This window comes from Equus asinus, chromosome 4 (assembly GCF_041296235.1).
Source record: "Equus asinus isolate D_3611 breed Donkey chromosome 4, EquAss-T2T_v2, whole genome shotgun sequence".
Taxonomy (NCBI): Eukaryota; Metazoa; Chordata; class Mammalia; order Perissodactyla; family Equidae; genus Equus; species Equus asinus.
The window spans coordinates 120,799,525-120,943,703 of record NC_091793.1 but is presented as its reverse complement, the minus strand read 5'-3'; positions in this window follow the sequence as shown (position 1 = coordinate 120,943,703).

Here is a 144,179-nt window from a genome sequence, read left to right as displayed (position 1 = left end):
GTGGCTATTCTGTGCCTTTTGCTTCTCTATATACACTTTACAATCAGTTTGTTAATATCCACAAAATAATTCGCTGGGATTTTGATGGGGATTGCATGGAGTCTAGAGATCAAATTGTGAAAGACTGACATCTTGACAATGTTGAGTCTTCCCACTCATAAATATGGAATATCTTTCCATTTATTTAGTTCTTCCTTGATTTCATTCATCAGATTTTTGTAGTTTTTTCCTTATGTAGATCTTGTACATATTTTGTTAGATTTATACCTAAATATTTCATTTTTGAGGGGTGTTAATGTAAATGTTACTGTGTTTTTTAATTTCAAATTCTACTTATTCATTCCTGGTATATAGGAAAGCGACTGACTTGTATACTAAGCTTATAGCCTGCAAACTTGCTATAATCACTTATTAGTTTCCAGAGATTTTTTGGTCCATGTTTGCAGGCTTTCTACATATACAATCATGTCATCTGTAAACAAACGAGTTTCATTTCCTCCTTCCCAATCTGTAAACCATTTCTTTCCTTTACTTGTCTAACTGCATTAGCGAAAACTGACAATATGATGTTGAAAACAAATGATGAGAGGTGACATACCTGCCTTATTCCTAATCTTAGTGAGAAAGCTTCAAGCTTCTCACCATTAAGTTTGATGTTAGCTGTAGGTTTTTTGTAGATAGTCTTTATCAAGTTGAGTAAGCTCCCCTCATTTCCTAGTTTAGTGGGAGTTTTTATCATTAATGGATATTGGATTTTGTCAAATGCTTTTTCTGCATCTATTCATATGATCATGTGATTTTTCTTTCTTAGTATGTTGATGTGATGGATTACATTAATTGATTTTTAAATATTGAACCAATCTTGCATACCTGGGATAAAGTTCTCTTGGTTGAGGTGTATAATTCTTTTTATACATTGTTGGATTTGATTTGCTAATATTTTGTTGAAGATTTTTGTATCTATGTTCATGAAAGATAGTGGTCTGTAGTTTTCTTTTCCTGTAATGTCTTTGTCTGGTTCAGTATCAAGGTAATGCTGGCCTCGTAGAATAAATTAGGAAATATTCCCTCTGCTTCTATCCTCTGCGATTGTAGAGAATTGGTATAATTTCTTCCTTGAGTGTTTGGTAGAGTTCACCAGTGAACCTATCTGGGCCTGATGCTTTCTGTTCTGGAAGGTAATTAATTAATGATTCAATTCTTTAATAGATATAAACCTATTCAGATTGTTTCTTTTTGTGTGAATTTTGACAGCTTATATATTTCAAGAAATTGGTTCATTTAATCTAGGTTATCAAATTTGTGGACACACAGTTATTCATAATATTCCTTTATTATCCTTTTAATTTCCATGGGATCTGTAGTAACATCTTCTGTTTCATCTCTGATATTAGTAATTTGTGTCCTCCCTTTTTTTTTCAGTTAGCCTGGCTGAGGGTTACTGAGTTTATTGATCTTTTTAAAGAACCAGTTTTTAGTTTTATTGACTTTACTGATTTCCTGTTTTCAATTTCATTGATTTCTGCTAGAACTCTTATTATTTCTTTTCTTCTGCTTACTTTGGATTTAATTTGCTCTTCTTTTTCTAGTTTCCTAAGGTGGAAAGTTAGATTATTGATTTTAGATCTTTCTTCTTTTATAATATATGCAGTCAGTGCTATAAAGTTTCTTCTAAGCACTGCTTTCATTGCGTTTCACAAATTTCAATAAGTTGTGCTTTCATTCAGTTCAAAATATTTTTTAATTTCTCTTGAGATTTCGTCTTTGACCAGTGTGTTATTTAGAAAAGTATTATATAATTTTCAGATATTTTGAGATTTGTCAGTTATCTTTCTGTTTTTCATTTCTAGTTTGATTCCATTGTGGTTTGAGAATAATCATTGTATGATTTCTATTCTTTTAAATGTGTTAAGATGTGTTTTATTGCCCAGACTGTATTTTGGTGAATTTCCGTGTGAGCTTAAGAAGAATGTGTATTCTGCTCTTATTGGATTGTATAGATGTCAATCATATGCAGTTGATGGATGTTGTTACTGAATTCAACCATGTACATACTGATTTTCTGCCTGCTATATCTGTCCATTTCTCACAGAGGGGTGTTGAAGTCTCCAATCATGATAGTAGACTCATTTGTTTCTCTTTGCAGTTCTATCAGTTTTTGCCTCCCATAGTTTGATGCTCAGCTGTCAGGCACATGCTCATTAAATATTGTTATGTCTTCTTGAAGGATTGATTCCTTTATCATTATGTGATATCTTTTTTATACCTGATAATTTTCCTTGCTTTGAAGTCTGCTCTGTCTAAAGTAAATATAACTACTCCTGCTTTCTTTTGGTTAGTGTTACCATGCGTATTTCTTTCCACCCATTTACTTTTAATGTATATGTGTTTTTATATTTAAAGTGAATTTCTTGTAGACAACGTATAGCTGGATATTATTTTTGATCCTCTTTGACAACTACTGTCTTTTAGTTGATAGATTTAGACCATTGACCTTTAAAGTAATTATTAATATATTTGGATTAACGTCTACCACATTTGTTATTGTTTTCTGTTTTGCACTTGTTCTTTGTTCCTATTTTTGTCTTCCACTTTTTCGGCCTGTTGTGGTTTTAATTGAACATTACATGACTCCATTTTCTCTTCTGTCTTAGTAAATCAGTGATATTTCCTTTCTAATTTTTTAAGTGGTTGCTCTAGAGTTTGCGATACGCATTTACAACTAATCTAAGACCACTTTCGAGTAACACTATACCACTTCATAGGTAGTGTGAGAACCTCATCACAGCAATATAACCCTAGTTCTTCCCTCCTGTACCTTGTGTCATTGCTGTTATTCATTTCACTTATATATAAGCATATATACACAAATATCTGTTATATGCATAAGCAAATACCTAAGCAAATACATTGTTGCTATTATTATTTTGAATAAATTCCCATTAGATCAATTAAGAATAAAGAAAGAAAAATTTTTATTTTACCTTTACTTATTCTTTCTTCAGTGCTCTTCTATTCCTTATGTATATCTGAGTTTCTGACCTATATTATCTCGACATTTCTTGCAAGGCAAGTCTACTGACAACAAATCCTCCCAGTTTTTGTCATCTGAGAAAAATCTTTATTTTGCCTTCACTTTTGAAGGATAATTTCAAAAGGTACAGAACACTAGGTTGGTGGGTTTTTCCTCTCAACACTTTAAACATTTCACTCTACTCTCTTCTTGCTTGTGTGGTTTCTGAGGGGAAGTTGGATGTAATTCTTATCTTTGCTCCTCTTTGGCTAAGGTGGTTTTTCCTCTGACTTTTATCTTTGATTTTCTGTAGGTTAAAAGTGATATGCTTAGGGGTAGTTTTTTGAGTGGTGGTGGTTGTTGTTTCGCCTTTATCCTGTTTGGTGTTCTCTGAGCTTCCTGGTTCTGTCATTTGGTGTCTGACGTTAATTTCGGGAAAGTTTCAGTCATTTATTGTTTCAAACATTTTTTATGTTCCTTTCTCTCTTTCTTCTCCACTGGTATTCCCATTATACATATGTTACACCTTTTGTAATTGTCTCATAGTCTTGGGTATTCTTTTCTGCTTTTTTCAGTCTATGTTCTCTTTGCCTTTTAGCTTTGGAGGTTCTAATTAAGAAATCCTCAAGCTCAGAGACTCTTTCCTCAGGCATGTCCAGTCTACCAAGAAGCCCATCAAAGGCATTCTTTATTTCTGTTGCAGTGTTTTTTTCTTTTTGTTCCTTAAGATTTCCATTGTTCTGCCTACGTTGCCCCACTGTTCTTGCATGCTGTCTACTTTAGCCAGTAGAGCCCTTAGCATATTATTCATAGTTGTTTTAAGTCTCCAGTCTGATAATTCCAACATCCCTGCCATGTCTGGTTCTGATGCTCGCTTGGTCTCTTCAAATTGTGTTTCTTGCCTTTTGGTATTCCTTGTAATTTTTTTGTGATAACTGGATATAATATACTGAGTAAAAGGAAACTGCTATAAATAGGCCCGTAGTAATGTGGTGGCAAGGGTTGGGGGGGGGGGGGCATTCTATGGTCCTGTGATTAGTTCTAAGTATTTTAGTAGAGTTTATGCCTCTGATGTATGAATTTCAAAGTGTTTCTCAGTTCTTTTCTCCCCCCTTAGACAGGAGAAGATGGCTAACATGGGCTGGATGGGGTATTTCCCTTTTCCCCCGTGGAAGGCTAGAGCTGACTGAAGTGGGTATTTCCCTCCCCCCGGTTGAGTTAGGCTTTGGTAATATCCCAGCAAGTTAGGCTCTATTAACTAGTTTCCCCTCAGGGCAGGCCTGGTTAAGAAGAACAGAGTGTGCTGGTGTATTTCAAAATGGTTCCTTTTCCCCTCCCCTTGCCAGAAGCATGAGAAGACTTTTCTCCAATATTAGCTGTAAGAACTTGATTGAACTCCTTGAGGTAAAACTCAGAAAAATGCAGGGACCCCCTAGAAGTGAGTCCCCTGGAGATTTTAACTCTCAGAGTTGTCCACGCTGAGCTTCCAGCAAGTCATCAATTACAGTTCAGATTTTCCTCCCCAACACTGGTTCCCATGGCAGTTTCCCCTTGTGAATCTCTGCTCTGGTCAGCCGTGACTCTCTATATTTTCCTGACTGTCTCTCCAATCTTGGGGCAGTGGTTTGCCCTGTGTCCTCCCCTCTCTTTTGGATCCTGGCTGGGAGAGTTGTTGATTTTCAATCTCTTCAGATTTTTACTTGTTGTTAAGACAGAGTGGTGAATTCCAAGCTCCTCATACACAGAACTGGAAACCCAAAGTCACATCTGCTCAATTTTGCTGTGAGCCTCAAACTGTTCTAAAAAATAAAGTCTAAAAATTAAATTTTTTAGAGGCCACTAGCTTCTCTGAAGCTTCTAGGAATTGATAGCATATACTGTGCTCCACTTAACCCAGACTCGTCAGCCTCTAGAACTCCTAATTTCAATAAATAATCAGCATTCTTATAAATATCTATTCACAAATGTAACCACTTGAAAGTGTCCCATCTATGTTTTTATGTCTAAACAGAGCAGCAACAATGAAGAATATAAGCTATTTCCTTGGAAGGAACTATAATAAACTACTAAATAGGTTCAATAACGCTGCTGTTTATAAGAAAGTTTGGGAAGTATTAAGGTTTTCCTGTTTGTATAGAAATTTTAAACTCTAGTATAGTATGTAGATGCCAATTTTATAGGGATCCAGATTTCCACCCATAACAGCGTTCTAGTGTGAAGTCTTGAATACTTTCCATCACGACAATTCAACATTCACTTTAAAAAAGAAAGTCATTATAATCAGTTCATAATGAGATACTGAGGAACAGCCAGAGGCAAGGAAAATGCATAGGCCTCAAAAATAGCTTTAAGGTAGTTGAATCATCAAGTAGAATTCTGTATAACTTTTTCTCCTAGATTTTTGCCTTGTTAATACCAAAGATTTACGATGAAAAGCAACAATCTCTCATCCAATTCCTCCCCTCCTACAGATAACTCTCCAAGGATATTATCTCTTAACTTTTTCTGTTTCTAGGGATTTTGGGGGTTATCGCTACACGTCTAAGTAAGAAGTTCATTTCTTTTTATTATACTGATTTATTAATTTTAGATAATATCTATTGACTGTCATTATCATGAAACATGAGAACTAGTTCATTCACCTTGCTCCCCCCACCTCTTCTCCTCCTCCCAGGGTTGGACATTTATATTGTTATTTTTAGCTTTTGTATTGGTTAACCACTAACTATAAATAACACACTAAACACATACTTCTCCCTATATTGACTTTTCACAAGAGTTCTTGAACACACTTTGTAACATAAGCACGTTAATGCCAAAACATATTTTTTTTGCTTCTGATTAGATTGATTCGAAAAGATGGAAATCAATAAACACAACCATAATGACTATGTAAATTTGCTCTAATGTTATGCTAGAAATATATTCTCCTCTCCACAGGTCCCATTACGTGAATAACATGAATAACATATGTATATGTTTTGCCTAAAAGAATCAATTCAACATTTATTTAGCACTTACCACACATCAGTTGGTACCAAATATGATGGATAAAAATATGAAAGAGGAATGTGTTCCTGTGCAAAAACAACTATGATCCAGGCAAAAAGTTATGAGATCTGGAAAGTATCCAGTATGTTGTGAATGCTGACTCATATCCTTTTTTTTTAAAGAAATTGGCATTTTAGTTATTAGAAAGCCTTTAGTCATATCACAAATATCCAAGTGCCTACTGTGTATCAGGCACTGAGTAGGGCACCAGAGAAAAACTGGTGAGCTGAAAGGAGCATGGCACTATGAAGACTATAAGAAAAGGTTATGTGATAAGAACATAGTAGAAGTGGACATGATTTAGTCTTAGGAAAGTGGAGACAAACTTGGGAACATGACAATTGTCATGAGATTTAAAGGAAATGAAAATTACATGATGTGGAGAGAGAAGCAGGAGAACGGCATGGAAGATAACATCCTGAGCAGAGCAAACAACTTGGTTTTGCCCTTTAGACAAATAGAAAGAAAACCAGCGGGAACTCACAACACAAGGGAAAATGCAAATTGTTTAATGCCTGGTAGATGGATTTTATATGCATGTGTGTGACTAAAATATGTATCATGTATGTAACTTTATATGTGTGTGTGTATATATACATAACTTCACATATGTGTAAATAACTTTATCATATTATCGTAAAAAGTCACTTTATATTAATTTCTATATGTGTCGTCCCTATAATAATACAATTATATATTGCTATATATATTATACATGTAATAATACAATTTGAAGTTAATTTTACCACTTCCTCTATGGATTGCAAAAATAAGAAATCCTTTCTCTACTAGAATAATAATATAAGCAAACTCTGAGAACCTATGTAGCCCTTTGTGCATAAGATTTAAGTTGCTCCTTCCAACGGGTTTCAGCTCCAAGGTGGTTACAGCTGGGAAGACAGATGTGACTTATGTAACACCCACCCTAGTGAAATTACCCTCTGCTTTTCGGTTCTTGCTGCTCTTTTTCACCCCTCCCCTTTGTTTTGCAAAACACTGAATGATCTTATAAACTTTATTGTTTCTGTATGGCCCATTTCCTAGAACAGGTATTTTTTCAATGGTAGTTTGGACTCATTAATAAAATCAATTATGTGGGTTGATTTTTTTTAAAAGAATAGAATAGAGTCAAACCAAAAAATGTTAGAGTGCATTATATATAATAGTGGAAAGCGTTGTTTCTGAAGCTTTTGTTTTAGTTATACACATACACATCAAGGGTCAATATGGGAAATGCATTTCTTTCTTGTTGTCAAAGTCAAAAAAAACCATAGGGGATACACTGTTCCAGAAGCTTGTATGCTAGAAAAGTCAATAACACTGCCAAGGGAGCATTTTTTCCAAAGTATGTACGACCAGATCTGTTCACAATAAAAACATTTTCATCATCATCATCAAGGGTTGGGAAAGGCAGTCGTAAGTGCAGTCTTTCAACCCCGACTTGGTCACATAAAAATGGGCCTTGGGCCTGAAACATTTCGTTACTAAGAGGTAGACCCTGTGCTGGGTTTATCGCCTCCTGTGGGATTATCTTTCCCTTTCAGACTTGAGGTGTAGTCCCTTGTTCTGCCTAAACTCATGCATCGATGGCCCTCAGGCTTGTCTTCTGTTTTCTCTATTTCAGACCCCACAGGGGAGGGGTCAGAGTCCTTCTACTGCAGCAGGCAGCAGGGAGTGTGCAGCTACATTGCCTGCACTGGCTGACGGCAGCGTGAATCTGCTGGCCGTGGGAGACCTGCACATTGCAAGGGCTGGATCTTGTATACTCTTTCTCTCTCTTGCTCTAAGTAAACACTGTATCACTTGATCCTGGTATGCATGTTGTCTATTCTCAGCAACCTCAAATCATGCTCTGGTTTCTTGCCTGGGTGGCACTTAACTGCCCTTTAATGCACAGCCTGGCTACCCAGTGAATGGTGAAACATCAAGCACACCATTTCAATGATATGCCATTTAACATTCATATTCATATACAATAAGATATAAAGAATAGACAATAATGCTCATGTCTGACTCCAGTTTTGATTCACTAAGAAACTCTCAATAACCTCTAATGTGTGTGGTAAAGGAAATAGTTCTGATCAATTTTCAATCCTCTTAGAGAAGTTTCTGAAGTGGTAAGACTTTAATCAACTGGTCAACACTATTCATTGAACACCTACTGTATCAATCAGGGAAGGACTTTTCATGGACTAATGAAAGTGTGCCATCAACCAAGGAGTATGGTTAATTCAAATCTGTGCATCTGAAGTTAAAAAAAAAGAAGAAAATAAACATGAATATTGCTTCCTACCTCAAGAGGTTTAAAAATTAGTAAAGAAGAAGAATTTTTCAGCATTATGGAAATTGATTGTAGGGAAACAATGCTAAGCAAGAAAAATGAGAAAGAAGAATATTCAAGTCTCCCATAGCAGTGAGTTTTTTTCCTAAATGTTTATATCTGCAAATATTTAATTTGTCCTACTTCTGAATTGTTTTTTACCGAATGTCTGTGCTTACAACATTCTAAAACTGGTATTATTTTTGTGAAAATAGCAGTTATTTAAATATATCACAATCTAAGTCAGGAGAGTGTAAGAGGAGAAAATATCACCTAAGAATCTGGGTGAGTGGGTTTTGAAAACTCATAGTCATCCCTTCAGGAAGAAGCAGGGTAATTTAACTGGAAAGGATGCCGGTTGAAGGGGAGATCAATATGTAATTTTAGCTAGATCGCTTCCCTATTGCCCTTTGGGCCCATGCCAAAGAAACTCTCTGCCTAGCTTAGGACAATGGGTCAAACCAGAAACACCACTTTGTACCTGAAAGAGAAAATGAAGCTGGTACAGACAGTACGCTGAGACAGTCTGAGACTCCATTAGAGTGTCCGTCATGAATAAGGTGAGATGCAGTTTTTGTGGCTGTGAGATAGTTTCACCATCACCAAGTCTCCCTGGGCAACTTCATTGAGGCATTTATGATGAAACTTCTCATTTTCTGTTATGTTTTCTCTCTTGGACCTTAAAGTAAATTCATCTTTTATCAGTTCCACACTTCATTGACTGTCATGATTTGGAAGAGATAATAAAATACTGGCTGGTGCTGCCCCCAGAGAGGACACTGAACCTGCCTTCATTTCAGGAGACTGTACTTAGGAGAATTGATTTACCTGCCAAGACCACTGTCCATAAAGAAAAGAGTCATCTTGAAGCAAAGCAGAGCCAGAAAATTAGGAGCCATTGTCTAAATGTAGACACTGTTCGCAAAGACTGGGAGGGAGGACGAGGTAATATTGTTAAATTCAGAGAAGCAAGTATGAATAGTTATCATCATCAATTCATCCTTAAAATTCATTTTTATTTTAGAGTATGTTTTTCCGTGTTGATTTTTTCCTCCATTTCTAAAGCATTCACAGTATTTAAAATCCCATAGATTCCCTGGAGAGAAAAATAACATTTAAAAATAAGTCTCCTCGAGATCATGGTTCATATTATTGGGAAGAGTGTGTGTGTGTGTGTGTATGTGTTGTATCAGAGCACAAGTGTCCGGCACATCATTATCTAGGATCTTAACCACCAAAATAATAGCACTTTGACCTTGGGACATATCTTTAAGTCCAAAACTTTTAGCTCTAGCACTACAGTAATTACCTCAAATTTGTTTCCTCCTCACCCAAAAAATGGTTTCTTCTACATTGAGAAAAGTTTTCCAAATCAACTTACTTTGAGTGACAGTCAATGATTTTTACCTCCGTTTAGGAGAATTTAGTGGCAAGGAGGAAAAGACCTGGGCAAAACTGCACAGCTGAAATTGGAAACATTCAGCCCCATCAGCCTATCCATCACGTAAAATTTTTATGAAGTCAGCTGTCTTCAGAAGACTCTACAAAGGAGATAGCGTCATTATGGGATCATTTTATGATTTATTTTTACTGAACATTAAGATCTGCCAAATATAATTGTCTCTGAACGTAAACCCAAAATAGTCTTTTGTAACCAACAAATGAATCCAGAATGTTAAATTTCTAAATAACAAAAAGAGTTAATTTCCCTTGGGTAACATATAGAGGGCGTTGTTGGTTACAACCTTTTCCCTTTCCTAATTTCTAATATCTGATCAAGTATCTACCTCTAGGCCATGTAGTTCATGAACGTGAAATTGATCACATTCAGTTTCAGGGATGGCCCTGAGTGGTCTAACATAATCTAGTTTCCTTGTTGGGGAAAAGTAGGCCTAAGCTAATAGTCCACAGCATTCCTTTGGTTGCGGGTTATTGATTAAGTGATTAAGCTAGTGAGATACCAGGGGAAGTTTATTGGACAAAATGGAAAGTTCCTCTGTCTTAAGAAAAGACAGAAAAGACAGCCTATATATGTAGTTGTAAACAGATGAGCGCCTACTGATGCTGCAGCCATCATGTGACAAGACTGTGATGAAATCAACACACAAAGGACAAAAATGCCCAGAAGATCTCAGGCAATGAGACCAAGTTCTGGTTAAACCAGGCCTGGTTACTACCCTTTCTATGGATATTTTCAGTTTCTTAAGGGCCAGTTTGAGTTGGGTTTTCTCTTACTTATGACTTAAAATATTCTTACACATACAATCAACAGGATTCTCTTTCATAATTAAGACAATTGTATAATTAACCATGTTTCACATTTTGTTGCTAGGAATTTAGAGTCAAATTTGAAATTCAGCCATAAAAATTACATCAGTCTTGTGGCCCACACTTTCAGTCTCATTTTAACAAGGTCTAGTTTTCCACTCTTTTTTTCTATTTTTTTCTTGTCATGGTTATTATATTCAAGTCACCAAGTTTTTCTTTTTAATTTTTAATTTTTATTATAAACAACCACATATTATTTGCAGACTACATTGAGGTATAAATACATTAATAAAGTAAAATAAAAATGAATTAACACAAATAGTGGAGCTCTCTCAGAAGGCCCACAGTATAAACATAAGCAAGAAAAGTTAAATAAATGATTAAAGGTATTTTACAAATCAGAAAATTTTTACTGAAGAAAGTGATGTTCTATTAATTTTTCAGGTACATAGAACTCATTGTTATTTTTTATGTAATCAACCAAAATAAACAGGAATTGGTTTTATATGATTTTTGATGATCTAAATAGAATTCAAATTGCAAAGTAACATAACTGATAGCCTAAGAATTACTGTAAAGTGCCTCATGTTATGCAGCTCATTTTATTTTTTCTGATGCAGACCATTTCACTTCACTAATCTAATTAATTTGTACTAAAATATGTCACCCCTGTTGCATTAAATTTTACATTAGAATGGTTTGCGTGCCAAAGAATATTTCTTTCTAGAATTGGGTTTATGGAATAAATGCATATTGCCTATTACACATTTTTCACCATTTTGATAGGCATTTGCTTTCAAAAGAAAATGAAAACAGAAGTATCCATAGCATAGCGATATTGCATTTCACACCTGAAAACATATCTTAAATATTTGATGAAAGCATTAGAAACACAATTTAAATATATATATATATGAATTTAAAAAATAAATATATATATATACACACATGAATTTAAAGTAAGCCTGATGGAAAAGCAATCAACTCTGCTTGTTTTCACCTCTCCTTCTTTGTAATTATAAACCCGGATTGTATTTCTATGGGACCCAACCCTTAAAAAGCAAGACAGACTGTCAACCAGACAGGAAGGAAGGGCTTATTAATCTATGGAAGGGCTAACAATTATGGTTTCTTTAAAAAAAATTAATGGAGAAAATACTTTGAGGCTTCTTTGGCACATTAATGGCTTACAAATCACAGAATAATTGAGTTGATTTTAGGAATATCGGACAGCACATTGAAAAAGGAAAAAAGAAGACCTCCAAGCCCCCAGAGAGTATAAACTCTCACCATTAGAACTCCTCCTTCACTGCATACGACTTTCACCAGTAAGACCACTTAAATTTTCAGCTCTCTTAGCATGATGAAAGCAAGATTTGATAAGGGAAGAAAGCACTACTGAGGGATTGGACATCATAGACTTTGCCTATTTCCTCATTTAGCCCAGGCCAGCTGAGAGGTGTGCAAACCTGGGCCAGTGCTGGCTATTTCAGGCAGTCTATCCACGTGTGCTGAAGAGTTAACACCAGGCCGACTACAGAGCTTCTGGGCAAACTGACTGACCTGTCACTGCTCTATTATAGCACTCATTGTAAATGATATATCTGTTATGCGATTGTATAAAATCATTTACAAATCAGAATTCATGAAAATTTCCTCTTATATTTATCTGAAAATACATGCCAGTAATAAATACAAAATTGAATATAAACACTTTTAAAATCTGCAATCCCTATCAAAATGTATCTAGAAATTATTTTAATTTAATGATAACCATATATTTACATGTGTGCCTTCCTTGGATGGCAGCTTTCTTTAACAAATTGGCATAAATTGGGTAGAAATACAAAAGGAACCCAGAGATTTGTTGCTACTTATCAGTCAATCACTTATTTAAGCTCCTGTGCTGTTCTGGGCACTTCTGACCACAACAGACATTCCCACCCCATTTTCCATGACTAGAATTCTCCTGGATAGCTTCGTGGAAGGTTTATGTGGGAGATCATGAGTAAGTCTATTGCTGCAAGGGACTGGAAGTCTGGATGTGAGCAAATCACAACATCCATCCAACTAAAGTCTTCTGTGCCAGCAGAAAGGCAAATCTCTCCTTAAACAGATTATTTTAAAACTTAAATGATTTGAACAAAGCAAATAATGCAAGACCCGAGGAGCAGATCAAAGCTCAGAGTCTGAGGCCTCTATACCTTAGACCAAAACCTCACATCATATTTCTTATAGAAATAACGAGAATGCAGGTAAAGATTTTAGTATCAATTCCAACTTGTGGGTGGTTCCCCACACCACAAAGAAATTCTTCAACACCAGCTGATGTCCTACAGTTCAACTCAAATCTGTCACTATCTACCAGAGATAGCGTTAGATTCCACAGGTCAAGGGCTCAGTCCCACAAGACTGTGCTCTGCTTCAGATGCCAATCCCCAAGTCCAGGTTGTCACCTGTGCTTCTGACCAACCAGCTACAGACTGGAGGTTCCAATGCCCCCCTCCTTGGGTTCGATTAATTTGTTAGAGAGGCTCACAGAACTCAGAGACATATTTTACTTACTAGATCACTGGCTTATCATAAAAGCATATAACTCAGGAACAGCCAGCTGAAAGAGATGTACAGGCCAAGGCATGGGGAAGTAGTGCAGAGCTTTCATGCCCACTGGAAGCTCTCTGAACCTCGTCCTTTGGGGGTTTCATTACATAAGCATGATTGATTAAATCATTGACCATTGGTGACTGAACTCAATCTCTAACCCCTTTCCTCTCCCAGAAGGTCAGGAATGGGACTAAAAGTTCCAACCCTCTAATCACACCATTGGCCCCCCTCCCAACCAGTCCCCATCCTTAGGCGATTCCCAAAAGTCATCTCACTAACACAACAAAAGACACTTTGCAGCTGTCATTACTTAGGAAATTCCAAGGGTTTTACAAGCTCTGTGCCAGAATCAGGGATGAAGACCAAATACATATTTCTTATTATAAATCACAATATCACAGCAGGAGAAGCTATACCCCGTATGCCCATATGCCCCAAAGCAGAATTTCCTCACTCCCATCTCCTGAAGGACTAAGGGACCTCTCTGGCCTCAGAAATAGTTCTTCTGAATTAGTTCGTGGTTTGAGGATTACTGATAACATTTTAATTAGTATAGTATTTACATGTATCACTCGTTCACCCATTTTCTTGCTCCTATTTTTCTGACTTGGATTCATTGCAGCAGCTATCCATTGTTTAATAAAACAAATAAGAAGAGCTCAAAGTAAGAACTTTCAAACTCCAGCACAGCAGGATTATGCTTTAGAGACTGGCTGTGAATTCAGGTACATAGATATTCATAAGAACTAGTCAGTTCACTTGTTCTCGTTAGTGTGCACGCTCTTGTGGAAGGATAAATGCTGACAAAAAGATGACGTAGGAACTGTTAGACCTAAGAGTTAATGTGCACCTTGTTCTTGTCTTGCAATTCCTTCCAATCTGGCTCTGAATCCCTAACAATGCATTTAAAAACTTTCAAGAAAAATACAAGAACATTGACAACATTCTGAAATGCTGCCCTCAGAGTCCGTGCCATCGATCGTTTATTCCCTGGTCCTATGCAGCTCTAATCACAGAATGCCTCAGAAGACAGGACTGACTTCTGAGTCAGACAGCCCTGGATTAGTATTCTAGCACAGTATTCCTACCATGCTGCCTATTCACTCAGCCTCGGCGACCTCATCTATGAAATGGAGATAATACAAGCACCACTTCGTCGGGTTGCTGGAAGCTTTCATGGGACAGTGAATGTACGGCAGCAATGTCTGACACAGTGAGTGCTCAGTAAATGTTACTTCCTTCCTCCATACCTCTTCCGCAATGCCTAAACTACTGCTGACCAGGGCAAGACTACTTATTACGAGACAGAACTTCTCATGTAGATGGGGTTTGTAATTATGATTGCCCTAGTTTTAGTATCAAACATGCTTAGGTAAATGCTGGGCCCCTGCATGCCCACCATGTTGTAGCTTTCACCGAATTCCTGTTGTCACCATTGAACTTTCTGCTCTGTTCTGACTGAACATAGTTTCTCAGATAAAAATGTAGCATTGTTTATTTCCTAGGACTGACACTAATCCTACCTCTTGCCAGTTAATTCTCCAAGATGGCAGAGAAATTCAGCCTTCCCACTCACATCCTTAAAGGATGGCTAGGGTCCTACTTCAAATGAACAAATTACTGAAAACTTTGAGTAATGTTGCTCTCAAGAACCTCCTATCTCGCTCACCGACTGGATTCCATGGGTACCAGGGAAGACAATATTTCTCCAGAAACAGCATAATCTTAGTAACAACGTTTAGCAAAATATACTATTGAAATCTTGGGCTACCGTTATGGAAGGCCAAATTATGCCCAACTTAAGTGCATCATGATCCAAAAACCCATGTGTAAGCTGGTTATTTGGAGCTCAAAATGCATTTTTCCATAAAATGTCATACATTGAATTTAGTGCTTCTGTCTGTCACACATAAACCACTATAATCCATGACGTAAGCTACCTGAGGTAGAGTACCAGACATACTGATGTGCACAATTAGTCTCTATTTGTGTAACTCAGGTTTTCACAGATCTCACCAGCCTGCAAGTCTCACTCCATTGATTTGTTCACTGCATGAATGTGATATGCATGGCCTGCTGTTAAATGCCAGGCACTATTCTAGGTACTTCAGATGCAGTGATATGACAAAGTTCTTGGCCTCAGCATGTTTGTAGACTAGTGAGGGAAGAGACAATAAACAGATAAACACTTTATAACTTCAAGTATAGAGAAGCGCTATGAAAGGTAAAAAGCAGGAAAACGGGAGAAGAATAATTGTGTGCACTTTTAGAGACAGTCTTTCTGAGGAGGTGACATTTGAGCAGAGACTTAAATAAAATGGGAATGCAAGCAAGGTGAATACCTGGGGAGAAGCATTCCAATCAGAGGGAACAGCAGTGCAAAGGCCCTTAACTAGACTGGGCTTGGTAGTCTCAAGGAAATGCAAGAGGGTCTGGCAGCTACAGAACCATAAGGAAGAAGCCAAGTGTAGGAAATGAGGTCCAAGAAGGGCCTGGTCACTAAGGCCTTGCAAGCTCTGGAGATTACTTGGGATTTTATTTGGAGCATGTTGAAAACTTATTGGAGAGTTAAGCATAGAAGAGTGACATTTTTAAAGGACATTTCTAAAAGATCACCGTGGATGTCAGGTGGAAAGTAAACTTCAAGGACACCAGGGAGGAAGCAGGGAGCTCAGTTAGTTCACATAGAGATGATGGAAGCATGGACTGGTGTGGGAGTGGACAACTTGATGAGAAGTGATCAGATGAATGAAGGAGGCTGCATTAAAAAGAATAAGGCAAATTCATCAAGTCAGGTTTTTCCCTCCCTCAACATGAATTCCCCCACAGCCACTCTCAGTCCTCAAAGTAGCCTCTAAGAGTCTGATCACCATGTGTGCTAGACATGCCTGAGCATGTCTTAATCCCATTTGATTTCATCTGAAACCAAGACCAGCAAAAATTAGAAAGCATTTCAATGGAAAAATCAAGCCTGATTCCAACACGGCATGCCAGGAGCACACATCAGCCATTCAGATGCTAAAAGTACCCAGAGTTCCTGCTACCAGTGAATGTATTATTAACTTGATCTGCATATGACAAAGCAGCTGTATACATCTCTTCTCCCTGGATTTCTGTTCTGGGAGTCCCCTGGTCAAATCCTCCTTTACGGGGCCTAACTATCTCTGATATCACCATACGTTTAGTAATTTTCTCTTTTGACAGAGAAAAGATAAAAATAACAGATTATGGCTATTAACTATGATACTCAAGTTTGTCTTGCCAAATGGTATGTACAATGTCCTCAGAAATAAATATTTATTTTATTGCAATGTCAAAGAAAAATTGCACCAGATGGACTTAAACAGGCAAGGAAGACTTCATTCAAGACTACTGCAACAGAGGAGAGAGACTGACCTCAACTCTGCTGAGACTAGAGGTGGGAGAGTTTTTTGCACTGTAGTGAGCAAGTGGGAAAGACTTGGAGGAAGCTAGGGAGGAGATGGGTCAATCTGATGATGCCATCTGTGTTTGCTAACTGGTTCTTAGCAAAGTTAGGCTCCTATCCTTCCACAGAGACGGGGAGATTAGGGCATTATCTTTCTTGACGATTCCGTTTCAAAGGGATGGCTCCCAGGTGCTTAGGAAAGACATTCCTAAGCTATAGAAGTTTTACACCTCCAAGGGGCAGAGAAAGAATTTACAATGGTCAGTTTTCTAAAGCAAATGCTCTAAGAAAAGGGCAATCAGTGGCTATAGTCAGAAACAAACCTGTCTAAAGTTTAGTCAAGCTGAGGGGAATGATAAGGCTGTCTTGGTCAGCAAAAACACCAATATTCAATATTGCAAAGTTTATAAGAGAAATCTTTGTCCAAAATTTTCCCAATTTTCTATTCATTGCTGCTAATCTTCCTTAAATGAAGTGACAGACTGCTAATTTTGTGTCAGTGCATGAATGCTAGCTGTCCCCAAAAAAGTTATCAAAGGCCAAGAACACCATTGGAGCAGACAGCACTCAGCTGTGGGGAAATAGAGCTCTGTCCACCTCCTAAAAGTCCAAGAGGTCCAGAGCAACTCGGACATAGGAAATTTTAAAAGATTTTACAAGTAGAGATTGACAAACCTCTTTATCTTTGGGATCCTGAAATTCCTGCCTTATTTTTGGTTTGTATTCTTTGATTTGCTTTTTAAGTATTGAAAACCAAAGGTTTTGTCTAGAAAAAAGAATCAGCCCTGATTTTGGCAAAGGCCTGAAAGAGTCATTTCCTAGAACTTTGAACCTGAGAACAACATTGCCTCTTGAGAATATAGAGGTTCTCAATTCAGGCTTCCCCACTATTCAGACAAGGCTGCTGTCATGTAAATCAAACATTTAAAATTTGGGAACTGCCTACAGAGTATCAAGAATAAGAGACAATTGAATTCTTTGTCAGTTATGGTCATTTGCATAACATTTGTGAAATAACAAAATTATAGAGATGGAGAATAGATTAGTGGCTCCCAGGGGTTAGTGATGAGGTACAGGGGCAAGTGTGGCTATAAAGGGATAGCACAAAGCAGTCACATGGTAATGATGCCACAAGTTTAAGATTAAGTATCTTAATTGTGGTGGTGGTTACATAAAGCTACATGTGATAAAATTGCATAGAGCTATACAGACATACACCCACCCACACACACACACACACACACTTATATATAACAGGTGAAATCTGAATAACCTTTATGGTTTGTACCAACATCAGTTTCCTGGGTTTGCTATTGTGCTACAGTTTTGCAAGATGTTAATATCGAGGGAGGATGGGTGAAGGGTACCCATGACCTCCCTAATATATTTCTTTGCAACTTCCTGTAAATCTATCATTATTTCACAATAAAAAGTTAAGAGAAAATATATGGACAAACTGAAGTGCCTCCAGAGGGTGACCAAAATGGTAAGGAATGGCAATATTTAGTATTGAAAAAGAAAGTAGGAAGAGAAAGCACTAACGGCCTTACCATTGTCGAAGGACTGTCATACAGAAGTGAGATTAAATTTATCCTGGAAAGTTCAAAATTTTAGAACTAAAACCAAAGTAGAGAAGTTCAAGAGAGGTAGATTTCACCTCAGTGGAAGGGAAGGGAAGGTTTTCTAACAGAGCTTTCTAAAATGAAAACGGAGCCTCAAAAGACAGTAAACTTTCTTTCACTAATTATGTTCAATCAAACTTGGATGACTAATTTTCAAGAACATTGCTGGAGTAATTTCAGAATAGGGTATGAAGATGGATTTTTCTAACATGTTTTTCCAAAAGATATCCCCACAGCTATCTTCTTCTCTGGGTGTAAGCATTAGTATATCCAGACTTTACCCACCTTATACTTGCCAGCCTAGATTCCAGTTCCAAAAAAAACAAAGTAGTAACTGTAATAGAGCAAACGTCATTTTCCCACATTATCCAGAGAAATTGAAAGAGTGACACATTTATGTTAAAACAAATGGGGAATACTTAGCAAAATATTTTCTAAAATAGAGCTGTTCACTCAAAACAGGAAACACGATGAAATTTAGAAAAAAAACAATGTTGTAATGCTGTAATGTACAACTCCTAACATGTACAAATTTGAACTAGATTTTCAAAATCTAAATATGTATGGTAAAAAAAAAAAACTCCCCTAGGTTTGGAAAACTTTTCTAGTTCAAAATGTATTATGCACAAGTTTGTTTTAAAATTGTCTGAAATTGAATATACAACGTGGCAAATGTATGGGGGAAGCATAGAATGTTTAAGATAGAATGGACCTTTGGGTCCACCTGCTTAAACTGAAGGACAAGTCACCGAACTCCAGCCAGAATTTCCAAGCCAGTGTTTTTTCTGCTATACCTTTCTCAGTCTCAATTGAATACCCCTTAAAGCAGTCGCTGCAAAGAGCATAGAGAAAAATGAACCTCACTTCTGCCAGTAAAGAACAGCTAGAAATGTGAAGTCAGACAAGGACATACACTAATGGCATAATCAGCCAGCTCTGAATATTGTCTCTGAAGGAACGATGATTGAAAAGTGTTCATCTTTTTAGTACACTTGAGTTTTTGGTTTAGTTTTTAAAGGGCCCACAAAGAAAAAGACACGGAAATGCTTCCACCTTATGCTCTGGGAGGAGGGTCACCCTTGGAGATGAAAAGTCCACATATAACTATTTAAGGGATAAAAAGAACCATTCAATTTAGAGTACAAGGGTATGGTGGGGAATGAACAAAAAAGGAAAGCAGTCAGCAACTCAGTGCTGAGATGAGGGGCAAAATTAGAGGAGCAGCAAGTTCCGAAAGCGTTTGAGTGAGCAGGTTCCCACCTGAGGCCGCACTAGCGATTAGATGACTGTAGCATCAACAAGAAATGTTACTGCAAGTAAAATGAATAGGTTTGAGCATTGATTTCTTTAAATCTTCCCTAGAAATATATAACTTGCTCGATACGGCGGCCATATAAATTATATTCTACTAACTGTTTAGCTCATCCATATATCCATCTAATATCCACAGTGGGGGTCACTTTAATGCATCTCTCCATTCATCCATTTACTCAACATATATTTACACCATGCTTGTTTCCTAGATAGCAGAGATACAAATATTAATAGGAAAATGTTTTAACCTCCCAGCCAATGGAGAATTCTTTCCTAGAGTGTCCCTGAGAGCTAGTCCTTGTTTGATTAGATTCAGTGACAGGAAACAGTAATTTCCCAGACATCCAACTCCATTTTTGGACTGATAAAATTGTTTAAAAATTCCATTTGAAATAGGTATGAAATGTTTTAAAATACTGAGAGTATAAATACTGTCATATATCTGAAATCAGAAAAACCAAATTAAAATAAATTCGCCAAGATTTCCAGGAAAGTCACTATCAGTCACTTCATGGGAAAATGCACACACCCTTGCCCAAACACTTGTAGATTGATAAATAATACACACATACATCATTTATTCTGAAGTGAAAAGCATACAATCTCTCAATCACACTGCCATTCCTCCTTCATCCTCTGCCTGGAGCAATGACTCTATGTGAAGTGGATCCAGGTACTTATGATTCATTTTGAGTTGACAATTCAACTGGCCCTGGCAGATTCTCCCTAAGACTCAGACGCTTAGCACAAGTCCTTCCCTGCTGTCACCAACCACAACCTCTGAGGTCCTGCCAACTCAGAGCTGATGCATTCATGGAGGCTCTGGAAACCAAGTTCACCAGAAAATATACCTCCCTCTCTTTTTCCAGTGGTCCAGGATCCAATGACGTCTCTAGGTCAACCCTGTAGGTCTAAGCACACAGCCTATATTCCTTCCCCTCTTGCACATTTGACTCTATTTGCTTCCCAGAGCCTTGACTTGTGATTTTTTCCTTGAGGGTAAGAAAAACCTGGATTTCAAAACACGTTCTGGCTACTTCTTTGGGAGAAGGAAGGGAAAAATACTTTCATTTGTTTAAGCATGAACAAGGCACGGTTAATATCTCCATAGGTAGTTCCGCATAATTAAATTTTTAATAACTCATCTGCTGCATTTGTCATAAGATGAAACCTCTCATTCTGTGAATTCTTCCAAACAGACCTAATCATGTCACTTGTCAAGTCTACTGTCAAAGGAGAGAGGCCGTGATATTTTAAATAGCTCTCAGGTCTTCTGAAGTCTTCTCCAGTCTAAATACCTTCAACAGCTTCCAGGAGCACTTTATCATGTTTAACACTGAAAATCTCGAAGGTGGCTAATAAATATTAGGGAAAAGAAGTAGAAGAATGATATACCAGAATAGTGGCTGATTTTTAAAGTACTAGATTTTGCATCTCAGAGCTCAAACCCAGGGATGGGTGATTTTAGTTTCAACCAGCATTAAACCAAAACTTCTCTGCTTCTTGACATCCTTTTCCCTCTCTTTTTCTCACTGGCTGGTAAAACTCTCATTGGCAAGTCTAGCTCAGATACAGAGATTAATCCATCAGGCTGTCATAGCTTTATGTCTCTGGGCATTAAAATGATCCAACTAACTCTCTGCTTTTAATTACTCTTTGTGTATTAATAAATCACCAGGAGCCGTATGGGGGGGGGGGGAGTGTGAAAGAATCTATACACAAGTATGTTCAGTGGAGAAAAAAAGGAGGAATAGTCAATTCAATCAGGGAAATTTGATGAGAAGTAGGTTAATGAAAGCTTCAAAGACAAGGAAAAATTTGAAATACAACTTCGTTAGTTGGGCAGGGATGAAAAAGAGAAGGAACTTCTAAACAGAGAATTTCAGACCTACCTCAGAATGAAGTCAATCAGATACTGAGTCAGCAGAAATATAAGGAGCCTGAGCGTCAGGAGATCACTGCCTTTCTATGGCTGAATCAACCATAGGAGTTTGCCTTTCTTCCCTGGCCAACCCATTGCCTTTTTTCAAAGGATGTACATCCCTACCTTACTTTCCAGTACTTCTATTCCCTGAGGCTTCTTCCTGCTTTCCCTTTCAAGCATCCTAGAAGATAAAATCCTCTTTCCAGATCTGAGCCTTATAACTGGGTCCTCCCTTCCCCATCTATAGCCAAGTCATCCTGCCTAGCTTTCCACCAAATGTCTTTGGCTGACCCTGAATTCTTCTCCCCACCAAAATGCTGAGACATTCTTCTATCTGGGCTTCCTTCATTTGGACTTTTTTTGTGACTTCGGCAAGGACTTTTCCCACCCGTGGCTTCGTCTGGTTTCTAGATTCCAGTCTTTTCTAGTCTGGCCATCACAGCCAGAACATAATTATAATTTGTTTTAAACTATCTACTTTGCTTGTAAAGAGCAAAACTGGTTTGTATGTGATATATTTCACTTAAATCAAAAAATAATGCTGCTTTGAAAGATTGTTAAAAAAAAAACTTAAGAAGATATCCAATTTGGGTAGGCAAACTAAAGCAACCACAGAAAACAGCTAGAAGAGCCAGATAAAACAACACTTATAATCATCAGAGATCTGAGGAAGCAATTTGTACTACGGAAGTTAAAATTCTAAAGAAGGGAGAACCTCAGAATGGTGAGCTAATGATCTGAAGCTGATCTTTTTCCTGGGAGTATTTGCTGACTCTCAGCTCAGGCAAGACTGAGAATCTGGCTTTGCTCAGACAGTGTGCCATGGAGTTAGGGTGACAAAACTGGAGACTGAAGAGGTCTCAAAATGGCAACATCTTCTCAAGAAATTTGCCAAATTTTGAAGGCACATAGGGCTGGAGGTAGAAACCTCTGAAAAGAAGAGGTTTTTCAGAGTCCTTCAAAGCTCTGAATGCCACAGACTAGAGTTAAGGACCCACCAAAGGAAGAGTTCCCAGTGAATACACCAGGCTCTTAGTTCAAAGACTTGTAGAAATACACCCTAGGAACAAGAGCAAATAAAAGACTACAGCCTTTAAAACCAGGTGGCTTAAAACAGTGGAGGTTAGAAGTCTGAAATCAAGATATAGCAGAGCCATGCCCCCTCTGAAACCTGCAGGGGAGAATCTCTCCTTGCTTCTTCTAGCTTCTGGTGTTTGTCTACAATCCTTGACATTCCCTGGCTTGTAGACACATCACTCCAATCTCGGCCACTGTCATCATACGGCTGCCTTCTCTCTGTGTTTCTGTCCCCTCTTCTTATGAGGATACCATTCATATTGGATCAGGGGCCCACTCTACTCTATTACAACCTCATCTTAACTGATTACGTCTGCCATTACCCTATTTCCAAATAAGGTCATATCCTGAGGTTCCAGAGTTAGGACTTCATTGTATCTTTTTGAAGGAAACAATTCATGCTAAATAATTATGTTATGGTATGTGATATTTCAATATGATTTCATGCAAAACACACTTAGCAACTTACCCAACGCAATAGTTTCTAGTCAGAGAATATCATACAGAACAAATATGAGTTGCACATCTTGTTTGGATGATCCCAAAATACATTTTTTTACAAATATACATCAAGGGAGAAGGTTGTAAAAGTAGGATTTTTGACAATTCTTCAGAAGTAGTATCTTCTACCTTCTTCAATATGTTGCATGTATGTGCTATGTTTATGTGTTTTAAATCTCTCTCATGTTTGGCCCTTATTTTCCCCTAAAGGCATCCTTGAGGTTACAAATTTCTGATTAAGTGCAGTTTGAATGTTAGCTAAGCAAGAGTCTCAGAAAAACGGAAAAACTGGCGATGAAAAATGGTGCAGAAAGAATGTACCTTCCAGAGAATGACTCTGTGCACCCCTGGTTCACCCACCACCGCCGCCTATCGTCTTCTCTTCCTCTTGTAGTGAGTACAACAAACCTTCACTTATTGCATTTATTGACTTTCAATTTATGGTTTATTACTTTATAAATCTGTTTACTTTCTTCAACTCAAATTATTTGGATATCTTAGGTTGAGATGGACTCCATTAGAACATCTCATTAAAACTAATACAATTTTTTTAATTTAATAGATCTTCACCTAATGTCAGGATTTCCAAGAAGAATTACAGTCATTAAACAGGTGATGAGCATAAATTCAAAGGAGCAACAATTAAAAAACTTCTCAACAGAAATGATAGAAGCCAAAGACAATGAAAAGACTTCTTTAAAATCCTAAAAGAAAATAACTGCCAATCTCTAATTCTATGTGAAAATCTTCCCCAGGAATAAAGAAGAAATAAAGGCATTATTGAGATAAACAAAAACTGAGAGAATTTGTACCCATCAGACATTCACTAAAAGAAATTATGAAGGTATATCTTCAGGAAGAAGGAAAATTATCACCAAAATGCCAGAAGAAATGAAGAGCGAAATGTAAATGAATGGATAAACATTTGTGTAAATACAAATGAATGTTAATTTGACAATAATAGTGATGTCTTCTTGGATTGAAAGTGCATATACAATTAAAATACACAGCACAGCAACAATAACAGAAAAGGAGGGGGTGGGTAAATGTAGCGTCGTAAGATGCCAGTATTATCAGGAAAGTCGTAAAATTAATATCTTTAATGTCTTAGGCCATAATAAATCATGGATGAATGTTATAATCTCTCATGTAAGGATCACTAAAATGATAGTGAAAGAATGTAAAACTAACCAGTTATCAAGGGAAAAAATTTAAAGAAATATTATACATACAAGTCCTATAAATAATAAATATTCAATTACTGGTCTTTGTTATTATTAAAATCAATAACATTTTTAACCACAGTCCATGCCACCTAAGAAGGCAATAGTTATAGCAACAAAATTACCTTGAAGTATAATTACAAGCCTCGGGAAATTCACTCCTGTTCTCAGAGGGGTGACTAGCCATATCACACAATGCTATTTATAAATCTCACAGTACACCAGATTTTTTTTTTCTTATGAGCTTTCCAGTCCAGTTGGGCTAAGATGAAAACTCTTAAGAAGCTTCACTGTGCTTGTCAAAATGCTCATTTCTCCCAGGAGAATGTGGGATATGGTTTACGGGTAAGGAGAATGAAGACATATAAGAATTATCAAATAAATGTGAGTCCATAGCTACTGGAATCATCTATTTTTTATATCACTTCATTATCGCCCTCAATCACAAACCCTACTGATGGTTAATTGAAAGACTGAGATCACAAACCACCATGAGACACAGGTGGTAGCCCAGAACCTCCTTGTGATACAACTCTGTTGAGCTGGCTACGACTCAGTTGTATTGGCAGCATTTGAAAACTAAATCATGAAATGACCTTCAAGTAGCTGCTGAATGATGAAACAATGTGGTATAGTGACAAGCATAGAGAGTAATTAATGTTTAAGAGTGACAGGTAGACCTCCTTGGAAAATAGTAGCGAGAGGGAGTCGAGCAGAGTTCATGGCTATCAGGAAAGGATTACTCTTGGAGTAAAGCCAGAAGCCAAACTCTAGTCAAGATGCATAAACAACTGATCCATAAACACCACATATAGTGTACAAAGTATTTTTGGCTCTACATTGAATTGGAAAGGGAGATGTCCCCTTCCCTGTTCTTATACCAGACCCACTTCTGCCCATTTTCCTGCTAATTACAGCCCCTCCCCAGGACGGTGGAGTCATAAACTGCTGGGTCAGAGCCCAGGACAGTCACCAGGCCATGGTTTGCTAGTAGTTGAGGTAACCGCACCTTCAAATCAGCACTCTGGAGTGTGGCACTCGCTTCTATTTTCTGTGCCAAACTTCACCTTTTTCTTTCTCCTCCTCCACATCTCCAACTCCGTCACCAGTTAGGTAAGGGCCATCTCTGAATATCTAGACATTTGTTTTCCTTCCCCTCACAAACATGCCTTAGTGTACCAAGTCAGGCTTATGGAGGAAGTGCCTCTAGCCATGTGCTCCAGCTTAGGGTACCAGAGTGCGCTGCAACTGCAGATTATTGGAAGTTCTTGATATAGATAATGGTAAACTGGCATTCTGATTTCCAGTTTTGTTGTTTTGTATGCATAGTTCCCACTTTTTAAAAACTTGAGGGGAGGATAGACAATCAGAAGGGTGGATTTTGGACCCTACAGAATCTCTAGCCACACACCATCATAATAGTGCCAATCCAACCTCTATCACAATTGTCTCTTCAGCTACAGTCATGTGATCATTCTAGCCATAACAAAAAATCATTATAAATATCATAATCTTTTAATATGTAAACTCAATCGAGATATATTAAGTGGTAGTTCTAATTTTAAATGTACAAATACATCATGTGTGTGGAGAAATATCATATATCCTCCAAATATATGATTATGATACTAAGAATACCTGGAAGTCTAGGATCTCTATGAGTTTGCATTATTAATAAGAATTTAAAGTGAGTTCCATAACAATCTTTTATAAAATTAAAGAGCTGTGGACATGCATTAATCGGGCGTCTTTTGGTTGTAAGTGACAGAAAGCTAACTCAAGCTCACTTAAGTTAAAAAAGAATTGACAAAGAGATAAAAAGTACAAAGATAGAACAGACTCAAGGACTTGACAAGCCAGTTACTCAAAGAATGTCATTAGGATCTCTCTCCGTATCTCGATTCCTCTTTTTTCTGGGTTCCCTCCTCTCCCCATAAGACAGCCACAAGCAAGTTAGACTCAGAAAGCACAACATAAGGAGATGGTCCCTTTCCCCATAGTTACGGCAGAAGCCCCACGGCTGCTCTTCTTAGGCCCCACAGTAAGTCATATGCCTTTCTCAGAAACAATTACTGTGGCTCTGATTATTTGGACGTTGCTCATGTACCCAGCCCTGGACCACACGGACTGAGGGTATGAGTAGAGTGGTCCTCCTTTGAAAAGTCAGGGTACAGTTAACAGGAAAGGGAATAAGGTTGAGTAAGATGAAAATAAGCAAACATCTATTATACTTTTCTCCGAAAATTTCTATATAATGGAGAAATTTTGCTTAATAAAATCTCTGGACCTGATAATGAAACACTTGCATATTCTTATTTCAACATTTTTCTCTGAAAATAGGAATCCAATTTGACAACATTTGAAATTACTGAGAGCGTAATTATCATATAAGCTAGTGTGCTCATCCATGCAGTGATTCTCTTCCCTCCTCTTCAACTTCTCACCACCGTTTAAACTGTCTCTTTTGATGGCTCCAACTTGATGGATAAATTCAAGTTTGAGACAGGTATGAAGGGAGAAATATATTCCGCATGTTCTATATAATTTATTCATGATTATAGATGTTAAGAGTTTAAAATTAGAAATTACCTAATGCATTACTACTTTCTATGTTGTAGAGAGATTTTTAAAAGCTGCCTTGGAATAGATAATTACTTTGAAAAATATGCACCTAAACTCTTCATAGGTCTCCCAATTTGGCTGTATAAATGATAAAGAAGGTAGGACTTCCATTACTTCATCCCAGTTGTTAATTTACTGATTTGCTATGGACTGAACAAAGATTTTCACTGGGCTAAACAAAGATTTTGGGTGGGTTTTCGGAGCTTCACTTTGGGTATTGCATGAAATTGAAGAACAAAGCCATTGTGAATCATATTTCATATTTCTGCGTTCATTGTAAAGAATAATAAAACACCTAAAAAACCCACACCGAGTCCTTAGATGTCAAACATTCCTCTTCCTCTCTCCCTTGCCTGTGACAGACATCACTACTTGATCAATGCACTCCTCACATCGTTCTCAAAACAGCACTCCATGCGGCCACCACAAACAAAGGAAGCACTGAAAACAAAATTATTTACCAATTTTGTCCTTAAAAATGTTTACTTAGGTAACCAACAAAAATTCAAAAATTATCTTATCTTTCATCAATGACCCTATATGGATTTTTCTGCTAATATTAGATCTTTTGAGCTAAATTTCCTGGGAATTATATCTATTATGTCTCTAGGCATAAGCAATGTTAATAGCATCGAAGACTGCAGTTATTGGACTATTCCTGGAATCCCTGCCTAATCCCATTCAGACAGCAATTTAAACAACCAGGAACAGCACTCAGAGTGTTATGGGCTCTCACCACCCAGCCATTAGAGTACCTGCAGCGTCCCTATCAGAGTGGGTTCCTGGGAGTATCTAAGGAACCCAGAGAGCTCAGGGATAGTCCCTTGCCTTGCAGAAGCCCAGACATTGGCTCCAAAGATTTTCATGTTCTCCAAGATTCCCGCAGTGCAGAAACCTTCTTCTAGTCGTTTCCCCAGATAAAAAGTCTTTCTTCAAACCACCTTTCATTTAACCAATTGAGTTTAATGTTTTTTAAATAAGTACAAAGACCTGCTTCTTTGAGATTTCAATCCATTTGCTTCTTTTTTTTGTTGCTCACTTTGGTGGCCTTGAGAAGGGAACATGGCAATGAATAAATTAATAAAGAATTAGAGCAATGTGATTGGATACAAACGTGCTTACCCGCGGGATGACCATGTGGCTTTGGCATCAAGTACTGTGCATCTGGGCAAGAGTCTGCTTGGGGAGTTAGCTTGAATCCCACGCTCCCTCAGTCTGCAGAAGCAAATTCACAGAAACGAATTATTAGGTCTCAGGAGGCAGGAAAGCATTCTGGCAATGACAGAAGCATTAGTTTCCGCATTGTTTCTAAGAGAACCGAAGGATCATTCTATGGAATGAATTGTTATTAAACTTACAAACTGTAATAAGAAATATATCTCATCAAGCAATGTGGTATGAATCACTTTATGGAATAGCTGTGTTAGGCCAAACAGTTTATAAAGGCAAGGTGAATTGTATGTTGTAAACGTCTGTTTACATTTAAACAGACAAAAACCATACGTGTGTTTCCACGGGGATGATGGAACCAAATGAAGGAAGTGATCAAGCTTTATGGAAAAGCAGTTACGATTATAGATCTGTCCCACGGCATGCACTGTGCCTGCTCCCAGCAGTAGATGTGCCGAGCAGGTTTTCTTCTGCAGCACTTTTCTTGTTCCAGATCTTCTTTCCACAACCAGACATAATACTATCCCCATCCCCTCAAAATCATATGAATTCTGGACAAGCCTGGAAATTATCTGACTCAACATCCCTCAGAATGATCCCCTTAGATGCTTTTGTCAAAGCATTTATAGTCTAATAGCTTGAAGTTGTCAAATTAAATGAAACTGGAAAAGTGGAAAGAGCAGACTTGAGAGAAGTATATGAATTACCAACCTACCAGCAGGTAATTTCAGCCAGAAAAATTATGAGTTCCTTAAGTTTGAAGTCATGTTTATAAATAACTATATGTCATCTAGGAAGTTCTCTATCAGAAGAAAATATTTCAACTTGATCCTCTAATTTGACATTAAATTACAACGTTTATTTTAGTTTAGTTGATTTTTAGTATGCCTGAAAAAGTATTAATACATTGCCTTAGTGCACAAAGAAACTAAGTGACTTGCCTACAATTTAATCACTTGCTAAGAATCTCTGCCTTGTTTAATATAATTTTTATGAAATAAATTTGATGTCATTTATGCAAATTCAAATGACTCAATCAAATTCATAGTTATGATATGATTAGATTAGATTAGATCATAAGTCCCCCTATACAATATATGCCACATTCCCAATTAATTAGCCAGGTCAGTCCTTTATTATTTAGCTTGCTGTCTGCAAGATATGTTAGCTGTTGTGAAGAACGGAGCAACGTTCAGGATGTCCTCAAGCAGTGAAGACACAAACACCAAAACTACAACCTTGTGTCAAAACTGATAAGTGCAACAAGACAGGCACAAAGAAATTTCCCTGGGAATTTAAATGAGAGAAGAATAGTTCTATTTGAAGGAATCAGGAAAGAGGAGCAGAATTGGCCTTGAAAAATGGGTAGGATTTAACAAGCAGGCATAGGAGAGAAGATCATTCCAGGGAGAGAAGAGACTAAGTGGTACAGAAGTGGTTAAATGTTAGAGGACTGGCAAGAAGCCTAGTGTGTCTGCAAAACATAGTGCAAGAGGAAAGTCAATGGACACAGCTGGTTGGGCCAGGCTATGGGACAGCAAACCAAAGGATTTCCAAATAAGTTGGTAACAATGAGAGTTGTTTAAGGTATTGCACAAAAAGGAAATAAGCATTGTGTTTTTAAGATTAGTAGAGTAAGATGGAGTAAGAGAGACACTGGATGCCAAGATACGAACGAGAAGACCGTTACAACGGTCCAGAAGAGAGGAAATGCAGGTCTAAGTTGGCGCCAAAAGAATTGATATGAGACTGCAGATTTCCCCCACAAAAGCCAAGCTCCATGGTGGCAGGAACCATATTGCTCTTGTTTGCAGCAAACAGTACACAGTCAATAAGTATTTGTTGAGTGACTGAAGTGGAGTTAAGAGATACTGCTGGCAGAAGTAATGCTGGCAGACCGATAAAATGGATTACTAATGGAAGGAGAGAGCGGAGGTGATTAAGATTTTGAGACTTTGTGAGCAATTTCATAAGAAGTTCAGAAGAAGGTTTGGGCATGATGCATGCTTCCATTCATTCAGTAAATATTTTTGAGGACCTACTATGTGCAGGTTCGCATAGCATTTTGAAGACACTGAGTCTGAGGTGCTAAGACCGATGTTCAAATGGAGATGACCAGTAGGCTGTTTAAAATGTGCTTCTACATGTAGTAGAGTAATTTCAGTTGAGAAAGCATATAACGACCTCTCAATTACCCACAACTCCATGTGGCTGGATCTACTCATATCTCACATCAAAAATTCTTTTTAGCCTCCAAGTTGCAACATCTACTTTTGTAGAATAATTTATGGCTTCCATTTTAAAGAGAAATGTTTGAGAAACATATTTTGTCTTTCCTTCTTGTTCCAAGGTGAAAATTATGATGCAATAAGTCCTATAAAGAATAGATAATGCTTATAAGAAACTCAGAACTTAATGGTTTAATCAAATATGATAATCCTATCTTAATATCCACATTCTAAATATCACCAAAATTGACTTTTTGCTAAGTAACTATAACCAATCTTGATGATGGAGGTTGAAGGAAATAAAAGATATCACAATTTTCAAAAATTTTAACTTCTAAGCAAATGAGATTTTAGTATTCTACTAGTTTGAGATATGTCTTTTCAAAAAATGAAAGGTTTATGAAAATGTTTTCATTTATACTATTTTTCTTATAAAATATTTAACCTTAATTTCTTTCTAGGAAAAGAGGGTTCAAATGATTGGTATACAGTTACCCACCAAAACAAGCACTAGAAAATATTCAGAGTAATTTTTCTGAAAGCTCCATTTGTAAAGTAAACTCACACCCAATGTTAGGTAAGATTCCCTTCGTATTTGGGACATAGGGCAAAGTTTAAGGGACAAACAAATAGACTTAAGAACATGCAATCTACAAATGGCATATAAATTTCGGTGGCTCTCTTCTCTCTTTAAGCCGTCTCCTTAGCACTTGCATACATTCAAGTACAGTACAGGGTGCATATGTGTGTAATTTGTCTGCTTTCTCTCTAAACTGTTAGCATCTTATAGCAAAGACTACATCCTTTGTATTCATTCTAATTCCAAGCACAGTAATAGATACTATATCTAGTGGTTACTAAATTAATTATTGTGAGTGACTGAATTCTAATGATTCTGTTTATCTTTTTGATCAGGGGTATAGGAAGAACACTCCTCAGTTTTAATCCATAACATAAAACAGGCTATTTAACCTAAAGAGCCTCTAAATGTGTGTTCTTCGGGTAATAACAAGCATTTTCGCCTTCTAAGGCATTTGTTTCCTTACTGGTTCATTCTTCAAGATAAATGTCTGTTTCCACACTTTATTGGAAATAGAACATGCATAATTGGACCCAATGAGCAACATCTATCCTTACAATGTACCTAATCTATATGGTATATGCAGAGTTTAACAAGGAAAGCCAGAAGAGTGGTGTGTATTAAGGCATAGGAAAGTAAAATAATTATTTTTCACATTTCAGTGGAGAACTTTGAGAGAAAACATTTTAGTCTCAGATGGTTTAAACATATGTAAAAGTTTAATATATACAAATTAAGATAAGAATAATTCTTTAATTATATCTAGTATGTATGACAAAGAAAGAATGTATTTTGAGAGACCAACCATGAAAAGGAATAAAAAGAAAATGTTACATAAATTGGCCACAATGGTGTAAATAGTTTAGCAGGCTATCCCGTTAGGTACTTGAAAAATTCTTAACTAAGTAAAGAGATGAAGTAGTTCTCTAGCAAATGCGTGGCATTCTGGGAAAGTATTTGAGTCATGCCTTGGATAAAAGTGAACCACTATGCTTGAAAGATCTAAAATACAATGTCTAGGGGCAGTCCATTACACCCCAGCACCAACACGAGGCTTCCATGCTCTAACTTTCAGCTCTGTCATGGTGATAACAAACAACCCTATAAAACTGTCTCTGCACCACGGAAAGATTTTCAAAGAAAGTGTGGGTATTTAAGCTGACTGTGTAGAACAGAATCCTTAATAAATTTGGAGATGGCCATTTTAAGGATATTCACAGTCTACAATACAACTTTTCATTTTTGCACCAATCATTGACACAAGAATAGCTTCACGTGGTAGCTCTGCATTCTTACAAGCTTTCTTGGAAAAATGATACAACAAAATGTTTTTATCTCATTTATTCTCTTTCTGGCTAAGGCGATGTTGCATTAAATCTTTCCTAGGGCCTGGAGTCTGACTGTGGTAGGCTTTAATTTTATAGTTGTAAATTTGACAGGAAAAGTGGAAACAGAAAATAAAAGAAATGCACAAATAGAGTATTAAGGTTCATAAACATGCCCTAGACCATTTTCCCTTAAAATTTATCACTCTTTCTACAAATACTTATTGAGTCCCAACTTTGTGCAAAGTACTGTTTTAGTTACTAGGAATACAGAAATGAACCAAACAGAAAAACTATCTGCTCTAATGAAACTTACATTATACTGGAAGACAAAAGATAAACTACTAAGCAAATACATTAGAAACAATTTCAGTTAGTGCTTTGTGCTATGAGCAAACTAAAGAGGGTGTAGTGATAGCGTGACTGTTGTGAGTGGGGGTGCTGCTTTAAAGCAGGCAGTTACTTCTAAGCACAATGGGAAGCTACTAGATGGTTTTAAGCAGGAAAGAAACATATGATTTATATTTTTAAAACATATTTTAGGCTGCCATGTGGATATTAGATCATTATGGTGCAAAAGTAGAAACAGAGCAACCAGCTACAAAATTACTGTAGGGTCCCAGGAGAGAAATGATGGCATCCTGGTCTAGCGTAGGATTGGAAAGAAGATCATCAGAAATAGACTGGGGATATATTTTGGTGGGAAACAATACAGGACTTGCCAGTGGATTGTGTGTCTGGAGATGAGGTAAAGAGAGGAATCGATAAAACTTCTTAATTTACTAACATGCTATGATGCTGCTTACTGACCTAGAAAAGCCTGGAGAGAAGTGGGATTGGGAGAAAGGGTTCTTAATGGTTCTCTTATGGTCCTTGTATTAGTCTAGGCTACATTATGCTATCGTAATAATAACCACAGAATCTCAGTGACTTCACAAGGATTTATTTCCCACTCAACCTCCATGTTCAGCACAGGTGAGCAAGGGCTGTGTTCCACATAGTCCCTCAGAGACCCAGAATGATAGAGGTTCCACTGTGTTCTAGGTGAGTCAATTGAAGGCCAAAGCTCATTTGGTTGACATAGGAAGAGACAGAGACTGGAGAATCGTGCATGGATTTTTCACTGCAAAACACTTGGGTTCGCATTTCATTGGCCAGAACTAGTTGCATGGCCCCACCTAACTTCAAGAGGTCTGGGAAACGTAGAAGCACAAATTGAATTTTTGCTGAGATGTCTGTCTCTGCTGTAGACCTGTGGTTTCTGAAATGCCTATTAGTCATTCTTGTTTATTGTTTTCCTTTTGACACCATCTAAGTTATTGAGATTTTAGTCAATCATCAAAAGTGATTTCTTATCCAGCCAATCACTAAGAGCTAAAACAATCATGCATTGACTAATATATTTCTTCAAAAATGAAGTTTCCAGAATAGCAGATAACTTTATCCATCAAGGTCTGAACAAAAAAGAGATAGTACACTCAATTTAGGATAATTCAAGGATGATTTGCAAAGGGCCTTTTTTTTTTTAACGAAGATATAGATGAGTGTAGGGAAACCACAAGGGATACAGCAGAGGAACCTGGGTTAGTCACACAGGGTTTTTGCAGCTCTGAGGCCCAAAGAGATAAGAGGAAGGAGCATTTATCAGAACCCAGAAGGAGAGAGTGCTTAGAGGAGGCAGCCTTAAGAGGAGCAGCAATCTTCGATCAAAGCAAACCTCACAGAGAGAACTAGTTGAATAAATACCCTGACCTCACTCTCACTGGTTCCCATCTTCTAATGGGGCTTCCAGTAGCCAAATCCAATTGGAAGCCAGAAGACAAGAGAGCCCACACTCAATACACATCACCTCCAGGCAAAAAAAACAGGATGGAGATGGGTGGAGAACAGAACTATTGGAGGGGTACATAGAAGATACCTGACACAGAGAAATCACTCCCTGATTTTTTTATCTGAGAGGCAATACATAGAGTAGAAAGGTCATTCTACTTAGAATCCTGCATGTGAATTCTGTATTTACTAAAAAATTGCCTAAAGGTTATGTATTCCATCAAAAAATATTTTAAAAGGCAGTCTTCAATTCAAAGAAATTTTTAAGATTTAAAAGTTCCATTAGATTAAAATTTTTTGAGGAATAGATGTTACTAATACCAATAACATTTTAATTTCTAAATCCTGTCCTTCCTATATTGTAAACTAGTGGCATGAGTATGAGAGATTACTTGTCTACTATTTTAAATAATGATGGACACTGAAGCTAAAATTACAGAAGTATATCCAAGTACCATGTAGAATTCATCTGTAATCATATTTTTCTTTCACCTTAAAATTATGCTTTCAACCACTTATATATTTGTTCAGGATCTAAAATAAAATTATTTAACTTAATATCAAATATGTCAAATTTAATACGTTAACAAATATACCAAATATTTCATATATCCCTTGTGTGTGTAAACATATACATTTATGATTAGAATTATTGACAAAATATTTGCCTTTAAGCAATGATAGCTATAAGTAAAATGAATAAAATGTATCTGAACATTCCAGTGTTCCCCAGTATATCATAGTCAACTATCATACAAATCTCATTGGAACAAACATCCTACTGGAGACAAGGATGCCAAATAGAAGCTTACTGAAGTAATACAAGTAAGAACTGAACTAAGCCATTGAAAATGGATATTGGAGAGCCTGAGGTGGCAAATGGTAAGGGGACATTCAAAAAATATTGAGAAAAAAAATCATTTAAAGTCAGTGATTTATTGGATATGGTATTGGATATTGAGGGATATATAAGAGATGGAAATGGAAGATGGTACACAATGCTGCATTACTCAGTGATCAAGTCATTTTCACATATTGTGATTGTGAAATAACCTGGTGGAGCATCCAAGTGGAAACGCCAAAGAGGAAATGTTTTAGTGCACAGTCAGGTAGCTAAAATATTAGGTTCAAATATTATATGTGACCAACTCCTTATCCATTCAGACCACTCTGATGGATTTCTTAACGTTAAATAGTTTAAGTAAGATAGTTATTGCTATTATACAAAAGGATACTTATTACAGCATAAGCGCTATATGTATTGACAGAAATGGGTTTCAGCATATGGTAGATTCAGACATTATTCACCTTTTATTGCCTTTCGCTGCTGCTTCAAACCAGGTTCAAAGAAGAGAGAGCATTTAGATGCTGATGCTCAGATACTAGGTGGATTTACAGTCTATAGACTTTGACCTCCATGTCTCCCACAGTTTCTTGGTTTGAGTCAACATCACAGGTCTGCAGAATTGAAAGGCTGTCACCAAAATACTCCTGGCCATTTATTCAGTCCAAGCAGGTAATGCCATCACTCTCTGAATTGCTAACAACCAAGAAGAGAGTGGTGAAGTGAGCTGGGCCAGACTTCAGGCAGCAGAGAGAAATGAAATGAGTGGGAGCCATTGTTCCATAAAGCATGTCCAAACCGGCCCTGATTGCCAGAAGTTAAGGTTATCACTAACAGATGCTTTGGGGAATAATAGATCTGATCAGAGGAACCTAACAGACACATATAGAACGTTCCATACAACAGCAGTAGAGTACACACTCTCCCCAAGAGCATATGGAACATTCTCCTAACATATGTTAGGTCACAAAACAAGTCTTAAAAAAATTTAAGAACATTGAAATCTTATGAAGCATCTTTTCTGACCACAATGGTATGAAGCTAGAAATCAATTACAAGAAGAAAACTGAAAAATTCACAAGTATGTGGAGATTAAACATGTTCCTGAACAACTAGTGGGTCAAAGAAAAAACCAAAAGGTAAATTAAATTATATCTCGAGACAAATGAAAATGGAAAGAGCATACCAAAACCCATGTGATGCTGCAAAAGCAGTTCTAAGAGGGAAATTTGAAGTGATAAATGCCTACATTAAAAAAAAGAAAAAGAAAAATCTCAAATAAACAACCTAACTTTGCACATCAAGGAACTAGGAAAAAAGGACAAACTAAGCCCAAAGTTAGCAGAAGAAAGGAAATAACAAAGATCACAAGAGAAATAAATGAAATAGAGACTAGGAAGACAATTAAAAAGATCAATGAAACTAAGCTGGTTTTTTGAAAATGTAAACAAAATTGGCAAACTTGTAGTCACATTAAGGAAAAAAAGAGAGAAGACTCAAATAAATAAAATAGTAAAAGAAAGAGGAGATATTACAACAGATAACTCAAAAATAGTAAAGATTATAAGAAATTACCATAAATAATTATCTGCCAACAAATTAGATAACCTAGAAGAAATTAATAAATTCCTAGAAACATACAACCTACCAAGACTAAATCCCAAAGAAATGGAAAATCTAAACAGACCAATTACTAGTAAGAAGATTGAATCAGTAATCAAAAACCTCCCAACAAACAAAAGTCCAGAATCAGAGGGCTTCACTGGTAAATTCTACCAAACATTTAAAGAAGAATTAATACCTCTCCTTCTCAAGCTCTTCCAAAAAACAGAAGAGGAGAAAATACTTCCAAATTCATTTTATAAGGCCAGCATTACCCTCATACCAAAGCCAGACAGGACAAGAAAAGATAATTACAGGCAAGAATCTCTGATAAACATAGATGGAAAAATCCTCAACAAAATATTAGCAAACCAAATTCAACAATACATTAAAAGGACAATACACCATGATGTTCTGGGAATGCAAGAATGGCTCAATATCCACAAATCAATCACTCTGATATACCATATTAACAAAATGAAAGATCAAAATCATAGGATGATGTCACTAGATGTAGAAAAAGCATTGACAAAATTAAACATCCTTTCATGATTAAAAAAAAGAAACTCTCAACAAACTGGGTATAGAAGGAACATAACTCAACATAATAAAGGCCACATATGGCAAGCCCACATCTAACATACTCAATGGTGAAAAGCTAAGAGCTTTTCCTTAAGATTAGGAACAAGATGTGGATGCCCACACTCACCACTTTTGTTCAACATAGTACTAGAAGTCCTAGCTAGAACAATTAGACAAGAAAAAAAAAATTAAAGGCATCCAAATTGGAAAGGAAGAAGTAAAACTGTCTCTATTTGCAGATGACATGATATTATATGTAGAAAATCCTAAAGACCCCACAAAAAAACTGTTAGAACTAATAAACAAATTCAGTAAAGTTGCAGGATACAAAATCAATATAAAAAATCAGTTGTATTTCCATACACTAACAATGAACTATTGGAAACAGAAATTAAGAAAATAATCCCATTTACAATAGCATCAAAAAGAATAAAATGTTTAGGAATAAATTTAACCACGGAAGTGAAAGATCTGTACTCTGAAAACCATAAGACATTAATGAAAGAAATTGAAGAAAACACAAATAAACAGAAAGACATTCTGTGTTCACGGATCAGAAGAATGAATATTATTAAAATGCCCACACTACCCAAAATAATATACATATTCAATGCAATTCTGATCAAAATTCCAATGATACTTTTCACATAAATAGAAAAACAATCCTAAAATTTTTGTGGAACCACAAAAGACCCCAAATAGCCAAAGCAATCTTAGAAAGAACAAAGCTAGAGATATCACACTTACTGATTTTGAATAATATTACAAAGCTATAGTAATCAAAACAGCATTGTACTGGAATAAAAACAGACACATATCAATGAAAGCTCATAAAGAGCCCAGAAATAATCCCATGTATATATGGTCAATCAATTTTCAACAATAGAGCCAAGCATACACAAAAGAAAAGAATAGTCTCTTCAACAAATGGTGCTGGGAAAACCGAACAGCCACATGCAAAAGAATGAAATTGGACCACTATCTTACATCATACACAAAAATCAACTCAAAATGGCATAAAGCCTTGAACGTCAGACCTGAAACAATAAAACTTCCACAAGAAAACATAGGGGATAAACTCTTTGATATCAACCTTGGCAATGATTTTTTGGATTTGACACCAAGAGCAAAGGCAACAAATGCAAAAATAGACAGGTGGGACCACATCAAACTAAAAAGCTTCTGCACAGCAAAGGAATTCGTCAACCAAATGATAAGGACCTATGGAATAGGAGAAAATAATTGCAAACCAGACATCTGATAAGGTATTAACATCCAAAATACGCAAGGAACCCATACCACTCAATAGCAACAAAATAAAAACAATTAAAAAATGGACAATGGACCTGATAGATATTCTCCAAAGAAGATGTACAGATGGTCAACAGGCTCATGAAAAGGTGCTTGATATCATTAATTATCAGATAAATGCAAATCAAAACCACAATGAGATATCATCTCATACCTGTTAGAATGTCTGTTATCAAAAAGACAAGAGATATGCTGGCAAGGATGTGGAGAAAAGGGAAGATTTGTATACTGTCAGTGGCAGTGTAAACTGGTATAGCCAACATTGAAAACAGTATGCAGGTTCCTCAAGAAATTAAAAATAGAGCTACCATATGATCCGGCAATCCCACGTCTGGGTATATATCCAAATGAAATAAAATCAGAATCTCAAAGAGGTGTCTGCTTCCTTCTGTTCACTGCAGCATTTTAACAACATACAAGGAATGGAACAACGTAAGCGTCTGTCAATGGATGAAGGAGTCAAGAAAATGGGATATATAAACACAATGGAATACTATTCAGTGGAAATGAAGGAAATTTTGTCGTTTGCAATCACATGGATGAAAGTGGAGGGCATTATGTTAAATAAAATACTGCATGGTATCACTTATATGTGGAATCTAAAAAAAGTCAAACTCAGAAACAGAGAGTAGAACGGTGGTTGCCAGGGGCTGCGGGGTGAAGGAAGAAAGGAAAGGTTGGTGAAAGGGTACAAACTTTCAGTCATAAGATGAATAAGGTCTGAGTATCTAATGTGTGACATGGAGACTACAGTTGATAACACTATTGTATGATTGAAATTTGCAAAGAGAGTAGAACTTAAATGTTCTCTCACACACACAAAGTTAAATATGTAGATGTCTGAAGACAAGGGGGGGTGGTTCTTTTACATGTTATTTTTTTACCCTACTGCTGCCTCACAGGTTTTGCACTTCTATCAGCTGTATTTCAGCTGCTCTGCTCTTTCAGGGGATCACACAGAGCCCCCTCTAGTTGGGAGAGTGAAAGAAGAATGAGAGAATCTTAATTTCTCCCTTTTCTGAGTTCTATCTTCATTCCCCTCTCCTTTTGTTTTTCAAGCCAGAGAATCATTTCCAGTTTCTTTTGCCTATTTTCTTTCTCCCAGCTTTCCAACCAGCTCTCTGAACAGTTTCCTCCCCGTCAGTCTTCCAGTCACTTCCTGTTCTATGAAATATTTCTACACTGTAATTCCAGATGCTGGGACAAGAAAATTCCATTTTCTCCTTCAATTTAAGCTCAAAGATAAAGTTGGACCATTGCCAAAAAGCATCTCTGCATTGCTCTGCACCATTTCCTGCCACTGCAGACAGGGCTGGTGCAGGGCTGGGAGGCAGGATGCCAAGCCTAGAGCAGGCAAAGGAGAGATGTCTGGAAAACAGCTGAGTATTGAAGAAGCAGAGAAGTGGGAAACTGACAACTCGTGACTAACGTGAGAATTTTTCACCACTTTGTAAGCACATTCGTCTCCGTCATCTAAACCAATAAACAAGTACTGCATGTTGAAGTTAAGATTTTTAATCTAAAAATTACTAATGGCATCATTACCAGTTTCTACAAAGCTCCTTAAATATAAAAGGGTGCTTGTCAGCTGACTGCTACTTTGAATGTATCTAACTGAAATTTGGTTCCTTCATTTTGACCATCTTTTTCATCACCCTGCTCTGACTTTCAGCTCTGGTTAACTGATCTCAGCTGATCTTTTTTCCTGATGGCAGAGGAGAGGAAAGCATTAGAAGCCTGCGCCTCTGCAGGGTCATCTATTATCAGCTGAAGATTTAGCAGATACAGAAGTGGGAAATCAGGCTGCAGGGTCCTTATCTGACCTTCATTGTTTCTATCTCTTTTAGGTTAGAAAAGGTTTTAGAAGTTAGGGCTGTTTCATGCAGCATGTCATCAGTTCTGGGAGAGTTATGCAAAACCACACAGGCAGACTTCAGAAACAGTGGGATTCATATAGTATCCTGTGACCATTCTCTCCTCTTTCCCTAATTGTTCAAAATGTTCACAGTGTTAAATCTGAATGTTAATAATCTATAAAAATAACATATTTCTAGAGATGACAGAAATTTCATGAAATCATGAATCTCAGATCAGAGAGTTCTCAGAGGTAATCTATCTGATTTAATAATATTGGATAAGAAGTCATACAACATAAAACAACAGACACAACAAGTTTGTGCCTTTACTCTAATATGATCTTTGCTGGTAATTTACCAAGAATAATTGACCAAAGAGTCTCATTTGACTAGAACACACTCAGTTCTGATTATCATTATGGTACCTGCTATGGGCTGAATTGCATCCTTCCAGATTTCATATGTTGAGGACCTTACCCCCAGTGAGACAGTATTCGGAGATGGGGCCTTTGGGAGGTAATCAGTGTTAAATGAGGTCATGAGGGTGGGGCCCTCATGATGGGATTAGTAGCTTTATAAGAAGAAGAAGAGAGAGAAGGTGGCCATCAGCAAGGCTGGGAGAGGGGCTTCAGCAAGAACAGAATCAGCGGGCACCTTGATCTTGGACTTCCCAGCCTCTGGAACTGTGAAAAATAAATGCCTGTTTAAGCCATCCAGTGTGTGGTATTTTGTGATAGCAGCCCGAGCAGACTAATAAAGTACCCAGGTGGAAAAACAAGTTGCTTACCAAAAGAATAACCAAAATCATCAAAGATAATTAAAACTATCTCCCAAAGTTATCTCAACTGTGCCTCGATGGAAACAAAATCGTGTGCAGGCACAGTATATGTTCTCTCTTTTCCTCAACTCTCACATTTAATCCATAAACGAGTTGCATTAATTCTATCATCAAATAATCCTATAGTAAATCCAACCACATCTCTCCATCCCACCAAAGTCACCATCATCCTTCACTCGGATGGTGGAGCAGCCTCCCAAACACATCTCCAGGGTTCAGCTCTTGGCCTCCCACAAGCCATTCTCCCAACAGCAGCCAGAGCAATTTTTTAAAAACATAGCATAATCTCCTGCTTAAAAATCTCCAACGGCTTTTCACCACACTTTAAAAAAATCCAAACTTCTCACTCAGTTGACAAAACCCTCTGCAACTTGGGCCCTGAGTACTCTCCAATCTGGCCTCACATGACTCGCCCCTTCAACTTCCGTTTCCCCAATTTGCCCATCAGACGCATTCCTGCCTTAGTCCTATGGTGCTACCGCTCTCTTCCTGACATCCTCTTCACTTTGATCTTCACCTGGCTGGCTTCTCCCTGTTATTTAGATCTCAGTTCAAATGTCAGCTTTTCAGAGAGGTTTTCCTGACCAGGCAGCCTAAAATAAGCACCCTGTCATTCTCTATCACACAACTCTGATTTGGTTCTGCAGCCTGTTTGTTGCTGGCTGACGTTTGTCTTGCTTCCTTCTTTATTGAATGTAAGCTCCATGAGAGCCCGAACTCATTTGTCCAGCTGCATCTCCAACTCCTAAAATAGAACCTGGCATCGAGTTACTTGAATATATTTTTAAATGAATGAATGAATAAATAAATTCTCTAAGTCCGGACCACTAAAGAGATCTACCTTTCAAAATGTATTCCTTTCATCTGCCATAGTACAGGAAATTTCCACAATTAGAATCATTTCTGAGAATAGAATTCTACTAAAACGTAAACGTGTAAATAAAATAACCTACTAAACGATAATTACTCATTAAAACCTTAATATAAGCAGTTTGTTTATTAACCCTAGGTAAAAACATTGCTTCAACATAATAGGTTTCTCTTGAGGGATAAAAAAAGGAGTTGAGGAATTTGGAAGTTAGTCCCCAAAAAGAGAAAGGAACATAATGGGAAGGCCTTGGGGAGCTAGGGGACATCATGGAGGCAGATGAGTGGAGGTGCCACCTGAGCAACAGTTTTGTGTAAGTTCTGCTATCAGAAAAGTGTGTGTACTGAGTAATGAAGGTAACCCAGGAACTCATAATTTTATATCTCATCTTCTCTCTCAGGTGTTAAAGGACTTCCCTGGTTGTGTTCTCGATAACCATCTACCATCCCTGTGAATCAGGCAGGGTGTCCTGTCCCTTCCAATCCACCAAAATAGAGAAATTAGGACACTTTGCCACATGGTTAGTGGCTGGCGGACCTAAGATTAGGCCATGGTTCTTCTAATTGCCAGCCCATTCTTCTACAGCGCCCATTTTAGACACCTAGATCAGAAAATTCTCACCAAAAATTCTATGAGCTGGTAAGATTATCTTATTCCACAAGTAACGTGAGATGCATGAGGGATGGTGTTTGAAGGGAAGCAAATCAAAGGGATGAAACTATTTTAGAAACATCATAACCCAACAACTAGCCTCCTACCCTGCTCTCTCCACCTCCAGAATGCTGCTTACAGATTTATAGCACTTAATTTCACTTTGCTTTGTAATTCATTCATTAAACACTCAATGAATATTTATTAAGCACACGTAAGTAACAGGCATAGCTCTAAGCACCTAGGACACAGTCGAGAACAAAATGAATTCTCTTTCTTTATTTTACTTTATTATACAGATATTGCAAGGTTTGCAAGTTCCTTAATGGCAAAATGTATTTTTTTAAATTCAGGTTAGTAGCCTCTCCCATTGGATATCTTCTATCCTCACTCTATTGCCAAGTGAATATTTGTTAAAGTTAACAGAATTGCGTGGAATGGGACAGACCAGAAGGGAATACGATGCATTTTGATCCCACACCCTGCACCCAGGTCATGTCTTTCTTCAGCAGTTTAGGACTTAAGTGGAATTGTGAAAGAATGGCGAGTGCAGCAAACAACTGAAAGCATAAGTCAGTGTTTCTCAGAGAATGGTCTTTGGACCATAAGCATCAGAATCCTCTAAGATATCTGTTAAAAGCTAAAATTCTAAAACCCCAACCCAGATCTACTAAGTTGAAATCTCCCAGGGAAGTCTGCAGGCATCCCAGAGATTCTTAGGCACATTCAGGTTTGAAAACCACTGCCTTGAGCCTCAAATTAGAGACAGACACAATAGCACAATGGACCCCACTTGTTCTGAGAGTGCTAAACCACTTACATGTGATTTATTTTTGTATCTCTTCAGTTAACTCAAATTCAGTTGCTGTACTTGATAGACAAATGACCAAAAAAAAAAAAAAACTGCAGCCACTTAGATAAGGCCTGGAAGTTGAGATGCGTATCTGGAGCTTATCAAGCATCTAATTGAGCCTTTCACTTTTGCAAAAGTCCTGCAAAGGGCAAACGGCATTTCTCCAAAACTATCTAGTGATGACTGACTTTGGTTCTTTTATTTTATCTGAATAATTAACTCAAATAAAGGCAGCTTTTAGGTCTAAACATCTCTTGACATTCTCATATTCTGATTGACTTTAATGCTGAAGATTTGGCTGATTGATGCCGACTAAATATATTGCTATCATTTTTAATAATATAATTCCAATTACTGCAAACTGTGAAATCAGAAGTATATTTTATTGATAGGAGCACTTGTTTGTCCAAGTGAAGGTAACTTGCATTATCATGATAATTCTACCTCAATTTCCTTGCACTGATTTTTTTAGCATAATGTATCACCCTTTTCAAAATATTTGTTATCTCATCAAGGACTTTATCTAATGAAATACTTTAAATTACTTCCCCAGATAACATGGGAACATAATGACATCAAAATGGCCCTAGCATGTAGTCCCACTGGGTTTTTATTGAAATCCTTCATTTGAGCGTATCGAAAATAAAAAGGAAGCGTGCTTCTGTGAATTGAAATAGAATTCTCATGAGACTCCATTAAGACCAAGTTCTTCCTGTCCTTTAAATATTTTTTTTTTAAAGATTTTTTATTTTTTCCTTTTTCTCCCCAAAGCCCCCCGGTACATAGTCGTGTATTCTTCGTTGTGGGTTCCTCTAGTTGTGGCATGTGGGACGCTGCCTCAGCGTGGTCTGACGAGCAGTGCCATGTCCGCGCCCAGGATTCGAACCGTCGAAACACTGGGCCGCCTGCAGCGGAGCGCACGAACTTAACCACTCGGCCACGGGGCCAGCCCCCAACTTTAAATATTTTTTTAAAAAGATTTTGTGTTGCGATGAGTCTTTATTATGGTTATTTATTTACAGCTTGGTATTTTCAAACTCTTCAAATTTATTTCCCTTACTCTGAGAAAGAAACCACCACTCACAGCCACCGAACATATCCAAATATCAGTTTTTTGTTTTTACCGTTAGACACAGATTGATCTGCTTTACATGCTACTTCATTTTATCACTTCTTGATATTGCAAATGACATATAAACCCAGCCTACCTCCCAAGTAAAGTCATTTACATTTACTTTATTGATTCTAATATAACTTGGTAAGGAGTGGTCAAGACTCGCAGCAATTTGCAGGATGGCTTTTCTAAGTCTAAAGTTCACAGCATTTTGAGCTATCTCCGGAATGATATCAGCAGCCAGAGTTTTAGGAAGAACTAGTGGTACTGGCTGCACAACTTGCATACTCAAGAGTTTATACACAGTCCCTTTACAGGCCCAGCACGCTACGCCATGCTTTCCTCTAAGCCTTCTTCCCGAAGAGGGCTCCTGATAGGCCAGGAGTGCCTAGGACACACATGGAGGACAGGAAAGGATCAAATGGCTATGAGAGAAATCTGAAACAGGCAAAGGAGTGGTAAAGGAACTAAACTTCCCTAGGATTCAATCGGTTTCACCAGGAGAAGATGGAAAGGAAGTAGTCCCTCGCTCCTATTTCCGCATTTATGGACAGATATCAACAGGCTACTTTTGTAAGACTTGCACAGGGACTCTAAAACTGGAAAAGTTGAAAGCAGCATACACCATCCCACACCTTTTAATTCAGGGGATTTGAGTGGGTGATTTGGGGGTATTTTGGTTGGAAGGAAGTGGAGAGTTGGCAGATCTAGCAAATAAAAATACCGAACATCCAGTTAGATTTGAATTTCAGATTTAAAATATGAAAACTTTTTTAGTATGTTCCATGCAATATTTGGGGCATACTCATTCTAAAATAGTATTCACTGTTTGTCCAAAGTTCAGATTTAACTGGGCATCCTGTATTATTTCTATAGGAAGAGTCCCTGGGGGTTTAGGAGATCTTAAGCCACCCATTGGCCTCTGGGAGGGTAGACAGAAAAGAAGGCAGCGTTTGAGAGCCTTGGAGTGAAAGAGGACAGGGAAGGGCCCGGGAAAGAGGCAGTGGAAGACTCGCTGGCTCTAGGTCCAAAGGAGAGAACAAAGGGTCGGTATGCCTCCCAGGAAGTCTATCCCAGCTCATCAATACAGGAAGGGGATGAAACCTGCCATCCGATCACTCGGCAAGGAGATTCAGTTGGTTTGGGGGAAAAATGATTGATCCAGAGAAGTTGAAGTACTTTAGAAATTAAAGAGCCCAGTCTTAATCTTCTCACTACAGAGGGCAGCGTTGCCCCAGAATTTGCAATTTCTCTAAATACTATCAATTTGGAACATACTTTATAATAATAAATCCATTCTAAGAGAAGGAATTAAGTTTGACTGCTTCTCTGAAGCTTGCCAAACGCTCTGGCTGAGTAGCCAGGTGAGATATCTCTCATGAACAAGCTTCACGCAAGCTTTTTATCTCAAGTAGCTGCTTTCTTTTTCCCCAGTTCTTTCTTTGAGGCACCAGGAAAAATCTGCTGTGTAGATATGTACTCTTTTACTTTTTATTTTTTTAAACCATAAATGTTTATTTGAAGTTATGAGATCCATTTGAACTTTATTCAAATTATCCTTCATCTAGAAATATCAAGCCTTTTAATTTGTTTCAATGATTTGTGCTCAGGCAGTGAGTTAAATTCTTCCAAGATTCAGAACTTAAAAGTCTATATGTTCAGGCAAATGATATTATGATATTCTGATCATTTTTTATAATTTCCTCTAAGGGGACATTTACAAAGTTTGGTAAACAAGTTACAAAAAACCTTTTTGGCAAAAATACTATGTTGTCATTCATCATTTAATGATCTTAATAAAGATTGATTTGATTTTTTTCTTCTTTTATCTCACCACAGACACTTTTCCAGAGACACTGCCCTGCCTTCCAGGAGCTCAAAGTCAAGGGAATGTTAATATATGATATTATATTACTTTCACTTTTATACAAATAAGGAAACATTACAGGAGATAGATGACATTGCAGATCAATTAGAAGCCAGTCAATAAATGGAACTGGGAAAATTAATTATCCTTTGGGGAAAAATATTGAATCCTTACCTCACACCAAAAGCAAAAGTCTATCATAGATGGAATAAAGATTTAAATATAAAAAGGCAGAATTTTCAGGTTTTTAGAAGTCTAGTAGAATTATCTCCCTGCCTTCAGGATAGGGGAAAGTTATATAAACAAAACAGTAAAAGCGTCCATCACTTTTTTAAAAAATAAGTTTGAAAACACTGAAATTTCAAAGTAAAGGAGAAGAGAAGAGCACACGCTATTTTTTTGAAAGATGGAACCCAGAAATTACAAAGCCATTTCAACTTGCATTTTATTGCCAGAACCTAGTCACATGGCCACATCTGATAGTGAGGAAGGCTGGGAAATGTAGTCTTCAGTTGTGTGACTATGTCCCTAGCTGAAACTCCTACTACTATAGAAGAAAGGGAGAATTGACATTGAGGAGATAACTAGCAGTCTTTGCTGCTGTCAGTAAACATGTCCATAGAAAAGGGACAAGGCTGGGGAAGGAAAAGGAAGAAATACAATTATTGAAAACAGAATTAAAAAAAAAAAGAGACAAGCCACAAACTAGGAGAAGATGTTTACAACACATATAATGACAAAAGATTAATTTACAGACTATATAAAGGATTTCTACAATCAACAAGAAAAGGATATGAACAGGCATCTCACAGAAGAGGAAACAAACACGGCCAATCAAAATACGAAAAGAAGTCCAGTCCAGGTGGCCTAGTGGTTAAGTTCAGCACTCTCTGCTTCAGCGGCCCAGGTTCAGTTCCCAGGCACGGACCTAAACCACTTGTCAGTGGCCATGCTGTGGCAGCAGCTCACATACAAAAAGAGGAAGATTCACAACAGATGTTAGCTCAAGGCAAATCTTCCTCAACAAAATGACGAAGATTGGCCACAGATAGATGTTAGCTCAGGGAGAATCTTCCCCAGCAAAAAAAAAAAAAGATTCTCAACCTCATTAGTAATCATCAAAATGCAAATTAAAATAGCAATGAAATTTTTCTATGGCAAAATTAATATTATATTCACTAAATTGGCAAAAAATAAAAAAACATAATATCGAGTGTTGAAAAGCATGTGGAGCAAGAACTCACAAATAGGGAGTAGAAATATGAATTTCTGCAATCAGTTAGGAAAACATTTTAGAATTTTCTTACAAATCTGATCACATGAATTTACCACAGCTCAATTATTCCACTCCTATATGTATGTATGTATATACGTATTTATGTATGCATAGATACAGATATACACTATAGAGGAGAAAAAATGTTTTCTTCTCTACCCTTCAAAGTTCTCCTCCAAGACCCCTGTAACAAAAGACAGCTTAACAAGAAAAAAAAGCATATAAATTTCTTTAATCCAAGTTTCTTGTGACACAGAAGCCTTCATAAAGAAACAAAGACCCAAAGAAGCAGTTAAACCTGAGTGTTTTTATGCTAGATTTGACGAAGAGTGGAGAGTCATAGGAAAATGTGATAGGACAAACGAAAAGAGTATGAGCTAAGTGTAGTAAACGGGCGACACAGCAAGACCTGCTCACGCAGCTTCCTCCTGGCATCGTGGAGATAAGGAGGCCCCTTTCCTCCGGGTATAGGGAGGGCTCCTCTCACATGAGCGTTTCATGACCTTCTTCAGGGACAGATCAGAAAGTCCTTCCTGCACAGGTCATTTCTCAAATTCCTTCAGCTTAAAATAGTCAATATGCCAAGGTGCCATATTTTGAGGAAGCACATCCTAAACCCCATCAACATAAGCATACACACACTCTATAGAAGCTCTTGCATGTGCACAGCAGGAGACGTTTCAAAATGTTAATAACAGCAGTATTTATGTAGCAAAGAAATTAATAACAACCCAAGTGTTCATCTAAAGGAGAACAGACAAATTGGAGAATATTCACACAATGGAATATTATTTAGCAGTGAAAATAAATGAACCAATACCTACAATACACTTAACTATATAGCAATATACACTATACACAATACTGCATAAATTTCATATACATATTAATTTTTTAAAAAACAAGTCACAGGGGCTAGCCTGGTGGCATAGTGGGTAAGTTTGTGCTCTCCGCTTCAGCAGCCCAGGGTTCACAGGTTCGGATCCTGGGCGCAGACCTAGCACTGCTCATCAAGACATGCTGTGGCAGCATCTCACATAAAATAGAGGAAGACTGGCAACAGATGTTAGCTCAGGGCCAATCTTCCTCACACACAGACACACACAAAAAAGCCACAAAACGCTACATATAGTATGATGTCACTGAAGACAGCTAAAAATAAGCAAAACTAAAAATTCATTATTTCGGGGCTGGCCCCATGGCCAAGTGGGTGAGTTTGCGAGCTCTGCTTCAGCGGCCCAGAGTTTCACCCGTTCGAATCCTGGGCGCCGACATGGCACCGCTCATCAAGCCATGCTGAGGCAGCATCCCACATGCCACAACGAGAAGGACCCACAACTAAGAATACACAACTATGTACCAGAGGGCTTTGGGAGAAAAAGTAAAAATAAAATCTTTTAAAAAATTCATTATTTACATTCATATATGGTAATATTTTTTAAAAAGTAATATAATGCTGAATATTATTGCTGCCAAAGACAGCAGAGAAATAGGAGAGTGAGGAACACAGGTAGCATCAGTGGTATTGGTAATTTGCTGGTTATTAGTGGGGAGGTGGGTTCATAAGGGTTTGTTGAATTATTATGTTCTATGACTTAAATTTAAGTATATATTCTTTTGTATTAGACAAATATACATACAAATGTTTATTAAAGAATTAGAGGAGCTGGTCCAGTAGCATATTGGTTAAGTTCATGCACTCTGCTTTGGCAGCCCAGAGTTTGCCAGTTCAGATTCTGGGCATGGACCTACATACACACTACTCATCAAGGCTTGCTGTGGCTTCATCCCACATACAAAATAGAGGAAGATTACCACAGATGTTAGATCAGCAACAATCTTCCTCAAGCAAAAAGAGAAAGATTGGCAACAAATTTTAGCTCAGAGCCAATCCTCCTCACCAAAGAAAAACAAGAAAGAAAGAAAAAATAATTAGAGCATTCGATTTTAGCTGGATGACGGTACTTAGCTGATTTCCCATTGCAGATCTCAAATTGAGAGTAAGACACCAAAAGCAAAGGAAAGTTATCAGGAACAAAAAGAAGAGAGAAAAAGAAATCAGACCCTAAGCCATTTAGTGGTGTAGACCTGGCAGCATTCAGTTTTTTAAAGCACATTGGTCTCCTTTTTACCATCTCAATCCAATTTTCTTAAGTAGCTGTAGTCCATATCCAGACCACTAGACTACCAAAGCCAGGCTGTCCTCTGTTTCCAGGAGTGTCGGGTATCATAAAAGTCATCCCTTGAGTCACTGAAAATATTTATATGACTCTTTGCAGTGCTCCAGAATATTCTTCTTCTGTTCTTAAACATCCTATAGCAAAAACAGATGGTTACAATGGAGTGTGCTAACCGCTGTGATAGGGAAGTCAGAGGGTGTTGGGAGCTTACAGCTATGGCACAAATACAGAGGGAAGTGGCTCAGAGAGAAGACGGCATCTGACTTGAAGCTCGAAGACATACGGGAGTTGTCAAGTGGATAAAAGGGTGGTGCACTATCCAGGAAAATGCAGTCATTCATTCCCAAAAACCTACCAGGTATCCTTTATAAACAGCCTAGGAAAGTTTCAGGGGAATTCCTAGTGTGCCAGATTTTTCCCCTACATGGTAATATTGGAATCTAATTCACGCATTAAATTCAATCCTCAAATATATGGAAACACTGCTGTGGAGATATTTGAATTCCAAGCTAGACATTTAGCTTTTAGCAATTTCTTTTCTAAGTTCACTTCAAAGCACCATGTTAGTTTTAAAATCATGAAAATACAGTTTTGGAAGAGACACGAAAGATCATCTAATCCATTTCCCTTATCTTATATATGTAATTCTAATAATCCAGAGTCCCACGTGAATCAGTCTCAAACAGCGGCATATTTTAAAATCTCAGTTAACAATCACAAGTAAATTTCTCTTAAATTCCATTTTAACTTACTTTTCTCATAAACTGCTGTAACTGATTCATTAAGTTAGCTGGACTCCTGCAACTATATTCTTCTTACTGCTCCCCATTAAACTGGCTTTATGGACTCGTTCTTACCCCCTTCTGGATGGAATCCCAGATAGATCCCACAGATTTTCCAGTCGCTGTTACAAATTAAATAAGTGGAAGCTTTGTTTTGGCATTTTAAAAAATGTGGCCTAGAATAAAAATTAAGTCAGTCTATGCAGACCGGTGTAAAATCAAAAATAAATGTAGAACTTCTCCTCTCCCACAAATCACATCTGACTCCCGTTTGGAAGCCCAAGTGAGGAAGGAAGGGATGTGGTAAGCCTGCCCTGCCTCCTCTCCCATATGCCGCTCCCTCCAGGGTCAGGGATAGACAGGAAGAAGCAGTAAGAGGGCAGAAGATGTCTCACATGAGACATCAGGCTCTGGGAGTGCTGCCCTAGGTAGGTGGGAGATATCCATAGCTAATCCTTGTTCTCATGGAGGAAAATGGAGACTTTTGCAGGCATCTCAGAAACCACCCCTCCCCCCCCATTAGGGACCTCAGAGAGCAACTCTACACTCCCAGTGGCACATGCAGTGCCTCTCCTACAGCTAGCTGCCTACAGCTATCCATTCCATTCTCAGGGTTTGCCTTGTCTTCTTTGGTCACATTGTCCAGTGGTCAGCTTGGGTAGGATAGTTTTTAAGCTCCCGCTATCACCATCTACAGCCTCCACATTTGTCCCCAAGAAATCTTGCTTTTGCCCCACCATTGGTGGAAGTGCAGCTTGCTCCTATTACACCCCTCATTCCTCAATGATCAAAAAGAGGCAGGGCCAGCTCCAGCCTCTCACCTCTGGACCCTTCAGGCGTGAGTCAAATATCAACCATGGAGTCCCTCACATCCTAAAGGACACAAAGTTTCCACTGGGTTTAAAGTAAAAGAGAAGCATCCTCCTACCCATGACCTTCACTGGGGCATGATTGGAGAAGGAGAATAATCCAACACGCTGACAACTTTCTCCAATAAATCTTCTCTCTCAGCCTCTTCAGCTTTTCCCTCTCATATGAATGTGATGCGATATATGGATGTGTGATGGATTATTGCTAAGAAAATTTATTTTGGGCCACCTTCTTTGCAAGAGCCACCTAGGTTGCCAAGTACCTTGCTTTAAAATGTGAGAGTTCCCAAGAATACTCTCAGACTTTTGACTTCTCCTGAAACTCCAAAGCAAGAGGAAGATGTGGCATTGACATCTTGCTCCACCATGAGCACAAAATACACAACCACATTTTTTGAAATTCCTGTTCTCGTATCTACTTTCTGAGACTCCACAGCTGCTCTAGTACCATCTCTCCTCCAAAATACCCAAAAAATAATTCTTTGCTCACCAGATAGAGTCCTGACTTTCCCTCAGCCTTTTCCCAAATGGTTAAAAAAAAATCCTTTTTAGAAGGAGTAGAAGAGATAAAACGAGTTGCCAATTATAGGATTCACTCTTCACAGGCTAGGACAGTATGAGGACATTGGTAAACAGTCTCAAGTTAATGAATTGTCTCTTTACACAAATGAGGAATAATTTCTAGAGAGGTAAAATGACTTGTTCAAGTTCACAAAACTAATTGGGGCAGTGGTGTCTGTGTAACCTTCCTAGGACCAAGAAACTTTATAATCAATAGGATAAATTGTGTTACACCTTGTACAGTATTTAGCAAACTATTTAAATAATTTGGGAAGTTTTAAACACATTAATCAATTGCTGGTTTGGGAGCCAATTTTGAAAATGGCAACTCTGTGATTTTTTGAATGAGTAAGATGTTTACAGTGAGTTATTGTATTAATTCTGATGAGAAAAATTCCCAGTCCCCAAATCATCCAGGTTTCTTGGACATATCAATCACCTCTGTGGACAGATGGCAAAAAAAAAATTTAGCGGTACCATTTCACAGTGAGCATAATACTTCTTAAGACTTTGATTTCCTGTGTCTTTTGCTGGAAACACATCTGCCACTGTAATTAGACCTCCTCGTCAGAGGAGGAGAATTTCTATAAAGGCTCATTTCCATTTGGAAAAAAGAAATTACTGCCTACTATGTTTCCAGCCCAGTGTTAGATAGGGTGGGAGATATAAAGATGAATAAAAAATATATCCTGCCTTCCAAAAACTGACATTTTTATTTTTAAAAAAATCAATATATTACAAGTATAAAAGTGAAAGTGCCAAGATAAAATGACATTGGTTCAGAAAAGGGTTCTCAATAAATATTTTGCGAGTGAGTGGATGACCACTCCCTGGAGGAGGTGGCATTTGAAATGACATCTGAAAATGAGCAGAATGTGAACATGCAGAGACTGGAAAGTGACCTTAAATCAGAGAGACTAGCATAAGTCCAGGTAGGTGGGAAAGCACAGAGAATAAGAATTAAAGCTACAATTTGTGCCTGGCACTTCATTTAGCACTTTCTAAATATTATCTAATTCCACCTTCAAGGCAGTGATATCATTATCCTGATTTTACAGGTTATAACAAGAGCTAACTTTTATCAAGTGCTTAATGTGTGCCAGGCATTGTCCTTAAGACTTGTGTGTATATGTAGTCCCATTTAATCTTCCTAACAAACCTATGATGTGAATAATATGATTGTACCCATTTTCCACTAAAGAAAATAAGGAGCAGAGAGATGAAATATCTTGCCCAAGGTCATGTGGCGAGCAAAGAGGAGGCCTGGTTTCAACCCCAGGTCAGTTCAATCCCAGAGCCTTTGCTCTAAATTTCTGTTGTACTCCTTCTCTAGGAACTAACAAGTTCAGCTTGGTCTGAACAAAGGGTATAATAAAAAGAATGGTTGGAAATAAAGTAAGGAAAGTGAAACAAGGTTTAAGTGTTTGGGTATGTTTGAGTTTTATCTTATGGACAATGGGAAGTTATTGAAGTCTCTCTGGAGGTTGGGCTTCAAAACACCATTCCTGCCAAGAATGTTTGTTGCCTTTTATTCTAGATGTTAAGGAGCTCAGAAATATACTTCTTCATACTTGCTTTTGCCAGATGCAGGAAAGGCAGATTCTGTGATAAATAACCTCCCACAAACTCCACATAGTGGGGGGGGAAGGGAATCTGACCAGCGAGTTCCTCCAAAAAGGTGGGAGAATAGATCAAAACCAGTGGCCTACTAGCCAAATCTCAAACACAAATGTGTTCCATTTAGTCCACACATTATTTTAAATGTTGAAAATTTTCAGCCTCTTCTTAAAAATTCAGCAGCTCTTGGTGGCAGTGGTGGCCCTGCCTGCACAACTGTGAGTGGAAGGGGCAAAAGCAGATAAAACAACCTCTGCCTGACTGCCTGGCAGTGGCAGGTAGAACCTGTGACCAGAGGCATCAGGAACTACATCAGAACTGGTGACCCACCCCCAGTGGCAGCACCCCAAACACCAGGTCCGCAAAAAGGGGGCTGCCTGCAAGTCCCCAAGTCCCTGGGCACCAGAAGCAACAGGAACAACTCTGAACCCAGCACACATGGCAGCAGTACAACAAGTACCCCCAGACAGCCTGGGAGCAGCAGTGCAGCTGGTGCATGGGGCAGCAACATTTGAGCCTCTGGAGAACCAGTGGAGAAACACAAGACCCAGGCAACCCCAAAAGCAGCAGACATGCTCACAGCCTCATGACCCTGGCGGCATCATCTGAGACTGCAGCAACATCACAACCAGCAAGGCACCAGCAAACCCAGAGGCACAAGGAGGACACTGATGATGCTGTGGGCAGAGGCAGTGGAGGGTGGAAAGTGTAGACTCTCAGATACAACCAGAAGTAGCTCATAATCAGTTAACCAAAGCTGTACCCAAATAAGAAAAGGTGGTTACTACCACAAATGCACCAACAGAGGATCAATTCATCAAACGCCAGGAAGAATGACAGTAACATAGTAGTACAGAAAGAAAATGACAACTCTCCAGACAACAAACCTGAACTCACAGATTACAAACTATCTGACAGAGGATTCAAAATAGCTATCATAAAGAAACTCAATGAGTTATAAGAAAACTCAAAAAAAAACATTCAATGAACTCAAGAATAAAATTAATGAACAGAAGGAGTACTTCACCAAAGAGACTGATACTCTAAAAAAAAAAAAAAAAGATTCTGGAGATGAAGAACACAATTAATAGGATAAAAAATAATGTAGAAAGCATTAAAAATAGAGCAGACCTTATAGAGGAGAAGATCAGTGACTTGAAGATAGAAACCTAGAAATGATTCAGGTGGAGGAGGAGGGAGAACCAAGACTTTTAAAAAAATCAAGAAATTCTTCGAGAAATATCTGACTCAATTTGGAGAAGTAACATAAGGATTAAAGGTATCCCAGGAGGAGAAGAGAAGAAGAAAGGAGCCAAGAGCTTACTCAAGGAAATAATAGCTGAGAACTTCCCAAACCTGGGGAAGGAGCTGGAAATACAAGCATATGAAGCTAATAGAACTCCTAATAACCTCAATACAAAAAAACATTCTCCAAGGCATATATTAAAATTGTCAAAAGTCAATGACAGAGAAAAAATATGAAGGGCAGCAAGAGAGAAGAAAATAACTTACAAAGGAACCCACATCAGTTAATCAGTGGATTTTTCAGCAGAACCCTACAGGCAAGGAGAGAATGGAATGATATATTCAAAATACCGAAAGACAGGAGTGACATCAGCATCATGGCAGAGTGAGTTCTCCCCTTAGACTCTCCCCTCTAAGATCCAATGAAAAGGATATTCATATACCAACAATGGACATTCACACAATGTAAAAGATGTCTGAGAGACCCACACAGCCATACATCTGAAGGTGGAGATGCTGGAACCCCCAGAGGAAGTACAAGGAGGTAAGAGGAATCTTCTTTTCCTCCTAAATGGCAGTGATCTTGGGACTGCACATGGCTCTGAGAGTAAAGGGGGGAGGGTGACCCTCCATGAGAACACCATTGCTCTCTGAGTTCCCTCACAGCCCATGGGAAAGCACCACACAGAGGTAACTAAACATTGTGGGAGTCGCTTCAACAAGCTAGCACCCCAGGAGAGCAGATGGTGAGGGCCGAGCGAGAATGCTTTGGGATCATGCAGGCAAATGAAAGAACCCCTCCCCTGACACATCACTCTAGTTCAGCCAGTCAACGAGTGTGCCACACAGACAGAAAAGCAGCCAGCAGCTGGAGCAAGCAATCTGTGGATAGCAGCAGGCTCAGAATACACAACTCCTGACCTTCACCCAGTGGCAGCAGATGGAAGCTGCGACCAGATACTATTACTATGCAGAGGCACAAATCCTCAACATCACACAGTATGAAAAAATATATTAAATCACCAGACCAGAAGGAAAATGGCAAGCACCCAGAAATCAATCCTGAAGGTGCAGAAATTTATAATCAAAATGACAGAGAATTCAAAATAGTTATCATAAAAAAAAACTCAGCGAAACACAAGAAAATACAGATAGACTGTTCAATGAAATCAAGACCTTCTTCACAAAAGAGATTAAAATTATAAAGAAGAACCAATCAGAAATGTTGGAGATGAAAAACACAATGAATGAAATAAAGAAAAATCTGGAGGCCCTGAACAATAGAGCTGATATTCTAGAGGAAGGAATCAGCAGTCTTGAGGACAAAAACAGAAATGCTTCAGATGGAGGAGGAGAGAGATCTAAGACTAAAAAGAAATGAAGAAATTCTCTGAGAAATATCTGACTCAATTAAGAAATGCAGCATAAGGATTATAGGCATTCCAGAGGGAGAAGAGGAGAATGGAGGAGAAAGCTTGTTCAAAGAAATAATAGCTGAGAACTTTCCAAACGTGGGGAGGGAGCTGGAAATACAGGTGAAAGAAGCCAAGAGATCTCCCAACTATATCAATGTAAAAAGACCTTCTCCAAGGCATATAGTAGTAAAGCTGGCCAAAGTAAATGAAAAATAAAAAATATTAAGGGCAGCAAGGCAGAAGAAAATAACGTACAAAGGAACTCCTTTGAGGCTTTCAGCAGATTTCTCAGCAGAAACCTTACAGGTTAGGAGAGAGTGGAATGATACATTCAAAATTCTGTGAGACAAAAACTTTCAGCCAAGAATATACTATCTAGCAAAAATATCCTTCAGATATGATGGAGAAATGAAAACTTTCCAGATAAATAAAAGCTAGGGGAGTTCATCACCACAAGACCCTAACCCCACAAGAAACCCTCAAGAAGTTCTCATACCTGAAAAAAAAAAAAAGAAAGGAGTTAAAAAGCCCTGAGCAAAGGGCTGGCCCCGTAGCACAGTGGTTAAGTTCATGCACTCTGCTTCAGCAGCCTGGGGCTCACTGGTTCAGATCCCAGGCATAGACCTACACACCACCTATCAAGCCATGCTCTGGCAGGTGTCCCACATAAAAAATAGAGGAAGATGGGCAGAGATCTTAGCTCAGGGCTAATCTTCCTGAGCAAAAAGGGGAGGATTGGCAGTGGATGTTAGCTCAGGACTAATCTTTCTCAAAAAAAAAAAAAAAAAAAGAGCCTGAACAAGGAGATAAATAGGTAGGCAAAATTAGAAAATTGCAGCTTTCTATCAGAACAGGTTAGCAAATGCTTAATTAAAACATTAAAGACAAATGGAAGTAAAACACCAAAAATAAATATAATCTCATCATTGTAACCACAAAATCACAACACAAGATTGAATAAGATGTGACAATAATAACCTAAAAGGGGAAGAGGAGAGGGATGGAATCAGCTTAGTCTAAGAAATAAGAGGCTATCAGAAAATGGACTGTCTCATCTATGAAATTTTCCATACAAACCTCATGGTAAGCAATAAACAATTAGAACAGAAACACAAATGATAAATAAGAATAAAATTAAGAAAACAAACATAGAAAACTACCTAATCGAATTGGTAGTCTGAAATACAAGGGACAAGAAACAAAGGAAATGCAGGAGAACCGGAAAACAAGCAATAAAAAGGCAGCATTAAGCCCTCATATATTAATAATCACTCTAAATGTAAATAGATTGAATTCTCCAATCAAAAGACACAGAGTGGTGGGATGAATTAAAAAACAAGACCCAACAATATGCTGCCTCCAGGAAACCTATCTCAGCTCCAAAGGCAAACATAAGCTCAGAATGAAGGGATAGAAGATGATACTCCAAGCTAATGGCAAACAAAAGAAAGCAGGTGTTGTCATATTTATATCAGATAAAGTAGACTTCAAGGAAAAAAGATAAAGAGAGACAAAGAGAGGCAATATATAATGATAAAAGGGACACTCCACCAAGAAGACATAACACATAAATATTTATGCACCCAACACAGGAGCACCAAAGTATATAAACCAACTATTAACAAATCTAAAGGAGATGTTAACAACACAATAACAGTAGGAGACCTCAATATCCCACTTACATCAATGGATAGATCATCCAGACAGAAAATAAACAAGGAAATAGTAGAATTAAACAAAAAACTAGACAGGATGGACTTTATAGATATATAGAACACTCCATCCAAAAACAGCAGAATACACATTCTTCTGAAGTGTACATGGAACATTCTCAAAGATAGGCCACATGTTGTGAAACAAGGCAAGCCTCAATACATTTAAGAAGACTGAAATAATATCAAGGATCTTTACCTACCATAATGCTACAAAACTAGAAATCAACTACAAGAAAAAAGCTGGGAAAGTCACAAATATGTGGAGACCAAACAACATGCTACTGAACAGCTATTGGATCAATGAAGAAACCAAGGAGAAATCCAAAATACCTAGAGACAAATGAAAATGAAAAGACAACATACTAAAACTTATGGGGTGCAGCAAAAGTGGTAATAAGAGGGAAATTTGTAGCAATACAGGCCTACCTTAAGAAGCAAGAAAACTCTCAAATTAACAAGTTTACCCTACCTAAAAGAACTAGAAAAAGAACAAACAAAGCCCAAAGCCAGTAGAAGGAAAGAAATAATAAAAATCAGAGCAGAAATAAACAAAATAGAGACTGAAAAAACAAGAGAAAGGATGAATGAAAATAAGAGCTGGTTCTTGAAGAAGATAAACAAAATCGACAACCCCTTAGACACACTAAGAAAAAATAAATAAAATCAGAAATGAAAGAGGAGAAATTACAACAGATACCAAGAAATACAAAGGATTGTAAGAGAAAACTATGAAAAGCTATACACCAACAAACTGGATAACCTAGAAGAAATGGATAAATTCTTAGAATCATACAACCTCCCAAAACTGAATCGAGAAGAAATAGAGAATCTGAATAGACCAAACACAAGCAAAGAGATTGAAACAGTAATCAAAAACCTCCAAAAGAAACAAAAGTCCTAGACCATATGGCTTCCCTGGTGGATTCTACCAAACATTCAAGGAAGATCTAATTCCTATCCTTCTCACACTCTTCCAAAAAATTGAAAAGGATGGGACACTCCCTAACTCATTTTATGAGGCCAACATTACCCTGATACCAACACCAGACAAGAACAACACAAAAAAGGAAAAGTATAGGCCAATATCACTGATGAACATGGATGCAAAAGTCCACAATAAAATATTAGCAAATCAAATACAACAATACATTAAAAGGATCATACACCAAGGATGGTTCAACATTAGCAAGTCAATCAATGTGATATACCACATTAATGAAATGGAGAATAAAAATCACATGATCATCTCAATAGATGCAGAGAAAGCATGTGACAAGATCCAAAATCCACTTATGACAAAAACTCTCAATAAACCTGGTATGTAAAGAAAGTATGTCAACATAATAAAGGCCATAAATGACAAACTCACAGCCAACATTATACTCAATGGTGAAAAACTGAAAGCTATTCCTCTGAGAACAGGAACAAGATAAGAACACCCGCTTTCACCACTCTTATTCAACACAGTACGGGAAGTTTTAGCCAGAGCAATTAGGACAGAAAAAAACAAAAGACATCCATTGAAATTAGAAAGGAAGAAGTAAAACTCTCACTATTTGCAGATGACATGTTTTTATGTAGAGAAAACTCTAAAGGATCCACCACAAAAAATTAGAAATAGTCAACAAATACAGTAAAGTTGCAGGGTACAAATCAACATACAAAAATTAGTTGCATTTCTATACACTAATAACTAAACTAAACTAACTAATAACTAAATAGCAGAAAGAGTAGTTAAGAATATAATCCCATTTACAATCACAACAAAAAGAATAAAATGCCTAGGAATAAATTTAACCAAGGAAGTAAAAGACCTATACACTGAAAACTATAAGACGTTATTGAAAGAAATTAAAGAATACATAGAGAAACAGAAAGATATTCAATTCTCGTGGATTGGAAGAACTAATATAGTTAAAATGTCCATATTACCTAATGCAATCTACAGATTCAGTGCAATCCCAATCAGAATCTCAATGACATTTTTCATGGAAAGAGAACAAAGACCCTAAAATTCATATGGAACAACAAAAGACCTGGAATAGCCAAAATAATCCTAAGAAAAAGAACGTAGTTGGAGGTATCACACTTCTTGAATTCAAAATACACTACAAAGCTATAATAATCAAAACAGCATAGTACTGGTACAAAAACAGATACATGATGAACGGAATCTAACTGAAAGTCCAGAAAGAAAACCACATATGGACAGCTAATCTTCAACAAAGGAGCCGAGAACATACAATGGAGAAAGGGAAGTCTCTTCAGTAAATGGTGTTGGGAAAACTGGACAGTTACATGCAAAAGAATGAAAGTAAACCATTATCTTACACCATATCCAAAAATTAACTCAAAATGGAGTAAAGACTTGAATGTAAGACCTGAAACAATAAAACTCTTAGAAGAAAATATAGGCAGTACATTCTTTGACAACCTTCCAACTGTGAGAAAATATTTGCAAATCATATATCTGACAAGGGGTTAATTTCCAGAATATATAAAGAACTCATACATCTCAACAAAAAAATGAACAACCCCATCAAAAAATAGGCAGAGGATATGAACAGACATTTTTCCAAAGAAGATATACAGATGGCCAATAGGCACATGAAAAGATGTTCAACATCATTAATCATCAGGGAAATGCAAATCAAAACTACAGTGAGATATCACCTCACATCCGTCAGAACGGCTATAATTAACAAGACAAGAAATAACAAGTGCTGGAGAGGATGTGGAAAAAAGGGAACCCTCATACACTGTCGGTGGGAGTGCAAACTGGTGCAACCACTACGGAAAATAGTATGGAGATTTCTCAAAAGACTAAAAGTAGAAATACCATATGATCCAGCTATCCCACTACTGGATACTTATCCAAAGAACACGAAATCGACAATTCAAAAAGATTTATGCATCCCTGTGTTCATCGCAGCATTATTCACAATAGCCAAGACATGGAATTAATCCAAGTGCCCATCAACGGATGACTGGATAAAGAAGACATATATACACAATAGAATTCCAATCAGCCCTAAAAAAAGAAAAATCGTGCCATTTGCGACAGCATGGATGTTCCGTGAGGGTATTATGCTAAGCAAAATAAGTCAGACAAAGAAAGACAAATACCAAATGATTTTACTCATATGTGAAGTGAACGCATAGAAGATAAACACATAGATAAGGAGAACAGATTAGTAGTTACCGAGGAGAAGGGAGTGGGCAGATAAAGGAGCACATATGTATGGTGACAGATAAAAACTAGACTATTGGTGGTGAACACATGCAATTTATAGAGAAACTGAAATATAATGATGTACATCTGAAATTTACACAATGTTATAAGCCAATATGACATCAATAAAATAAAAAATTCAGCAGCTCTCATAATGAATGCCACATTACATGGCAATGTTTAGCAGGAACTGAGCAGAGCTTGCCTGCTTTGGACGGGTCATGCTCTCCAACTTGCCACAGTCCCTAAAACTCTCTCTGTGTTTTTATTTATCCCTTCTTTTATCTTTTTTAACTTTTTATGATTAATTATAAACTATTTCAAACGTACAAAAAATCACATAAAATAAGAAAATAGACACATATCTGCCCATCCCACCACTCGATTTAACAAGTATTTTGTCATGCTTGATACCGATTTTTTCTAATTTAAAGAAGTAAAATGCTATGAAATGTTTAAATATTACTAGTGGGAGTAAAAACTGCTACAAGTACTTTGAAGAGCAATTTGGCCATATCTAATAAAGTTCAAGATCTTCAGACACAGTCACATCTAGAGATATCTACTCTAGAAAAACTCTCATACATATGCATGAGACACATGACTTGCTATTCCCCTAAAATCAGCCCACTTCACTCGTTATATTCTCTGCCCGGCCTGTAGGTATTTACAACATCTAGGTATAGATGATGGGTGGAGGGAATTTACTTATTACTAAATTCAATAGAAAAATGTTCTTTCTTAAAATAGACGTTCCAAGACTTGAGTCCAGCGAAATGGGACCAGAAATTATTTCCTGCATGTCTAGCATGAAAGAGTCTCAATACCAATGGTCCCTGGACCACCAGTTCTATGTACTTTTACTGAGATTTAAGTGGTAGGGTCATAATCATTTTACTTTTAAAGGATTCAGCAGTCAAACAAATTTTTTTTAAACTGTTGAGTTAGACGAAGCAAAGAATTTTTTTATCATACAGGACTTAACAGAGCTTTTATATAAAAATGTGCATTGTGACTCCTCAAGAGAGAGATGCTACACATCTTTTCTCCTGAAAGACACTCTGGAAAAAAGTTTACTAGACCTTTCTTTTGCCTTTTAAGACTTGATAAAGTATAAGCCAACCTATGTATGTAAAAGAACCACATGTCTTGGGAGAGTGATCTGTCCACATGGTTTTTACAGAGTAACTATGATCTTTTCTATATTGGTTATCTATTGCTGCCGAAACAAATTACCACAAACTTAGTGTCTTAAAACAACACCCACTTATTATCTCACAGCTTCTTGGGTTAGAAGTCAGGGTACAGTGTGGCTTAACTGCTTTTCTGCTCAGAATGTCACAGGGCCAAAGTCAAGGCCTTCGATCCTTTCTAGAGTCTCTGGGCATGAGTCCGTTTACAAGCTCATTCAGGTCTTTCACAGAATTCAGTGTCATGGGATCCTCATTTTCTTCTTTCTGGCTGTTGGCCGGGGACACCCTACAACATATTCTTAAGGTGCGATATTATTTCCCTCTGCCCGTTCCTTTTTACTGACGTACGTCCCAAATGCCCACTAGTGTGTGGTCACAGGACCAACATCAGCATCATCTGGGAAGTTGCTAGAAATGCAAATTCTCGGCCTCCTCCCCAGACCTACTGAATCAGAAACTCACGGGGAGAGGATAAGACCCAGTCTGTGGGATTTTGGTATGGTAGCCCTAAAAAATAGTCCACTAAGTTAAATAAATATTACTTTGAATTATCCATATCAACTCTCTACTCCATTATATGGATGATTTTTATCCTGGTCTGCCCTGTTCTGCTTTCATGTCTCCATTTGGCCTAGACCCGTGTTCAACATAGGCCCAACTAACTGCTCTCTTGCGAATTCCCAGCTCTGCCCTGCCCCTCTGTGCCTCTCCAGCCCCATATTGCCTGCAAACACCCAACCACAGATCCATCCAACCTGTACCTGCTCCGCTCCTCTGTCACTGTGCTGCTCATAATGAATGAGGGCCATTAGTCTGAGGCTGACTTTCTCAGTTGTAAGATCCTTGAGGCAGATACTCTGTTTTCTACCTACCCACATGAGTTGTGTGTTGAGTAAAAAAAAAATCTAGATTTGAAAGCAATGGTTTGAGAAAACTAGTGTGTCATGATACCCCAAGAGCAAAGCTGATGAAAACTTTCCAGAATAAGGGAAATAGTACAGAAAACTTCACATAACAGAGAACATGATATGAATTCAGGGATGTCTCAATTCAGACTTCATTGTGAACCATGAAAATAGCTGAACATTTGCATCTGCTGAGGAGCACACAGAGCCGACGAATTTATTGACATGAACTGAACAGTTAAGGCAGTAAGGTGAGGACACACTGTGGATTCTGTGAAAAAGTTTACACTTCATTGCTATTGAAATGTCAAGGATAATTGAACAACTTACTGTGGTTTCTCTTCAGCTCAAATTAAAAATAAAAAAGTAAGTATTAGTTCTAAAATCCTAAAAGAAAAGATAAATATACATAAAATTAAGAAGAAGATGGGCAAAACAAATTATTCCTTCAAAGGATGAAATTATAAAAATGAGACTTACTAAAAGGTCACAGCTGAGATTAGTTAGTAGGACGCAGCTCAGCCACAGCCTCAGGGAAGGGGATTTCTAGATGTTCTCCCTTCAAATATGAAAGGATCTTGGCACCTGGAAACCATCTCTAGATTTATTGTTTAAAAAAAATAATTCAGGCATGGAACTAGGTTGGCAGGAGAGAAGCTAAAATTCATTACGCTTTTTATGCTGCATTCATCCTACTGTTGGCTTCTGGGGAGAAATGAGGTAAAACATGTTCTATATGTAAAAGAAAACTATTTTCTGGATACTCAGTTGCCTTGTACTCAGTATATGACAATTGGATGTACATTGATGTGAACTTATAAAACCATCTTCGATGAAAAAGAATAGCAAACATCTACCAGGGATAATATAGTATTTGCTATCTAGAAAGTTGTTCATGGGCACTTAGTAATTAAACTGAAGGTGCTACCCTTGCATTCCCAGAGTTTACTTCAATCACTCATTCATCTACTGCACTCACTCATGCAACAAACATTACCGTGCAACCACTATGTGCCAGCCTCTGAGCAGCCACTGCACTCAAGAAGCTCCAACCAAGTGGGTGATACAGGTAAGTAAACAGCTGACTGGCAGTCCAATGTGACCAGACCTCTACATGAGGCATGGACCAAATGTTATGGGGCATGGAACAATTAAGTATTCATAAAAGTGTAACGTCATTCCATGTAAAGAACATTACTGCTCCCCCAAGGCTTCCAACTGGGATAGAGACTCCACTGGAAATAGTTCAGAGCTGAGAACAAAAAAGGGTATGATTCACCTTCTAAATTCAAAGAAAAGCAGCATAAGTACCTCCACCATAAAGTTTTCAAAGTTGCAACATTCTAAAGGAACGTTATGGCAAAACACTGCCCCTTCTGCCAACTCTGCCATCTGTATAGAGAGTTGTGAGTTATCGATGATCACTTGCCCACCTCCAGCCCTTCCCTTGGGGACGGGTTTTTCCTGTCCCCCATTCCCAAGTTACAGAGCCTCATGCCTGAAGATGGACTTCATTCTGTCAGAAAATGAGCAAAAGTCTAGATGTGAACCTGAGAACCAAATGCCCAGGTAGTCTGCAAAGGTAGTTTGCAATCCCACTGCTTAGCCCATGCAGATGCCTCAGTACTCTCTGAGTTTAAAGACACCCCTGAAAGCAAGTGGGGCTTCACCATCTGGCAGTATCCCATGAGGGGTGGCCACAGAAGAAGGAAGACTCCATCTACAAGACTTCCCACCAGGAGGATAAAAAGTGGCTCCAGCTGGAAAGAATCATCCAGACTGGAGAACTAGCTAAGAGGAAGCCAATGCAGATTCGCCAGAAGAACTAACAAATACGATGACGAGAGAGCCAGCATTTACATGCCAGGGGCACAGAGGGAGCCAGTGGACAGCTGGTGTTAGGTGGAGAAACAATAACGACCAACAGATGAGGGGATCACAATGGCCACCGCCAAATCATGATCATTCATGGGAGCAGACATTACCACAAACACACCCACACACACCTGCAGCTTCTGCAGCTGTGTGGACATAAGTGAGCTGGGAGAGGAGAGAGGAACGAGTTCAGACACCGATCTTTCTTTGGTCAGTGGGCCTCTGCAGCTGTGTGGGAGCTCTGCCCGAATCCTGGGAAAGGGGCTTTGAAATGGACACTCATACACAGTATCTCAAGCTGACTGAAATGAAAGTGCTTTATACTGGAAATGACTGAAAGGGGGCATGAGAGGAGGTTCTGAGATACAAAAACAAACGGGAAAAATATTCACGTTTGAACATCACTACTGAAACTCTTAGATCATAGCTACTGTAGTAATCACAATATTCAAAAAGTTAAATTTGTATATCACATTTGAGTTTTCAAGGAAATTTAACACTTTTCTATTTCATTTTATCATCTTAACAAATCTATTGTGTCAGAAGAGCAATTGAACTGATCCCTATTTGACTAATGTGAAGACTGAAGTTCACCAATGTCACATAGACAATATATTGCAGAAGGGAAACCAGAACCCAGTTTCACCTTAAATGGGTAAAGTTTTAGATGGGTAAACTAGCTTTAAATGAGTACTGCTGATCACCTGGCCTGGAATTTTTTAAAAATTGATGCCAGGAGTAGCATTTGTAAAGCTTACACCCTTGTCTTTAAGTAATGGCACTCTACTTGGAAGGTCTGCCATCCACTGGTGCCTATATGCTTACTGACAATGTTTTATGCCCTGTACCCTAGTGGGAAACCGTGTTTACAAAGCAGAAAATGGCACAAAACATGCTGATTAACTATGACAGAAACTGACCAGAGGCAAATTTTCTCTCGAAAAGAGATCATTAAATCTACAGCATCTCTGCAAATAGCATGATTTTAAAATTTCAGACACTAACCAAAGAAATTATGATAATTTCTGAAGTTTGAATTTATTTCCTTTGAAAAGAGAAGTAGTTGAAACCAATTCTAAGAATGACCTTCAGGAACCCTGAAGCTTAGCAAATAAATTTCCTCCTTCAAGGTCACTGCTAAATACTCATTCCACTAACTAGTACTCTAACCTCACATTTTCAAAGATTGTCTCAATTTGACCTGACTTAACTTATTAGTTATGTCCAATAGATGAATCAACGAAAAGCGAATCATTCCAAGAGCTCATTAATTCTTGGGGAAAAAAATGAATGAATGAATGAATATTATGAGACTTCACTTTTATTATGTGAAGAGCTCTGTAATCATTTGTTAATCTGGGAAGATTGATAATCACAGATCAATCAAATATATTTGTCATGAAGTCATTATGACCATGGACAGCTGAAATAAGGTCAGATCTTATCAGGCAGCTCACAGAAGGCAGGAACCACTATGCACTAGTTTCTCTCTGAAGCATGAAATAGAAGTTTCACCTGGGGAAGTAGGAATACAGGTCAAAAAGGTATAAACTTGGCTGATGATCTTTGAAATGGGTGAGGTTATGAGCTCTACTTGAGAATCAACTCTACCAGCATGTTGAATTTGGAGAAAGGAATCTGCTCCACTTTAGTTGTTAGCAGGAGAGCAGAATTAGAAACTAAGAGGTCTACTATATAGATTTTCTCCAAAGAAGGCTTTAGTGCTAAAAGAGATCGACAAACTTGGAGATCATCATTCTTTAGCAAAATATAAAGTGATCATATCCAGACAGAATTAATCCCTGTTAAAAATTCTTTCCTAGTAGAGGTTGCTTACTTTGTTTATCTGTTCTGCCAACCAGAATTTGGACTGTAATAGTCATACAGGATGACACAGTCCAGCTTTCTAGCTAGTAACTCAGAACATTAGGAACATCATAATAGAATTGGACAAGAGCGGCTAAAACCCTCACTCCAGATTGAAACCTGGAAAAAATATATATATATTTATATATTATATATTTATCTAAATATACAATATATAATATTTAAATATATTAAATATTACATATTTGTGTGTATATATATAAATTCCATCAGCATAAGCATAATTATATTCTACCCACTACAGCTACTGTTCGTTAAGGCTCTAGTGTTAAGTAGCACTTGCTGATGTTAATTTACAATTGATTTACAAACAGCCTTTTATCCCCTTCCTCCTTTCTAACAGAATCCTGATTTTTTCTTTTTTTGGTCATTCTCCAAATGATCATATGCTGCAGGAAAAGCTCCACCACCTCCTATATGAGAGTTGATTGGTCTAATTGTAACTCCGTTGCCTTTGCCAGGGATTGGCTTAGGTATGAGTATATGACACGATCTGAGCCAATGAAACACGAGGCAAAGTCTTCTGAGAATATTTTTTGTGATTCTTACCAACTATATGAATCTGCGTAAAATATATCTTTTTGCCCCATTGATGCTGTGCTTTGTCATATGACTTGTTTTGGCCACTGGAATGCTAGCAAGTGTGACAGGAGAAGAAACCTTAAATGTGATTTTACAGTTTGGTTTGGCCTCTTGAACTTCTGTGATCACCATGAGACGAGCATGCCCCAAGTGACCATTGGGCAGTGGAACATGACATGTGAAGCACCCTTGAATCTGCCCAGAAGCCTGCAGCCCAGCCCAAGCAAACTTTAGTCTGAAGTAGAGCTGTCCCAGCTAACCCACTGACCTGAGAACAAGGAAAATAAACGGTTGTTGTCATAAGTTGTTGAAATGGGGGTAGTTTGCTACACAGCACTGTTGTGGCAATGGCTGACTAATACAGTTAATGACTAGGTGGCTATTTCAAACAGTTCAGGGAGAGCTTTTTGGAGAAGATGAAATATAAGCTAAATTCTGAATGATAGGACGGGGCCAGTGATATGTAAAAATCAAGGAGATGGCCGCTGCAGGTACAGCACTGTTTAGCTAGTGCAAAGGGCCTGAGGAAGGACAAGGATTACCATGTAAGAAAGAAACAGAAAATTCTACTTAATTAAAAAGTAGTAAATGGGGGTAAATGGTTTGAGTTGTAGTTGGTGAGGTGGGCAGTTTCCAGACTATGTCAGCCAGGGTAAGGAGTTAGGATTTTATTCTAGTCACAATGAGAAGCTACTGGACTATTTCAAACAGAGAAGGGATGCGGTAGGATTGATGTTTGTAAGAAATATCACTCTGGCTGTTGTGAGGATGGATAGTAAGGGATCCAGGTGGGAGAAGGGAGACCAGTTAGAAGGGCACCTTGATAGTCTAGGCAGGAGATGGTGGTAGTTTGGATTAGGGTGGGTAGTAGCACAGGTGGAAAAATGAAATTGATTCAGGATCTACTCTGGAGGTAAAATAGGAAGTCTTGTTGAAGAGTGGATATGAGGGAATGGGTCAGAAAAATCTAAGATAGCTCCTATATTTTTGGCTTAAGCAAGCAGGTGGTTGCTGGTGCCATTTACTGACATAGGGAAGCCTGGGAGAAGGGCAGGATCGGTGGATGGATTGGGGGCAGGGGGATCAAGAGGGTTTGGTTTTGTCCTGCTCAGTTTGCTATCTTCCTAAATAACCAGGCAGAGCTGTCAAGCAGGCAACTGAATACATGAGTTGAATATATGGATCTAAGGATCCAGAGAAAGGTAAGCATTGAAAATCTAGTCTTGGTAATCACTCAGCTTCCAAATTGGTCAGATATCATTTGTAGTATAGATATGAGATAGCAAAGAAACAGAGATGTCAGGGGTTCTATGGTAAAAACCAAAGATCTTCCTTTGAATTAGTGCTCCGACATTTGTTTGCTATCACATTTTTTGATTTATTGTCCAAGAGGCCAGTATAAAGAATGATGTCATGATTTGAGTTTTTCTGAAAAAATAATAATTCTAGCAAATAATAAGAGCACTCCGGTCCTGTTTTATAAAGTCAGTGAGCAGAGAACCTTGTCTATAACAAATGACATCACTGGCAATAATTCCTTTGTAAAGTACAAAGTACATGAGTAACAATTACATGTTTGTGTAATATTTTATATGCCCCGAATTGAGAAATTTCAGCTTTAGAGAGGAAATTATAATCCAGAATCTTTCATTATTACTTTTTTGCATGTACCAAACGGCTGTTTGCCATATTTATTTAGTGCTTAACTCTGACATGTTCAAGAGGCTATAGAGTCCATGTTAAACATGGGGACAACTAGTAAATGACAACTTGAAAATGAGAAAACAGAAGAGTGACTTAGGGAACAAACAAAGGTAGAAAGAATAAATAATAGCACAATCAGACCCCAGGCATAAGGTAAAAGGCCTATCAAGATACTGTGTACTACAGTGCACCTGGGCAGGAGGAGGAGGGGGTGGAGGGGGTGGGGGGGGTGGACCACTGATGCATTTGTCAAGATTTTGTGCAATATCCCAACATTATCACAACTCTCCCTCCCCCCACCTCCTTCGTCCTCTCTCTCTCACATACACACACCCCTAATATCATCTCTATATTTTTTAAAATTAATATTGCCAGCTAAATTCTAAGATTTAAATTATTAGCTGCTGTTTGTTTTTAGCACTTTCTCACAGTAGTCAAGCTTTTGGAGGCGGAGCAGGATGGAGGGAGGCCCTGGAAGCAGGCTTCATTTCAAGTTCCTTTGTGTTGTCTGAAACCTGAAACATTCAATAGCAGCATAAACATTTAGGAAACTTGTCCCCGTGTTTAAAAGACTGTGAAGGATGACGACTGTGCGGAAGAGTGTCTCATTACTGGAGATCTTCTGGTATAATCCAGGCTTGCAAATGCATCAAAAGCATGCCTCTCACTCAATCCTTTGTTTTATGTAGTAAAGACAAACCATAATACGGTTTAAGTCACTGTCTATCTAAACATACCCACAGATTTTTTTCCCACGTGCACATATCATATTAATCAAAAGTGATGATAACTTAGAAGGTTGATATTAAAAAAAGAAAAACTGCTTGCCCTTGGCTTAAGACCTCCCAGTTCTAATCACCGATCTGTGGACAGAAGTGGTTCTGCCATGGATGATTACATTTTTCACAAGGACACAAGGCAGTCATCTGAGCAGCTCATTCTTTGCAGATTGTTTTTCAAAGTGCTTTCCAAGTAAATTATGGATATATGGGAGTAAGATAAAGTGAAGTTGGAGAAGCCATTGCACCTAGTAAAATGTCTAGACTTAGCATGGGGTGCAAATGTTTTCCATTAATTTAGTTTGTTGCTTGGAACAGAAAGTTACAATATCTTTTCACTCCATAGATAAAGCGGATTTCACTTTTAAATCCTTTCTTTCCCAACAAATCATTTTATAACGTCTATCTTTGAATTTTTTTTTCTCTAAACTTAACATTTCATTTCGGTTGAAATATTCTGATTAGCACACTGATGTACTCTTGCTATCTTGATATATCAGAGACCAAGTGTATTTTTCCTTTGGCTGTTTCATGATAATTAATATTTTTATTATGATTTGCTACATATTCTATAAGAAGAATTGCATTTTCTCTTCAGTAGCAAAATTGAATAGTCAATTATTTCATTGACCTTTATTAACTGCTCATTTCCCTCCTTAATTAGATTATTATTCATAGATGTCCTTAAATGCATTGATTGAAGATTTTCAATGGTCTAAACTGCTCAAAGAAAATAAAGATGAATTTCAGAAGCTGACAGAATATATGATTATCTGAGGTAAACAATTGTTATATACAAAAAGCTAAACAAAGCAATATATTGATTCAACTATTGTTTCCTTCCCTGTTCAGTTTTTCCAATTGTTCACACTATGTTCTAAAGGGATGTGGACAAATTATCCTGCAATTCTAATCCAGATAGAAAGAGACTCCATCTCCAGATCTGCATTATCATTTTTTTATTGGAAATAAGGAGAAGTAACTAGGATAACTGACACATCCAGTCAAATAAAGCCATTTCGTCACGACTTTTCCAATTCTAGGTGTAAGGAGTCCCTATGTTCTTACTGTCATTTTGACTAAACGCTAGTTATTGTTTCAATGCAGTTTTTATAATGTTTGCTATTTTGTCAACCTAATTCTTCAGACTAGATTTTTTTTCCTTGAATGTTTAGGAGGTAATTTGCTTTGTTTCATCAAGAAACCTCTGCTAATAGAAAAATACGAAGAACTGATCAGAAAATTCAACGAAACATTTTTGTCCCAAAGTATGAAGAAATGCTAGTCCTAGAATCACCATGCTAAATAACGGGGCTGTTTTGATTTTGTTGTTAGTATTATTCTTGTTACATAAGAATTACATAACAATTTTACAGTAATCAAAAATAGTAAAATCTCATCAAAATCACATCCTGGTGATAGACAAAAACAAACAAACGAACAAAAACAACTATTGTGAAATTAAATATAAAATGAAATTTCAGTATTTTTCTTTAAAAGGAAGCGCTCAATTTGCTAATGTCCAGGATACCATAAAAAGGGATGAAATTCAAGTAAACAATAGACACAACCAGGGAAAGTTCAAAAAGGTGTTGCTTATACTCACACCATCTTTCTTGCCAAGGATCTTCTCCCCTCTTCTCTCTGCATGTTGTGGGTTGAATTGTGCCCTTCCAAAAAAGACATATTCAAGTTTTTACCCCCCAGTACTTGTGAATGTGACCTTATTTGGAAATAAGTTGTCTGTAGATGTGCTCAAGTTAAGATGAGGTCATACTGAATCAGGGTGCACCCTAAGTCCAGTGTGACTGGTGTACTTGTAGGAAGAGAAGATGACACACACACACACAGGGGAAAAGGCCATGTGAAGAAGAAGGCAGAGATTAAAGCTATGCAGCTACAAGCCAGGGAATGCCAGGACTGCTGGGAACCACTAGAAGCCAGGAGAGAGGCATGGAACAGATTCTCCTCCAGAATCCCTGTGAAAGAACCGACCCTGCTGACATCATGACTAAGGACTTCTGGCCTCCCAAACTATAAGAGAATAAATTTCTGTTGTTTTAACCCACATAATTTGTGGTACTTCGATACCAGAGCCCTAGGAGACTAGAGCACCATATGTGTGTAGTTGACTGAAGACAGTTCAAATGCCAAGGCACAGTTCTGACTAGTCCCGTCCTCACCCATCTTTCCCTTCTCTGAATTACCAAGGCATTACAGGATACAATTTAGGAATAAAGTCTTTCCAGATAAGTTGTATACTACTTGTAGCTCAGGGATGGTGTTTTCTTCTTTTGAATCACACACATACCCTTCTGAACAGCCTCATCCTTGCCTCATCCAAAGACCTAGAAGTGGACGGCAAACACGATATGAATTAGCAAATACTGTTCTTGGTAACTGACTGAGATGTGTACCAGTGGAGAGGTGGTTGGGATAAATAAGAATAAACTAGTAAAATAAATCTGCTCTTCCCCAAATGAATAAAGAAGCAGAAATTAGAGATATTTACCTCCTTGACTAACAATAACCCGTAATTCATTAAAGACCACTTTACCCTATGTAAGTACACACTAAAGTTGAAATTTTGTATCAGCTTCATCTAAAGATTAACAAATTATTTTTATGCATCCATAATTACACAGACCACAGACAATGCAACTTACAAAGTTCTTAAACTTCTTTTTTTTTTTAGAACATACTTTTTTTTCAAGCTTGGCACCTGAGCTAACATCTGTTGCCAATCTTTTTCTTCTTCTTCTTCTTCTTCTCCCGAAAGCCCCATATAGTTGTATATTCTAGTTGTAGGTCCTTCTGGTTGTGCTATGTGGGATGCCACCTCAGCATGGCCCAATGAGCAGTGCCCATGTCTGTGTCCAGGACCCGAACCAGCAAAACCCTGGGCCGCCGAAGCAGAGTGCGCAAACTTAACCACTCAGCCACAGGGCTGGCCCCCATACTTTTTTTCTTATGCTTTTTTTGTTGAGGAGATTGGCCTTGAGTTAACATCTATTGCCAATCTTCCTCTTTTTTTTTCTCCCCAAAGCCGCAAGTACATAGTTGTATATCCTTGTTGAAAGTCATTCTAGTTCCTCCATGTGGGATGCTGCCTCAGCAAGGCTTGAGAGTGGTGTGTAGGTCTGTGCCCGGGATCCCAACTGGCAAACCCCAGGCCGCCGAAGCAGAGTGCACAAACTTAACCACTGGGCCACATGGCCTGCCCTTAATCTTCTAACATAGTTTTAGAAATCAAAATAAAACAATAAAGAATAAAATTACTGAATGCTGACTCTTTCCCAGTTTGTATTCTAAATGTATTATTTAGTCCTTCCAACAATCCAATGTAATAGGTCTTATTACTGTACTCATTTTTTAAGATGAAAAACCTAAGGCACAAAGCAATTAACTATTTTGCTTAAGATTACAGAAGTACTACGTAACAAAACCAGTTACAAAGGATACATCAGTACTCAAACTTGAGAGCTGCATGTTTTTTTCTGATTTTAGTGAATAGAACATGTGTAGAAGCAAGATTTCATAGGAAAGTGATTCTCTGGAAAAATTAGAGATTGCTCGTTATCCCACTCAAACAAGTCAGCAATAACAAAATGAATGGAAACAAAGATACCGAATAAAATCAGACACATAAATGAGAGGAATGAGTTTTTATGTTAATTGCTGTGTATATGGTGACTGGAATATCATGTGCCAATATATCTTGATGTCTCATGTAAAACTGTCACATATAAAACTGCTCATAAAGTTGGTGACTTACTTCAAAGATATATTAGAATAATTAGAATTAAAAAAGAAATTTTTAGCCTGATTAGAAAGCTGGACTTTGTAAACGCTTAACTCACCGGATTCAAATGCATTTAGTCATTATAAGTGAGGCATCTATTCTTTAAAGTAGACCCAGAGCAAGCACACTGTTCATTTTGGTTATTATCCATATTTAAATTAATAACAATAGATAATGTGCATACAGTATCTTATAGTTTACAAAGACTATCATATGCATTATCTTATTTATTTCTTAAAGGACTGGCAGCCCAGGAAGCTGGTATGATCACCCTTCTACACATGTAGAAACTGAGAGTCAGAGGTTAAGTGTCCTGTTTAAGGTCGAGGGTCTTTCTCAAGTCTTATGCTGCCTCTTTCTATTAATTAAACTCAGATTTTTAATTAATTCAAACTTGGTGCTTTCTTCCTTCCCTCTTCACCATTAAGCCAGATCAGTGAGATGTTACACAATATGCAGAGAAGTACATTTGCTTGCATACCCTGCAGAGCCCAATTGCTTCTCATTTTTAAAAGAAAAAATTCACTTAGGAAGGCAACAATTGAATTGTATGACCCTGAGATCAGCAAAGAGCTCCACATTAGCTGTTAAATGGTCTCATTAAATAATAAACACTTAAGTTTAATTTAGATCTTTAATCACACTAAAGGGCATCATAAACTCGCACATGAGATTACTACATCAAGATGAGGAATGAAATCCAATTTAGTCTTCATGTGTCATGTCTAATAAAACCATTTACATTAGCTAAACTTTTCAGGAGTGTCTGCATTTTAAAGGTGCTCTAGCTCTGTACTGAGCATTACATTTGCCAGCAGGGCTTTTTCAGCTGTGGTTCACTTAAGCTCAGAGTCACGCTTTCCAAATTCGTACTGACTCACTCTCCCAACCACCCCACACCAACATATTATCAGGAAATGAAGAAGAGCATTGAGGAGGAAAAATGCTACTATATACTCTTCAGAAATAACCCAAACAAAACATTCTAAATGTTCTAAATATTTTACTTATAAATATATAACATTTTATTTGGAGCTAGGCTATTAAAATTCTTTAAAAGTTCAATGGTCCATATACCAAAACAAATTCTCAATATGTCAAAGCTTTAAATGTAAAAATTGAAAACATACAAGTACCAGAAGAAAAAATAGATAAGTATTTATTAAATCTTGGGATGGGGAAGGACTTTCTAAGCATGGTTCGTAAGAAAGAAGCTGGTGAAGGAATCTATGAGATTAACAGCTGGATTCCTTGTTCATTACTGAAGTTCCATTATTGAGCAGAATCCCTGGCACTTAGAAAAGTACTCAACCCATAAGTCCTCATGGTTACAAAAATTTTAATGGAAAAATATTGTAATATGCATAATACCCAAAAGATTAGTGTCCTTAATTTATAAAATATTCTTACCAATCAATAAAAATTGATTGCTTTTTTAGGTTCACGCACTTTACTATTGTAGTATTCATTTAAAAGCTAAAACAGTATAGTCCTATAATACAAATTTTTCTCTGCTAATATTTTAAAAGTTTCAGAACACTTTTTTTTTTTTTTTAAAGATTTTATTTTTTCCTTTTTCTCCCCAAAGCCCCCCGGTACATAGTTGTGTATTCTTCGTTGTGGGTCCTTCTAGTTGTGGCATGTGGGACGCTGCCTCAGCGTGGTTTGATGAGCAGTGCCATGTCCGCGCCCAGGATTCGAACTAAGGCAACACTGGGCCGCCTGCAGCAGAGCGCGCGAACTTAACCACTCGGCCACGGGGCCAGCCCCACAGAACACTTTTTTAAAGACATCATCACAATCTTAGAAGTTTATACTTTAAGCTCTTAATATTTTAGAATATGTAAATAATATTTTAGAATATGTTTTCAGTATAAATTTTTTATAACATCTGACATGGGAAAATACCGCAGATCTGTGATAAACACTGTAAAAGAAATTTGTTCTTTAAATTTAAAATTAGGGAGGATATTTACTGTTTATAGTTACTTCTCTCCTTATATTTAAGAAGCCCCAGATATGTATGTTCACTATGCATGTCACACCTAACTTTTCAATATTTCTGTAGTTTACATTGCAAATAGATTCCCTGTTGAATTTCTCTCTGTCCCCTAGTTTCTTAGAGAGACCTGCGTAGCTTGTCCTTTTGATCCTATTTTTGACCTTTATTATTTTGTCCTGGCACAGAGACCAGCCTTTGGTCTCTTTTATTCTGTTTCCAACTACCGTGAAAGATTCTCTCTTAAAGGCTCTTTGTTTAAATTCTGATTACCCATCATTCATTAATTCCCCGTGGAGATTCCCCATGGTTTAAAGGTACCAATGTAATAGACTTATCAAAGATGTCATTATTCTGAAGATTTGCTCTTGATCTCCCTTCGTCATTTGGTTTCCAGTTTCTGACTGATTTCTCTCATTATTGGCCAATTATTCAAAATGAAAAGAATGAGCTTTTGTGACTACACTCTGAAATCAGAAAGAGGAAACAATATTCCTAGTTTAGAAATACATACAGTTTCTCCATTTTAAATCTAACAACTCAAGGATCCTCCTGTTGACTGTTCATTTTACATAATTCCAGGAATGACAGAGCCCTCTAGCAGGTTATCAAAAATAATCAAAAGTGATTTAATACAATAATTTGTCAACCCTAAGCAAAAAAATTCTTCAAGTTTTCCATTTCTTTCTTTGTGAATTGTGAAATAAACGATGCCCAATTCCATTTCAAGGACTCACTTTAATACCGAGATCTATGAGAGATGAAGAGGAGGAATCTAACAGGGATGGCCTTCTACTGCCTTTTGCACTTTGTCCACTTGAACCATACCTTTGGGTTTAATGGAACTTCTACAATTCGAAAAGTTCATCTACAGAAAGTGGGTGATTTTTCTCTGAAATATTGTACATAAATGTCATTCTTTATGGAGCTTTAGATGTCTCTGATAACATCCTATAAATGCCTCCTTTTTAATTAAAGAAAAAAAATACCTTTAGTCATTAGGGCACTTTTACTGGGAATCCCAGAGTAGACACTTATTATCTCAGGCTTTGGGTCCCCAAGAGTTCCCTGGATTGTGCTTATGCCAGTAGCACTAAAGCTCCAACCAGAATGGCCTTTAAAAGAAAAAGACATCCTTTCACCTGATGTCTATGGAGTACATACAAAGGCTAGAGAAAAAGATATAATCATAAAAATCCTTAAAAGTAAGCAGAGAGATGGTAGCAATGAAATACATTATAGTTCAAAGTTACTTCAAGAAGGGCCCTGCTCCTTCCTATGAATATCCACCCTATTCACCCAACTAAATGACTTCTGAAACTCTGAAAAGCATGTTCATTATTCCTTTGGTGTAATTTAATAAAATATCAATACCCCTGAGCATACTGCAAAATTTTATCAATCACTTTAGCTTTAATTTGAATGAGTTTCAGAATTATTTCTGAGTAAATTTTAATAAGAAAGTAAGAAGAAAAAGAAAGTGAGATGGGTTAAAAAAAAGATTGAGTCTGAAGCAGCTTGAACAATTCCAAACCATTAACAATTTCCCCTCAAAGCACACAGCTGAGTCCACGTGTATGTCTGGGACCAACAGTGTAACTGATGGTTCTGCAAATTAATTTCCATGTAGAATACAATGTTTACTAAAGGATAAGTAATAAAACATGCTACTTTGAACATATATTATTAAATCTCAATCATAACTGCAGCAAGTGTTTAGGACTGAGATAACAAAAGACATTTTTTTCAAAAAGAAGGATTTTATCAATGGCATTAGAATTGTTGGTGCATGGTGACCATTAAAACACAGCAACTTTTAGCCAGTTTTGTTATTTTTGAATTCTCTGGAGACAATCCCTTTATAGCCTACATCCAGGGTGGTCAACTCCCACAGCCCTATCCTTGAAGTTGACATTTCTAAGTTTTTCATTTGTTTTAGATCTGTTGTGGAAAGTGTAAATTGCAACTTAGGTAAAGAAAATAAATGGCCTTTCGTTTTAGTCATTGGTTCAAAATATTGTCCAGGGCAAGCCTAGGATAGCTGTGCTAACATGGTTGATAAAGAAAATGGTATATAAGCCTGTCGACGAAAATAATCCATAACCAATCTATAAATGAAAATTTGGGTGAGTTTATTCTGAGCTTAAATCTGAGGATTATAACCCGGGGCCTTTCTTCCCGAAGGAAGAAAGGGCACCAAAGAAGTGGGGTGCACAGAGTGGTTATATACCCCCAGAGAGGATGTTTCACATAGGATTGAAATGTCCCTTTTACAATAGTCACAAGACTGCTCTGTAGGCACAGCGATTGATGGAAACAGCAGGTAGGTCTTCTGTCTCAGTGATCACAGCAGGGTGGCAGTCTGCTGTCTCCAGCTGAGTGGTCACAGGTGAGCTGGGTGGTCAAAGGCGAGTGCAGCAATCAGTTCCTAGCCTAAGGAAAAATGCTTATCCCTCAGGAAATGCTAATGTGGGAGGAAGTTGCACCTTTATCTCAAGGGCCTTTGTTCTGACCATAGGAAATGTCTAAGCAGATATACAGTGCGTGCTCAGTAGCCACAGTCAGGCCCTTTTGGAAAAAACAAAGTCAGGCCGAATTAAGTTTATACCAAATGGCTTCCTCATATACTCCAATATATCCTATTGTTTGCCATTTTTATTTGTCAAGCCAGAATTTGGGCTACAAATCCAGGAGCATTGTATTGGACACGTAAGTACATAATTTATATTTGTTCCAAGAAGACACGGCCACAAGTGTCCTTGTAGCGATAATGCCCTTGCAAGTATTTCAGAGATTATAGAGCTATCTTCTTGATATGACCAAAGAGGAAACATCTTGTAGAAACACGTGCAAATTTAAGCTCACAACCAGTCTGATGGCAGAGCCATCTAGTGTTGTTAAAACAATTTATTTTAGGCAAGATACAAAATGTACTAGAAGAGTTAAGCAAAACAACGGAAGATTCTCAAAGAACAGATCATGGTTTTTGATAGAATATAAACATAATTTTAATTTGAGCTCCCCACAGTATTTTCTACGAATTTTTACTTACTACTCATAATTTTAGAAAAAGCTGATTAGAAAAAACAAACAAATCTAAATTTGGCTTATAATAGGATTTAAAAATGTCTTTAGTTTTTAGAGAAAATATTTTTTTTCTAAATCAAACTTGTGAGTATGCAATAAAAATGACATTCTAGTAAACTATAAAGAAAGTAGAAGGGAAATATTTGTATGACTAGGAAAAGAAAGATCTCTATGTGAAAAATCCTGGTACCAATTTCTAGACTGTTTTCTGGTCCTTATTAATCAAAGCACAAGCTTCATTGTCTATAATATTCCAACATTGAAAAATATAAGAAGATCTTAAAATGTTGTCTGGCTCTAGATATTGATTAAGAGATGATGAAATCACGATATAAGTGATAGTGATTTATATGATAATGTTAAACATTTTCTGCAATAAAGTTAACTTATCATATGCAAACCCATTACAATGCTTGAGCATGTTATGTACAAAACATGGTTCATTTCTAAATGCTTTAAGAATTTCAACAATTTCAATTACAACTGCCTGAGCAGGGGATCCACTTAGGTAAATTTAGTAGAACCAGAAAGGGAGAACCTATGATTAGAGAAAGAAAAAAATAAAACAATTCGTAAAGTGTCTGTGAATTGGGATAAGAAGTAAGGCCAATCTCCGAAGGGGCTCAAGACCACATAGCCCTCTGGTTCGGAAAGTCTGTTCCTCATGCTTGGGGATGTTTCTGCTTTCAGGCCTTCACCAGACTCCTGCATGCATATAGTGAGCACCTGATACACCCTGTATAGAATCCTAACACTGGCCACACAGGCTGACCTCAAGAAGCTCACAGACAAGTGGCAGAGGCAGACATGAGGAACACACAATCACAATGATGTTATAGAAAGGCATATAACGGACGTAAGTATAAGAAATGTGGAAAACAAAGGCAGCTCTCCTAAGACAATCTGAGTGGTTAACAGAAGGTTACCCGAAGTCACTTGATTTTGATCTTAAAAAATAAGTGAGAGTTAGCCAGGAAAGAGAAGGATAAGGATGTTCAAATTAAAGGGGACATATAATAACACCAAGGCAAGAAAGACCACAGAGTATGTGCTTTGATTTGGCTGACACTTAGGTGTATGTGGGGAAGTGACAAAGGATGAGTCTCATTTGTACAGCTGAGGAGATTGAAACTGGACTTTGTCCCAAAGGAGAAGAAGGAATTTAAACAGGAGACATTGATTTTAAACAAAGAACTGACAAGCTAAGATTAGTTTCAGAATTTTCCCTCTGGAAATGTCTAGGATAAAGGATGTTTTAAAAGGAGGCAAAAAAAAAAAAATATTCCAATCAACTAGATGAGAAATGCTGTCCTAAACTGAGGTAGTGGAAATGGAAAAAAGAAGAGGAGGTATGCTAATGAAGAAATGTTTAAGAGAAAGAAGCAATGGGTAGCATGTAAGCTAAAGACGATGAGTCTAGGATGACTCTGTATTTTCGACTTGAGGGACTAACTGGGTGGTAGTTCCACTTATAAAAATAGTTAATAAAGAGAGGAAGTTGGAATTTAATTAAGAATAACTTTATTTTAATGGAATCTCATGTTTCATTTTCCCTTTAATTTTCCCACTGAACTTCCAACATCACTTTTATCTCTGACTTCATTGCACAAGGTATGGGCCAAATCTTCATGCTGAGATTCCACAAGAAGCATCTCAAAACACAGAGGCTGAGATATTTGTGCATTTGTGGAATCAAGGTGCTGTCAAGAGTAGGACTGTTCTAGTTAAAAAGAAAAACTTGCTTTTACTTTTCTCTTTTTTCTATAACATACACATTTAGACTCCAAATATAATCACATTCCTTATCTGAAAGGATTCCAGGTAGAAAGTCCTTTAATCACAATTACTTATTTCTCTAGCACTGTCATAAGTTTGCAACTGCTTTGTCAGAACTTTGACTTTTCCAAGCAACAAAGCCAAAAGGTTACTAAACATGAAAATGCCAACTGTTTTTCTTCCTTCCTTGGTTCTCCTCTTGAAACTGTAAACAGACACCCTATTCCCTGCAATCTTGTTATCAGTCAGCTCCTTTCATGCCATACTTCCTACCATATGCTTCCCTGGTAAGTTTATTCAATCATGCTAAGGGGCAACATCTATTCCTTTCCCTTCTGCTCAAAATCTTTGCACTCTGTAAACTTATATGATAATTCAAGAGCTTGAAAAAATAGCAATCAAAAGTCCTCTACCAATGAAACAGGATCATGGCAAGTAATGAGAGTCTGTCTGTAATTGTGCATTAAAACAGCCAAATAGAGGGACAAAACTTGTGAAGACCAGAGAAGAGGTGAGAGAAATACCTGCTAATGATGCGTAAGAGCAAATCCCAATCAATCCTGACAATTATTTCACATGGAAGATCATTAAAACTTCTCAAAATGAAGGAAAAGATCAACGAATCTTAAACATGATATTGAACCAAAGAACAAGGCAACAAATAGTCTATGAAGTGTTGTTCCATTTACATAAATTTCAAAAACTGCATTGTCGAGGAATGCATACATAGATGGTTCAACAATAAAGAAAAGCAAGGGCATTTTGAGCATGAAAGTCAATAATATAGTGAATCTTCTAGCTAAGACAGAGGGAGTGTCTGAGAGGAGCAGCTTCTTGAAAGTTGTTGATGCTCTAAGTTTTGACCTGGGACGTGTTACAGAGATGTTTGCTTGGTAACAATTCATTATACTATACTTTGATGTTTTTCCCACTTGTCCATGTGAGTGCCATACTTCATAATGGAAAGATATTTTCTTAATTAAACAAATAAAAGAACAGAACACAGGTAAGTGCACTAAAGAGCTTTTCTTTGTAGATTATCCTCAATCTGTGAAAAGCTCTTACCTGGCAAATTCGCTGAAGCAATTTCAGTGAAGTCATTCAGGAAAAAAGTTAGATAAGGCCATGGGGGACGATATAGAACAAAAGATAATGAGCCAAAGAGTTTTCCATTTTTCTGAAAAATGTTTCTTACATGAGCATTTTCAAAAAATAGAAAGCGAGAGCCTGAAACTGCACAAGGTTATATAATTCTCCAACAGAGAATGTGTTAATCTCTGTTTAATTTTATTGCCTCAAAATTGCTAAATTTCAATTTCCTGAACAGAAACTCCTGTGAAACAAAATATTTGTTTGTCAACTTAATGTTAAAAGATATGTAACATTTTACATATTTCCTATAAAATACTGTTGTTACAGCTAAGCACAGTGTATGTTATGTCAAGCATTTTCACCATGCTCTATATCATTCTATCTATAGTAATAGGACCAACAAATCTAGAATTACTCCCATGAAAAACCGAATTAATGGTGAGAGAAAAATGTCAACGCTTGCTGTAATAAATAAAATTAAAATGAACTTTGAAACATAAAGACTGAAAATATTTCTCAGTAAAAAGCAAAGGCAAACACCAAAGTTTGGATCAGACACTAACCCCTACACAGCCTCCTATAATTTCCTCAACCCTCCCTCTAACTTCCCTCAGTACCCATCAATCTATGCTAAATAGAAAAGTTAGAAAGAAAGAAAGAAAGAAAGAAGAAATGTGTGCTTGCTATACAGCTTCAAGGCAAAAGACTCAGCACTCTTTCCTACAGTATTCACAGCCTACTACATCTGAAATTATTTGCTAAGTACACACTAATCAATGAGATCATTTATCCCCAATCTTTATCAAGCATGATATATTTTAAGAATTAATATACTTCGCTGTATTTTTCAGGCAAAAGATCAAGTTTTATCTATTTTAGATTACTCTCCAAAATCATGATAGACATTATCTGATAGTTATAGTTTATAGAGATCATACCTGATAAAGAAATCAACGAATGCTTCAGTCCTATAGCTTACTAGTCACCAGATCACAGCCAATGTACCAATGGGCTCACAGCTCCTCATTAAGCAAAAGCTTCTTCGGTGTTCATGCATATACATTGGTGCCTATAGTGTTCATTACAATTTGCACCAATCTACCCCATCCTGCAGCAAGGCCAAGTATTGAGTGAAAGAAAACAAACTTAGGAGCAACAGCATCTCCCCACAGGTCCAATCCCTTTCCTTGAACTAGGATATTCCCTGGTCCAGACCCATCAAATGCCAAGGACGTTGAATAACTGCAGGTGAAATGACTGTCAAACATAAAAGAAACAAAGATTCTCAGGGTTGAAAGGCACTTTTAAATCATCCAGTCCAGTTATCCATCCAACAGTGTGTAATATTTCAGTCAGACAGTCATCCAGCCTTTGCTTGAATGGAACTTGCAGATTTTCAGAGTTATTGCCTATATATATGATATCATTCTGTTTACAGTATTGAGTTACATATGCTGAGAAAATTTGTTTGCAAATGGTCATTTTAGCATGTGAAGGAGGGATGTCTAATCAGACTGATCCGAGTCTGTCATTCATTAACATTGATGGACATTCCTGACCTTCATGCCTTACTGGTGGGCAGGCTACTATGCCTAAAGACAGGAAGTTGGCCCCTCAGTTCCTATCATGTGTTATGGGCTTTCCTCCACTACTTGTGTCCAAGCATGGGGGTTATGGCTTATTTTCCTGTGACTAAGCAATAAAGTGAGGTCAGGCTCATAATATAAAACTTACTTTCAATTCAGCGGGGAGGAAGTAGGAAGTCCCTCATAAACTTCCTGATCCAAGCCTTGTTCCCCAACCCAGATTGTTTGAGGTATTAGAAGAGAGTAATAAAAGCAATACTGTTCACATTTGTGTAGTACGCCTTATGTGTACACACAAAAATTCAAAAAAAAGGGAAGGTGTGAAGTACCATCAACCCCTAACATCCATGCTGTGATAGATATTATTCTAGGTGCCAAAAATGGAATGATAATGCCCCTACCCTCAGATAATGTACAGGCTAAATGAGGCATAAAGAGTTACAGCTGATAAGAGAAAACTGTAAACTGGATCGAGTAGTCAGCTCTTCCTGGAGGAGCCATGAAATTTTGATAAGAGATAGACATTTGATCTAAATCCTGAAAGACACGTAGATATTTCAGGTGAATGGGAAGAGAAAGGGCAATCCAGGTCAAAGAGACAGCATGACAAAGGCAGAGAGGCACAAAGCAGCAGAGGAGTTAAAACGTTTGTTTTGCCTTTATCTGCTACCACACACTACATGCTATATAAGAACGTTATACAAACTCTCGGAATTCTGTCTACAGAACAGACTATAAGGCTATGCACCTTGAGAGTGGAAAAAACAACCAACAAATATTAGGAGGTGGGGGTAGTAAGTGGGAGGAAGTTTAAGTATGATGATCCTCCCATTTTTCATATCAAGTCACTAGATAGCGCTCCCAAGACATTAAACCATTTTCAAGTTATTGAAGATCTTATGATCTCTCTATTTCTACAACTTTACACATGCTTGAAACATTCTCTTCTCCTTGCCTTTTTCCATGGTTCCCACTTCCTGATACATCCTTCAGCCACAGTTGAGTTACCCCTCACCGATGAAGTCTTCTTTGATCCCAGGTGTGTATTATATGCTGCTCCCCACTGCTGTCACAGCCCCCTGAACTTCCTCAAGCCAAAATGTACTACTCTGCTTTGCGATGGTCTGTTATCCATCTCCCCAACAAAGCTATAAGGTCCATGGGGGCAGTGACTTATCCTTCTTGTGTACCCAGAGACCAATGTATCTCTTGGCTCGCAGTAGGAACCCAGAAATATTTGTGAACTTAATGCTAATCAATTAGTTAGTTAGTTAGATAATTAGTGTTCCAAGACAGTATTTAGGTAGAATAATGACAAATTACACATGCATGTTTTCAGTAGCTAGGAAACTATAAAGTTCCCAATAAAAATTTTCGCCAGAGATCATTTTGATATAAATGAAATAGACTGAAATAGAGCTAGAGTATGTATTTTGATGGATAAAAATATTTATTAATAGTAATTCTTCACAGCTTTGCATATAGTTATAGAGGGTTGCTGTCTGGCTGAAACACACCAGTAAGGTGTTCCAGACGTTTATAGCTGGAGGCTGCTCTGAATGGTCAGTGCTGGTTGGGTGCCTATATCATATCAGTTGTCAAATATTTTTAGTATTACCCCTATATACATATAAATGATAAACACAGATGAATATCCATTGCACAGAATTAGCTATGAGTAATGCTACAAAGTGATTTGAATCCCATCCTTGATTTTTATTTCAGTGCTTTTCAAACTGTACGCTTGTGATTCCTGCGAGTTATGGAGACGTTGTGGAGGGGCGGAAAAGTTCAGCTGCCTTTCTCTCGCCTCCAACCCTCTCCCAAAGGAGCTCCATTGCTATCAGACCTCATCCTCCTGTCCCAGTCATCTCTTTCCCAGAGGAATGAATAACAAAGTTATCTCCTTTCTATTCCTTTGCTTATTAGATTAGGAAGCAGTCACTCTGAGGTGTATGAGTGTGTGTGTGCATGCACACGTACTTGTAAAAGAAGAGTTGCTTGACTCCACAAGGATGGTTACAATCCAGTAGAACTTTTTAAAACACTCATTTAAACATTTATAAATTCAAATAACTATTAACCAGCTGTTAATTAGCTGCCTTTTGTAGTGCTGATAAAGGCTAGCTATACTCATTCACTATTGGAAATTGTGAAGATCTATTTTCTCATTTTGTATCAATCTGCTTTTCTAGCCTACAGGGATAAAACAAAATTAATAATTCTGTGTTATCTAAATTGGAAAGCATTAATCTATTACGTTTTCATGCTGAAGATCACTGCCTTAGAGGAAAAAAACTACTCAGCAAATAGAAGTGGAAATGCTATTTTTATGTTCCATATCACATGAAAGAACTGTTCCCATTAGGGTCCTATAAAACTGTGAGGCCCCAGGAGGCTTTTTATTGCAGTGGGACAGAAAACAACCTAGGGCAAGACCCCCCTCAGATCAGCTGCTAGTCAGGTTTATGTTTTTCTCACTTCATTTATTTCTGAATAACCTCATCCAGTTATCTGAATTTTTGTCATATTTATTAAAGTCAATCTTTACCCGGTATGCTTTTCCTTTGGGAATCACTTTCTCCATGGTAATCGTCTTTGGTTCATATGACTCAGGTGAGGCCGACCCAGCCCCAGAAAGGAGCACCTGCCCCAAGCCAGGACAATCCAAAATGCCCTGGGACATCTGCTAAGCTTCCTATAGAGCCACTCTAGCTTCCTCTAAGATCATTAACCTGAGGACCATGGAACCAGAGCTTCAAGGACTGTTGCCCACATATGGAGGGTGCATGCCCGAGAAGGAGGCCAACACAGGGAAATGCAGATCTGAGAGGTGGTGCAGACTGCGCTCAATAGTAAATCAGGAGAACTAGTGTCAACTAGAGAGAGAGGCTTTTTATAAAATATCTTGGAAGTGCCACCACGGTGTTTTGAAATCTGTAACAGGAAGTTTTCTTCTCTTGTTAGAGTGCAATTTTTATGTGTTTCATAATTGGAAGATATCACATTAGCCATCCGTAGTGACTATGTAAATATGTATAAGAAGAGGAAAAATAAGTACCTTCCTAGGCAGGGAGAGAAATGGCCTCATCCAAGAAATACAATTGCTACTTAAAGTTTTTTTCTGTGTATTAGCTAAAGCACAACTTGCAGCCTTTCACTTTCTTTCCCTATCAGTTCCATTGCCTTTGTACAAAGAAACATCTTAGGCTTTCCTGGAGACAGTTTGAACCCGGATGATTCCAAAATGTATAAAACAGCAAGCAGCCTGGCAAATACAAGAGATGAGCAGCCTAGCAGAGAGCATGGCAAAGTGCAAAAACAGAAGGAAAGGGATTTCTTGAACAAGACTTATGAAAAAGCAGAGAGCACAGCACCAAATAGGTTCTCACTGTTCCATCTCTATTTCACTCAGTCAGTTTCAGAGGAATCACTCATTTACTATCGAAATCTATTCCTCCCTGACTGCTAACGTTCTATTGCTATTTCTGAAAGGAGCTGACGAGCAGGAGATCTGTTCTTCGTCCATAAATCCTAGAGCAAACGCTAAAGAGTCAGTGCGGCTTAGCGAGCTAAGAAACAAGGTCGGACACCTGGAATCGCAGGATTCCCTGGCTCGTCCATCTTCCTAGGCAGACTTGGCTCTGCCATCTGTGACCCTGTACACTGTCTGCTGAATCACATCTGACTGTCACTCAGGCGAGGGGCGAGAAGACGACCAATGAGGGAGGACAGAACTTGTTGGACAGGCACAGAGGCCCAGGACTCTAGACAGGAGATCGATCGACACACCTAAATCCACAGCAGGAACTCAGGTAGGAAGTGTTTATGCAAACGTTCTGCATACCTCGACCACTTAATAAAGGGCTTGAGAGGAGAAAAGAAGAAGCAATAAGCCAGCAGCAAGCAAAGGCAACGCAGACAGCAGGCAGAGAAAAAGGAGTGCCCATAAATTCACCATCTCTATTCTGATCAAAGTTAAGAAAAACCTGGACTCCAAAGATTCTTGAACTTTTCTTGTTTGAGTGTGACAGGACATGCTATTTTTGGTGTTTGACCTTAGAACCTTGTCCCTTTTCTGGTCTGAACAGCAGTGTCATTGAGCAGCCTGCCAGAGCCATGCACAATTAAATCATACCTTAAGAGCCATTAGCATGGCAAAAACAATTGTTACCAAGGTTAATTTCTTTAGTAACCTTTAAATTTATTCCTAGACATAAGTCACCAAGTGTATATCAATAATTATTTGATTTGTGGATGTTTCTGACAAAGCAGAATAAAGAACCATCTTCCAAGATGCATGATGATAAATCAAACAGCAGACCAAAAGGATGACTGGAATATTCCTTCTCATCCTCAAGTAGCACAACTTAAAAGTCATTGATTCTCATGGTCAAGAGATTATTGCCATAATTTACAAACTTTAAACTCATAGATCATGATATCAGCCTTATTTTGATACAGAGAAGCAAGAAAATACATAAAGAATACAAATGTGCCGGTCTCACAGAGTAAACTAATGAACAGAGACATTTAAACAACATCACAGGTTTTCATTATGGAAAACCAAAATAATTAGCAGTTTTCACTGACAGTGCTTCCTACTTCTTTTACAAATCATTAAACAGGAGGCACTTTTCTCATGAAATTACTGTGTGATCCTATTTTTCTTTCATAATTTTTTTTTTTTTTTGCTATTTCAAAATAATGGCTTAACTAGTCATTAACACTTTAAACCTCACATAACTTTTTCACAATTTAAATGAAGTACAGGCACACTCACATTTAAAAAGTAAGGTTGAACAAAGACAGAAGGCTGAGGAAAAGGGCAGGATGATTAGAAAAATCACCCTCCAAAGGAGTTACGCTGGACTTCTAACCCCACTCCTTCCAGGCCTGTCCAGCCTTGAGATGCATTAACCAACTTTTGTGGCAAATCTCCTGATCTGAAGTCACTCTACATTGTTTGTCATGTGCTCGTGACTGTCAGTGTCCACATTTTCCTTTCTCTTGAGAGATGTCAGCCTAGGTCTGAACAACTTATTAAAAGTGAAATTATAATTGTAAATTTCAATACCACCAAGCCATAGTTTCTCGGCCATTACAGACTGGAGGGGTACACACCTGTCATAATTTCAGAGATTAAGCAAAACTATTCATCTCTTTTAAGGGGATCAAAAACAGATCCATGATCTTTGGGAAGAAATCCAAGTTGACATTACGTTGAGAAATTTCACATCTCCTAAAAGCAGTGCCACCAGCTGAACACAGCATACTATACTCAATTTTGACTGATGTGTGGTAGCTCTCATTAGGCTACAGCAGAATATCAGATCTGTGCTCCCCATAGCAATAGCTATTGAACAACAACAACAAAAGTATTGCCATTGGGAGAAAAAAAAAAAAAAAGGAAGTAAAAGCAGACCTGATTTCCTGGAATCAGCATCTGCTCCCTCAGTGTACCATCACTGCCACTGCCCTAGGTCAGTCCTCAGCGCCCATAACTGACCTATGCCAAGTGCTTCCTTAATTGGTTTTCTTGGTTTCCATTCACCCAGTCTGGCTCCCTCCCCTGACTCTCAATCCATTCTGTGTACAACCGCTGGACTCGTTATTGAAAACAGGTTGCCTTACCATCCCCTGACTCCCTGTTAACACATATCAAATAGAACGGGTAACTGGGCAGGACCTATGGCATCTAGTTTTGCATCAGAGTCTCCCTCTGGCTCCATTTTATTATTCAAACTTTATTTTCCAGTCATTCTGATTTATCTTTTTATTGCTTACTTTGTTGCATTGTATGCATTTTGCAATTTGCTTTGAATCCTTTTTAGCACGTGATTGGGTGTGAATTTATTAAATACTCATTCATTGAGGTCCGGCTCCAAGCTACGCACTCCATGAAGCTTTCCCATTCTCCTCCAGGGAATCAGTCACAACCGTTTGTGCTACTGGAGCATTTCATACTTGCCTCTAGTCAAGCACTTGCCCCATAAAGTCACCAGAGCTCCTGCCATCGCTATTGTAACTCCAGCATCTCACACAGGGATTAGTGGGCGCACAATGAATATTTGTTGAATGACTAGTCCTTGTCCTTAGGTAACTAATTGTCTACCTGAGTGTCATTAGGATCAAAAGAAGAGTGAGCAAGACAAAGGTCCCATCAGTCCAAGATTTATCGAGGCCCTACAACATGCAGGGTGCTGTGCTGGTCGCTGGAGAAGGATGAATAAGAGTTTTCTCCAGCCTTCTTGGAGTTTAGAGCCCAGAAGGGAAGAGAGGAAAATATATGATATATTTACCACATATACAAATACTGTAATTATTTAAGTGATTTCTGTATTTCTTCTTCTTCTTCTTCTTCTTTTTTTTTTTTTTTGGTGAGGAAGATTGGCTCTGAGCAAATATCTCTTGCCAATCTTGCTCTTTTTTTTCTTCCCAAACCCCCAGAACATAGTTATATATCCTAGTTGTAGGTCATTCTAGTTTGTCCAAGTGGGACACCACCACAGCATGGCCTGATGAGAAGTGTGTAGGTCCATGCCCAGGATCTGAACCAGCAAACCTCAGCCTCCTGAAGTGGAGCACGAGAATTTAAGCACTCAGCCGTGGGGCCAGCCCCTCGTATTTCTTCAATTTTAAGACATGCCCTGCCCCAACCTTTGTAACATTTTTAAATTTGTGATGTCTTATAATTGAAAAAATCAATTATATATATAAAATTATATATACCATATATCAATTATATACATATATGGTGTATATATTTAAACATCATGTTACTTCACTTGGCAAGACTAGGACAAGAGTCAAGTCTAACTCCAAAGTTTGTACTTTAACAATTTGTACAGTACTTTTAATAAAAAAAATCATCCATAATTTAATGGAGAAATTTCTGGATTCTTAATGCCAAATATGGCTAGATCAAAAAGAATCAGTAATTAATAAATTGATGTCCAATCACATTCCTAGAAGGATTCCAAGGAAATTGTAAGATGCCCTCAACCGTAAGCAACAGCATTGTTTCAATAACTTTTCCATGATAAAAAAGAAAATTACCACATAAAATACTTTTTTTCAATTAGAAGAAACATCACAAATTTTAAATGTTAAAAATGTCAGAGTGGGCATGTCTTAAAATTGAGGAAATACAGAAATCACCTAAATAATTACATGTGTGCAAGTCTGCAAGCAAGAAGTACAGAGAGCTATGGGGTGTGGAATAGAGGACCCTCACCCAGTCACAGGAAAGAGCAGAGGCTTCCCTGTGAAGGTGACATTTAAGTGAAACCTGAGCAGCTATGAGGGAAGAGAGTATTGGTGGCCTTGGCCACATGGAAACATGAGTCCTTGGCAGAGTCCAGGACTATCCACAAAGGGCATTAGCAGCAGCAGCTATGCCCAAACTTCTGGCTGAGGAGACCAAAGCAGAAAAATGCAGCATACTTGTATCTGAGTAACCATGCCCCGAAGGATCCCGCAGTGCTGTTTGAGGAGGTCTGGAGGTGTGACTCAAAGCTGTGGAATTGTGGTTATTAACTTGGCTATTAATATGAGATCAGTTATAGTCAAGGGCTGGTGAATCCTGAGACTCAGGGTCATATAAAGGTATAGCCACTCTTACCATTATATTCCAGGACTTAGAGGACATCTCTCCAGGCTCTTAGCAGAGCATCTCAGTTTTTAAGATGATGAAGCCAGGATCTTGAGAGGGGACGGATAGTCTCAATGTCTAGTAGGTAGAAATTTTAATTTTTAGAGTTCATTAGTAGGTCAGACATGTCCATTTTAAATTGCATTAATTTTATGGCTACCAGGAATCAGCCAAAATTGCTTTAGGTATGTCCAGCTTTACTCTTTGAAATCCTTTTATACAAACTTGTACTATTTTCCTTGAAACACAGAATAGTCTCCTCCAAACTACGGAGGTTCGGGTCCAGAAAAATCCCTGTAGCATAATTTACAGTCAACAAACTAAAGCCATAGGGGAAGAACAGGGTTGGGGAAACCATGTCAGAGTCAAATCTCTGAGAAGACTAAAAAATACTTTCTCATTTGTAAAACAAAATTACAAAAGCAGCATCCTAGACAAAGACTTAGCCATGCATTTTGCACATCTAAATTAGCAACAGCAGATATGGTACCCTTGCAAACTGTAAATTTTTAGAATCTCCCTCTCTCCCCACCTCTTTGCTCCAGTATTGATGACATGCTTATAAATTAATTCAGCTTTGTTGCAGATAACATAAATGCTTCGAAGCATCTTTTTCCTTTGTGACTACATCTAAACAACCACCGTCTTTTCCATTGTATGACTCAGAAGTGACTCTCTTATCCCCACCACAGCCTCCTGGTACCCCCCAGGTTCCCAGGCCCCAGGACCTTTTCTCCCTGAGGCTACTGGGGAATCTCCAAGGCCCAGCATTTCTCCCACTCATCGTTCAGCATTGTTCTCAGTTGTTATAAAAATTTCCATTCTTTTTCTGACATTAGCTCTACTTCTCTTTTTAATATCCCAACTCCCAGTTGCCTGCTTTCTAATTATCCCTAGAATTACAATTCACATACAATAAAATCCAAAATCTTTTAGTTGCGAAAAGGAGCTACAAAGTAACTTCATCTGATCTCAGATTTTCATCTTGGGATCTCGTGTTTGGGATGATATTATTGTATTTCAGTCTTGCTATATGCTTGCTGTGCAGGCATTCAATATATGTCAAATTAAACATTCCTGTCCAAAATCTTTCTAAACATTCCTACTTTAGACTTTTTCCATTTTCATTTAGAAAAAGATATAGATGCAGCAGGCTCTGTGATGGAAAATTAAGAAATTCTAGGAGAAAAAAATATGTTAGCATAAAAGTAAAAAGTTCCCATTAGATGTAGGGGTCCAGATTTCAAATCTGTAGTAGATCTGTTTATCTACCATACAGACTATTCCAAAAAAATTCAAGTACTTAATAACATTCATTCAGCTTCATCATACAAAATAAGAATTAACACAGTAAAAAAAATTCTAATATAAATCAGAAAAAAATGGAACAAAATATTTGATAAATGTGTCTGAACTTAAAGAACTTTTTAGATGTTGTCTTTAAAAATCTTGACAGGTTTATTTTTTCAGTCTTGACAAGCATTCCAACAAATTTAAGAAGTTATTTACAAATGTAGAAAACAAACTTCATTTCTGTTGACTTATATTATGATGTCTAAGATAAGTCATGTGTAAAATATTTTTCTATAATTTGACGGTAGATATTAATACATGTAAAAAGCAGTAGGAAGCTCAAAGGTAAGAAAAATTTTAGAAATTAATTCCAAGTATATTCTAATAACAGATATAAAAAAAGAAAATGAAAATTGTGTTAACTTGGAGTGTCAAGAGTTCGCAGTAAACCTACTAAACTTCTTATTAAATTCTCCACACGTCTGAAGCTGTAATATAATTCACACTTCTCTCTACTCTCATCAATTAGAAAAAAAAATTGCTGTGCTTGTTTCAAAGACTCTTTTTTCCAAACTGGTTTAGGAACTGAAGACACTGTGCTTCAAATATTCTAATATTTTAAGTCAGTCTTTTCTGAAAATAAATCTCTTTTGTCTACGTGTCAAAATCTGATTTTTCTTTGGGGTGATACTTCCCAGAGAAATTAAAGAACATTCGTCCAACTCCTTTACACTCTTATTAGGAATTCTGCTTTAAAAAGTAACAGTGAAAGTTTAACACCACAAAAAAACAAAGACGAAACAAATCAAAGAGAAGTTGACAGTTTCACCAATAAAAAGTGATTTTTTTATACATCTATTTAAGGCTGTTTGATTGCGTGAGTTTTGTTCATCTTCTTGGGTTTGTTTCTTTATTTTTCAGAAAATATAGAAAACCACCTGACCAAGTACTAGAAATGTCTCCTACCCACACATTGCAAGATTGGGAAACCACCTTTTTTTATTTTTGCTAAGGAAGATTCACCCTGAGCTAACATCTGTTGCCAATCCTCCTCTTTTTTTGTTTGAGGAAGATTAGCCCTGAGCTAACATCTGTGACAATCTTCCTCTATTTTGTATGTGAGACACCACCACAGCATGGCTAGTGACTGGAGTAGGTCCATACCAGCATGTGAACCCATGAACCCCAGCCACCAAAGCATAGTAACCACTCAGCCACAGGGCCAGGCCAGGAAACCAGCTTTAATAGACATCCTTGGCCCTTTCTACAAGGATTATTACATTTGTCCCTAATACTCTTTCAACAGAAAACTTTAAAAACACAACATTTTACCCTTTTGTTAAAATTAGCCACCTCCTTCCTTTTGAAACTGAATTTTCTGCTCACACTTTCTGATTTTCCTGCTTCCAAGCCCACCCAGACCCTTGGAGCCCACATTACCTGTACTGACTCTTTCCCGTGGAGGGAGGTGTGACTCCAAGCCCTCCCACTGCACTTCAGTTCTCAGAGTTTAACTTCACTGCCATCCTCAACTACCACTTTTTTATGCAGAGAAGTCCCAAATCCACATCTTTAGCTTGTGATCTCTTTACTGAACAAAAGGTGTCTTTCTATCTACCTTCTCGAGTTTTCTACTTAGATGTCACCAGAAGCCCAACAAAATTATCGCCTTCCCCTCAAACGGGCTTCTCGTTCTAACTTCTCTTTTTCTGCTCATAGTAGATCATTTCTCATGTGTTTTCCCTATCAAGACTCAAACCTCATCTCCTTTGCCTGAATCTTCTCTGTCACCTCCTCGATCCCAACTATCATTAATTCCTTTGAGTTCTTCCTTCAAGAGTGCTCACATCTATACCTTTCTTTTCATTTCTACAGCCCCCGTGTCCACTGGGCTCTCACCATTAATATCTGAACTGCTGCAATAACCTCCAACTTGACCTCTCTCATTTTAGTTTCTCACACACTACAATCAAACCTGCTCTCCACTACAAATCTCCCTAAAATGTCATCATGACTTCACTTTTTAGTTAGATTTCCAAGCTTTCACTTTCCAACAAGAGAAAGGACCTATCTCATGCATATTGTCTAACCCTGATCTGCTAATCTGTCTCATTTGGTCCCCTTGGAAAGCCCTTCCCTCACCCTTACCTAAATCCTGCACATCTTTCAAGGGCCAGCTCAGGTGTGTCGTCCTCCACAGCCTTTTCTCAGAATGCAGTGACTTTTCCTTCTTGGGACATGTTGCATTAAGTCTGCCCAACTCCTGGAGTAGCTCGGATGGTAGAACAGACAAACACTTAACAAGGCACCAGAGGACCCCTGTCTAAGCACAACTCTGCTGTTAATCTACCTTAGGACCCCCATTACAAGTCACTTTACTTCTCCAAACTTTGGGTTCTCACTTGAAAGAAAAGAAAGAGGGAAGGACTAAAATAGAGCTCAGTTTTAGAGACGCAATGACCCAACTGCCCTATGATACTCTCATGCCAGGTGAACTGAACCTTTACAATCAACCTTGTCTTCAGAAGGACTGTAAATTCCTTAGAGAGAAACAGCTTTTCCTATTTGTTGGTGCCATGGGGCCAAATATCATACTTTGCATTCAACAGGAAAAAACCCAGTTGACGGTAGCACGCTTCCTGAACTAAAAGAGTCCGCATTAGAACTCAGGGCCTTTGATGCCCAGCTCTAGGCCTGATGCTCTGAGCATGCTGAGACATCACGGCCTTTTGGAAAAGCAATTATAAATCACTAAAATCGAGATTAGAATTAAGACCTAGACTCTGGGACCCTAGCGTAGGAAGATAGAATTTTAACTTGATTTTCTGCCACTTAATAGCCATATAAATTCACTTCTGATGTGGTCTTCTGGTCTTCTTGTCTGAAAAATAGGGGCTAAAAACTACTTGCCATGCTCATTTTAAAAAAGAAATCTGTAAATGATAAAATATTGTAAAATGCTAGGTTATTATTACTGTCTAATAAATCCAAATGGCTTCCTGTACTTAAGCTGAGGTCGACAAAGGCTAACTTCATCCCCTCGGCCCTTCTGCTATCAGAGGATGCTTGATGTTGCTCATTCATCTTCGGTGAAATCATTTTAAGACACACGTATCTAAACATAAGAACTTTGCTCTAAGCAGAGGGGAACAGGTACAGGCTTCTGAATGGAGAAGCTTTTCATAAAAATAGAATTAAAAAATCATACTTTAAGCCAGGAAAATTTGAACTTTCGCACTCTGCTGAGATATAGATGCTGACGTTTTTGTGCTGTTTAATTTTGCCAAGGCAACCAAATCATTGATTTTGGAAAGACAACTATATAACATGGTTTAAAAAAATCAATTTGTTCTAAGCGACTATTTATTTTTTCCCCTCAAAGGAATTACATGCATGGGTTATTTCATGACATATAAGAAAACATCTTTCATTTTTATGATGTATATGGCACCACTCGTGACTTTCGTACTCATGTCTTAAAGACTATAACTTGCTCATAAAAATAAATCAGATGTTTCTGCAGAGCTGTGTAGGGCTGCTGCTGTCTGCTTACCCCCGGTACGTAATGAGGCGTGAGACAGGCTCTGAGCACAATCAAGGTGTTTACTTTCCTCTGTCCAATAAAGAACAACAGAAAAGTATTAGAGTCAATATTCATCTATGTCATAGAAGAAATGGACGTGAGGCAAATGAAAATATCTTCAATATGAAAATGCCTGAAAGTGGTTTCTATAACAAGATAAAAGGAAGTGATGATGAACAAGAAGGAATTAGGGCAATGGTGCTATGCATCAACAGCATCAAGACGAAGAGCAGAACATGTGCCAGTAGAAGCTGAAGACGCTGCCTCATGTCTCTGGCATCCTCTTGGACATCAAAGTGGATCTTTTCTGTGAACATAGAATGGAGAACAGTCCTAAAAAAGAAAAGAATTGCCTCTTAACAGAGGGCACAAAAAAGGAGAGAAATCTTGTTATGCAAGTAACCCTAGCTTTGGAAATGTCTTGTTAAAAATTAAAACACCTACAGCTTGGTTCTGAGAGGACAATGTTAACGCTGGAAACAGTAACATTTTTACTGTGTAGTAATTTAATATACACTGATAATTTTAGAGAGTATTTAAGAGGAATGTGAAACTGCTCTGGTAAAACTGTTACATATTTTTATTTAAATGCATCATTTATTGGCAACCTTGAAGATGATGCAGACGCCTCCCACTTCCGGGTCTTCAGCAGCAGCAGCAGATGAAGCAGGGGCTGCCACAATGGCCAGTGGTCCAAGCCGACTCACAGAAGCCCTCACTGACCACCTCCCAATTCTAGATCCCACTATTAGCAAAGGAGAAAAGTCAGGCAGGTGAGGCCACAAAGCTTCACAACATTTGATTTATTCCTAATAGCCCTGCTGGTAGGAGAAACAAACCCGTATAGAGTGCAAGTTTCTCTCAAACATACAAATTTAACATATCCCTTTATTTACCTCTACAGTGCTTTTTTACACACCTCCCAATTGCCACTCTAGTCCTTTCCCTAGGAGAGAGAGTTCACAAAATCTCATGTAGCCCCAATTCTGGTTACTTTTATTCCTCTGGTGAGATTTTACTTACTAAAATGTTGATGTGATTAAATTTGGTAGATACCGTCGGAGAGTTTTCCAAACTGGTTGTACCAATTTAACCCCCACCAACAATGTATGAGAGTTGCAGTTGCTCCACATCCTTGTTAACAGTATTGTCAGTCTTTATAATTTTAGCCATTTTGATGTCTGTGTGGTGGCATCTTATTGTGATATCTCATCTCGCTAGTGACTGGCGATATTGAGCACCTTTCTATATGTTTACTGGCCTTTTCTATATCCATTTTTGTGAAATGCCCATTCATGCCTTTTGCCCACTTTTTATTGAACTGCTTATCTTTTACCTACAGATTTCTAGGAGTCATTTCCATATTCTAGATACAAGTCTCATGTTGAATAGATGCATTACAAATATCTTCTCTCAGTCTAAGATTTGCCTTTTCACTACTTCAATAAACACAAGTTCTTGATATTGACAAAGTCAGATTTATCAACTATTTCTTTTATGAATTATGCTTTTTAAATCCTGTTTAGGAAATGTTTGCTTACCTCTAGGTCATGAATAGACTCCTCTATATTTTCTTCTAGAAGCTTTATTTTTTCTCCTTTTACATTTAGTTTTATCGCCAATTTCAGCCATAATTTGTGTACAATGTGAGCTAAGGAACAAGATTCTTTTTTATCCCATATAGATTTCTGATTGATTCAGCATCATTTACTGAAAAGACCTTTTTCCCACTGAATTTCAGTGATTTTTTCATCATAAATTAGGTAATCATGTGTATGTATATCTGTTTCTTGGACTCTCTTTTTATTCCATTAGTACAAAGAGAGAGTCCAAAATTGGTACCGAATAAGAACAGATTCTGTTTGACAATATCTACTATGGGTAAATCTTTCATATAACCCAGCAATCCCTTCTTACTATATACCCAAGAGAAATGAGTACATCTGTCTACCAAAAAGAGATTCACAAAAATGTTCATCACAGCTTTATTCATAGTGGTCAAAAAACAGAAAAAATCCAAATATCCATTAATAGTAAAATGGATAGTTAAATTGTGCTATATTGTAACAATATTAAAAAGCTGCATAGTAGATGCATAATACAGTGCAGCAATGAAAAACAACAAACTATCACTATGTGCAACAACATGGAAAACCTTACAGATATATGATGAACGAAACAGGCCAAGAGTATAGACATGATTCCTTTAGATGAAGTTCAGAAACAGGCCAAACTAATCCATGGTAATAAAGTCAGAACAGCGATCGCCTCTAGGGCAGGCAAGAGAGTATTGACAGGGGAGGAGCACGAGGGAGCTTTCTGAGGATCTGGAAATAGTCTATATCTTGATGTGATGGCTACATGGGACTACAGAAGGAGAAAATTCTTCATCCAAATCCACATTTAAAATTTCTGTATTTTACTGTTATGCTACTTGATTAGTTTCTATCACCGCCCTGACAAACACACACAAATTTAGCCACTCAAAACCGCACACATTTATTACCTCTCAGTTCTATAGGTAAGAACTCCAGGTTGGCTTGGCTGCTTTCTCTGTTCTAGGTTTCACAGGGCCAAAATCAAAATGTTGGCAGCTAAGCTCCTAATAAAAGCTATGGGAAGAATCCTCTTCCAAACGCATTCAGAACTTGGCAGAATCCAGTTCCTTGCCAGTACAGAACTGACATCCCCATTTCCTTGCTGGCTATCGGCTGGGGGCTGCCCTTAGCTTTTGAGGCCTCTTTCCAGTCTTTGCATGGGGGCCCCTGCAACTCAGAGCCAGGAACAGTGTGTCCAATCATTTTCATGCTTGGAATCTCTCTGACTTCACCTTCTGCAGTGTCTCCTCTGTTTTCCTCTTCTGCCACATTTCTCTGACTGACTCTCCTGCCTCCTCTTTCGCTTTAAAGGGTTCATGTGATTACATTGGGTTTACCGGGATAATCCAGCATAATCTTATTTTAAGGTCCATAACCTTAAGCACATCTGCAAAGTCCTTTATGACATGCCATATAACATATTAAACAGGATCTGGGGATTAAAATGCAGTCATCTTTGGGAGGAGGGCATTATTTGAACACCCGCAGTTATGCCCAATAATTTTTTAATATAGTAGCATGGAAAGACAGGTCGCTTTACTGAAGAAACTAGGAGGAGGCCTGGGCAGCTTGTCTTGAGCCTAGACTTCTGTTCCATTTGCTCTTATTCGGTTATGTCCTTGACTCACTTCATGTTTCTGGTGTCAAGAAAATAGAATATTCGTAGCCTCCTGCTTATTTCACGTGTATCATCACATTTATTACATGTGCATCTAAATCCACTGAGTTATTACATTCCGACACTAACATAGCATTAAAAAAAATCTGATATATAAAACTACATTTTTATATCTATCAACTCCTTCAACCAAATAAATTTTATATACTTAGTTCTTGACTTAATTCATTACACTTCCCTCTAGTCAGGTCTATTGGTCAGATAGCACACCTTCCTTAAATATTAAGAACAGTAGTTCACTGTTACATCGGGACTATGTCAAACAGGGATTATAACAACTTTGCTTTCAAAGAGCAAACATGTTTAAGAAGTTACTTGCAATATTAGTTTACCCACTTCAATTTAGTTCAAAACTCATCCTTGCAACTAGTAGTTTTACTTGAAGATTTATGGAGAAAAAAAATCACCCAAACTACTTGGTAATTTATGCAGTGGTGCTGTCAAAATCTGATGTATTTTTCAACTTCCAAAGCACGTATGTTCTTGTGCTGTTTTCCACATAATCCAGCATCAAATAAAGACATCAGTAATTTTGACTTGATTGCACTATAATTATTCAAATATCCTTAATTTTATGCTCTAGCCTAATTTCCATCTTCGCTGTTATCATTAAAAATGATTATTATAGATAATGTACCTAAAGTACTTCCATTAATTGGAAAATGCAATTCTTGAACAATAATAGGCATAACAAAAACAACTCAATATAAAGGCCACTGTGGCAATGCAGCTGTACTTCTTATCAACATGAATCATGGTGAGTTCCATAATCTCAGCATTAAGTGGTCTCCTTCCAACTTGGGATGATCGCTCCACAGTGGCTATGACCACAGCTTGACAAGTGACCATGTCGCACACCAAGTCATCCTTCCTGACACCTCGCAAGTAAGGCAAACTCTCAGGTGGAGATCGCCGCCTGAAAACACCACCTCTACTGCAGCAGGGATTTGCTTCCTGCAGCTGCTCAGCAGGGCTCCGCGCCTCTTATCAATCAAGGAGGAGCTGCAACATTTCCTGTCCTCCGCAGGAATCAGAGTCTCTAGCTGAGACTTATCAGCAGGGATTCTAGCGTTTCCGCCAGATAAGAAAAGAATTCAGGGTCAAGGAGAAAAGGAAAAAGTGAAAAGGAAAGCAAGAGAAGAGACTGAGTACAAATAAGGAATTAGAGACCGTGTTTATCATGGACCCCTGGGCAGCACATCACAGGCAGCTTCCATGGGGACTGGAGAATCTTTGAACATTAGGCATAAAAAACGCTTCAGAAAAATATTGTCCCTTATAGAAAAAGAAGCTTTAAATAGGAGGTAGTATAAAAATTTTTTTAAATGCCAAACAATTTATTAACTTTTATTTTCACCAAGAGGTCGTTGATTTCTCCGAACATAAAAGCAGCCAAAACTGGAACCAAGAGTCTGTTTTTATAAAATTGGAATCGATCTAGCTAAAGATCATCGAATTGCTTTTGTTCAATTCTGACTTAAATTTTAGGGTAATTAAACAATTGGATTAAGTCATTAGCAAACTTTTGAAAGCCTGGAGAATATTGTGACAGTGGCCAAACCCTAGGAAAGCAGAAGCATAATAATGCCTGTCTTTCAAAGTAAAAACAAAACGCCAGCAAAAAGGATTAGATGGTCTTAATAGAGGTTCAGAATTGTCAGTCCACCAATCTATTCAACTTAATGTTTTTATCACCTCATTCTTCTCCTATGAAAAAGGTGAGCAGATCTTTTTGATTAAAAAAATATATTACTTAAAAAGGAAGAAGATAAGTTAGATAAAAACCTATCTAGAAGGCCAAGTGATATGTTGAAACAAGAAATTGTGCCAAAGATCTGCTCTCCAGATCTGCCCGTGATTAAAGATAACACTGCTACCAGCTCAGGATAAACAACAATAATATGGGGTGAACTTTGAGCTCTGTGGAAGAAAGCAAGTTCAGATCCAGCTAGGAAGAATCAAATATTATTTTTTAAAAGGGAAGTATGTGTGAATTACAGTGAAAGAATTAAAAAATAATTTAACCTCCTACCATGATCATAACTCTACTTACATTGGTCAAACATAATATGCAATTCCACACATCTGTGGAATTGGAGTCAGTGCTGCTATATCGTAGCCAGTGGTCGAGACACGCTCTTCTACAACCCGCGATAACCTCCAGGTATTGAATATAGTCGACACAGTGACTTCACAACCCATATATCACAGAGGAGAAAAAATGTCCTATAGCTATGAGACACTGCAGAAAGATGTCAGAAAATCTTAGAGAACCTAACCACCCCATCAGAGATGCAGGATTTATGGTTAGGAACACCTGCTCCCCTCTGCCTCCCACTACTAAAGGAAAAAGCAAATAAAAGACAGAGTGACAGAAAGCTCAAAGAAGAAAAAAAGAACAACAAAAACCTTCCGAGCTATAGTAGAGGGGATTTTCTTCACTTGGTTAATAAAAAAAATACCTTGCCAAGTTTCCAGTGTTCGTTTCATCATTTAATTTCACACAAAGCAGACCTTCACTTTGCATAAATTCTATAATTTCTAGCCTACAGCTGGAAGAAATAGGGCCCCCTGCCAAACATCAGCCCAGAAAAGTCAGATTTGCCTGAGTGTCAGCATGAACAACACAGTGGAAGGTTAATATTTAATCTGGCCTCTTCTCTGATCCCTAAAATCATGTGGATAAGGTGAAGTTCCTTTGAAATTGCTGAAAGCAAAACTTCATTCACCATGAAACAGAAGTGATGTTGGAAGAAGGGGAAATGAGGAAGCCGTGAAAAATTTGTTGAAGGCTGAATAAATTTTTGTACTAGCAATATATTAAACAGGCCAACTGATTTGCGAGCATAAAAAATCTACTTTAATCTTGTCTTTTCATAGGAATAAGCCCTTCAGAGATTTTACTTCCTGAGTGTTTATGCTGAGCTACCCAGAAACAACCAAGGAAGGAGAACGCTACATAAAAGACAGGAGGAAAGTCAAGGGGATGCCGGGCCAGTGAATTTCAGCCTCAAACGTTTGATTGGCAACGAGAATGTGTCTGAAGATGTTTTGTCTTCCTCGTAAATATTTATGTCTACTAATCCATTTCTTCACAGCATCTGTTCCCTAGTCAATTCCATAACTTCTCCCTGAGTCTGCTCCTCAGGAGAGCTTTCCTCCCTTCTTTTCTGGAGGATTTCAATGCCTGACTGTCGTTCTAACATTTGGTCACAAAAGTATACAGTAGTTAAATCTGTTTACAACAATTCTATGTATTGGAACCAATGACTCCTTTCCTTGTAAATTATTGCCCTGTTTCTGCATAAAACATGCCCAATACAAACCGGAGTATCAAGATGCTGCGTCCAGAGGGTGACATCAACAAGGTGGCGACATAGGTCGTTCTAGTTCCCCTCACAAGAAAACCAACTAGCAACTCTCCATAGATAAAACTCCGTGATGAAAATCCTAGAACCCGGGGTGAGGCTGAAGCACCCCCCTGGGCCACGGTGACCCAGCAGGACACACTGGAAGGGCAAGAGGCATGGCTGCCCTGTGACCCCGTCGCCCTCCCCCTGGTAGCGCCAGGCCAAGAGGGGCCTCCAGGCAGACAGTTTCTTGAGTGGGAAAGAGAGAGCTCAAGGTGGGCAGCCCACTCCCCAGCACCGTGGGATGATTCCCAGGAGACCCAGTCGGGTCTCCCCTCACAGGGATCGCTGGGGAAATCTGCGGGTTTGACCACTGAGGATCAGACAGAAATGCAGGCAAGGGACAGGACTTCCTTCAACTAATGCTCAGATTTTGGCAGACCCCTTTCCTCCTTAAAGACATTTGCCACCAAGGGGGACCCCAGCCAGTGGTTCAGCCCATCTGCAGAGCCCAGCTGGCAGTCAGGGAGATTGGTGGGCAGTTCTGCCTGGCTCTGGACACCAGGCAGCAAGCCGTACTGGACGGAGAGCCACTTTATGACCCAGCCCAAGTGGGGAACAAAATACACAGCCCCACCTACCTGCTGAGTAGAGCATCCAGTCCCACCAGGCTAGGAAGACTGACCAGAGAATCTGGGCAGCTACAGAGCCCGTGGACAACCCTGTTGGACAGGGCACCCCGGGCAGCCTTGGAACCAGCCTATGGTACCACCCAGCTGAGCCCCGCCTACGCCTTGCCCAATTGCCGAACACAGCCTACAGCCTCCCCCAGACAGGAAGCTCAGCCAGTGACCCTGTCTAATTGTGGAGCTTAGCCTGCAGCCCCACTTGATGAGGGAGCCAGTACAGACATGCGCGATCGGGGAGTATAGTCTCTAGCCCCACCCAACTGCTGGATACAGCTGGAGACCCCACCCAACCAGAAAGCCTGGCCAGTGACCTTGCCCAACAGTGGAGCACAGTCAGCAGTCTAAGTGATGCTGAAGCCCAGCCTGCGACCCCACCCAGCTTCAGGGCACAGTCTGCATCCTTACCCAATCTCAGAGCAAAGCCTGAGGCCTTGTCCAACCTGGACAGCCAGCCTCCAGCCCCACCTGAACACAGAATCCAGCCAGCAGCACCATCAGGTCAGGGATCACAACCTAAAAATATGGTATATGTACACAATGGAATATTATTCAGCCATTAAAAGGAAGGAAATCTTGCCATTTGCAGCACCATGGACAGAACTTGAGGGCATTATGCTAAGTGAAATAAGTCAGACAGAGAAAGACAAATATCGTATGATCTCATTTATATGTGGAATCTAAATTAAAAAAATAGATCTCATAGAAACAGAGAACACATTGGTGGTTGCCAAGGGTGGGGATGGAGGTGGGGGTAGGGCATAGAGGAAATAGGTGAAGGTGAGCAAAGGGTGTAAACTCCCAGTTAGAAGACAATTAAAGTCTGGGGATGTAATGTACAGCACAGTGACTACAGTTAACAGTACTGTGTTATATATTTGACAGTTGCTAGGAGAGTAGGCTTTAATAGTTCTCACCACAAAAGCAAAACTGTAACTATATAAGGTGAGGGATGTGTTAACTAACCTTATTGTGGTAATCATTTTGCACTATATACATATATCAAATCATTACTTCATACACCCTAAAATTATACAATGTTATATGTCATTTATATCCCAATAAGGAATATGTTTCTTCCACCCAATTTTACAACTCAAAACAACCACTCATGTGTGAAAAAGTATGCGTTTTGGCTTTAAATAATAAAGTAGTTTTGAGAAACCTAATCAAATGAACTCCCAAAACAGGAAAAGGAGACAGGTCAAAATATGCAGTCAATAATTCTTTAAGAGTAGATTCCATTCTTAATGTGGTACCTAACGTCTCTGAAAGATGTCGATCTAAATACATTTTTAAGCCATTTCTTTAAATTTCCTTCAAAGCATTTAGATGGGAGGAGGGAAGTGAGGAAAAAGTACACTCAATTACTGTTCTGATGTTGATGCTTTGCAGTCTCTCAGCCTTTTGAAATCCCATAATATTTTACTATCTCAGCAAGTTTACGAGTGTCACCTCAGATTTACATTTTCCAGAATATTTTCTGCCTCTCCTTCAGAGTTGTTATGAAATCTTTGCCGTTAGCCTGTTAATTTGAAGGTTAATTAGAGGTCACATCTTTCTAAGGACCTGGCAAAGCACACACATGTTACCAGGGCAACTAGCCCACAGATTGTTACATGTACGTATAGCTTCTTGAGGCTTTGGGGAAATAAGGAATTCAACCCCTCAGCTGCCACAGCTCCAAGCTCAGTTGAGTCTAATTTGATCTATAGAGCCCTAGATAGAGAAACACTGAAATGAAAATTCTAATAAATTAAAACTAAGATTACATAGTTTAATTACACGGTTAAGTTTGAAAATATTAATCAGAGCCTTGCAGTAATGATTGTATTATGCCTGCACGTAGTTATAAGTGCACGTGCATGTGTCCCTTGAGGATAGAGACCATGTTGAACCAATATTTGTATCCCCAAATCCCTCCCAAAGCCAGGCACACAGTCAGCACTTAACAAATACTCGTTCCGACAAGTACACAAAGGGCATCTTCTAAGTAAGGCTCATCTCTAGCAGAAGGTACAGTGAAGAAGTTAGAAAAAAGTATTAGTACAAGATGCTAACTAACTATAGGCTGTGTAAGCAGATTACCCAGCTCACAGTAACCCTCCCGGGGCCATTTCTGGAGAATGACTACCGGTCGCCTGTTTCCTTCTTCGGGGCAACACCATCTTCCCACCCTGAATTATGCAACCTGATTGGGAACTAACTTCATCTCTGTGGACACACAGTACATGGTTGAAGGGTGTCTATGACACAAATCGGAGTCCATCCCAAGGACTTTTCAAACTGGAAATGAAGGGAGGAGCTTTTTCTGGCTTCCACCTCTTTCCAGTGGAAGAGAATAAAATAAACAACTATAAAGAAACGAAAACAAAAGTTGAGAGAAAGTTAGCTTCTGGTTCCAATCATCTTCAGTTAAACTCCTGCTCTTCCAATTTTATGAACCAATAAATTCACCCCTTGGCCCAGTTAATTCAAATTGGGTTTCTATCAGCTGTGCTCAAAAGAGCCCTAACTTATAAAATGAGTGATCCCACCTACTGAGAAGATGGATCACCTGTGTCTCCCCAAGGACAGGTGTTCAGGCTGGGAGAAGGGGTGTAGTGAGGGAGGAGATTGTGTTTGTAAAGATCCCTGTTGTTGCTTGATTGGAATATGTTCTCTTTTTGATAATAAATGCCAGAAATTGTCAATATACACCCTGCCCCCCAAAAAGCACATGAATAATTTCCTCATCAGAAATGTCAGCATCTAACAAACGAGACATCTGAGTCAGCTGAAAAAGTTATCCTGCAGCCTTTCTCACCTTCCTGGGAAATAGAAGAACCCACAGGGGCAGGCCAGAATCTCTGTAGACTAAATTGGCCCAGTGATCCATCTTAGGCCTTATTGGTCATTCTCCCAAGCTAAGATACTCGTCTCATCATCAGGGCCTACTTTAGCGAGATCTGGGTTCGATTCTGCTTTCTTCAACACACAGTATTGCCCAGGCGGCCTCCACAGTGTGATTCCTCCCTCACTCTCTCTAGCCTGGCTCTTCTTCACATTCTACCATTCTTTCCCCAGAGTTAATATATTAACTCTCTGTACCTGTCAGCACCTCTCTTTTGCCCTGTCCCTCTCAGGTTACTATGTTATTTTCCAGCTAACTTTGATGATGTCAATTTGGCAGCTTTGATATACAATAAATGACTAACCCTTCAAGTTTAGAGAAAAAAAGAAGTAGCATTTTTTCCCTCATCCAGAGGCTATATGGAATACAACAACACTAAATAACTATTTCCCAAAGGCCAAATACTACTTACACACCCTGTAGAATTTCTGTCTTGTCCTCACAACAGCCTTGGAAGATAAAGATTTTAAGACCCACCGATAAGGAACCAAAAGGTCAAGTCGTTCAACAGCTATTTTGTCCAACGATTCACAGGGCCTGGCACTCTTCTTGGCACTGTACATATGTGATTACCTCGTATAATGTTTGCAACCCACCAACAAACACGGGATGATGACACCGTCTTATAAATAAGGAAACTGGGGCGTAGAGAGTCAAATACCTTGCCCAGAGTCGTGCAGCTCTTAAGCAGTGGGCCGAGATGGAGGTGCAGGTCTCTCTCACTCTGGAGCTCTCACCCTTTCCCCAGCTTCAAGCTACTACTCCATTAACTTTATTTAGTTCAACTGATACAGATGCCTTCATAAGCATGGAGGGGGAGAGGTCTATATGTCACAGACTCTTGGCTTTTAATCTTTCTTATAGGCCATAATAGTCTATTTTCAGGGGAGGAAGAAAGCCATTATTTTAAAATTTTTCATGTGGGCTTTGGGTGGTTTTATTCTAAAAGAAAGTTTTGGAAGAGGAAAGGCTGGGTGAGACATACACATATTCATTAATTTCAGAGCTATGATTCCTTAGTTAACTGGTTTGTGTTAGAATAAAATGCATGCTTTCCACATTTTAAGCTATGTAAAATTGGCATGGATCTTATCTTTTCAAAGGAAATTTGCCTAAAATCACTGAGGAATAAGTTAAAGTATTCCCAGTACATGAAACATATGTGTTTTCTTATTATCACCCTCAATTGAGGTTTTTTTGTATTACTAACAGCACAACAACTTTAATTTTAGCTTATATTTGGATCCCTAATTGTTGCTACACTGCCTTCAAAGAATTACACAGTAAAATAAAAGGTTTTGTTCAATGTAGAAGACAGTCACACACCAGGACTTGGGTTAAAGGGAGTACACATTTCTAACTCTTCTGGAATACATCATAGAACATTCAAAGGCATCATCAGGATACAAAATGCCAAAACTGATTCAGAACAATCTTTCGATTCTGAATATGAAAAAAGCTTAGTCTCGCACTTTAATAGTGATATTGAAAAAATGAAATAGGTATTGTTACTATTGGTGGTTGATTTAAAAAATCAAATATGTGTGGAAGAGGGATATAAAAATACTAACCAGTGCCTCATAGTCTTTTGCAGAAATGAAAACTATAGTTTACACCCAAAATTTCTTCCTATTCTTTGTGATATTTATAGTTTTAATTTTCTCATTTTCTTCTCTTTTCTTACTCTTTTCTGTAAGCCATATTGTTGGGTTTTACATCATAATTTAGTCCACATGGTATAGAATATGAAGACAGAATCAGGATGAAACTAGAGGAGAAACGCTGTAAGCTGAAGATACTGGACTGGAACCGGATGCAAAAACCAAAGAGAATGTGTGTCGTCTCGCTCTTGGAGAGAGGGTACATCAGGTTTTACTAGTTCAAGAGTTTGTTGCATTAGGTTAGATTGGAGCATTTGGTTGTTGCTATTGTTGACCTTGTTTGGAAGTTTAAAGAAGAGAAAAGAGGGTATATTGATGCTGCACAGCCAGGGGGAAACTTTAGTGGACATTTTTCGTACTTTGGGGTCACTAGTACTTTTCAAAGCTCTTCTCACGTTTAGAGAACTTGCCATATTCTGAGTCCGTGCCAGGAATTCATTTTCCCAGTTTCCCCTACAGTCAGGGCACAGGCGTAGAATTTGGCTCTGACACTCAGAATCACTACTGCAAATCTTCAATTCAAAGGCAATGTGAAGAGACAGGCATCTCATAGGATCTGTTCCAGTAAGGTGAGAGTGGCCACATCCAGCCGTCAGAAGTAGCACCAACACAGCTTCAGCGATAGACTTTGTGGTATCTGCGCCTGGTGGCAGCCATGGGGTCTCTAAGAAAGCAGCTCTGTGGTGTGATACCGTCGTTGTTCCTACCACGTAGTATCCAAGTCTGATTCTCTGTCTCTCCAAGATATTCTGTGAGTCAACTAATATCTTCAATAAACTATTTTTCTGCTTAAATTAGCTATGCATCCTTACACGGGATCCCAAGAATACACAGCCTAAGGCAAAAGCTGATGTACTACTAATTTATTACTGTGCCCTTATAAAATTAATATGACCGCAGCTTTTCAGATTAAAAAAGAGAGACTATAAGAAATGTTAGTAGTTTTTTTGTTTGTGTAGTGGAGCTGTGGTAAATTTGTTTCCTTAGTTTCTTCTTGCTATTCTTCAAATTATTCTACATTTCTTTGATATTAAACATGTATTTCTTTCATAATTTTAAAGATACATATTTTTAAATGTTAAGATGAAGGAAATCAAGTCCCTGAGATCTCCAAGAAGGGAAAAGCAGAACACAACCAATTGTAGAAGATAGCTCATTCTGGGGATTAACAGTAAAAGCTGCATACAATTTGCCAGCATTTGGATGAGTGAATGAATAAGAAAATGGATAAATGAATGGATGATATGGATGAATGCATGCATGCATGATGGATGAGTATTCCAATGGTGGACTTTTTTCAAAGACTTTATTATCAGAGTGAGACACATATTCCAAGCTAGGAATTCCCTTTCCAGTGAATCCCCTCTCTCATTCTTCTCCAAGTGAGGTAACTGGACTCCTCGTTGCAAGCAGCCAACATAGGGGTCATTCCCACCAAGCTTTTTCTCTACCCTCATATTGAAACCATACACACACAGCCATGACCCAGTCAGTAGCTCCCCAACCTGCAGATGCTGGGCAATAACCCCCAGTACTGAAATTCCCTTTAACAGGAGTCAATATTTCAAGTATGTTGCAGAGCCCTGAACTTGATATCGTGCCATTGCGTTCTCCTTACCCACCACTGTCACTGACCCGGCACTGAGATGAGAATTTTCCCCACCTTCTTTGTGCCCATGCCAACCATATAAATACATTTTTATAAAGGAAAGTGTTGATTAAGGTATTATTATATTGAAAATTTTAAATATTTGTAAATTTTAACTTGAAGAGTTTCTACTTCACAAAAGTATTAAACCATATAAGTAAGGAATGCTGTGGTTTGTGATACACAGGGCACAAATAAAATTCTGAACAATAGGATGTATTTCTTTCAGTTCGGAGCAGTATTTTTATTTTTTTTCCAAGGGAGACAGATTCACATGGTGTTTCTCAAGCCAAGATATTTTGAGTGGGATGGGTTCAATAAAACTTCATTTAAAATCAAATTTACAAATAAACACTCTGACTTTCTGTGGATTAACACTGGTGGAATATCAGGAAAGAGAGTTCACTGAGCCATAATTTTAAGACCCTTCAATGATGGCAGATATCAAATAACAGCATATTTAAAGGCAATTCTACTTACTTGAATCAAAGGATGAACTCAAAAATAACATAATTGCAATCTCTGGATAAAGACTTTTAAAATGCTTTGTATTTCAAAAAAGAAATACAAAGCTAATTCTATAAAACATGATCTAAATCAACACAAAACTCTTCTAAGTAGAAAAGTTAGAAAGAAGAGAAAGAGAGAATGAGGGAGAAGGAGAGAGGTGGTCTTTGGCAGCCCAAAGTCCCCCAGAACAGTCCAGGATCAGTATGGGCTCTCCAGGTATGGTTTTCTAGGCAGGTCCCTCCCAATGCAAGTTACACATGGATAGATACACACACAACACATATAAACACATCTTTCAAAGGAAAACATTAATTTTTAAAGACAGAGAACTCTAATCCCATAAGGAGGAGGAAAATGAGTTTTCTTCATTTAAAAGTGCCTCTCCCAATAGAGTTACTGATTTATATTATTGTACAGAATCATATTCATTCCTTTCACTTCTCTCTACTCTCCTTTAAAATGTGTCCTGTTGGCCTGCCAAGGGCCTCATTACTAAAAGTGACAGTCTCTAAATATGTGTCTTCTCTAATTCAAAAGGCATAACGAATACCTGGATATTATCACTTGTAAGAGCTTTTCTAAAAATCCTTTATATTCTCCAGGATGGTATATCTGGAGCTATCTGGTAGGGAAAAATCTTGTTTCTTCCGTTTTATACATATCCATATACACATATGTATGCACATCCACACACACGCACCCACACACACAGTCACACACCATTGTGAGCAGAATTTCCAAAGAAATGAAGTGAGTCAAAGATTTTGTTGGAGGTTTCAAGAGAAAGTTGAATTATTTGTGGCATAGATTTTTCCAAGAGAGTCAATCAAGCTTGACTTGAAATTTAAAGAGGCAGAGATGCAACATTTGGACAAGAAGAGGAAATGTTTTCATTTATATGGATGATTCCAGCAGCAGAAGTGTGAACATTTCAAAAAGTTAACATTGACAGATACATAGGATGAGGCTGTGGAACTGTGTTTTTTGTGTTTTATAAATATATTGACAAATGGTATATTGAACAAGTAGAAAGATAACTTTGAAGACAACAGGGTTGTATTTGATTTATAGAGCTATGAAGGAGAAAAAATAATAAATTATAAATTTATTGTACTATCTTTTCAGAGTCATCATGCTATGAATGTTTTAATCCAGAAATTTCTATATTTCTATTATAATTTTAATTTCAAAATCTTAAATTTTAATTTTAATTTTTTAAATTTTTAAACTTTAAAAAAAATTTTGTTTTTAAAAGTTTTTAATTAATTTTTAAAGTTATAATTTGAAGACTATTCTTTGAAAATATCAAAATTAACAAATCTCTAGTCAGATTGATCAAGAATAAAAGACACAAATTTCCAATATCAAGACTGAAAAGAGGAGTATCTCTAGAGATATTTGAGACATTAAAAGAATAATAAAGTAATATTAAAAACAACAGAGGCCAATGCATTCAACAACTTAGAGGAAGAGATTGACTGCAAAGGGGCATAGGGAACTTTTTGGGATGCTAGAAATATTCACATCATTATTGTGGTGGTTGTTACACAAGTATATCCATTTGTTAAAATTCACCAAACTGTACACTTAAAATGTGGAATTTGGGGGCCGCCCGGTGGTGCAGCGGTTAAGTGTGCACTTTCGTAAGTTCGGATCCCGGGTGCGGACATGGCACCGCTTGGCAAGCCATGCTGTGGTAGGGGTCCCACATATGAAGTAGAGGAAGATGGGCACAGATGTTAGCTCAGGGCCAGTCTTCCTCCGCAAAAAGAGGAGGAATGACAGCAATTACTCAGAGCTAATCTTCCTCAAAAAAAAAAAGAAGAAGAAGAAGATTGGCAACAGATGTTAGCTCAGGTGCCAATCTTTAAAAAAAAAAAAGTGTTGAATTTTACCTTATGCAAATTGTATCTTAATAAAGCAGATAAAAATCATATTTAGAGCTACAGTGTTATTTTTGTCAATGTTGACATTTAAACGTCTATGTTTATTTTCCATTTCTATAGTGGACAACGGTTTTTTTTATTTTCGGCACCATCCTATTCTTCTGAGAATACCATTCCAAATACCTTCTTCTAGGAACTGCCCCTTCCCCCAACACATAGACTCACATCATCCATGTAGTTTCTACGGGAGCTGTCCTGACTGTTCATCGGCCCAGGAGTGCGCAGCTGACCCGAGCTGGGTCAATGAGGCCCTTTCCAAGAGATCCAGCTCACCTCTTTGCAGTGCCTAAAGCTTTCATATACTAATTTTGGAAGCTGTCAGTAGCCGTATAAGCCAGAATGGTGAAAGGAATCCGGTTTGCTGAAAGAAAAATACAGATAAACTGAGAGGTACAGGTGGGAGATGAAAAGTTCCAACGTTTTAAGTCATGTTTTTCCTAAGGAGTTGTTGAACCCCAGTTCTTCTTTGATCATTCATTCCTTTTTGACTGTAACTCAGAATCTTTCCCCAAAAAGAACTTTTATTTTATACTGAATTAGATGCTGTCAGATGGAACGAAGAGACTTCTACCTTACACACCACCCAAATTAGTATGTTCAATATTGAGATCCCACTGTGATCCTGCTGGGGCTCTTTCCCCAAGATTTACTTAAATGTCATGCACACAGTGGACAAAATTAATTAACTGCCAATGCAGATTTTAATTCATTGGGTATTCCACATGCATTTGAATACAGGTGGATAGAGAGAAGAGGATAGATACTTGATGTGGATTTTAAATGCTGATCCCTGCCAAATATATATATATATATATATATATATATATAGTCTATCAAGCTGACATTTACATGTTACCAACTAACCTTTGGAATGTATGACAGTTGATATGGACGAATAGGATTCGTGAAATTATTTCTTGAAATATCTTTATAAGTTGGAATTTCTGCTCCTGCTTCTCTTCTGCTCATGGCTTTACCTCAATATCCAAATCAAAACCAAAATTTTATCCAGGAGTTTAAAAAATCAAAATCAAAATGCACTTTCCTGTCAGGAATCAAGACAAAGAGAATTTTGAGAAGCAAAAGTTCAGAATTGAAAAAATGTATAGATGCAGGTCTTCATTTACTGTCTATTATCACCGCAACATCTCTAACAAATATTGAAATATTTACTTTCTTTAAAAACAAAATGATCCTGAAGTTAGGCTGCCTACGTGCGACACCTGGCTCTCCCACTTCTTAATTATGTGTCTGAGCAATTTCATAACCTCTTTGCACCTCAGCTTTCCGTCTATAAGGTGGGAACATTAATAGTACCTAGCAGGACATTTAGACTAGTACCTGGCACGCCACAGATCACGCATAAAAATAAGCTGTTACTTATTGTTATTATTTTCATATATTCTTACATAATATGTAAAATAACCCTCTATAACTGGATACTCAACTCATTTATTACTATACTCTGAAAAATTCCTTCAATTAAAATGTTTGTGTGTATGTTTGTTTGAACTCACTTACTTCTTGGGGAAAATTTGAATGTTTTCTAATAGATCAGAAGTTTTTGGAACATCTAAATAGATGGGAATCCTATTTGTTAAGTATGTACTATCAGGAACAAACATTTTCATTATATAGTTCACAGAACATGCTGAATTTATCAAACCTAGTATTTTGCTGCAAATTGAAGCCCCAAGGGTTAAGAGAAGCCAGCTAATAGCAGATGTAAAGAGTAAGAATACCCCATTTTGGAGCCATTTATGCACCTATCACTCACAAATTCTCCTAAATAATTTTTTATTTATTAACAAATATTCCCTTACTTTTATGCATAATACATAATTCCTGAAAACATGCATAAAAGTCAAAAAATAGGTTTCCGTATTTCAAGGGGTTGTGCTCCCAAAGAGCTAATAAGTACGTAATTATATCTCATGTTACATATAATCTATTTGTGAATTTTGTTGTTCTGTTTATAGTTGAACATATAACCAACTGGTTAAGTCCAGTGGGCACCAAGTTGTTACAGTTTCTGCTCTTTACTCCTAATGCTTTCCACGTTAGACTCAATTGTTTATGTTTATAATACCTGAGTCTTCAACTATATCTATCAGTACCTTTAATTTTTTTTGTTTCGCTCCCTCACTCTTCCATTTTTATCCAGGAGTTTAAAAGAGGCTGATCCCACCCATGGTTTCTTTGGAGCCACCAGTTTTAAAGATCATATAAGCTTGGAGCTGTGAGGGCCCACCTTTGCCACCACATAGAAAGAGACTGACTAACAGTGAAGATAAATTGGGGAGGGAGAGTGGTACAGCAATGACAAGAGAGACTGGAGTCATCATTTGAGCTCTTGATACAGCCATACCTGAGGTCTACCCTTGGAACTTTTAGTTATGTGAGGTAAAAAAAAAAAAATGTTACTTTATTTTATTTTTATTTTAACCTTTTTATTATAAAACAAAATGTGGAAACAGAGAACCAGATAAAACACCACTTGTGAAATCACCATCCAAGTCAAGAAATCAAACCGCCAGCATTCTATTTCAGAAGCTCCTCCATGCGCCCTGTCCCTATCTCAAACCCTTCTTCATCCCACCCGAAAAAGTAACCCTTATCCTGACTTTTACAGCAATCACTTCCTCATGATCCTTTATAGTTTTGCCACCCCGATATGCATCCCAGGCCACTATAGTTCATTCTTGTTCATTAAAATTTATTGTCCTCAGCCTCTTTAATCTACATGTTCTCCCACCCCCTTGTTTCCCCTCACAATTGAGCTGTGAAGAACGTGGGGTACTCGGCCTGTCTAGTTTGCCAATCTGCAGTTTGCTGATTGCACGTTCATGGTTGCACTTCACCAGATTCCTCTGTTCCCTAATTTCCAGAAATTGGCAACTGAATCCAGAGGCTTGATCAGAATCGAGTTGAAAGACTTTGTCATTCTGGACTTGAAACATAATGTCTGGAGACATGCCATAAACAGCTATTGCGGCTCACATCTCATCTCGGAAGCAATCATTTCTCCAAAGCCATTTCTCCCTGGTTTCTTTGGGAGATGCTGTCTCAAAACCACATCTTCAGCATTAGGAATATGCATTACTACTGAGCTGGTCATTGTCTCTAGACCTCATCAGTTCTCAGTCTTGCTCTCTCCATATTCATGAGTTCATGCTGACAGTTTCGATTCAAATCCATGATTACAGAATTTTGCTTTACTTCATTTTTTACTTAATCTTTTCTATATTCCATCTGTATGACCTCTCCTCCACACACAGTATCCTGGTTTTCAAGGACATTGGACATAATAGAATTAGAATATCCCACAATTAGTCATTTACCTTATCCCAAATTGCACACACAACAGTTTTGAAATACCAAAACCACCAATAATTGTGAAGACTGTTAAGAAATTTTTTGTGTATGCTCTCCCCACTCTTCATTCATCTTTACAGGTGTGTTATCTCTACGTTGTGAGAACCTGCACCCAGGACATACTGTACTCTCTCCATTTAACTCTCATTTAGTGTTAGTTCTACACATAAACCACATGTTTAATCTTCACCACCAATCCTTATGTCAGTGTCTCTCTGTTCCTTTTGGTTTTTGAAGTAAAAATCTCCAGTAGATTCCTCAAGAAGAGCTATGAAAACGAAAAGACTCAGAGTTCTTGCGTGTTGATAATAGTTTATGTCTTTTATACTTAAAAGCCAGTTTCCCAAGCTATGAAATCCTTAGCTCACTTTTTGTTCTTGTCATCTTAAATATGTTACTCCACTTTCTCTGGCATTAAGTATTACTGTTGAAAATATGATGATAATCTAATTGTTTCCTTTATTAGCCAATTAATGTTTTTGCCTAAAAGCACAAAGATTTTGTTTTGTTTTGTCTTTTGATTTAAGGTCCAGTAATTTTACTAGAATATATTTTGGTTTTGATCACTAGGGCTCAATATTCTCAGATATCTGGGCCACTCTTTCAATATGAATACTCAAATCTTTTTTTGCTTTTTGTTTTAATTTCCAGAGAGTTTTCTAGAATTATAGTTCTTAGTAATCATTTTGTTCCCTTACTTGGTTTTCTTTTTCGAGGACTCCTTTTATCCGTATGTCAGATCATCTTTCTCCATTTTCAATATCTGTCACTTTGTCTCTTTCTTTATTTCTTTTAGATTTTTAAAATTTTCCTCCTTTATATCCCCTTAAGCCACTATCTGTTGTATTTAGTTGCTCTTGTGTTCCTTATAGTTTAATCTTCATTTCTGAAAATGAAAAATGTTCCATTTCTAATTCTTACCAAGTTCTGTCACCACATCACCTCATTTCTGAGTTTTTCAAATTCTAATTCTTCTATTCTTTCCTGTCTTATTTCTTTTCCTTAATGTCATGTTTTGAAATAGATGGTTACTGATTTACTCTGTTCCGTGGGTGTATCATTCTGATATGCTTTTATTTTTATGGAAATGTTGTTCTGCCCCTTATTCTTTTTTCTTCTAGAAACTTTGTATGAAATTTGACCTTGATACTTTTTGGTCACTCATTTTACGTGAACCTTTAGAAAGATGAAAGGTTCAGGGTAGTTTTATAAGAAAGTATAACTTTTTAAGAAAGCATTCAGTAACTGAACCTCCTCAGGGGGTTCAAAATTGACGGGCTTTATATTAAGCTATGGTACATGATAAGTTTTTAGTACAAAATATGCAGTGATTTTGAAAACTATCCCACTGGTTCTATTTTATTATATATCCCATTGGTTCTATTTTATTAAATTATCAAAGTTACTTGAAATAAAAAACTCAATTACCCTAAGGCCAAGTGTTACTGCCTAGCCTATCTCTTCTCAATGGACCCAAAATGGCTACCATTGCTATTCATAAAGAAAAACACCTTGTACAGTGAAAGTTTATAAGCCTCCATCATCTTATATTCAGGACCATCTGAATAATCTTGCTGGGTAAGAGTGAGAGCAAAGCCCTTGCAGTTGACTCAAAAGTTTTGCTTTTATTAGTGAAAAAGTTTCATACTTGCAGTAATTCAATTGCAATGATCGTGAGATTATTCCTTCACCAAATTAAGGGGCGGATTATATAATACAGAGCTTCTCATAGGCTTTAATTAAAAGGAGTTGCACGGGGATATAAGGAATGACAAGATACTGCTCAGTCTTCATCACGACAGCATACTCCAAAGGCCTCTCACAAGGCATGTGTCCCATTACATACCTCGTGCACCCTCCCAGCTTTATCCGCAGTGTTGAGACACTATATACCTTCTTGTTAACTTTGCCCTTTTCACTCAGGGCAAAGCCTCACCTTTTTAAGATCTCTGCTGAAACTACTGCAATAAATCGCTGCCTACTGGGCCATCGAATCAAGATGTCCTGCAAAAAGAAATGTTCACAGCTCTTCATTCACGTTCCATATTCGATGTGCCATATACTAGACAATTTTTATTTTTAGATCTGCCCATTAAATTAAAAGTAAAGGGATAATGATGGAGAGAAAGGATTGAAACAGTAAGACTTCATAAAATGAGTGGCTTTTTCTAATATTTAGTTATTAAAAAATCCTCTTTTAAGGAAAGTACAGAAGGAAATGGGGCTTAATAGCAAGAAAATGATGTTTTTTTAACACTTGAGTTATTTTCTACCACTTTACTGTTCTGAATGACATCAAACACCGATAGAAACCTTTTAAAAATAGTCTTCTGGTATTATTAAACGAAAATCAATTTCTGCCCTTGCATTGAGAACTGTGCTAAGCACATAGTAAGGGCTTGAGTCTAGATATTACTACCACCAATAAACTTATCTGTATGTATTTCTCTTTTTTTCTTCCTTCCCAGCTCAAGAGAAGAGGCATCCCAATCCATTTTGCATTCCACCTACTCTCACCAACTCAGGCTCTTGTGTCTTTGCCCTCTTTTCTCTACTGGCTGTTTTCTCTCTGCTATCAACCTAATTAGTTCTCTCCTAGGTCTGGCTCCTTATTTCTCTCCTATCTACCACCCTACTTTTTTATCTTCCTTTCAAAGCCAAGCTGGCTCTAATTTCTCACCACCAACTCACTGCACAGCTCATCAGAATTAACGGTTGAGCAGAGAAAGAGGAGCCAGCAGTGCTGGGCTGTGATTCTGAAGTTGGATCGCTCCCCCGCCAGATGGCAACAAGGACCCCATCTCTGGGTTAAGTGAGTACTGAAGGTTCCTGGCATGCTGCAGCATAGCAATTACCAAGGATTTCACCTGTGGTGACTTGGAATGGATTACGTGTGGAAAGGAAGTGATGGCCTCTGTGATATCATTGGCATTTGTGAGATATGGAGGAAATAGTAATTATGAGGACTAGGGGATTTATTTGGTTGTTGTTGAGTGGTATTGATGCACTGAAGAGAGAAAATGACAGGCTCAATTCAGCCAATTAGTCACTTAAGGCAAAATGTGAGAGTCACAAGTCTCCTAGGGCGGTGTTTATGATGATCCTCCTCTTCTACAGTCACGGGACCAACCATGCCAAAGACCAGGCCTGGAACCTAATTGTAAGAGCAGACAACTTCAGATAAGGCTGAAGTTCCAGCCCCAGCAAGTCTTCTACACGGTCAAGGAGGGAGTGAGACCCTTCCAAGGGGTCTTGGGATAGGGATATCTAGGTGAGTAGACTCAAAACATTGAGCTCTCAGACTCCTCAGAATCCTCTGGCCTGCAGAAGAAGCCCACTCCCTCTTATTAGAGGATGGGGGACCCCACTCCACTGCCTGCAGACCATGCAGAGGCTTCAACTGAGGCAGATGTTTCACAAGACCAGACATGCCCTCCTCAAGACTTGGCCTGTTCCTCTTTTCTAGTCAAGACCAACAGCAGAATCAAAGCTCAGCATGGCCCTGCCAAAGGAAGAAAGGGGTTATTCACCGAAAGAGCTGTGGGCCATGGCTATTCTGCACCAGGAGAATCCAGGAAAGCATCCTGGGAGTGAGGACCCAACCTAAGACAAATACAGACATACATGTGGATGACCCTACAGCAGGTGTGGGCATAATGAATAAGGAGTATACTGGGAGAATACATGAACTTAAAAATGAATGCTCAAATCTAATCTTGATTCCCACTCTTTTCTGTTCTGTTAACAAAAACAATCTGGCAAACAGTAAATACTTAATATGTGTTTGTTGAAAGAGTTAAAGACCAAAAAATAATAAACTGTACATAATTTTATAATCATAAAATATCTCCAAAATCTATCATAATGGCAATATCTATCTGTTAAATTAATATTTTTATGCTTAATTATATTACAAATCTAATACATACTAATTAATGAAAACTTAAGGAGACAATACCTCAGGCTTTTCTGACTGCAAGCTTGGTTGGCAGTAAGACTCACTCAGACTACCTCAAGGAAAGTGGATTTGTTGTAAGGAAACACACGGAAGCAGAGGAAATAGGAATCACACAGCAACCCTGCATAGCATTGAACTCAGCCTCACAGAGGATGGAATGCAGCTCATACACTGACATACGCCAACTCATTGCCAGGCCTCAGTTATCCCACTGCCTCTTCAGCAGCGAGAAGTGATATAACATGTGCTATTGACTCAGTCCTCTTCGGCCTGCTTCTGCTGCTCCCACTACTGGCCAACTTCCTCTACGTTTTTAGTATCTGCTTATTCATAACTTTGTCTCCTACCTCGGGTCTCTCTCTCAGTGTATCTTTTTGCTTCTGTCTCCACAGCCAAACGTCAACTCTCCGTATACATCTCACATTCAAACACTCAGTAAGGGAGAATCTCATTGGTGAGCATTATCTCTATTTGAGCAGAGTTTTTTGTACTAGGCACCTTACCAATGATCGGCTAGTTCTTGTGACAGATGACTACCTCCTGTCTGATTAGCCATGGAGAAGAGGATAGTTGCTTGATGGGTGGTTGATGACTAATTAGTCCATTGATGAATGTGTTGCTAGATTAATCCTAGCCACTATAACAAATATCCCCAAAATTTTAGTGGATAAACACAATAATACACAGCTTCACCTTAAATAACAGCCAAGTTTTTTTGGTCAGCCAACTTTCCTCCATGAGGGCGTGCAAGGATGCAGTATCTTTGTCTCAGGGTTCTACCATCATTCAAGCATAAGACCTTAAAGATTCTCTGAATATAGCTGGAGAAGGTGAATGAGCATGAAGAGCCTCCACTCCAACCCAAAAACGATACACATCATTTCTGCTCACACTGGTTAGAACTAGTTACATGACCACATCTGAATGCAAGAGCATCCAAGAAATAAAACTCTTGACTGGAAAGCTGACAACCAGCATAAACCATGCCATGAAAGAGGAAAATGAATTTTTAGCAAATAATTAGTCATCTCTGCCTAGTTTTCTTTAGTTTATTTATATTGTTTTTTTATTAATTTGTTTATCTGTGGTTTTTTCTTTAAGATTTTATTTTTTTCCGTTTTCTCCCCAAAGGCCCCCAGCACACAGTTGTATATTCTTCGCTGTGGGTCCCTCCAGCTGTGGCACGCGGGACGCCGCCCCAGCGCGGCCCGACGAGCAGTGCCACGTCCGCGCCCAGGACCCGAACCGACGAAACACCGGGCCGCCTGCAGCGGAGCGCGCGAACCCAACCACACGGCCACCGGGCCAGCCCCTGTTTATCTGTTTTTAAGCGAAGAAGAAGAAAGCAGAGTTTAAGTAAATTGAAGAAGATAGTTTCTATCTGGCACAAATAAGTCTTATGGAGACTCCATTAAAATGAATTGTCAGGGCAAAGCAAAATAGCTTGATGTAATTAGGAAAAGACTGGACTAAAACTGGTAGGAGCTTTTGCATTGAATGCTGGTTTTGTCTTCAACTAGTTACATGTTTTGGGGAGTGAGAGGGAATTACCTATCAGAATCATCTGGGAAAGTAGTTTATCAAACCACCCAGGTGCTCACTCGCCCCATCTCCCAGCTGCCATCACTACTATAACATGGCTGCCATGCTAGAATTCTTATGGAAGACAAGGAGGGTGTAATTGGAAAGAGCTTCAAGAATGATTTAGATCAACCCACTAGCACTCCACCACGCCCATCCTAGTTTAGAGTCATTGGAAGAGGGAATATCTCAGATACCACTTCTAGAACTTGGGAAGTAATAAGATTGTGAATATATTAAAAATTTGGGGAAGATCATTGTGAAACTTTATAAACAATTTCTATAAATCAAAAAAAAAAAGAAACTAACCAAAGTGGGCAAAGCATAGGACCAGAGCAAATATCAATAACCAATAAATACATGAGAAGATGATGAACCTCACATGTAAATAAAAATTAAAACAATGTTGAGATTCAACTATTTATGTATCACACCACAATTAAGAAGCTTCCTAATAAATAATGTCAAGGATGTGGAAAGCAATGCAGCAGCATCTATTAAACTATTAAATATGTGTAGCCAATGACTCAGCCATTTCTATTTCTCAGTACACAGCAGAAGTGTGTGTGTAAAAGGACACACACAGATTTCTATTGCAACATACCTTATAATGGTGAGTAGTTTAGAAACCATCTGAATGTCCGTCATAAGAATATGGCTGGATCTTTAAGATGCACTATTAAGTGAGGAAAGGAAATATTAAACACTGTGATACTTATTAAGTAAATATTTTTTAAGCCACAAAATACTTTATACTTCCAATATTTCAATATATCAATAAATTCAGGATGATCTCTGCGGAGTGGGGAGGACACAAGGATGGGGAGATGATCCAAAAGAACTTCATCCTTTCCCACAGAGCTTTAGCCTTTTTAAAAAGGACAATATACTCATGTAGTTTATGTGTAATTTAACTAATTTTAAAAAGAAACAGATTAAAATAAATTATTTGGAGATTCTTGCCCTGCACACACAAACTTCTCAGGGGATATGTCATACCCACAGCTCTTGCTGAAAACATTTATTCACTATTCAGCACATATTTAGTGAGCACCTGCTATATACTAAGCCTCGTTCAAGGTAGGCAGTGAGGGTACTATCATGCACAGCCGCTCCACGCTCTTCTCGGCAGACTTGCTCTTTCTGCTCCCCCATTGATTCCGCACTCCCTTGCCTCTATAGCTTTGACTTACGTGTCGTTTTGGCTTGCAACAGAACCAACTCCAGCACCAATGCCTTAGAAGGCAGCATCAGGGTGTGGCTAGGAATATAGGCTCTAGAGTCAGACCACCTGGGTTCACGTCCCAGCTCCATTACATCTGTGAGCACTTGTGCAAGTGATTTTACTTTTCAGTACCTCAGTTTCTTCATCTGTAAAATGGGGATGCCAATGACTCCTATCATATAGTCGTGAGGATGTTCTAACTCTAATGAGTTAGAACATGAAGAAAGCTTGGGACAATGGCTGATACTAAGCTCCTGACAAGCATTAGATGTTATTCTCAGTGTTTCAAGAGTCAGCCACAAACTAATTGGTGTCTCAGGTCAAATTTTTGAGACAGAATCCAATCAGCTCATTTCAATTGTGGGCTTTATTTCTCTTTGTCACTTATGGCCACAGGATTATCCCTTACAATGTCCTCAAGACCTTACATGAGGTTGCTTCAGCGAACCTCACCTAACCTCAACTAACCTCTTCAGGTTCACCTTGGACCGCTTATTAAAAATAATTTATATAAGAAAAAGAAAATAGCACTCTGACACTTGTTGTAAGACCTAGCTATTGTTCCTGTATCTTATATCCATGAGTTTCCTCTGTTTTTAAATAACCCCTTTCTCCTTGAATCATTTGAGTGGGTTTCTGTCCCTTGCAACCAAAGAACCTAGAACAGAACAGTTCCTGCAAGTAAATGGGTCACACCCCAACACCCTCATGCTCACTGCCTATGCACGAGTGCTGTACGGATGACAAGTTATACATAATCATTATGCTAAAGAGCAAAAGGCCAACATCCTTTTTCCCGTTCAAGAAAAAGGATGCTCTTGGTGATAGCAGCAGAGTGTTATTCAGATGCAAAATCCAAGCACCTTTTGTGGGAGAATCTGTTTTATTACCTTTTCAAATTCTATTCTGTATCTATTAAATTGAGCCCCGAAGGGACTCCGATTTTGCAATATTTTATTAGTTACAATGTGAACCTGAAAGTCAAAACTATATTTTGTTTTTAACTATTCTATAATTCTAATTTCTCAGCAATTTAAACTGTGTTTCTTTGCAGTCTGATAAAGTGAAGTTTTTGCCTGTTTTCCTGCGATGGTACGAATGATTTGGGCATCCCCTACCTGTTCAGACACACACGTAACCTGCTCCACGGCAACTTTGCCCACACTAAAGAAAGAAAAATACTTCTCTCTGGAGTCAGCCATCGGCAGGTTCTCTGCCTCAAGGACACTGTCTATGTCTTTTTTAACTCAATCAGCTCAGCACCACGCCAGTGCCCTGCACAGACAGATGCTTCATAAATGCTTTTGAATCGACTGAGCTAGCCAGGAAATGCGATGTCTTCCCTCCCCGCCCCACTTGCTGCCTGAAGCAGGGTGAACCAGTAGGAAGGTGTGGAGAGAGGGAAAGATTAAGGCAGAACTTAGAGGCAGAGCCTAGCATTTAAAATAATAATGAAATTTTCTCAGAAGAATATCACTAAAATCCACATGTGTTCAGATAATCCCAGTAGGAAATATTGCGGGCGATAAGTGAGCACAATTGCATTTTCCTCAGGTTCCCAGGAATGCTTCATCCATCTCAGTGTGCTAGCCAGAAATCCAAAAGGGGGTGGAGAATTAATAACTGCACATTTTTAAGGATTTAATGAAACATTTATAGACTATTTCGGGCTTGTAATAAAAGTTATTACCCTTTGGTTGGTAAGTGTGACCTCCAGGGAACAATATCATTCTATTACATCCCAAAATTCTATAAAGTCATTAGTTATCTCCTACAGGAAACCATCCTCTATTGACAAGAGATAGGATGGATAATCTAATAGCTGAAATGATTCCAGAAATTTCAACTAGAAAGCTCTGTTGGAGTCCATTATCCAAATCAGAATTTTAAAGTTTGTTATTACAGAATGGTGAAAATCATGGCTAATTATTACAGAATTCCATGGACGTGTCGAAACCGCTTCACTCTCCTCTTGCAGGACACATGATTATGGATCATAGAGGAAACTGTTGAAAAAGAAGTGGTGTACCTCCTGCTGCAACTAACGCTCCCCTCTCACGTCTTCCCTTTAGAAATGTCTTTAAACTGATAAAATGCAAGTCTGGATTAAAACCCTAACAAATGAACGTTGCTTTTCTAAAATGAAATAATGTTTAATATATTGTTTCCAAATATGTGAAAAGTTTTGAAACATATGGTTAAATTCGCATAGATAGATGGATATAGATAAACAGTCTTCAATGCCTTTTTGCACGAGCTGGAGTATAAATAAAGTAAATTGCTCCATCTGCTGGCTGTATTTGGAAACAGACTCTAATTCGAAGTTCCAAGGAAAGTAGGTAAGAATTGAGAGCTACCTCCAAATGTCAGAAAAAAGCTACATCCAGCACACAGTGAAAAACATCAGTGCTCCCCCATTCAAAGCCTTGAGGGGCCACTAAAATCGCTTGATAGTGTGGAACTGATGGTGTTCAACTGCATCTTGTCTTACCAAGTACTTCTCTGCCCTGCTACTGGCATATTGAGAGAAAACAGCAAAGCTCCTATCAGTGTCTAATCCAGACCCCAGAGCAAATACTGAACTTTGACACCTGAAAACCCAAAGGTCATTCACACAAACACACTTGCCAGGCTCACAGCATTCTCGGCTCGTACTTTGGTAAAACAAGTTCCCAAATCAGCAAATTTCTAAATCCTTTCAGCAGTCTGATGCTGAATAGCATGTAACAAAACTGACTATATTTTAACACTTTAATCAGAGAAGAATCTCAGATTTGGAAGTGGAGGGCTGTTTAGTTCTCTACCTATGAGCTGGGCTTCATAGGTACTTTTCCCAAAGATTTAATCTAGCATTCTTTAAGAAAAAAAAAAAATAGATCCATACTTACAGCTTTCAGCAATATCACCCATTTTATCATTCAAAATGTGAAAATGTCCCATATCGTCCTTGCTGACTAGTCCTCTTTCTGAGGCTGGTATTATACTTTTCTCTTTCACTATTAAATTGGGCAAGTGAGGAGTTTTGCTATCTGAAGATGCTTGAAAACAGCCCAGTATTAATATTCACTGCATACTAATTTTTCTAACTTGTTCAATAGCTGTTATATTTGAAACATTTTCTCCTTGTTCCCTTTCCTACATTAAATCACATCTTGAAAAATTCAATTACAAGTTCACGTGAATGATTTGAACTTGGGTTTCGTTGTTTACGATGCCACCAGAACTCCTCAACCATACTGCCTTCAGTGTGGGAAGCACATTACTCTTCACACAGGAACAGCATCTGCCCTAGTGGAGGATTGTGGTTTATCTGTAAAATCTTTTTCTTTCCTAGTATATTTTTCAGGTTGTGAACCTGAATCATTTTTCTATTCTGTTATGAAGTACTAAAATAACTTGTAGCTTGTTGCAAAGAAGAAAATCAACTTATCTTTTGAAGGAGTTCAGGTTTTGTATTGAATATAAACTATTCTTTGCAGTTTTCCAACTGGATGTGACAATGGAGGACAAATGTTCTTGTCAATGATTCTTTTCAAGGTGATTTAATCTTTCCCCAAAAGCAAGCTATGTTTAGTGATTACGTTGGGGGAAAGGTCATTTTCTCACTTATTTCCCTCAATGCTGACATTTTCTTACTTTTTTGTGTTTATTATTTGAAATCGCCCCATTGTTTCAACAGCTTTTTGAACACACAATTCAACCCAACAGTTCAATAAATATTAGTAGATATCTGCCTTCCAGGAACTTATCATCCAATAGACAAGAAAAATGCAAAAACAGCTGTTACAAAACAATGAGGTAAGAACAATAGTGGAGGCATCCTGAGGGCAAGGCTGTTGTTGCAGCCTTTAGCATCTGGGAAAGACGTCAGAAAGCAGGTGACCTGAGCTGAGCTGGCACTTAAAGATTAGACAGGAATTCAACCCCTGGCAAAGGAGGAATGAGGACCTACACACCACTCATCAAGCCATGCTGTGGAAGTGACCCACATACAAAATAGAGGAAGATTGGCACGGATGTTAGCACAGGGCCAATCTCCCTCACCAAAAAAAATACTAGCTTTGCTTTATACCCAAAGTAATCTGTAGGCAGGTCAGACAGCAGAGCTATAACCTTGTCAATGACTTTATTACCTACAAGACAATAGGTAATTAGATGTTCCTTTTACTTTTATCAGGATAGACACGATTGGGAATTTCTGCATTTATTGTCATGGGAAGTTTTACCTAATTCTAAGCTGTGGCACCTTATGCTATTGCAGTTGAGATTTAATGATGAAGAAATGAATAGAAACATGGGTTAAACGCTCCTGGAAATAAATGCACGCTCTTTAGTGCCACTGAGTGATTGGGAAGTTTAACAACTTAGGGCATGAGAGCCCCCACGTTTACACTGTGTGACAGATTGGCAGCACTCCATAATCATGAAATCTGAATCTCATTTCCAGCACTTTTCCCTATGAGTGTGGGGTGGAGGGCAGAAGTGTATATATTTCAAATATATATGTATTTTACTTTTTATTAGGAAAATTTCCAACATGTGGAAGAATAGAGATTATGAGCAACATGGCCAAGTTTGTTCCATCTATAACTCCACTCATTACCACCCTTACAAGATCATTTTTGAAGCAAATCCCATACATTAGATCATTTTCTTTATAAACATTTTAGTATACATCTCTAAAATATAGCTATTTATAAAATAACACCACCATATTACCAAAAGATAATTTTAAAGTATTAGAGATTACCTTTTAGAGCTAATAAGTTTTATATAATCAATAAATAATCCCAGAACATACATCTTTTATGTTTTTCATGAATTAAAAGAAACTCATTGGCTAAACAGAACTTCCATGACAAAGTATTTGCAGAGCATACATAGAGAGAGTGTATATATATATATAGGGAGAGAAAGAATAAAGTATAGTAAAATATGTGTGTGTATATGTATGCATGTGTATATATATAGTCATTACCTCTTTACTTATAATATACCCTGAATGACAAATAGTAACATGGATTACATGTATTTTTTTTAATTTTTCCAGTGGCCTTAGGATAGCTTGGCAGAGTTCTGTGGATTAATCACAGGGCAGAAATCAGAACGCCCTTCCCACAGAGCGCCAGGAGAATTGGTAGGACCTCAGATGAAAGCTGCTCCATGCTGCCTCTAAGGAGACTGGACACCAGCAGCCAGGAATCCCAACCCCAGCAAAAACTCCCCCTCTCAGCTTGGCACAAAATCTGTAGAGCCACTCTCTTTAAGGAACCAAACCAGATTGACTTGCAGAGCAAAGGATTGTTCCCCAAAAGCCTTGAACTGTGTAGGGGAACAAGATTTGCCACAGCAAAATGTGTCTCTTTGGCATGAGGATTATTTTAGGCTGATCAATTTTAAGATTAAGGAGAAAGACTCAAGAAACTGCTTTTTACTTTCTCCTTAACTCCCAAAAAGAATTTAGATAGAAGGCTTGGTCCACTGTGCTCTCACCAAAGATAGCTACAAAGAATACCGGCTAAGTGTGGTGGGGAGAGCTCAGCGGGGCGGTGCGCGGAGATCGGAGCCCTCTCCATGTCCCATTGTCTCTGCATGCATGCACATGTCTGTTTACCAAACACTTGCTTTTCCCATCTTCCTGTGAGTTGTCTTCCTCCTTTTGAAGTCCCAGAACCCTACTCCCTTCTCCTTAGCTCAGGATAGCATGTAAACTTCAATTGCCTGATTTTCAGGAACCTCCTATCTTTGGGGTTCCTGTACAAATAGAATTAAATTTGACTTTCTCCTTTAATCTGTCTCATGTCAATTTAATTCTTAGATCAGCCAGAAGAGCTTAGAAAACGAGCGGGGAAAATTTCTTCCTCTCCAACAACTGCATCCATTCAAGTACGGTGGACAAAGTTCATGCCTACTACATGTGTTTACATATTCATTGGATTAATGCTGGAATGGCTATATATGGCAGAAGGAAACTCCCTCGTCCCTTTACTGTGCCCTGCGAGTTCATGCAACAATAGGCCTAAGATATAAATTCTCCCATCCAAAAAAGTTCTAAATGTGTATGAATGACAAACTTATACATCAGAAATGCACAATGAATTAAATTGTACTTTGACAACTTTAACTTAATATTAAGTTGACTATTCTGAAAAGTGCAGTATTCTCACCTTATAAATTAATATTTTGGAGCATATGGAACTGGTGGAGTGTTAAAATAGTCCTCTCAACCCTGCTTTGTGGATGCCGGGGAGCTGTGATAGAAAGCTTACCAATCTATGAATTGCTTTTTATATAAATATAGCTTTGTACCTCCAGATCATTCAGTAGGTCTACAATGAAACCACTGTAATTGTTTGCTAAATTGTCCTATAGATCCAAAATCTTGGCAAATGCGAAAAGAAAGTGTGTGACGCTATTAAAAATAGCGTTTTATAAGAAGTAGTCTCTGAAACAATTGCTAGAGACAAGCAGGAGCCATAAATTGCAGAAGTGAGTTAAACGAATCTTGATGTGATGGGAGTCAGTGATTTGCCAGGAGGAGGCTAGCAAGGAGAGAGGGAATAGAGCTCTGTCTGCTATTAATCTCCCAAGCAGATGTCTTTGTCTCATTGGAGAGCAGATACGATGGTGTATATAACAACATATTGTGTGGCTCTTTCTCTACTTTTCTGTATTATGAATGTTATTGTGAACTTTATCTTCATGAATATAAAGATAAAAATGAAAATGCCAAAAGCGAAATTTTGAAAAGTCAACCAAAAATGCCTTGTAGTTTGGCGGAAAAGTATTAGATGAAGAACCAAGAGATCTGAGCTCCGACCTGACTCTGATTCCTCCCCTATCACAGTGAGGTTTCCCTGTGGAAGAATTTCAGGCAGCTGTCAGTGACTAGATGGAAACCTTGCGCTTTGGCCTGCCCTCCGTGCTCCGCTGAATCTCCTGCTGGGCCTTTCCATCTGCTTTTTCTATCAGCAGGGCAATACCAGATTAGCCAGTTTTATATGTTTCTGAATCTCCTCCCTGCAAAGAACCAGGTGAGCCCATTAAGGGTGCCATCTGTTTGGATCTTCATTTACTCATTCATCAATATTTACTCAATTGAGCATCTACTATGTGCCAGGAACTCCGTTAGGCTCTGGGACTGCAGTAGTAAACAAGACAGACACAGTCTCTGCATTAATGCGGATTACAGTTTAACAAGGGAAGCAATTTAGATGTGATCGTTTCTACAAAGGAAACTACAAAATGTAACAGGAGAGACAATTATAATTATAATAAGGGCTACAAAGGAAAACAATATAAAGAAAAGTATAGACCAGTGTTTTTGAAACTAAAGTTGCAAGTCATTAGTGGAGCATGAAATCGATTTAGTGAGACAAGATCAGCATGCTTTTATTTAATGGAAGGAACTGAGTTAGAAAGAAATAGAAAGGAAATAGTAGAGTTTATCACATGTAATAAGAGGAAGTATTGCTTCATGAAGTAACACATAGATGACTGCTGGGATGAAATGAAAGAAAATCTATTTCTTCCTGTGGGTCATGCTGGAAAAGTTTTAAGGCCATTGATTTAGACACATCATAGATACTGTAATAGACATGCTTATCTCTGCCTGCTCCAGCCACAGTTACCTCGAGAGAGCCTACCACACCCAAGTCTACAAGACCTTACTCCACAATTCTTGAACATGTCTGATCAGTCAGGAACGGGACCCTGAGGTAAGTCCAGCCAGTATATTACTAATAATCAATCTGACTTATCTCTAAGGATTTCGGAATTGAGGCACTGGAAGTCTGAGCCCCTCAGAGGTAGTCATTCAAGCTAAAAAATCATGTAAAGTCGATATTGAGATGGCCATACAGGTTCCTGTGCAAGATGAATTAGCTCAGGAAGCTGACTCAGAGACAGAATAATGGAGAAAACACCAACAGTGAAAGAAAGAGAGAGCAAGGAAGCTCAGTCCTTGCCCTCAGGTTTAGAAGCTCAACTCCACTTATTTACTCTTCTCAGATTCCATAAGATCTTAGGATTTTCAGTGAACGCCATCTTCCTCTTCACTTGAGCTATTTGAACAGGCCTTAAACTAAGAGTCTCCCCTAGAAAAAATTGGTATAAGGTTTATATTAACTTTTGATTTTTGTTAATGTCAGTAACAATAATGTGTCCACCAAAAACCAAGCAGAATATCATTTGTTTAAAGAGACCAGGGAAAGAAAACTAGTCCTTTAGTTAAAGAGGCTTTGCAAACAAGTCTTCAACCATTTTCTGTCCAATATCTAGGCTGAGAATTCTCAGCCTTTTAGACTGTATCCTTCCATAATAAATGGCTTTCTACACTGGTTTCTTAGTATTCTCAGCACTACAGTGATCCATTTTTAAATACGGAACAGAGAAACTGGCTCCTTTCCAGGTCACTCCTATATTAATGACACATCCACAATAATCTGAATGAACCAAACTGAGATATTCAGTGTTCGCTTGCAACAGAGTCTGTCTGTTGCCCTTATTGTGAATGGCACAATAGCTCAAAAATGAAGATGCCACTGAGAAACGACACCCTTGTGTTCATTCACTTTGAGCTTTGTTTGCCACTTGAACTTGATTACAACTGACATCCAGTGAGGAATACAAAAACATCCATTCTCCTTTTAGTGATTCAGGCACGTAATGAGTTTCAACAAAACACAGAGGAATCCAAGAATCTCCATCACCCAGAGAGTGCCCTTGAAATGAAACCTTACCTTTTATTAGAACAAAACGTTATCCACATTAAGAGGAAAGTTGTAAATTTGTATGCTGCTGTTGAGGCTTTCCTTAGATTTATCCTATTTTTCCTGTGCATATGAAATGTAAATTAAAAGACATCAAAACTGTTGAGTAAAACACAGAAATTGTTTTCTCTTAAGGGTAGGGGATGGGATGGAGTGGGGTGTGAATTCATCCCAAATTAGAAAAGACAAATTTTTCAAGTTGGCTTCAAAAATAGCTTTTTGCCTGAAAGAAATTAAGGAATGTAAGGGCATAAAATAAGGAATAGAAAACTGTAAGAAAAATGAAAAATCAATCTAGACAAAGAGTTGTGTTCTGATGGACTGGACAACTGCCTTACAGAGTCTGGCTGGGTAGACCTTGATGTTAAGGTGACCAAGGCTGGATGTCTCTCTCTCAGGTCAGTCAGTTCCCTCCACGTCCTCATACTAAATCCCAACCCATACCAACCATCTTCCAAACACATGTAGGATGCTAAAAGAGAGTAAAACCCAACACTGTCTTCAAAAACACAATGAAACCTAGCCCTCATCAATGCCTGACAGCAACGTCTTAGTGTGTAAATAACAGCTAATTATTGTTAGAGTGAAAGAAAGCTTTACAATCTTATTCAGCATTTACTAAGTACTGGGAAGAGCCTGGGAAATATATAAAACTGTCTATTATTGTGACATCCTTATTTTTTTTCTAATTCTAAAGAGACAATAGGGAAAGCAAGCGCTGCCCTGTGCAGGACAAATAACTCAGCTGGACAATGTGGTTCTACAGAGTTCAGTTCAAAGTCGGAGGAGAGGTGTTAATAGCTTGGAGTCTCTGCCAAGCAATCACGTTTCTCTTACTCCCAGGATTCATTCTAGGCCTGGTCTGAATGAATTCTATGCTACACCCAGAGAAGAATTAAAGGTCTCTGGATTCCTAGGGGATTAGAATGAACTCAGTACCCAGGATAATTATGTCTGACCCTGAATAGGAGCATACTAATGGCCATTTAACTAAGTCAGGAGGGTCCACAAAACTCAGGCCAGGGCTTTCCTTCCAGCTGTAGCTCTCTTAATTTGGGACTGCACGTCACACAAAAGCATGAGAACCAGGTATCATTTTAATATTTGTGAGGAGCTAAAAATAGGAAAAAGGAAGATTCTAAGCTTTTATCAGATTTAAATATCTTTAAATTTATTTGGAAAAGAGAATTTATATCTTGGAATCTTATTACATTAAAAAGTGAGTTTGAAGGGAAAGATACGTACATATCTTAAAAGACAAAGAAATGTAAAATCAATCAAGCTATTATCCTGATTAGAGCTTGTAGACTTCTCTGAACACACCAAAGAATTGAGCAATCTGTAAAACTCGAATCCAGGGTGACGGGCTATATGATCATCCTGCTTGAGTCACTGAGTCATTGATGTAGCAACTACAAATGTGGCTCGGTGTGTCCCATCAAGGTCTCCAACAGGAATCTTAACAGGGAGCCAACACAAATGTCTTGTCACAGGTAACCTCAATTAACTGGGATAGTAACCATCTGACTTAGGGAGTTCACGTTTCTCAACTCGAAGAAGGTTTAAAATTAATTATGGAAATGTTTAAGAAAATCAAAACCATAATATTAATATTTTGTGTTAGGAGTCTGTCTATGTTTGGTATTTTCCATACTTGTAATGTTAAAATAAATTAGGCCTATATGGGTGACAGCTTTGCAATTTCAATTTAAAAAGTATAATTGAATGATTGGTTTAGACTAATGATTTTAAGTTGATCTATTGCTAGGTTTATACAAAGCACTGAGCATCTAGGTTCATAGTATTTCTAAGTTTAATTTATTAGAGTTACAAAAAATAGTGTTTGGGGAGATTTATTAGGTCAAAGCAACACGTATATAGAAAATAAAGGATATTAAACATATAAAGGTACTTTATAATATTTGAATGTTTGACTAAATTAGACCAAATATTAATCAAAGATTCTTTAAACGTGATGAACGTTTTCTAAACTTATAAGGCAAATAATAGGATAAGTAAGCTAAATTTAAAAGCCTAACAAAGAACTAGGTGTTATGAATTTTTTAAGCCAAAAGTAAACTTCTGAATAATCTTCTCTGCACACAAAAATCACACGGAATAATACCAAAAGTTTCACATCAGTATTTTGGATTTGGGAGCTCTAAAGTGTGGACACTGAGAGATTCTCCTTAAGGAGTTATAACCTTTAGAGTTCATTATGACCCTGATTGCTATTTGTATCCTATTTTTCCTGTGCATATGAAATGTAAATTAAAAGACATCAAAACTGTTGAGTAAAACACAGAAAATGTTTGTATCAGAGTTTAAGACTGAACTTTCCATAGCACAAAATGGGCAGAGCAATCACGCACACTCGTTTAGTGTCTCACATGAAATCCATGCTCCGTCTTCATGGGGTTTCAGTCTAATATTCACAAATCAGGAGAAGTGGAGCAAAATGAAAGCACACAGGTCGTAGTGACTTCTGAGAACTCTAAGTACCTCATCAGCTAGACAACTTTAACCTCATAGTATATTTAAATACAGAGATGGGAAATCCAGGAACACAGGATTTCTTTCAGAGCTACAAGCAACCCTGGAGAGATTACATATTTCGTTTTATCAGTAGCAGAACTACCTATCTCCAGGCTAATAGCTAGTTAAATGCAGAGCCCAGATTAGAACCTATGCCTCTGTAATATGTTGCTAAATATTTTAAACTGCTAGAACAGCACAGCTTTCCCATAGAACACTTGCAAGTCTTGATGGATAGGCAAATGCAATTACAGTATCATAATTAACAAATAAAAAACAAGGGAACAGCAAATGGTGCTTGAAAAGATGTTGACGATAACTAGTTCAGTCCTCAGAGGAGATCGGAAAAGATCCCTCAGATCTGCTGAACAATAATAAGAGAGTAACCTAGACTGCAAAGAATACTTTCAATCTGGAATAATCCACATTCAGTTACTAAGCATCTCCTCCTACACAAAAGGAAGTGAGAAAGAAAATAGGAAAAGTGCTCACACCGCTTGCTGGGTTCCAGGAAATCCGGCAGAGTTGTGTTTCCAAACATTTGTCGTTCAGGTTCAACATTCACAATTTTTGCCATATCCTCATGACACTTGTGTCCTATTATTTACCTAATATTTTTCTTTGAGTTTAGCTTTTCTCCTATGCAGTAATATACTTGGAATCACAAGTTTGATGTGTTAGTTATATTTTTACTAAGACACAATAAAATGAATACATTTCTACTAATTTATCTTATTTTGTCCATGCCTCAGTTTAAATCACCACATATGTCTCTAGTGATGCATTTATACCTACTATGCGTGGGGAAACACTAGCAAGCAGGGAAATGTTGCCTTTGATCAAGAATTGCCAAATGCACAAAAGTTTTCTCTAGGCCCTAGCAGGAAAGATTTTCTGCATTTGGCCCTCCTCTGAAAGAACCGTTTATGCTAAAACCATTATGCTAAGTGTCGAGTCCAATACTGTGCCCTGGTGGTGCCAAAGACTCATCCTTGCCCTCCAGGAAGCTTAAAATGGAATGCCAAATGAACAGATTCCCTGGGGGAAAAAATACCCATCGTGTCTTAATGAACATTCCCATTATGACCAAACCTTAGCGTCTACTTCCTCCTGAGACCCATTAGGGTACCATTAAGGACAAAGCTGATCCCTGACAAAGCCTACTGAGGAACATAGAACTAAATTTTCCCAAAAAGGAGCCAGGCAGGAGCAACCCTGTATGATACATGAAGTTCTCAAACAGGTAATGAAATAATGTGTACAAAGGGAGCATAATTATACAAATATATGTATATTTACGCATAAAATAAAAGTTAGAAGAAAGTACACCAAAATATCAAAATATTAACGGTAATTATCTCTGCATGCTAGAATTAGACACGAAGTTTATCTTCCTGTAATTTTTGTACTGTTCAAATTTTCTTCAATGAGTTTATATTTTTTTAGACATCACAAATAATATCTCTTTTTATTTTTTAATTTTGATTCCCATTTACTTAAGACTTGATTAGAGAGGTTTGTTGCATTTTTTTTAATAAAGTCTGCCTCCCTTGAAAAGAAAAAAAGACAAGGTTTTCAAAAAGTTTAAGCGCTTGTTGTTCTCTGTAGCAGCCGCCCCGTTTTCTGATTCAAGTCTTTGCAGTTCGCTCTGACCTGAAGGCCTCTTCCCTCATCTCCTCATCTGATTAATTTCTATGAGGTTTTCCATGCAGCTCAAAGTTAGAAGCAATTTCTTCCTCTTCTGAAACTTTCTAACACCTCATCTGTAACTTATAACAATCACTTTCTAGCATTTTGAACACAAAAAGCAGAATCACAGAATTTTAGAACTCAAAGAGATCATAAAGAACACTGCATTCAACCTATTTTGCAAATGGGGAAACTGAGGCTCCATGAAATTATGTGACATACTCCAGTTTGCACAGTCAGTTAGATGGCGCATCAAGACCTGACCTCAGACTCCATCCAGGGGTCCTAGGTCTCTGTTCTTTCTATTTACACTGAGTTGGGCCTATTTGGAATTAGTAGTTCAATATTTTTGCTAAGTTGAATGGCACACTTTGCCCACTAAGAATCTCAAGTTACTTTTCCCGGTGAGTTAATGAAACGTGCGGTGATTATGTCTGGCAAAGCATGAGGTAGCCATGAATTAAGCAGATTTCTCTTTCTTTCTTCTCCCTCAGGCATGCCCTTTATTCTGACCCATAAAGAGAAGAAAAATAGTCCATAAAGCCAGCGACATAAATCTGGGTACCAAACAGATGAGCACCCCTTCTTGAGCAACAAGAAAGACACTTATCAAATCTGATATTTTCAGCATTGACTTTTCCTAAAGCTTCTGAGCAAAATACTTAAATCTCATCTCTACCTACCCTTTCCCAGTTATTTCATTTAAATGGTTGTATAATGGAAATAGCTCACTTTATTGGGAGCTGAACAATGCTGATTTCCACATCTAGCATAGTTCACTCAATTATCTTGTGAGACAGCAGTCTTACAGTACATCAGGGACTCACCTGGAGGAATTCTTCAACTTTCGCTCAGCCTACACTTCCCCACATTATCCTCCGAGCCCTCTGAAACACCTTCTACGTGTAGAAGCCATACTTTTAACAAATATTCAAATAAAAATTTCAAGTTAGCTAATGCGAGTGTGGCTTTTCAAACAAGAGTTCTGTTTCTTTACAATTGTGCAATCGTTGAAAGATTTTATTACATTTCCTCTCACACAGTATAGGAAATGGAAAAATAAAAATACACACAGCTCTAGTATAATTAATGCAACTGAGGGAAAAAATGGCAATCTTTAGGCATACTGAAAACAACACATCTTTAGCTTCAGACACATACTTATTGGACTTAGAGAGACCCCTGAGTATATAATTGTGAAGGAAATTAAAGAATATGTTCAAAAGGCTGAAAATATATTATCAAATATTTTCTAAAAGGCAATAGTTTATAACATTGTTTCATGTATCTGGGAAATGTAAGTCTTTCTCAGATGCCACCCAGGTTCCAGTAAATCATTTATTAATTCTCTTTGACTTTTTGTTCTTGGATAAAGGAACTTACTTCTGCATCAGCTCCCTAGGCTTTCTTTCCTTTCTAAAATATTGGTTCTTCCCCACTTTTGTTCAGAAGCCGAATGATTAGCTTCAGGCTCATGACTGATTTCCCATTGTTCCCTTCTCTTTAACCTCCCGTCATTGCGCCAAAAATCTGGACCCCAGAGGGATTTGTCACAGTTCTCCAATTCTCTTTCTCCCTTGGCACCAATTTTTTATTTGATTTTTCTTTTCCTTTACTTTTATAAAAAGAAAAATTCTCACTTTAACACTTCCTTTTAAATTGTCCTTTGGTTACCAGAGGAGGAAAGGGCCTTAACTTCTTGGAACTCATGCAACGTTGACAGGGAACACTGGTGCTCATTTCTTTTTGTTACAACCCAGCGATGTGGAAATGATGCTTTTAAAAATGGCAATGTCTTTCGATCTATATTTGAATCTATTCATCATAATGACAAACTTCAGTTTGATTCTATCATAGAAGCTATTTTTTAAGTCACCTACAACCTAAGAACAATCAACAATTACTAAAAAAAAATCTCTGGAAAGGAAGGTACAAATGACACTTTGATCTCACAGAAATGGTGTGAATTTCAGGTAACAATGTGCGTTCACTGATAGAACAAACATAGCCTTTGAAATCATTTCAAATGGGATTATTTGTTGTTATCATTATTCATAGTAGCAACAATGAAAATAACAATAGCTGCCATGTGTTGAGACCTTTCCATGATCCAGACAGTATACAGTAGAGATTATATTTAATCTGCACAACATTCTGTGACGCACACAGTTCTTGTCCTCCTTTTTCATACATGAGGAAGCAGGCTCAGCTAGGTTACTTAATGCCCAGTGTCACACAGCAGAGCCAAAATAAAAGGTGTATAACTGGAAGGCCTGGATGCAAAAAGAAAGTCAGACAAGTGAATTCTGTATTGGACTCTGTGTCATTTGAAATCTTAAAGATTTTACCAAAAACAAAAGACTAAAAAAAAAACTCACTTTATTGAAATCACAGCATCTTTTCTAGTGCAGTTTTGAGCACATAATTTGTAGGACAATACAGTAAGTGAAAATATGTACCAATAACACCCATTTTTGTGAATTATGAATACAGTCATATACAGGAACCATTCCAGAGGATAAGACAACAAAATCAAAGGTTTTAGAAGAATCGTTGGATAAAGTTAACAATACTGTTAAGAATTTTATCTTCATATTTGAAAATGTTGGCATATATCTTTTTTACCATAATTCAACCTATATAAAACAATTTTTGCTCTATTTAATTCATTCACATATATTATCATCTCATTTGAAAGATTTTTAAAATTACTTTTGTGTAAGAAAAGTATCAGATGTGGACTAAACTTACAGTAGAAATTTGAAAGTTGACCACTAGTTTCTTAGAATTCGAATTCTGACTTTCTTTACTTATACTGGCAGTAAGATGCAATAGATATGAGAGAATTCTTTTGGCAGCAATCTCGATGACTACAGGATATCTTTCCCCTATAATTCATCTCTTATTTAACATCAGAGAACACAAAGAGGGGGTGGGCATTCAAATTATTACAAATCAGTTGTGAATTATAAAATACGCAAATTCTTGTTGATTTTACCAAGAACGTTTTAAGTTCCTTCTAACGCTGTTTCCACTTATTAAGTAAGATCCTCCAACTTCAGAAAGAGCTGCATCCCCCCAAACTGAAGAATTAAGATCGTCATTTTAGAAACACAAGAAAATTACTTTTCTACAGTCTACTCCTTTCGCCTTAAAATTTCTAAGTCAAAACAGTGATGATACTACTCTCTCTCTCTCTCTCCTTGTTTATGTGCCTATAACAGCATTAGACCATTTTTGATAATAATATGGAAGTGAATCTGTCTTAAATCTCTTGATTTGGGGATGATAAAAACAACTAAATATTGAGGAATGGAGGACTTCGAAGAGCGACAGAGCCTCTTTTACTTGCCAAAACATGATTTCCTGTTACAAAATCAAATCAGGAGCCTGTAAAAGGCTTAGCTGACATCCTGGGCACCTCTGAGCTTAACAGCATAAAATTTTGATAAGGAAAGTTGTGAACAGATGAGATACATATGGATTATGTTTCCCTTGAGAGTCTCAGGGTTTTAAAATCTAACAGATAATGTGCTTTGAGTTTTGATATAATTCTCCATTCTTGTGAAATTCAATGACCCTGAACACAGAAGATTTCTCCCTCACCTAGGATTATGAATCGGTCTACAAGCAGTAGTCACATATCCCAACAGATCAGTGACTTGGGCACATAAAAGATCTGCTGCACCAAATCCACACTGTATATCCAGATTCGTAATCCAAGCCCAAGAGACATGTCAGAAAGTAAAGGGGATTAGAGAAGGTAGCAAAAGAGACAAATGGAGCAAAAATGGCACGAGAGCATTGTCAGGATTTCATTGCACTGTGAATCGACAATTCTCAATCTTACAAAATCACTGCACATTAAAACAATATGAATCAAATCTGATCAGCCTAAAAAACAATATTAAAATAGAACACTTTTTCCTTATGTTCAATGGCCACAAGCAATTCACTTAATCAAATGAAGGGGTTATATCTGTACTAGGGAAATCTTTTGAACATACTCTATTTAACAGTATTTTGCAGGAACCCATCTCAGAACTCTCATTAATTTTTCTAATATAAGTTAATCCTTAGGAGAGGAATTTTACAAACTAGTAAGCTAAAAATAAGCCAGTATCATGTCGAGCTATACACAAACTCGCTTCAGGAAGGAGGATGAATGGGCATTGAAGTCTGCTGTAATGGCATAACTATGCTGTGGGCATAGTGGCCAGGGGCCTAAAAATGCTGTAGGACTTAGTACCAGAAAAATAAACTAATGTTTTCAGAGAGTCTATTGTGTGCCAGGCAATGTATCTATACTATATATGTGATTTCTTTGTATCCTGAAAGCTCTGTAATGTGAGTATCATCATCACCATCTTTAATGTATCAGTGAAGGGCTCAGGACTCAGGGAGGTCAGGCCAGGTCATAGCTAACTCTCACAACTGTCTTGAGGATTAAAAAACACCATACAGGGGTCAGCCCAGTGGCTCAGCGGTTAAGTTTGCATGTTCTGCTTCTCGGCGGCCCTGGGTTTGCCGGTTCGAATCCGGGTGTGGATATAGCACCGCTTGGCACGCCATGCTGTGGTAGGCGTCCCACGTATAAAGTAGAGGAAGATGGGCACGGATGTTAGCTCAGGGCCAGGCTTCCTCAGCAAAAAAGAGGAGGACTGGCAGCAGTTAGCTCAGGGCTAATCTTCCTCAAAAAAAATTTAAAAAAGAAAAAACAACATGCACAAAGTTTCTGTGTAAGCCATGAATAGAAACACAAACACGATAGTTTCAAATTTTGTAGTTAATTTCTGGCTCAACATGCCATCCAAGGAAGCACACATTTTTCCCTCCCAAATTCCCTTTGAAATAACAGTAAAGTTAGATTTAAAAAAAAAAAAAAGAAGAAGAAGAAGAAATCCATGGTACTGTGGAGTCAAGAGAGGATGCTTTCTATAGATATGATATTTTGATATTTTCACAAATTTCTGGAAGATGGAAAGAGAAAGGGATTATATTTATAAACCCAGTCCTACAAAACCAAAACAGTTCGGCTTACACACAGGAGAAGGCTGTAATAAAGGATGTTGTCTTTCTGTTGGAACAGACGCACATTCAGGAGGCCTGTATCGTTCATTTGCAGCTGGAGCCCCAAGAACTGTCCACTACAAACAGTGTAAGATTGGCTTGGAGGACTACTGGCGTGAGTGTTTAGACTAGAGACATAAGCCTACAAGAACTCCAAAATACCTCGAGGGACCTGAAGGGTAAAGGAAGGATGACTTCTCCACGGAGTGAAACTCACCAAAGATCGCTTTTATGAGCTAATTGTGTCCACCCCAAATTCAGAGGTTGAAATCCTAACCCTAGTACCTCAGAATGTGACTGTATTTGGAGACAGGGTCTTTAAAGATGTGATTTAAGTGGAAATGAAGTCTCTAGGGTGGGCCTTAATCTAACATGACTGATGTCCTTCTGAGAAGAGGAGATTGGAACATAGACGCAGAGCAGGAAACTATACGAGGACAAAAAGAAAAGAATGCCATCTACAGGCCAAGGACAGAGGCCTCAGAAGAAATCAACTTTGCCAACTAATCTCAGACTTCCAGCCCCCAGAACTGGGAGAAAATAGATTTCTCTTGTTTACGTTACCAAGTGTGTGGTACTTTGTCATGGTGGCCACAGCAAACTAACACAGTCACTACCATATCACCCCAGGAAAATCTCCCTGACTTCGAAAATTGTGAGGGTTCCAAGCCAGCCTACCAATCCCCACCAGTGGAGCTTAAACATCTGGAGTCAGGCATCCCATTTGAGACAGACCTTTTGCAAAGAGATTCCGTGCCAGGTATTTACATGAATTGATATACTCCTCATTTCAAAAACATGGTTGCTCAATCAAAACTCAATGGATCTCTAATGAAAACTAACAGACTGAGATAGAGAAACTTACCCAGGACGGATTAAAAATAATACATGGCAGAGATGCAATCTTAAAAAAGAAAACTTTAATCAGTATCTTCAGAGGGTTTCAAGCTATTATGGAAATGAGGAGCCGGTCTCAGAATGGAGTGCTATCTCATTTGGGATTGCCTTCTCAGACCCGGCACACCAGCACTGCCAGCCACCTGTTTCTTTAGGCTCTGGACAGCTAGGGACAACAATCAGTAAAGGAAAGAGGAAAATGAGAAGACAAAAAGAGCAGGTTTTCCTCGGCTGCATCCCCACAATGTTTCACAATACACAGTGAGGAGGATTTGGTTAGTCCTAGGACTATAGTATATTCTAATAACATAATAGTTGAATACATGTAGATGAGTCACGAAAATGCAATTTCTTTATTTCCTCTATAGTGATCTGGCTAAGTTTCTACCTGTTAGTAAGCAAAAAATATGTACACAGATGATAATAGATAGATGATACATAGATAATAGATAGATATGATAATCTAAATGTATCTAAAATATATTTGCTAAATATTCAATCTTGTGTAAAGCTTAGTCCCATTCAGTACATTAAAACAATTCTTGACAGCTAATTCATGTGGGTGCATGAAACTGCTCTGACACAGCAGTATGTGCCTGGCCATCTCAGGTCCAGATCCCCTTTACTGGCTTTACATCCCTTCATTTCTGGCTGGCTACAGGCCCCAGATCTTCTGCCTCATCTTCCGTCTGGCTCCCAGCCCACAGGCTCACCCCACCAGGGAGGGTCTTTTGACAGCCTGGCTAGAATTCCAGAGTCCACACCCCATGAGAAATCTAAACTTCAAATCCCCACTCTATTTTATCTGATTGTGTTATCAAGTTTACTTTCACATGGCTGTGCCCCGAGTTTTACGTGGAGGGAACCCAAGAGACAGTCTTTTTATAGAGCCCTAGCAAAGAGAAGGGAAGGGGTCCAGTTCTAAGAGCCCCCTCTGCCCTTGATGCTACCCCGCAGAGCTAAAGTCCCTCTCCCTCTAGGACATCCATGTCTGGCCATCAGCATCCTCTTCCTTGCTTTCTTCCCTGAAAGGGCAGGCTCTCTCTATTTCCTCTTCCTACTTAGACTTCTTGTGGATAACACCATCTAGAGCAACCACCAGGCCTAGACCTTTATAAGCTAAAAGGAAAAATAAAGGAATTTAGAGAATCCTTTCTGAAGACAACAGCCCAGTTTTAAATACTGCAAATTCTTATTTTTGAACATGAACAGTTAAATATTAACTTTATTTTCCTTGTATTTATTCCAGTTTTTCCCAGACCAAATCTATGGATGCTCAAGGCCAAACAAGGCCACATACTGAAAAAAGAAAGGAAAGGTCCCCGCCCCACGGCTGAGCGCTTAAAGTTCTGCACTCTCCACTTCAGCAGCCCAGGTTCACTGGTTCAGGTCCTGGGCACAGACCTACCCCACTCACCAACCATGCTGTGGCAGTGTCCCACATATAAAAAAAATAGAGGAAGATTGGCATAGATGTTAGCTCACGGCTGATCTTCCTAAAGCAAAAAAAAAGAGGAGGATTGGCAATGGATATTAGCTCAGGGCCAATCTTCCTCAGCCAAACAAAAAAAAGATTTTTTTAAATGACCCCATTTATTTATAAATCTTTTTAAAACCATTAGTCATATTTCATACCAGAGATTCATTCATTGTGGTCCTTGCATGCCAACTAGAGTTTCCTTGCACCCACAGATGTAGACAAATACCACTGGAACTCTTGTTTATGGCCTATGGGATTTCCAATGCCCTCCACAAAAGTTCTACAAAGTCTCAGGGGCTTAATTTTCTTGGAGGTGCTTCTGAATCATTTCCTGCATCTGAATTCTTGTTCTCTTCTCTGCTTTCTGTAATTCCTGTAAGTCTGTTCACCAATATCAACACAAGCAAGGGACATTACCTATCTCTTTGATTTCCTCCACCTTCTCTCAATCGAACTCATATGAGTCAGCTGGCAGTGATTGGCATAAAATAGACATTTAGAGGTAATGGTGACGGGGAGGGCATAGCAACAGATCAAATCAAATGTAACATTAAAAATGTTTAAAATTAAGTATTAGACGTTTGTTTTCCAAAAAGAAAAACCATCAACTTTTCACAACTCAGATTCTAATTTTCCACTCTTTTGCTCCACCATTTCTCCTTCTATATCAGCAGGAGCACTACAGCACAACAACTGGAAAAACGTGCTCCCACTTTATTCCAGAAAGAATGCAGCTCTCTCCAGCACCTAGGTCCAAATTCGCCAACAGATGAATAGATAAATAATATGTGACACGGCCATACAATGGAATATTACTTGGCAATAAAAAGGAGTGGACTACTAATTCATGCTACAACTTGCCTGAGCCAGTCCCAGAAGATCCATATCATCTGATTCTACTGTATGGAACTTCCAGAACAGGCAACTCTTTAGAGACAAGAAGGAGCTAGTGCTTGTCTAGGCTGGTGGATTAGGGGGAAATGGGGAGTGACTACTAAATGGGTACAGAGTTTCAGTTATGGGGTAATGCAAAAGTTCTAAAATCGTGCACAGCTCTGTAAAAATGCTAAAAACCATTGAATTGTACACTTTGAATGGGTAAAATTTATGGTGTGTAAATTAAATTTGAACAAAGCTGTAATAAAATAAATAAACAAAAAGTACTTGTACCCAGCATTCCCTACTGACAAATGCAGTCAATATTTTGTGGCCAGAGGGTGTACAGCACGTAAGCAATACCCCCTACAGAAGGGTGTCTTAACCGAGTTCTTTCCTCTCCAGGAGTGTGATATGTTATCATGGCTCCCACACTGATTGATATTTGTGATCTGGCAGTATCATCAACTTTCATTTGGTGTACTGATTAGACCCTTCAATGCCACCTGTTCTCCACTCATCTCTTGCTGTGGCTCCGATTGTTCTGTTCATCCTATTATTAAATAAGTCTGTTTCAT